The 144,179-nt window shown below is 39.1% G+C and overlaps 2 protein-coding genes and 1 long non-coding RNA gene across 12 annotated transcripts; all 3 read left to right on the plus strand.

Annotated features, from left to right (window-relative positions):
* The first annotated feature begins 4,851 nt into the window (after window positions 1-4,851).
* On the plus strand, window positions 4,852-68,423 carry TOPAZ1 (testis and ovary specific TOPAZ 1). Its single transcript, XM_081970656.1, has 20 exons — window positions 4,852-5,400; window positions 7,375-9,676; window positions 11,521-11,588; window positions 15,095-15,177; window positions 15,835-15,902; window positions 16,081-16,199; window positions 16,746-16,831; window positions 26,019-26,135; window positions 27,869-27,932; window positions 29,423-29,574; window positions 30,040-30,132; window positions 36,343-36,449; window positions 39,155-39,221; window positions 44,226-44,400; window positions 55,808-55,908; window positions 63,331-63,496; window positions 64,899-65,063; window positions 65,965-66,168; window positions 67,382-67,565; window positions 67,802-68,423. Exons 1-20 carry the CDS (start codon window positions 4,986-4,988, stop codon window positions 68,007-68,009), a joined length of 4,944 nt encoding a protein of 1,647 aa, XP_081826782.1. The 5' UTR covers window positions 4,852-4,985; the 3' UTR covers window positions 68,010-68,423.
* Window positions 68,424-77,073: 8,650 nt separating this feature from the next.
* Window positions 77,074-79,666, plus strand: LOC309382048. Its single transcript, XR_014173619.1, has 3 exons — window positions 77,074-77,214; window positions 78,288-78,341; window positions 79,216-79,666. It is a non-coding gene; the product is annotated as an uncharacterized lncRNA (long non-coding RNA).
* Window positions 79,667-110,475: 30,809 nt separating this feature from the next.
* Window positions 110,476-138,239, plus strand: TCAIM (T cell activation inhibitor, mitochondrial). Of its 10 annotated transcripts, none has more exons than XM_081932900.1 (11): window positions 110,476-110,499; window positions 111,809-111,874; window positions 112,462-112,585; window positions 114,089-114,242; window positions 116,208-116,451; window positions 123,108-123,230; window positions 125,794-125,891; window positions 132,138-132,229; window positions 133,096-133,328; window positions 136,558-136,689; window positions 137,254-138,239. In XM_081932900.1, the coding sequence occupies exons 2-11, from the start codon at window positions 111,846-111,848 to the stop codon at window positions 137,504-137,506; spliced, it is 1,482 nt and encodes a 493-aa protein (XP_081789026.1). In that variant the 5' UTR covers window positions 110,476-110,499; window positions 111,809-111,845; the 3' UTR covers window positions 137,507-138,239. The 10 variants fall into 10 exon arrangements, with proteins under 10 accessions (XP_081789026.1, XP_081789024.1, XP_081789025.1 ...); XM_081932898.1 differs by having other exon boundaries at window positions 110,479-110,563; window positions 111,808-111,874; XM_081932899.1 differs by lacking the exon at window positions 110,476-110,499 and adding an exon at window positions 110,589-110,666.
* Window positions 138,240-144,179: the final 5,940 nt, after the last annotated feature.

A 144,179-nucleotide genomic window follows, 5' to 3' on the forward strand; every position in this document is an offset into this window, starting at 1 on the left:
ACGCCTTAACTGAGAACATTGATAACTGATTGACTGAACCATGTGTAAATTGAACTCTGAATAATTTCCACATAAGTAAAATACTATTACTTTTACTATTCGGTGTGCCTGTATGCTGGTTTGTGCGTGTTCTTCCACACCACTCTCATTACGCTTCTCTGCACACTCGCTCTCCTAATGGGGAGCTTACCTAACACTGCATGCCCGAATGCCGGAACCCGAAAGAGAGCAGCTGGATAGTGTGCATGCGTGCGGTGGCCAGGTGCTCTTCCGGGTTCTGTCGCATACTCCACCAGATAGCTGCTCTCTTCTGGGTTCTATTACATGCATACACACGCATGGGCGACAGAATTTGGAAGAGACCACCTGACTGGTGTGCATGCATGCTAGACCAGCTGGCCAGCACAACGGAACCCAGAAGAGCAGCTGGTGACAGTGCATGGGCACACGGAGAGGGCTCTACACGCCACCTCTGGCATGTGTGCCACAGGTTCGCCATCACGGATCTGGTGAATATTCCACACTATTCAAATCAGCCTGTGTAGAGCAAATTAAGTAGTCCAAATAGGATATAACTAATGAGTCTATAGCAGATCTCTCTAGATATCTGTAAACAATGAGTGCATAGAGTACATTACTGTAACTGGAAAAAGTAATTTCTACTCACCAGAAAAACTCAATTTTCAGGATTGCAACTAGAAATATAGTAAAACTGAGTTTTCAAGACAAGAATAATTTATGTTAAATAATCTTCATTTTGATTTCACATTTGTCCTGTTATTAAACTAGAGCACAGGTGTTAAACTTGTAGCATCACATTGCTGTCACATGACGTATTGTGATATTTCTCCCTTTGCAGAGCTGGGGTGGACGTGGCCTATGTGTGATGCATCTGGCCCATGGGCCACCAGTTTGACACTCCTGAACTAGAGTATCCCATAAACAAAATTGAATCCACATCTTGCTGATTTGAAGCTGGATTCCACCATCTTTTCCAAGAATAAAATATTGATGATTGACTGTAAATTACCCAATATGATAAGATATTCACATGATGGACTAGTAATCACTTTTCAGTGTCAATCTTATATCAATAACAAAATATAAATAAGCAAAGTTGTATGTGAACATGTAACCATCAGGTTGTCTTCAGGGCTGTTTCTGCATTTTATTAATGTACATTACTTTTCACAGTTCATTTTCATTTCTTTCAAATTTTGAGTGATTACAATGAAATTCCTTAACACTTTTCTCCTAAATATCACATCTATGCAGCACCAACTAGTGGGAGACATATTAGAATTCCTCAAAAAAAGCAAACAATGCTGGCAAGATCCTTGAAGGATTACAGAATCATTGAATTCTCTGCATTTATGTATAATTCCTTCCCTTATTCCTATCCATGGGGCAATAACGTGTACTATATTTAGGAAAGTATAAGGAGACTGCTACTAATCTGCCTCATAAACTATAGTGTATGTTAGTTACAGTTATATTATGCTTAGTTTAATGCTCATCAGACATTATAAAACATCTAACTTTTCATCATTTAAAAGCAGTTGCATCCTTACTATAAACTAACCACTCAACTCTGAGGGCATTAATAAAGATATATAGATATAATTATATACATGCATACATCAGTGATGAAATTCAAATTTTTTTACTACCGGTTCTAAGGGCATGGCTTGGTGGGCATGGCAGGGGAAGGATATTGCAAAATCTCCATTCCCACCCCACTCTGGGACCAGCCAGAGGTGGTATGTGCCAGTTCTCCGAACTATTCAAAATGTCCGCTACCGGTTCGTCCAGAACCTGTCAGAATCATTTCACCCCTGGCATACATACACATAGAGGCAGAAAGAAAATCTGCTGCTTTATCAGTTCAGATATCATGCTTCATTGTGGAGTTACAGGATATAATTTTAACAGATACATTGTGTGCCATTTGTCTAATTTTAATAAAATACAAGGCTGCTTTATAGCACAAAGATGGGATAAACCAGCGATGGCTAACCTTTTTGGTTTTGGATGCCAAAAAGTGAGGGTGCGTGCGCAATAGCCTGCACATGTACCAGCACCCATAATGCAAAGCGTGTCCCCACATGCACATACAACCCACTCACGCTTCCCCCCACCCCACGCTTGCTGCACTTGCCTCTAAGCTGACCTTGGTATTTCCTCTGGGAGGCCGTTGGGGCCATTTTTCACGCTTCCCAAGCTCCAGTAAAGCCTCCGGAGCCCGCAGAGGGCAAAAAAACCTGGTCCATTGGGCCTACTGGAAGTTCAGAAATTATCCATTTCCAGCTTCCAGAGGGTCTCCAGGAGGCTGGGGAAAGTCATATTCACCCTTCCCAGGCTCCAGAAAAGCCAGCGGAGCCTGGGGGGGCGAAAACGGTCTCCCCCAGCCCCCCTGGAGGTCCTCCAGAAGCTGGAAATGGATCGTTTTCAAACTTCCGGTTGCCCCATTGGGGCTGTTTTTTGCCCTCCCCAGGCTCCGGAGGCTTTCCTGATGCCTAGGGAGGGCGAAAACGGCTTCCACCGGGCCTCAGGAAGGCCGAAAATCAGCTGGCTGGCATGCGCATGAGCGCTGGAGCTGACTGCTGGTGTGCTGGCAGATATGGCTCCATGTGCCACCTGTGGCACATATGCCATAGATTTGACATCACGGGGATAAACTGGAAACCTATTTAATTATTCATAACATGGACAAAAGTGGTAGTTCTCTTTTCTCACAACACCAGTATTCAAATTTTAATGACACATAGTCATTTGATACATCAGAGACAAAGGACACCATCCAGATCCAACACAATGAACTGAATAAATTATAGTTCAGCTAACATTTGAGTTATATCCCACCTTTTATCCAGGAATTCAATATAGCATTTTTATTTTAAAAAAATTATATGCCCTCCCCAAACTCATAACAATGAGCCTAGTGGCAGATAGCGTGTGCAGTTCTGCATATTTTCCCAGAACAGCCCTGTCAGATCTACTGGGCACAGTCATTCAGAAAACTCTTATGGCAATAAAATTGTACACTGAATGTATAATTAATATCCAATCTGATGGGTTTATCTTCATCCAGAATCCAATCAGTGAGAGCTGCAGCACTTTAAATCTAACAAGGGTCATATATTGTAGCCTGTGGGCCATTACCTTGGAGGATGATAGGAGTCGAAATTGTCGGTAGGCCAGACCAGTATGGACTACTGAACTATCTATATTGATAAAGCTGAGTTCACGCCTTGCTCCCATACTCGCGAGGACTAAAGACCAGCATTATCAAAATTGGGTTTTTAAAATTGGTTCGTTGTGTATAATTGGGTTTATGTGAGCGTGAAATAGGTTTTCTAATGAAACCCGTTAACAACTCTACTAAAGACACACATCTCTTCTCGTCCTACTAAAGCCAGTTCCCAAGAGATCAGGTACGTTCCAGTTCTTTATAACAAGCGGGCAAGAAAAGGAGGAAGGGGCTTATTGACAGAAACCCCTCCTGCTTTTTTCTTTATAGATTCTGCTGTACGCCAAGAGCAAGCTAGCGCGGACACGAGAAAGTGAACGGCCCGATATCCCCGCGCGCCATTTTAAGCGCCAATCTCGCGTCCTTCTGTTCATGGCTGCTGTCACACAAGGAAACGAAACGTTTTGTATTCACTCTCTTGAGTGGCATAGTAGACATACAAAGGTAATAACAGACAACCGACCCACCCCATCCTCCCCAGATACGCAGTCTAATTCTTCCAGGGGCGCCCAAACTTTCGTATGAGGAAAAAACCACTAACTTTCTCGTCCCCTTACTCTTTCCCTCCTGAAGCGCCTGCGTGCAACCCCTAGAGCCGCGTCTCGCCGCTTATTTATTCGCCGCGACAATTGGGGTCCGCCCAACACAGGTGTGGAGGTGGCGGAGGCAGCTTTGAGTGGGCCCGGAACGAGAGAAAAGTTTAATTAGGGCAACCTGGCTTGGTTTTTAATGCGGTAATTGAGTTTGGGGGGTGGGGTGGAAGGAAATTATATGTGGTTCCTATGGTTAAGGGGTCTTCTCAATACAGCTTTTTGCATTGTTCGCTTTACAGTAATTCGAATAATGTGCCTTCGGATTTATTGCCGGCGCTTAGTTTAAATGCTTAGTTCTTCTTTTACGAAAACGAACTAAAGCAATTAAGGTTGAGCTTGTTTGGAAACAAAACCACTAGCAATTCTTATAATTATGTTGACCAAAGAAGAATGTATGTCTATAGTTCTGGTGAGCCATAGTTGAATGTGAGTTTCTCAGAAGCTCACAATTGGCTTCCTGAAAACCTCATTTGTTTCTAACCTTTTACCAGCACATTTTGCCTATTCTATTGCCTTAATTTAATTCACAAAATGCAAAGAATTTAAAGAAAAAATGCAAACATTCATTGATAATGAGAGGATTACATAAGGAGATGGGAACTGTAACTGAAAAGGATGGGACTAATAATTGATTTAGGCTCTGAAAATGTATCAGGAAACCTGCAGAAAAGCCCCAGCCACTTAGCCTCAGAATCAAAACTTCAGCATAAAAGATGGAATTTTAGGAAGAGAATTAAACCAATTTGGCCAAAGCAGAACAGAATTCAAAAAGTAAAGAGAAACATAATTGAGAAGCATGGTAATTCAGTAATGATAGATTTAGGGATTGAAAAAGCATAAGAAAACCTGCAGAAAAGCTGTAGCTGCGTAGTCTCACAATTGAGTCTTCAGCAGAAAACATGAAATTTTAGGGAGAGGATTAAACAAGTTTGGCCAGAACAAAAGCAGCACAAAAGTCAGAGAATAAAGAGAAGTATATGTAAGTTAGAATGTATCATACGGAACATAGGTGTATTAAAATATAGAGAAAATTTCCCAAAATCGCAGAAATATGTAAAGTACCCAGTTAGTGTGAGCTCAGCTGCTGTGATACATTTTTCAAGTAACTGTATAGAAGAAATAGAGTGTCTAATGAAAAACCCATGGTGAATTTTGTAAAACAAAAAGAACTGACTGTCTCAAAATTGCAAAAGAGAATAAAAGTTTCAAATGGACTTAGGCAAGATTTATTGGATTCTATAGCAGACTTTGAAGAAAATAGATGCAAAAGTAATGTAAAAGAAGGAATAAATAGGATGGTAACACGAATATTTTCAAAATCAAAAATGTATGCAAGTGATGGTGAAAAACAAAGTTGGAAATCAGAAAGAAGTGTTGCAGAGATTGTGGAATATAGCCAATGGATTTTAAAGAAGACAGTAACTAAAGAACAAATGGATTGTTTACCTAAAGAGAAGTTGTTGGTTACCAAAACAGAGGGAACTAGTAAGGAAGAGACAAATGGAAAGGATGAAATTGTGTCTTCAACTGATCTTAAAAAAGAAATCAAAACATTTAGTAAGGATGCTTATTCCCTTTTCCTCTGAATATAGGTTTTATTACTTTAGAGTTGAATTTGTTTTTCAGGTCTATTACTGCCTGCTTGAATCTAAATTTAAAAAATTTAAAATGACTTTAAAATTAAAATTGGGATAATATAACTAGTAAAAAATTAAGTTTGGTTACATTTGCAATTGAAGTTAAAACATTTTACAATTTTAAACTTTCTCCAAGAGATGTTAGTCAAAGCTCCATGCTTGAAAGCAGGCATTTGAAACTGAGTCTCCTTCAAGTTGATCTGATTCCTGTTAATTTAATATCTATGTCCATGCTGTTTCTTAAATTTTGAGAATGATTTCTGTTTTGGATGGATTTTTAAAAACATTTCTCAATTATGCAACTGCTTTAGTATTTCATGATGGTCTTTCACCAAACTACTACTGTAATTAGGTCTGACCTGGTTTAGCTTTTTTAAGATGGTAGGGCATCTGTCTAGCTCAGGGGTGGCGAACATGCGGCTCTCGAGCCGCATGCGGCTCCCGGCCAAAATGAATGCAGCTCTTTGCCTCTTATCATTATTTTGTATACTATGGCTCTTTGCCAAGTTTGGATTTTGTCCCTTTCGGCGCTAAACCCGGATCGCGCGCTCCCTTTCGGTGCTAAACCCGGAAGTACGGTCTTGCCCCGCCCCTGGCGACGCGGCGACGCTTGCCTGCGCTCCACCAGCTCGGCTGGGAACAGAGACATTTCTCTGCTCAGCAGTGTCTTCAGTGGAGTGGTGGCAGCCTGGCAGGCTGAGCCTGCGTCCCTTTCAGGCGCTCCACTCCGCTGAGGAAACGTCTCCGTTCCCAGCCGAGCTGGTGGAGCGCAGGCAAGCGTCGTCGCATCGCCAGGGGCGGGGCAAGACCGTACTTCCGGGTTTAGCGCCGAAAGGGAGCGCGTGGTGTGGCTCTCTGACTCTCACAGTTTAAAATTTTGGCTCTTTTTGTCGAACTTGTTCGCCACCCCTGGTCTAGCTGGACACTAATTCTTTATATAGAATGAATAATCACATCTGGATACACTTATACTGGGCACACTTGTACAGTTTGAATAAAGTTGCTTCTTTTATATTTTGGCTGGAAAATACAAAAACTTCTGAAAATTTCAGTAATAAAATGACCTTAGGAACTGCAACAGTTCCTAAAATAATAAATTTGATTTGACTGAAAACATTACCATTAAAAGGAGTGTAGTTAGAACTGAAACTTCAATATCTTTTATTAATTTTCTTAAAGGTATACTTTTGTTGTGCTCTGCTATATTTTATACTAAATTAATGCTACATTGCAATTAAAATTCCCTTTTGTAGCATGTATTTATGCTTGCATAAATATTTATTTTATTATTTAAATTACTTTATTAAATAAACACATGTAATAATAACTATATTACTTTACAGATAATCCTTAACCTACTATCTGTTGCTTAACAATTGTTTAATATTACGACAGACATTCCTAGAGATATTTATAATCCATTTTTGGAGTTACAGCAGCCACATGCTATTCTCCTTATGGTCACATGATTGTAGTTTGGATGCTTGGCAACCAAGTCATCTTTCCAGTTAATTGCAGCATTGTCTGGTCATATAGCCACGATTTGTTCCTTTTTTGTCAGTTTACAGCAAAAAACACTCATAGGGAAAATAGATACTTTTTAAAAAGACTGCATTCACTTAGTGGCCATTATAAAAATTGCTCATATCTTCAAATCTAGACATGTAATGTCTTGATTTACAATTGTAATTCTAGACTTAATTACAATTATACGTTGAGGACTACCTGTACTAATTAAAATAGGACCTAGAATAAATTTAGATGATGCAAGAAAGGTTTCTGTTTCTAATGGTGTTTTATAGTATATGTATTTTTAAATATCTTTTTATAATGAAGTAAGTTATACTTGAGATTATATTAAATATATTAATGATTTTTTGTTTTTTTTAATCAGGAGAAGATATCCTTGACATTTTAAGTAGACAATATGGAAGGATGCCATATACAATTCTGAATACATTAAAGAACTGCAATATAGAGACAGCATTAGAACAGTCTGCATGTCTACTAATAACTGAGGCAAATGTGATCAAGAACAACAATTCTGTTAAACTTTGCTTTTGGAAGCAGACTAAAAAATATTGTAACACTACTTTTTCTATCACAAATGCTGCATGTCTAGAAAATTTTGACATAAGAATACTTGAAAAGAAAATTGAAAAAAGTGCATTGGTGAAGTATCAGAATGAAAGATTTGAATGGCTTCCTATGTATACTCCCTGCAAAAAGAGTCTAGTAGTAAAATCATTTGATTGTTATTACATTAAGACGTTGCAACTTACAGGTATTGAGCCTCAAAGCTGTAAAATTAATTGTGGATCTCTGCATACTGCGTTTGATCAACGAAAATCCATATCTTCTAAGGGTATGGGACAGAATGAACTTAGTAGTATCCCTAATGTAGTACATAATATAAAATTAATCACACAAAAAGACATTTTGGTTTCAAGAGAAATGTTCCAGCATACTGAAAGTCAAAATGCAAAGCGAATCAAGGAAAATAAATTGTCTATGGATTTTAAAAAGCCATGCAAAAAACTAAAAATGCCAGAGGACCTAGAAGAATCATCAGTCATGAAAGTTCTCATAAATGAAGATATTTCCGCTGAACATGAAATACCAATAGAAGAAAATACTGTTGCCATAGATTCTGCAGGAATTTCAGAAAAACTAGATTATAATGAAACAAGTATCTTGTCATTACTTGATTGTATACCTGATTTTAGTCTAGAGCTGCCTTCTCAAAATCAAGTTGCTACCATGTCTAGCAATGAAACAGCAGACCAAGGGCACTTCATTACATACGGTTACAGTATTTTTGAGAAATCGGTAGTTCTCAATACAGACAAGAATGAATCAAAAGAAATAGAGCCATTTATTGACTTCAGTAAAATGGATGAAAATAAATCCATGGAGACAGTGGATATTGAAAAAAGTATGGTCTGTAATAGTAATGCTGCTCCCTACATGAAAAGAAAAAGGGCAAGTAACATAAAAACAAAAAAAACTGGTAGGAAACGGCGGCGGTATAGCTGTCAAAGAGCAATCCCAATTAGTGGTAAAAATATATGGCCTCGTGAATCATGCGCAAGAACATCCTTGTGGATTTGTAAAAATCATGCATTGGATTCACATAGAGGATATTTAGAAGATACTGATTCAGTAACAAAATGCAGCAAATTGGAGGTCCATAAACCATTGGTAGATAGTAAAGTATCTATAAATACAATGGAATGTGCTGTTGAAAGTCCATTTTCAGACTGCATATTGCATATAGGCAAGATATTTTCACCAATTACTGAGAATAGGTTTTCTTATGATGATATGGAAAGATCTAAACAAAGTACACTTGGTACTGAAATTGAAAAATCAAAAGTGGTTTTGAATTTATTAAAAGAAGTCAAAGAAAAAAGTATAAATATTCAGAATGACTCATTTGCAAGCATTAGGAAAAATAGGACAGATAATCCAAAAGCATCAGTTACCAAACAAAAAACTCTGTTGAAAAATTTGACATCAGGAACTTTGTCAAATTTCAAAATTCCTTTACTTGAAGGTAAAGGTAATTTTAGAAAATTAAAAACTGAAACATCATCCAAAAAGGATACTGGCAATTCTTCAAATGTTTTAGAGAATGTTCTTTCTCTAAAAGAAGCTAGAATTAAAATGGCTTCATCTGACAAAAAATTTAGCTCACAAATCCAATCAGAACAGGAGAATTATACGTCTGCACTGGAAAAATACATACATCAATTCAACAGTGATATTTCTGAAAATGTTTCTAAAAAGAGAAGAATTTGTAATACTTCTGAGAATACTTCACATAAGAATAAACTAAAATCACCAACTTTGAATGATACTCCTTTCTCTTTGAGTACTGGAAATATAGAGGAACAAATGCTAAATTCTGCTTTGGCCTCAGAAATTATTGATAAAGTTAATGTCAACAATAAGTTGGTGCAGGAAAACGATGACATTTGTGCAGATATTCTTAAGGCTTATGAAGATGATATTCTTGTAATTGATGTTATTCAAGATGATCCTGACCTGTTTGGGGATAATGTTGAGCAAGAAGATGACAGTGCAAAGATTAATAATACTAAAAACACTTATAGTAGTCACTTTTCAGAAAAAGATCTGGAATGGAAATCGGAATCTTCTCAACTTTCAAAAAGCAAGCATTTGAAATGCATTAGGTAGGCTTGTTGCTTTGAATTTGTGTGTGTGTGTAGTTGTTTGTTTATTTACTTACTTACAATGTGGTTTTTCTTAAAGTACAATTCAAAGACCTTTAAGAAAACAAAATCTTAGACCTATAGAATATGAAGTGATCTAGTACAAGTGGTGTGATAAATTAGAATTTGGAGGATAATCAAGAGTATACCTTACTCCTATACTATATTAAAATTGTTCACAGAAATTTGAAGCATGTCAACGGTAATTGTAAAGCAAACATGTCTTCTAATATTAGGATTTTATATGATTGTTTTGTTTTAAATATGCAATAGTACCTATAGTAAAGAATCTAGTTGTTTATGTTCAGACTTATTTGGATTCATATTCACTTTATTATACATTACAGATAGGAAGAAGTACAAGATAGATTATATTCTTAAATGTTAAAATTTAAATACAAATTATTTTCCTTTTTTTTTTTTTTTTCATTTAAACACCTAGATCAGGGATGTCAAATTCAAGGCCCGTGGGCCAGATCCGGCCCATGGGGTACTTAGATCTGTCCCAAAGGGCCACCCTGGGAACAGCAAAGGGTCGACCCGTAATGCCTCTGCCAGCAAAAATGGAGCTTGGCAGGGCCGTAGGAGGCCCTCCTGAGGTCTGTTTTCACTGGCAGAGGATTGCAGGAGGCTGTCGCAACCAAAAATAGCTCGGGAGACTGTTTTTGCTGGCAGCCTGCTCGGGCCACCATAGATGTTCCCAACATGAGTGGTGTTGAACTGGCAACGCCCCCCCCAGCTACGCCCTCCGTGCCCCCCCTGAGGTCAAGCACATCGCTGATGTGCCCCGCAATGAAATTGAGTTTGTCATCCCTGACCTAGATAAATCTTCATGCCTAAATGGGTATGTCAAGTAGTACAATAACATCCATTTTAGATGGTACAAATGGTAATAAATTATCAGTATAGTTTCAATATTTCAGATTTGACCCTTCTAAGGTTATACAATAAAAGTGCCTAATTTTAGAGAGGCACACTTAATGTTTGTCTTTGGAACAATTCTCCAGAATTATTGTGTGTGTGTGCAATTTTTCTTGAAATACTAAAACATTTAATGAAAAACAAGCATAACGAACCAACTTAGAAAACATTAACTTTGCCTTTAAAATAATAAAATATTGCATGCATGCATGCATCATATCAACAGTTCAGACTAAGATGTTACTTGTATGACCTGTGATAAAATATTCTCTTGCTCACAAGATCCGCTTTCATCTCCAAACTATTTCCTTCAGATTCTTAAAAAGCTGCTCTCATTTATTTGTTCTTAATGTTACTTCATCTTCCAGATGATAATTCTTTATTTAAGTGGCATTTTCTGAACAAATTAGTTGGAAATGTAAGACTATTTATTTCTCGGTTATTCAGTACTTGCATCTGATCCCATGTTACTCCTGAACCAAGTTGCATGATTTGTTATAGTGATTGAAGTTGATGAAATTACTGTATGTGTAGCTACTACATATAATGAATTTGGTGTAGTACAGGGTCTCCAAACTGTAACTTGTGGGCTACATCTGCCCCTTGGAAAATTCCTTCCAGCTCTTCCTATGTGTTATGTTCCTATCCTTTCCAAACAGTGCAGGGAGAGAAAGCAAGATTATATTCATCATTGTTTGGAAAGGAAAGTAGGATTCCCTTTATTTCTCCAATTGGAGAGGGTGGTGTTGCCAGCCAGCTAGATGAGGAAAGGGAAGCATAAGTTATGAGTTAAGTAGAGGGTGTTATGCTGTGCTGTTTTAATAGGATGATAAGGGCTTGATAATACAATATCTCTTAAATTGGATAAAATCTTTCATTTACAGAGAAAGCCTCATTCAAGATTATGAAACACTGAAATTGGATGAAAATGCTGATGGTTTGGTGATACAAGGTAAAGAGTTTAAAATTCAGAAATGGAGAAAAATAGTTTACTTAATTTTTGACAACGTAGTTAATTTGCATAATTGTGTACTAAAATAACTTGATGCTTATAATATACAATATATTATAATGCACAGATCTAGCAGTGGTGTGTGTGGGGGGTATGTTTGAGCTCTAAACACATTCCGCTTATAAGCAGTATCCTGAATTACAGGGAGCAAGCTTCCTATAATCATCTCAGCTGTCCTTACCACTCTGTATGGACTTTCTATCTGAGGCACTGCAGCCACCAAATCAAACAGTGATGCAGTTTGTTAAAACACTCTCAATTATGCCCTTAAAAAGTAGCCAGGACAGAAGGAAAAAGATGTGATGTGTGGGGAGACCAAAACAGATTGTTAGTTGTCTGTACTCCCAGATACTTAATACTGTTGACCACCTCTAAAGTTGCATCCTTGACACTGCGTGGAGTATGACTGTGCCAACTGTTTCTAAAATCTACAATGATCTCCTTTGTTTTATCAACATTAAAACCAGGTTACTTTAATTGCAACAGTTCACCAGAGCCTTCACCTCTTCCCTATAAGCATCTTCACTGTCATCCCGGATAAGACCCACCACTTCTGTGTCATCTGCATACTTCACATGATTTGTAACAGATTTGGCACAGCAGTCTTGGCTCATCAAGGTGAACAGTAGCACACTCAAGACACAGCCCTGTGGGAAACCTGTACTCAAGGAGATATAGTTGGAAACTTAGAAACAAAAACATATAATGCCTCCAGTTGAATACTGATCAATTCTACAATTTAATTTCCCTCCCCTCACAAAATAAGCCCCCAATTTTTAAAAAAACTAAATCTATTTGCAAATTATTAACCAGTCTTCTATATACTACATTAATGACAAAATAGTTAACAAGCACAATAATAATAAAAAAGGCAAAATTAAAGTTTCCAAACCATCTGTTAATAAACTCTTATTCTAATCAACTTGTAGAAAATTTACCACAGCATTTTACCATCCCAAATTATGTCAAGAGTTAACAGTAATTCTTCCTGAGTTAAGTAGTCACATTTGTTTCTTAATACCATCTCTTATCAATTGTTGTCTGGTTAAACATAATAAATTCAATCTCCAAAGTCAAAAGAAAATCCAGATAAAATTGTTTTTCGATTAAGTGTAATAAATCCATTCCCCAATGTCCTTCATTCCTTCTGGAAAAAAATCAAGCCACCTCTCAGGTAGCTTCTGTTATAAAATAATGCTGGCTTGAAGGAGAGAGGTATGCAATCAACTCAGTTCTAAGTCTGTACAGTCCATATTTCTTTCCAACAGACCTGCTGCTTTCAAATCACATTCTTTTTGGCGACCTAATTTATCAAGAACTACAGACATCTGAATATTTTCTACAACTATTATCAGTTCACCAAACTTTTGAAAAAATCTTTTAACTAAGGATTGCATATTACCAAATGGACTTTATTCAGGTACCAGTCACATCTTGTGCTTGCACTTATGACGGTCATACCTCTCCCACAGATGTACGATCATAATTTGGGCACTTGGCAACTGGCTCACATTTACATCTCATTGCAGCAGCTTGCAATCGTGATGATGATTTGCAAACCTGTTTCAGCTTTTCACCAAAAAAATCCTTTGGGGAAGTTGGATTTGCTTAAAAACCAACCATGTGATTCACGAAAAGATTGGTGATTTGCTATTTGACCATGGTAAAAATAGTCATGTGATTACTTATGACTGCACTTAGGATTACTTTGGCATTATGAGTTCTTCAGATATCTAATATTCAGTACTCCTTTTCTGTTAGCAAAATATGTTATTTTCATCCCTAGTTATGGTTAAATTTTCTTTTTCCAAAGCATTCTGGAATGTATAATAAGTTTAAAGCATATAAAATTTGACAGGATTTAGGGGTAATAGAATAATGTGATATCAGATCCTGCCTACCAGAGCTGTTTTTACCTTGCCTGTTCAGATTCCTTATAGAATCCCTGCCTAAATTGTTTTACTATAATATCAGTTTCTTCTTATATGCTTCTCCAGCACACTATTCACTTTAGTCCTCTAATGCATCTTACTCAAGAAGCCCTTAATTTAAATAAGAATGTAAGAAATCTCATATCTTGCCCAGAAGCCAATGTCAATTGAGAACTAACAATAATTAGCATATGGGAGGTAGTTAACCATATTCAGTTATATTGTTCTTTTGGTATGGTCCAGATTTGAGTTTTATTTTTAAAACAGATTCAGACTTAAAGTTGTTATTGCAAGTCAATCGATAATCAATTGCATCCAATATTTATTACCTTTCAGTTCATTAATTTAATTAATAATTAACAGAAAAAATATATTGTAGGAAATAGTTTTTTTGCCACCTAAATTAGGGTTCCACAGAAATTTTATGTGATTCTAGAGAGACTAAGAGCAAAAATAAAGTTACATGCATTTATCCAATTTTCTATCATTAGAGCTTTGCCTTTGATCAGTAGTTCTGATTTTTTTTATTAAACTAAGGTTTCAACAGCTTGAAAAAGTTAAGAAACCCCTGTTTTAGAGAAACATTGTTAACTCTTTTTGTATAAACAGTTATGGTCCAATTAACATGGAAGCCAAATATACATTTTATATATAATGCCTTAATTCTCCCCTTGCCACTAGTTTGCTTTGTGTTTATATAAAGCATTGCGCTGTGTTCTAAATCTAAAAGGAAAAGAAGCATGTAGATTAGTAGCATTCTCCTTCTATTGGATTTGTTGCTAGCTACTATGTTAGAATTAGATTTTTCAACCTGTGAACCAGGATACGTAAGTCTTATGATCAGAAGACATAACCAGATATAATTAATGAATGATTCTATACAGCTTAATTAAAAATATGAGATTACTATATACTTCGTTTTTAGAGAATTAAGAATTCTATAGTTTATTTTAATTCTTGAGAATTTACCATATCTGAATTATGTCTGAATTTTTTTGAAGCATCAAATCATAGCAATTCATAAGAACTTTACATTGCATTCTAGTTAATGTTATTGTTTGGCCAACTATTTTCCCTTCTTTAATATGTGTATACTGTATGTGTACATGTGAAATTTACAAATTAATTAGCCTCGATTTTTAAAATGTATTAACCTTTATTTTAAGAATTTTGACATATTATTAATCTCTATTGGAGCATTTAGGGCTTGATATCAAATGAGTTCCATAGTGGTATATTCTCATGATAATTACATAATTATGTTTTGAATGGTATAAATGGCCACCATTGATCAAATTATTAATAATGTCACATTATCTGGTACCACAAGTTTCTTTCCAACATAGTAGTGTCATTTTAAATGTAGAGTTACTACTTTAGGAATATTGGAAAATATCCCATTTTTCAGTTAAGCATTCCGTTTCTAATGTTGCTGTAGTTCAGAATTACACATGACATTCTTTTTCCCAATTGATGAAATTAAGTCAGAGGTTCTAAATGGAATCAATTCTATAGGAGGAATATCAGAATCATCCCCTGAAGATGGACAGCTGTCACAACCGAATAAACTTACAAAGGTTTTTGATACAGATGAAAAGGTATAGAAGTACATTGATTTTGTTGCATAATAATAATTCAATATGTAATGAATACTGCATTGGGGAAAGTTTATCTTTTGCAAGTAATAGGTTGCACTTTTTAAAGTATGTATGTATATATATATTTCAAATATAGAACCCACTGAGCTCAATAGTTCTAATTCCAGCTGAATGTAGGAAGATTTATAATGTAAAGAAGGCTGGCATACTAACTTGGAAGAAAGTTATCTAAAAGAAATGGGGTTTACTTGGAGTTGACATGTATAGGTTTCACTGTTAGATACTGAAGATTAGATTGCTAAATATAAATATTTTCCCAAAATATTTCTGGGATCTTCGATGTGGAATCTATTGGTGCTATTAAATAAATTTATTTTGACATAAGAAGTATAGCAAAGGAATGAGGACAACATATATACTTTTTATTGTAACAGCTTTGTTAATAAGATGAGCTGCATAATGAAGTTTTTGAATTACCTTTAGAGAGCTACCAGGGATATATATATTGCTTTATAAAAATGTCCACTAGAAAATTATAGTACAAGATTATAATCAAAAAGAATTCTTCCTCTGGTTCTTTTTAAGACTATGAATTGCTTTTAAAACAAAAATAATTTCTAAATTTTATATAACTTTATTTTGATGTTCATTTTACAGTATGAATTTTCGAAGAAATTGCTTGCTATGCAAGAACAGAAAACAAATGTTCAAGACTTTGCGCAAATGTATGTATTCATCTAGTAATATTGAAATCAGTCTTAATTATGTGAAGGAAAAAACCCAACTTTCTCAGATTTATTTTCCTTTAGTTTTAAGATTCAAATTAGATTAGATTAGATTCAAATTAGGTTCCAAATATTACATTAATAGTCATGAATATCTATTTCCCCATCTGAAATATAGTGGGAATACCCTAACAAGTGAACCTTTGAGCTGTGATCATCAATTGGAATTGTCATTTCCTACTGTGAAGGCCATTGTTCCTCAACAGCAAGACCAAGCACTAAAATCAAGGAGTAATGGTATAAATTGATAATGTTTAAATATTATATAATTTTTCTGTTGCATTACTTTTTCGTCTACACATAAAGATCCTTTTCCAGTTCAACATGTTATTTGAACATTTTAAAATTGTTCTATAAGGAAACTAGTAAAGCGATGTAATTATTTGATATGAATTATGCTTTAGAATTTTGTAGGACTATTTGGAGAGGACAGAAAAATAGTTCTATCCATTATAACATAGATTTGTGGTATACTATAATGCCTGTCAAAATGTCTGTATAATAGAAGTAAATATAAATAACTGCACACGGTACTCTCATCTAGAGAAAAAATGGTGTCAGCTTAAAACAAACAGAACTTATTTAATATAAAATAGTGACATTGGAATAATAATATACATTCTTAATTGTTGGTTTTATACTTTGCTTTCTATCAAAATGCTTGAAAAGAGTTAGTGTCATAAATATAAAAATGAGAATTTCAGAGAAATATATTTAAAGAAAGTAATTTAAGTATTATTTAATATATTTTTATATAAGCAGTATTCTCAACTTCAACATTAGATTTCAGATTCCCAAGGAAATGTCCTCCTTTGCCCTTATCAACTACTAATAGTTATAAAACCTGGAAAGAAAAAAAACATCCAGGGGTAAGTTTCAGAACAACATGTGTTTATAAGTAAGCTTAAACTAAGTCGTGTTTTATTAGTTTAAATATATTCAGTTTGAAAATATCTGTAAAACAAACATAAATAATGTATATTCATGCAATAACTTATTACCACTTATTACCACAACTTCTGAAAAGTTTGCTTGAAAGATCTCACAGTGATTGCCACTCCAAATGTAAAAGATATGATTTCTTTAATGGCCAAGAAGAGAGTTTTTTCCTCATAAAGATACTTGGAAAGAAAGAAGATTAGGATCACAAAGTGATCCTAATCAAAAAAAGCACTGTGATCTGGGAGCTCTTCCAGTTCCCCCCTTCTCTCTCGCTCCCTCTCCCTCCCTGGGAACTATGAAAGGTAAGAGAAGGGCCATCAAGGGGATGCTGACATTACATTCCTGGGGAGAGGATGAAGTGGGCTCGCTGAAGGAGCACAGGTGCTGCTGCTGATTTGAAAGGAGCAGCTTTTACATTTGTACACCCTATCTTCTGAGAGATCTCATGTAGAAGCAGGCGAACCCCTCGTCCTTAGCTGCATGGCTTCTTCCCCCATTCTTTCTCTTCTGCTTTAGCCCAGCTTAGTCCTCTATCACCTTCTAAGGAAGGAGGATTGGGACAAATCTGCAAGAAAGAAGACCCTTCCTTCCATGGCAGGTCCTCATGAGCAAGCCTAGGAATCAGCTGGCAAAGAGGCAGCCCTTGAGCGATCACTTTCACTTTCTTTCCTCCTTCCCCTTGCTTCTTAGGTGGCGAACAAAAAGCCGCATTGTTCCCAGCCATCAGGGCAAGGCTACCCGCTTCATCATGCTTCTCTTGCACACACTTTCCTGATGTCAGCATTCCAGATATCATCCAAAATTAAATCAAAGTCCAAAGCAAAGTACTGCTCAAAGTTCCAATTTATTAAGAGAGCCATGCTGGTATATCTGGGAAAACCCGACTCTGAAGCTTTTCAGTTTTCCCCACCCAAATTAAAGTTCGTGATCTTGCCCCCACACCCACAAGTCCATCTCATGGTCCAATCTTCCACTGCCATGCTGGCAGTTCCACCCATCTAGTTCCGGTCAGGTGCAGAGGTACCAAAACAAAGGATGGCCTTGGCAATCTAGAAAGGAATTTTATTTTGGCTACATAACATTCTACTCCATACTATTCCCCCTCCCAATTCCTCACTATCAAAACAGCATAGAAGTGTGGCAGGCCAAAGATCCAAAGGAACATGGCTGCCGGCCTGACACCTGGTGCCCAAGCTCTGCTTGGAGGGCCAGCCAGGCAGTCACAGTGCTCTGACTTACCTGTGCTGTTCAGACTACAGCCCCAGAGTGCACCAGCCAAGGGGCCAGCATGCTTGTCACCGTGTGTGTGTGTGTGTGTGTGCGTGCGCCGGGGTAGAGCACCAGGCACAATCTCCAATACTGTGTTTCCCGGATATTAAGCCCAAATGGGTCTTTCGGAGCCCCCAAAATATAAGACTGGGTCTTATTTTTAAGGAAACATGGTACCTAGATATAAGTAGCAGTTGTTATTACTATGGTTCTTTGTACAATCAGCTAGATGTTCAGATTGGATTTGGATTTTTTGTCTGCCTGACAGATCCTTCTCAAGGACTTGGGATAGACAGATATAGGTGTTTGATGGTGTTTCAGGTATTATTGCAAAATATAAGCTATTCCAAGTAAAGCTGTCTGTCAGGGTTCTGACGTCCTAATTAAATCATGAGCCACAAGCCAAGCTTTAAAAGAAATCCAGTTGTTTATTAGGATCATGAAGTTGGCACCTTCCAAGTAAAGCCTACTCTGACCTTAGTTAGTTCATGCCCCAGCTCTGATCCTGTTTCTCCATCCCCCCAAAGTGTGTCATCAGTCAGTCACATTCCCTAACAAAGCAATTTCGTGTATTGTAGAGTCCCTCCAACCACTGTGGGTATCCATGCAGATGCCTTGACATAGATATGGCTGGAATGTGCTTTTGTTTGGACTGAAGTGCGATTTCCTTGCTGTAGCTGCAAGGCTCTGTTCCCCATCCCCCTGCCTATGGCAATTGGAGAGCAGGTCAGTGTTGACACTGTCTTTTGCAATTGTTTTAGGATCTCAGCCAAGGCATTTCTTACTATTGATTCTACCTTTGCTTTCTTTTGCCACATTTATTCTATTCTGTTTAGAGATCTTGGTATTTTTTATCTTCTCTAGTTCTTACTCTACAGTCTATCCGGACTTCTTTGTCTTTCTTATCAACAATTGTTAAGTCTGGGGTGTTATGTGCCAGGTGCCTGTCTATTTGAATTCTAAAGTCGAAGAGCACTTAATCTTCTTCATTTTATATAGCTTTCTCCATTTTCTGGTCCCACCAGATCTTGCTTGCAGGCAAATGGTATTTCTTAAAAATCTTCCAATGCACCATTGTTGCTGTTTGTCATGCCAAAGTTTGTAGTCCATCTGTTTGATCTTTTTCCAGTAGCTAACTTGGTGATCCCTTGTTTCTTCAGCTTCTTTTCAGAAACAGCATCTGCTACCTGTTGCTGTCTTTTCAATCCTAGCTTTGTATGCATTTGTTGTCTGGCTTGATCTTGTGCAACAAGAATTAGATTGTCTATGTCATGGCCCCGTTGGAGCCCAAGGAGGAGATGGAGTCAGGGCCGATGGAGAAAAATGGTGCCAATGGCCCATGAGGAACAACATGAGGATGAGGCAGTCCCAGTTCCCTCAGGCTTCAGAAGACTAGGTAGGGAGAAAGAGAGTGTGCAGGTGCATATGTTCGAGCCTTGCTCTTGGACTAAGAGTAACCTGAGGGCAGAGACCTTGGAGAACAGACTGGGAATTGCTGGATTGTAGATATGGTGGGGGATGGTCGTTGAATAAAAGTTGTCAAGCTTCTGCCTAGCATGTGTTGCTTGCACGCCAACCCTGGTTCATAACTCTCTGTCTCTTCCTTCAACTTTCCTGCTCTTAGCCTCTGCTAGCTCTTGTTATTACCTATTTTGCTATTTTTTTTAATATACTAGTATGTTTAATATACTATACATATCAGGTATGCTTATATTCATTGTTGTCCTTGTACATCATACATTCAAACAAAAATATTGTTCCTTCATTTTTAAACAAAGTATTCTAAATGCTCACTTCATAAATATACCAATCTTTCATTACTTCCTTAAACTATTTATCAACAACAAAATTTATTTATAATATACCTCACTACCTAGAGTTATGCCTAATATTACCAATAGTTTATTAAATGTACACAGATTCATTATTATCCTTATCCTTCATTTTAAAACAAAGTATTCTAAATTATTCAATTCATATGTATGTCAATCTTTCATTGTATCGTTATTAATCTATTTAACAACATAATTGTATTATCTCCTTCAATTAAAACATACATAAAACATTTTTAATTTCCAGGTTTTTTTATCCAACCACTGATAAAACAAGTCCCATATCTTATAAAAGTGCTCATCTTCTTGTTCTCTGATTTCAAATGTCAATTTACTCATTTCAGCACACTCTATTATCTTTCGAATAACTTCTTCCTGTTTTGGTATTGTTTCATTTTTCCAATTTTTTGCAAATGCAATTCTAGCTGCTATTAGAATGTTTATAATCAAATATTTCAAGTCTTTATTGTAAGTTTCTAGTATAATTCTCAATAAAAAAACTCTGGTTTAAGGTCTATGTGTTTGTGTATCATTTTCTCCAACCACATGTGAATCTTAGTCCAGTATCTTTTAGCTTCAATGCAAGTCCACCACATGTGGTAGTAAGAACCCAGTATCTGATGACATTTCCAACACTTTTCGGATTTATGCCACCTATAAAACATCTTATATAAATTTTCTTTATATGCAGTTGACAATTTTGGGACCACAATTTCTGCCATTTCTCTAAATCAACCACATGTCCAAAATTTCCCCCCCAAGCTATCATAGTTTCTTTAACTTGTTCATCTTGTAATTTAACCTCTAATAAATATCCATATAATTTTTTAATTACTTTTTCATCAGTATCTGTTAAAATTTTATCTAATTCAGTCATTTTGTTATAAAGACCTTTTGATTTTCTATCTTCATTATATCTAGAGTGTATCTGCACATATGAATACCAATTCATTTCTATTCCTTCTTGTTTCAACTCTTGAATAGATTTGAGTTCACCCTCTGCATTCAATATTTCAACATATCTGTTTGTTCCTTTTTATATATTATTGCATATGAAAATGCTTCAAAGGTTGATATCCAGACTGGCGTTTTTAAGTAATGCAATCTTTTAACCTTTTCCCAATTTAATAGCAAAGCCTCTCTTATATAATGTCTTCTAAGATAACCATGTGCTTTAGTTCCCTTATACCATAAAAAAGCATGCCATCCCAACAGTAAATCATGACCCTCTACATTCAATAATCTTAGAGTTTTTTTAGTGTTATCCACTCCTTAATCCACATCAGGTTTGCTGCTTGATAATATAACTCCCAGTCAGATAATCCCAATCCTCCTCTTGTTCTAGCATCTTGTAGCAAGTTGAGTTTTATTCTTGCTTTTTTCCCTTGCCAAATAAACTTCAAAACTATTTTATTTAGATCTTCAACAAAATCCTTGCCCAATCTGATCGGGATTGTCTGGAACAGGTATAAGATTCTGGGTAAAATGTTCATTTTAATTGTAGAAATTCTTCCTATCATTGATAGTTGTAAATGTTCCCATTTCATCAAGTCAATCTCAATTTGTTGCTTTTGTCTAATATAATTGTCCTCCGTAAGAGTACTGCATCTAGCTGATCTATAAATTTAATAAATTTAATTGATAGATATATTCCCAAGTATTAAACCTTGTTTGTGACTTGGATCTTCAAAACGTCTGCCAACTCTTCCTTTTGCCTTAATGTATGTTCTTTGTCAAAATCTTTGTTCTGTCTTTGTTTATTTTCAAACCTGCTACTTTTCCGCTTCTGATATTTCTGTTGACTCCCCTTATTTCTTCTTATTTCTGTTCATTATCCAATCATATGGCAGGGAGTTGAATGCCTTCTTGTAATCAATCCATACTACATTCAAGTACATTCATACTTATCTTGCAATTTTCCAGAATCTTTTTTTTTAAACAAAGTTTTATTGGTTTTTTTAAAATTTACAAGGAAAAGGGTAGTGGAAAGGTGTACAAATTTTGGCAGTTGCAAAGTGTGGTAGGCGCCCCCTCCCTCCAAACTCATAGTATACATCTGAGTATAAAACATTAATACATAGTCATATATAATCAGCATATTAGTTCTATTGGTACTTTCAATCAGTTTGATACATTGTAATATATAGTCCACATGTTAATTCCATTACTACTTTCGGTCAGTTTATATCAATGAGATTTTCTTATTCATTTTTGTGATCTGAGCTTTCTTGGTATTGCCCCTTCTCCCCCCGCTGGCAGAGCTCCGGTCCCTCCCGTGTCCTGCATATCCGTTGTAGGATCTTCTGTTTTTTCTAGGTGTATTTTGTTTTTTTCCATAAAGGCCTGTGCCTCTCTGGGTGTGTTAATTCTAATTCTTGTCTCCTCCCAGAATATCAACATACCTTCAGGCATCAACCATCTAAACCACACCCCCTTCTGGTATAATTTATTCGCCAATTGCGAATAATTTTTCCTTTTTTCCCTAATTTTCTTGGGGATCTGCTTCAAGATAGTTATTTCCCTATCATGGTATGTCAGGGCTTGCCCCCTTTGTACACCCAGAATTTCGTCTCTTGTGCTTTTTCTAAGAAATTTAATATGTACCTCCCTGGGTACATTGTGTGTTCTGGCATAGGCTGAATTCACTCTATAAACCAGATCTATCTCCCATTCCATCTGTTGTTTTTCTTTGTGTATATATTCAGCCAAAATGTTTGTCATGATGTCCCTTATGTTTTCATCATCTGCTTCTATCACGTTTTGAAATCTAAGATAAAAGGACATTCTCTCAAATTCTGTTTTCATTTGTTGGGTATCAAGTTCTTTGTTTCCCTTCTGCACCGCTTCTACCCCCCCTCACCTCCGCCACCCCCCCCTCCACAAGGTCCAGTCTCTGTGAGTTCTTATAAATTTGGACTTGGTTCTCTTTAATTTCTTCTTTCATTTCCTTTAATTGTTTCTTAATTTCCTCTTGGCCCTGTATGAGTTGTTGAAGCATTTGTTGCAAATCCATCTCTGTACTTTTAGGTTGCATCAGGTCTGTAATCTTTGATTGTGTAGCAGGGCTGGATGTTGCTGGTGTCGGGGCAGAGGTAGCAAAGCCAGGTTTTCCAGGAGGTGGTCTTTTAGGAGACATAGTTTATAGAATAGAGAGTTCAGTCAGTGTAGAGACTGGACAGCTGGAGCGGCAGAGCAGCCAGATGAGTCCAGGAGGCAGAAGATCCAAGCAGGAGAGAATTTCTCTAGTCAGCCTGGCAATAGAGTAAAATTTTTCCCCCCAGAGTTCAATGAATAACAATCCACAAGAGATTCTTCTAGGTAACACGGAGACAAAGGCCGGAAGCCTGAGTTTTTAAAGGTGGAGTCAGGTTTCACAGTTCATGAAGACAACGGAAGTGTGCCATCTTGCCCTGCCAGCTTCAGGCTCAGAGGCATAACAAAGTTTTCAAAGTTCCCAAAATCCTCAGACCATCAGTAAATTATGGGGTTAAGTTCAATGAAAGTCACTTTAGGCAAGGGTGTGGCATCATTGGTTGGCTCTCCCCCCTCCTCCTTCCCCTGGGGCTGAGAGCAAAATTGTTCCAAGCCGCCTGTCCGAGGGGGGGGGGAATCACCCTCCCTCCAGCCGCGCCTCCAAAGTTAGCCGAGAGTAAAAGTTTTAAAATGCTGAAAGGTTCTTCAAATCAACAAAGGGAGTGAAGGGGGGTATGCGCCTCACCACACCGCCGCTGCTTCCTTCTGCTTTTTCATTCTCCGATCAGCCTGTTGCGAAGACGCTTTACGCGCCCTCCAATACTGCTCCCCAGTGCCTGGAGCGAGGCGGGCCCCCCCCCCACCAGCCGCCGCCGATGCAGGGAACCTCCGCGATGCCACCCCTCCGGCAGGATGCCTCTTCGGGGCATCCTGTGCCCCCCAAGGAGTGGGGAAGCCCACCGGGGAGCCGGAGCGAGCAAACGAGTTGCCCGTCGCCGTCAGCCGCCGGAACCGGAAGTCGCAATTTTCCAGAATCTTGTCAATTAGCAGTTGATCTTTTGTTCCTCTATTATCTGGTTGGTTTCCTTTCTGCTGAGATGGAAAGAGTTTGTTTCAAATAGGTGCTGTTGGATTGCATCAGCTATCACATAAATTAATACTTTGAAAGTCATTGGCAAGCTGATAATTGACCTGTAGTTATCTGATGCTGCCTATTTCCTGTATAGTTCATTATCAGATAGATTTTGCCAGATGTTAACCACCCTTCAAATTCACCTTCTTGCAATATGTTGTTAAACTACTTGGCAGCAAGTCGATGTAGATCAGTCAGATGTTTCAATCAAAAACCATGCAGTTGATCTTCACCAGATGCTAAATAATTATTGATTTTCTTACTCTTTTTTTCACTTTTTTTCTGCTGTTATTACAAGTTCTTTTATTTCAACTTCTTTTTGATTCTTATTCCCCTCTTTTAAGCAAGCTGCAGCCTTGTATTACTTTGGGCAATCCCATGTCTGTGTCCAGAACTTCTTTGTCAGGTATTAACTGATTCACTGCAGTTTCTCCATTGATGGATTGGCCTTTTTGGACTTGATACGAAATAACAGATTATTATTTCTTTGTTTTAAAAACATCTTTCCCTCCAATAGTTGCTGGCTATGGTTGCTCAGCCAACAGTCTTGAATCATGTACCCCATTTCTCAACCAGATGTCTAGGAACTCCAATACCTAAAGTGGTCCTCTTTGACCTGGGCAAAAACTGAGTCAGTTTGGATTTTTATAATTTATGTCTTACCATATTTTTTTAATGGGAATGGCACTTTTTTATTTTTCTGATAAGACCTGTCCAGTATAGTTGAACCTATAGAATAGCTCTCATCTTTCTCAGAGCACACAAGCTCCACAATCACGTTAAGATATAGCCTCACTGGGGATTGTGCTCAATGTTTATTAGTATACCATCAACATTGTTATTATTTTTCTATTTGTCTTCTCATCAATGATGGGATGGTGTGACCAATTTCACATTCTTCAGATATTCTAATGTGTGCATTAGAAATTTGTGTCTATTGTATCTGACTGCATCAAGGCAGCTACGTAATTCTTGGAGTGATTGTTTGTGCATCATTGCAAGCTAAATATGGGTAGTCCTCAACATACAACTGTAATAGAGTTCACCTATTATGGTTGTATATTGTGATGGGTAAATTGGATTATTCACATGACTGACCTGATTTTATGACCTTTTTTGTGGTGATCTTTAAATGTCATTGTTAAATTAACATGGCAGTCATTAACTGATTTTCCAAAAACTATAAATCATTTTCATTTTGGCAAAAACATTGTAAAGTGCAGTCACATGATTGCAAGACACTGCAAACAGCCATAAATCCAGCTGGGTTGCTGAGTGTCGGAAATGTAGTCCCATGACTGGCAACGACTATTGGAACTGGGTAGTAACTTGCTTGTCCCAGTAAGCCATAACTTTGAATGATTGCTAAGCAACTGATCATAAATCAGGATACATATGTGCCTTATTAAAAATTCTTTGAAAAAGTACTCAACAGCTTTTAGCCCATAGGTTTTCTGCCACTAGTTCACAATAATACATAAGAATACTCGCCTCCGTTTTTAGGGGGAGAAAAGTTAATATAAATCCTTTTGCTACATTGGTTATCCTGCTCATTTAGCTTGATGATATTCATTATCAGAATTTAAAGGGGAAAGATCTTAAGATTTGAGTTGTAATAGAAATAATTTTGTATACTGCCTTGATATCTTCTTGAAATAAATTTTATTATTGATAAATTCTTGAATCAGAAAGTAGATTTCATTTCTTTTTTTCCCCAATTCATTTTACTACATTGCTTCCATTATAGAAAAGAAAAATACCACAGTAAGTTTAACGTGTTTTTTTTTGTTACTTACAAGCTTTAGTTCCAAAAAATATATACCAGAGAAATCTTTCTCCTTCCTCCATTTTGGTTGCAAATGATTCTGAAAACAAAAATGATTTATCTTTCTTTAAATAATTTTGTAGACTAATTTAGGATTGACTTTACCTCGTGGATACTGCAGATACTATTTCAATTCATTGAATAGCTGTGAGAATCCAAACTGCTGGTTTTCACATGTTCTTGTATCAACAGATGATAAGGTAAAGCATGTTCCATTTCAATATAAAATGCTTTGTTTACTTTCAACCATAAATACAGCCATCAAAATCATCATAAATGTTTACTTTTTAACAAATCATTGATATGACTATTAAATCTTTAAGTTCATTAAATATTTGTTGATTTGGAGAAAGTGTATGATAAAAATGAATAGATTCAGTAAAATATTACAAAGTTTGATATTTGCTGCATGCAGTAAGTGTGGCATACAGTAAAAGTAAAACACATTAGAGTAAAAATAATCAAATATAGTTGCTTTAATTTAACATATTTATAATTAGCTGTATGAGAAATGTCTGCAAGAAGTTAGAGGGGTGTTGAATACATAAAATACATAGAAATGTGTACCTATTTAGGTGAGCTGGATGTAGATTTTTCGACTCTATGGAGAATTTGCATCTGAAATGCACTAAAAGTGCAAGATAATTGTGTTTATAACATGGTAAATGAAATGAATTATTACAAACAAAAAATGGAAAAAATAAGAGAAAGTAAATATGTGTCTTAATATGAAGGCAAACCTTTTCAGCACCAAGTGCCCAAACAAAATGCACGTGCATGCGTGTGCATGGGCGTGTGCGCCAGAGCACCAGAAACCCAAAGACCAGCTGGCAAATGTGCATGCCTATTTTTTGACCATTTTCAGGCTGTTTTTTGGGCCATTTTTCGGGCCTGAAAACAGCTTGTTTTTTTCGTAGTTTTTCGGGCTGTTTTCAGGTTGTTTTCTGGCGCTCTAGTGCCCAGAAAGAACAGCTGGCTGGCACACGGGTGCGCCGGAAACCAAAAGAGCAGCTGGCGATGATTCGTGTGCCTACAGGTAGTATATTGTTCTCAGGCAAGAGATTGTATACATTAAATGTAGGTAAGGCAATATATGAATCAGTGTAAAAAGGGTGGAAGCAAGAATGATTTCCCAGTTATGGAGAGGTATGATTGGCGTTGGTGTAACTAGATTGGATTTTTAAAAAATTTCCTGCCACTACATTTTTGCTAGCTACTTCTAAACTCTTCCTGCACTTTGCATCATTGCTAAGGGGAAGAGGTCTTTCCAAACCTATACTGATTTGTTTTGCATATTAACTATTTTACTTACAACATACTGTTATCATATTTTTCCTAATTTTGGGCAGAATCTCTTGTGGGGAAAACAACTGCTTCCTGAATTTTTTGGGGGTGGGTGGGTTATGCCCATATTCACATATTTAAATAAACTGTAATCAGACTTTGGTATAGTCAGTGTTTGAAAGAAGAGGAGACAGATTCTGGAATTTTCTCAACTGAAGTTATCATTAGGAAGATAAGCTAATGTTTCTTTTTCTTATTCTTGGAAATAAACAATTATTCTGTATATCATTTTGGGATTTTGCCAAAAATGACAGTGGCAATGATAGTGCTTTTTGCCACCTATTTGAGAATTTTCCCTGTTTGTATTCCATTTATAGGGAACAATGTCCTATATTATAAATATCACTAGAACATATCCATATAAATATGCTTTGAATTGTAGCCTCTAAAAATAATTTGTTTACAATAAATGTATAATAATAAAACTAAGCTATGCGTTTTCTTTTGTGTTTTCTTTTGACTAGCTGAAAAATAGTTTGGGTACTATTTGGACTTTAAAAGTAAATACATAAATTTACACTAGTGTTTTTTTTTACCTTTTATTGTTTAGCAAAGAATATTAACTTTGTGATTTTATTTTACTTACTAGCTTTGCAGTGAAATAATTAAGAAATATTTAAGTATTGGTGGCGTAGTTTTGCTGCAACGGGCAGGTAATAGAAATTCAACATTACTACATACTCAATATGCTGAGCTTGAGATTGACATCTGTTGATTTTCAGAATAGATTACATATTAATAGCTCAAGAATTATCCTGATATTGTACTATAATTAACACTGAGTAGAAAGTTGACTACAATAATTTGATCTAGTTGAGCTAAAAAAGTGCCAGATAAATCAGTCAGATTTGATCTAGTTTCGAGCGCTATGGATTTCAGATCCATAAAGCTGAAGCCAGAGTATAGTTTTTAAATCTTTATCTTAGCACAGTATAATAGTTCACAAATAATAGGAAATTAGGAATTAATAGGTTGCCAAATTCCTAGTCATCAGTATTGGTAGTCAGATAGGAATGTAGATTCCAAACATATAAAAAATCTTCAAGCAGTTATCCAAAGACAATCCTTTTACATCAGAACTAGAATTCCAGCTGCAATGAAATGTGTTATGGCATGGGTTCCTGGTATTGAAAACTTTATCAACCATGAATATTTAAAACAATACATAGATATTTTAATCCTGAAAACAAACATTTCTAGAGAATACATATGAAATTAATGACTGTTCATAGTTAAAAGAAAAAGTCAAAAGTCATTCTTCAAGATAAAGTTCTATAGGCAAGGTCACTGTATTTTTAAGACACTAGACATTTAATTCTAAAGCTTATAGTTTATTAACTATTCTTTCATCCCATTTCGTACGTATGAAGAGACAAACCGGAATATTAAAAGGCAGGAATTTGAAATACTCAAGTTTTACCTGTTTTAATTAAGAAAGTGAATATTTTGGATGCATAACATAAAACATTCTGGATTATAAAATTTATATAAATAAAAAATATAAATTGTAAAAAATAATTCATAAGTCATTGTTAATTAATATTTCATTGAATAATACTGATATATAAGAAAAAAGATTACAAACATTGTATGAAAAAATGATACTCTAGACAAATCCCTTTCTACATCCCATTTTAAAACTGAATTTCCATTGTATCCTTTTTATGCATTTTACTTTTTCAGAATCAATACAGATAATCTTGATTTACAATCACACTAGGGACCAGAATTTCCATACTAAATCATTGCAGTCACAAGTTAAGTTATTAGATTCAATTTTGTGACCATATTAATGATTGTTGTAAAATGAGTGACTGTGTTTAATAAGCAAATCCACTTTCCCCAATGGAAATTGGGGGAAAGGCCACAAGGTTGATCAGGTGACCTTAGGATGCTGCAACCAGTTGTAAATATGAGACAATTGTCATGTGACTAAATTTAGATCACTTGATTTCTGGGGTGGTGCAATGGTTTGCAATGGTATGCAAGGGTAATCAGTCTGATTATAGGTCATAAAGCATCCTTTCTGAGGTTATTATAACATCATGAAATGAACAAAATTGAGAATTATCTTTAAATCATTTTAGTAATAAATTACTAAAATACTGCTTGTGTTCACCTTTAAATTTCCTGTTTTCTTTAGTACATATATTCTCAGATTTTTGCAAAAAAAGTACTGCCGTATATCACTTGGATTTGCAAATGTTTCATGATCTCCTAACATCTTTGCTTCAGTTCTGTTTGTTGAAAGAACTTTTTCATGTAGTGCGCACTGGCATCAGGATTAAAATATTAGTAAGTGATCCTTCAATATATTTAATAACATTCTATAAATTCCAATGAATTTAATTGAACCTACTCTCAGATAAGTGGAGTATTTTTAGTTTATTTAATATCTGTATATTTACATGCTGTTTGGATTTTGGATTGCTGTTTAGCTGTTGTCTTAATTTAGAATTCCCATGATTGTCCAATGAATTTCTTATGATATCATGCCAAAAATGATCTGAAAACAATTTAGAGATGATAGATATGGTTAGTTTCTACAGGATCATATTGTCTTTAAATTCTGTTTGTGATAATTGCATAGAACTTGAATTCAACCATTTCACAAGTGGTAATATTACATCGGGCATATCTAAAATCTTCTTGAAGTTGTGGAAATGAGAATCTTTAAATGGATTATATTTTATATTTGCTTATCTTTTTGTAAATTTCATATTTTAAATATAAGTTTGGGGTTTGTTTTTTTTTGCTTAGCCAACTATAGATATTCTACTCAAAATATTTGAACAAGTGGCTTTGATGAAAGTAAAAGAGGCAATACCTGAATTATCTGACATCTTTTATAAGGTATGATTTGGATTATTTAATTTCATTTTAGAGACTTTGTTTCTAGAGACTCTATTTTCAATATTTCTATAGTCTCTCTGAAAACATGATACATTGGAAATAATCTCACAAATAACACTTCTTATTATTTTTATGGTAACTCGTACCAACGCACAAGAACAGAGTTACATTTTTGGATCGATATCTATTTTTAAAATGGTTTATTGGCATTTTTAAAAAAATATTTTATTGTTTTAATTAAACAAAAAACACACACAAAAACATTCTTCATTACATCTTCCAGAAAGCATGTCGATTGGTTACAAATAAATTTCATGCGTTACTACAATCATTCTTTATATTTCATTCATATTGAATTGTACATTTTAAATCAAAAATCTTTATACCATCAATATACAATCATTCTCATTTAACTATATTTGTTTAAACGTGCTTTTGTTTAGAATCATTTATATTTATATTATAATAAATCTAGACAAAAATGTATTACTAGAATTTATAAGTACCCTGGAGAGATTACATCTTTATAACAAAATCTAAACAAAAAAAATATTAATAAAATTAGTAAATCTTTTCCCCAGGTCCCATATTATAGTTTATATCCAAATTGTTTTTACCAGTTAGAGTTATTATTTCATTATTATTGTCATGATGGGTTATCTGTTAACGAATAAACATTTTAAAAACAAAAACATTCTATAAGCATCTACAACGTTCTACTTATTAATCACCAAAAATTAACTAAGTTTTTTTTAAAAAAAATTTCCCCATTCAATTATGTTTTATTTGGGTTTCACCATTCTTAACTTTCTTATTTTACCCATAACTATTATTTTTAAGTTTTGTTACATTCCTTCATTGATTCTTGTTTCTTTCCTCCATCCACCTATACCAGTGGTCGGCAAGCTGCGGCTCGCGAGCCACACACGGCTCTTTACACATTTTAATGCGGCTCTTCTGTGTGCCGGGCGCCCGCTCCCCTCCCTCCTCTCGGGCACTTCAAAACAAGCGCCCCTTTCCCTTTTTTCTTTTTGACCCACAATGATTAGGGAGGATGCTGAAGTCGGTCGGGGACGAGAAGCGAGGAGGCAGAAAAAGAAACGGAGGCTAAGGAGCTTCCCCCCGCCCCCTCCCAGGAAAAATCTAACCGGGGAGCCGGGCGGGCAGTAGCAAATTAGCCGATCACGCTGCGTGCGTGATCGGCTAATTTGCTACTGCCCGCCCGGCTCCCCGGTTAGATTTTTGCTGGGAGGGGGCGGGGGGGAAGCTCCTTGGCCTCCGTCTCTTTTTCTCCCTCCTCGCTTCTTGGGGCTCCACCAATGGGGGAGCAAGACCCGCCCAGCGCCAGGCTTTTGGCTAACGCAGAGGTCTGCAAAGTTGGCTGTTTTAAGACTGATGGACTTCAATTCTCAGAATTCTGGGAGTTGAAGTCCACCAGTCTTAAGAGCCAATTTTGCAGATCCCTGCCTGGGCTAATATGATTGATGCCCTTGGTGGACTTCAATTCTCAGAATTCTGGGAGTTGAAGTCCACAAGTCTTCAAGCTGTCAGGTTTGAAGACCCTGGGTTTTTTTTTCCTAAAGGGTTAGGGATGCAAGGATCTTGTAACTTGACAGCTTTAAGACTTGTGTGCTTCAAATGCCAGAGTTTATTGAAACTAAAAACAGTGTACCATCCTATGTATTTTCGGTTTTAAAAATGTGGCTCTCAAAATAAATTTCAATCATGGTTTTGGCGAGATTTGGCTCAGTTGAAAAAAAAGGTTGCCCACCACTGACCTATACCATTTATCCCATATCTGGTAGAATTCTGATTCTTCTTTTCCCTGAATTTCTTTAGTTAGTTTGTCCATTTCAGCACAGTCCATAACCTTTCTTATTATTTCATCTTCACTTGGAGTTAGTTTGTTTTTCCATTTCTGGACATAGGCCATCCTTGCCGCCGTTATTATATGTAGTATTAAATACTGGATTTCTTTTTTGTATTTCGCAGACATTATTCCTAATAAGATTATTTCCGGTTTCCATTCTATTTTAACTCCCGTTATTGCCTCCAGCCAATTTTTGATCTTTTTCCAAAACTTTTTAGCCTCCTCACAGGTCCAACATAAATGGTAATACGTTCCGTATATCGATTCGCATTTCCAACATTTTGGGGAGGTATTTGATGATATTTTAGCTAACCTTGTTGGTGCCAGGTGCCATCTATAAAACATTTTGTACTGGTTTTCCTTGTATGCAACTGAGAGTGTCATTTTTAAGTTTGTTCCCCAAATTTTTTCCCATTTGTCTAATTCAATATTATATCCAAAGTTCTGTGCCCATTTTATCATTTGTTCTTTCACAATTTCCTCTTCCATTTTATACTTCAGGAGAAATTTATATATTCTCCCTATCATTTTTCTATCTGGGCTTTGAATGATTTTATCCAATTCGTGTGGTTCTGTTTCAATGTCATATAATTTGGTATCTTTATTGTATTTAGTTTTGATTTGAAGGTAAGTTAGCTAGTCAACTTTCATGTTCTGTTCTGCCAATTCTTCAATTGTTTTTAAGTTTCCCTGTCTATCAATTAAGTCTCTATATCTTAGCATTTTGTTCCAATCTATAAAATTTGGATGAGTCGTCCTTTCTGTCGGTGATAGCCAATTCGGAATTTTCACATAGTGGTTTTTTTTTATTTTGAGCCATTTTTGCAATAACGCTCTTCTAATTAAATGATTTTGAAAATATTTGTGCGTTTTATTTTTATCATCCCATAGGAATGTGTGCCAGCCTGCTTGCAAATCATGGCCTTCCAAAGTCAAAATTCTTTTATTCTTTAGCTCTATCCAATCCTTCACCCATGTTATTGATACTGCTGATGCGTATAGATCCCAATTTGGTAATGCTAAACCTCCCCTCTCCTTGCTGTCTTGCATTGACTTTAGTTTAATCCTCGCTTTTCGTCCCTGCCAAATAAACCTAGCGGTTATTTTGTTTAATTCTTGAAAGAATTTTTTACCCGGATTAATAGGTGCGGCTTGCAACAGGAATAAGATTCTGGGTAGAATGTTCATTTTAATTGTCGCTATACGTCCCATGAGTGATAGTTGAATATTTTTCCAATTTTCTCTTTCTTTATTTGTATCACTAATTTATTATAGTTATCATCTTTAATTGTGGAACATTTTGCCGACACCCAGATCCCCAAGTATTTCACTTTCTTAGTTATTTGCATTCTGGTTGTTACTTCCAGTTCCTCTTCTTACTTTTTTGTCATGTTCTTGGTTATCATTTTTGTTTTGTTTTTATTGATCTTTAATCCTGCCACTTCGCCATATTCTTCTAATTTTTGAATTAATTTCCGACTGGATTCTAATGGGTCCTCTAGTACAAATACTAGGTCATCGGCATAGGCTTGGGCCTTATATTCTTCATTTTTGAGTCTTAAACCTTTTATTTCCTGGTCCTTCCGAATTTCATTTAATAAAATTTCCAAAGTCAATATAAACAGCAAAGGAGAGAGGGGGCATCCCTGTCTGACTCCTTTTTTTATTTCGATCTTCTCTGTTAATTCTCCATTCATCAGAACTTTGGCTGTCTGATTGTTATAAAATCCTTCTATCATTTTTATAAATTTTTCACCGAATTTCATCTCATCCAATATTGTTATTATAAATTTCCAGATTACGTTGTCAAATGCTTTTTGTGCATCAAGGAAAACCAGTACCATTTGTTTTTCTGGATGCGCCTCGTAGTACTCTATTATATCTAGGATGATTCTCGTATTATTTCTAATGTGTCTGTGGGGTAAAAATCCGTTTTGGTCTGGGTGTATTCGTTCATTTAAAACCTGTTTGATTCTTCCTGCCATAATTGCTGCAAATATTTTATAATCGGAGTTTAGTAATGAAATTGGCCTGTAGTTTTGAATTTCTTGTAGGCTGGTTTCTTCTTTTGGGATCAGCGATATTATTGCTTCTGTCCATGATTCCGGTATCTTGGCTTTTCCTAAAACTTCATTAAACATTTCCACCCCTAACTCTTCCAATATTATTTTATTATATTTGTATAGCTCCACCGGTATTCCATCTGGTCCTGGTATTTTATTATGTTTCTTGTTTTTCAAGACTAGTTCCACTTCGGCTAACGTTATTGGCCTGTTTATCGCCTCCCTTTGCTCTTTTGAGATTGGTGTTATCTTTGCTGTGTTTAAATAATGCTTTATTTTGTTTTCTTCCATACTATCTTGTGCGTATAATTTTGTGAAGTATTTATGAATAATTTTCTTCTTTTCTTCTGCTTTGTTTTGAATTCTTCCCTCATCATCTTTTAATTGATATATCATCCTTTTTTTTCTTTCATTCTTCAGTCTGTATGCCAGCCATTGTCCAGGTTTGTTGGCTTGTTCAAAGTAATTTTGTCTGGCTGCTTTAATTTTCTGCGCTAATTCCTTTTGATTTATTAAGTTGAGTTTATGTTTGATTATCTCTCTTTTTTCTTTTTAAATTTTATTCTTTGGGTCTTTCTGGAGTTCATCTTCGGCTTCCATATGTTCCTTTTGCATACATTCTTGTTGCTCTTTTTGTTTTCTAGTTTTCCTCACCATATAGGCAATCGTAAGGCCTCTTGTGTATGCTTTCATAGTGTCCCAGAGATTGAGGTATCTTCTTTTTTATTTATTCTAAAAAATTGTTTTAGTTCTTTCTCCAGCATTTGAGTGTATTCTATTTCGTTTATAATATTTGAATTCATCATCCATCTTTTTCTTCTTCTTTGACCTTTCCATCTTAATTTTATTGGATTGTGATCTGCCCACTCATTTGCTTCTATTTCAATTTCATCTACTTGATTGCATAGACCAGATGAAATCCAAGCCATGTCAATTCTTGATAGTGACTGATGGGGGTTCGAATAAAAGGTATATTGCTTTCTTGTTTTGTGCCTTTCTCTCCAAATATCATGTAATTTATATTCCATTGCCATCTCAAAAAAGGCTTTGGGTAGCGTATTTTTTTTCGTTTTATTTTTCTTTTTGCTTTCATAGTCCATTTTTTTATCCACTATTGCATTATAATCCCTAATTAAGCAAATATTTTCATTCATATTCTAATTTGTTTATTTTGTTATGTAGTTTCTTATAGAATTCCTCTTGTTTTTGATTTGGTGCATATATGACTATTAATAATATCGGTTTTTCTGTTGTCTCTAATTCAATCATTAGTATCCTGCCTTCTTCATCAGAGTAGACTTCTTTGGAATTTATTTTTTCCTTTATATAGGTTGCTATCCCTCTTTTTTTTTTCCTGCTAGTGCTGTGTATAATTTCCCTATTTTTTTTGTTTTCCAATAAGTTCTTATGCTCCCTTTTAATATGCACTTCCTGTATGCAGATTATATCTACCTTCAGTTTCTTAAGTTTGTTAAACATCTGCGCTCTTTTTTTTTGGTGCGTTCAGTCCATTCAAGTTTGTTGGCATTTTCAACTAAAATGCAACTCATATAAAATAAATTCCAAAAGTTGGAGAAGGTTAAATGAAAATGACCATGTTTGAAAAGTACTATGTTGATTATAGTTCAAAAATATGAGAAAGGAGCAAATTTTTGGAAATACAATAGAAATATTGTAGAATCCATTGGAGTTGGGCAACTAATAAATTTGAGTGAATAATAAATAATAATGTTTTTTGGTTCTACTAAAATGATAAATGCATGGATGATTTGGCAGCAATTATTTGAGTAAGAGTTGTCCCCCTAAACTTTTGGCATCTACCACTAACTGTACACTTTGGTAGATATTGAGACTATATAATATTAGAAAGAAAGCAATTGCTACTACTTTTTAACACTTTTATATGTACATATAATAAAAACCTAAAAGTGTATGTCATTAAATGATATTATTGTTTGTTGGATATAAAAATGTGCTTTGAATCTATTGGCTGATATTACTGTTTTTTTTAATTAAACTACACTCTGACCATCTTATCAACATAGTATTATATTGCGGCCATTGAGAAGCCCCCGGTTAATTTAGCAGTATCTAAGTTGAGTATTTGGAACTATGAAAATGTTGTCATCAACAGTTAGCTTGACATCCCTAATCATAAACACATTGCATACAAGGAGCCTTTGACATATATTATTATTATTTCCTTATTATTTTTGTAAAGAATTTTGTAAGCACTTAATTATGAATATCTAATTGTGGAAATTTTTGTTACTATAGCTTATTGATGCTGGAATGGTTCTTGAACAAGAACATATTAGACATATCAACAGCTTACTAAACCAGTTACATGTTTCCAATCAGGAAATTACTATGCTTGGGCCCAGGTATGTACTTTTTAATATTCTTTTAAAGGTTCAAGTGGATAACATTTTGAAGTATCAATGTCCATAAAGCTATAAATATCAATATATACCAGTTCATAAGTAATGAATTATTATCTAACGTTTTTTAACTTCATACCTATTCCTCAATTTATGTACTGAATTGCTCAAAAGACATATAAGGGAATGCAATGGCAAAATAAATACTTGTAAATGAAAGATCTTTAACTACCAAATTGCTGTATACAGTTTTATATTCATAATCTTTGTAATATGATACTAGGAGTTGAATCCAAAGGTAGTTTTTTACTTTCAACTACAATTAACTCCAAAAACTTTGTCACTAAGAATGACATTTGTTAATTTTGCCACATTTTACGACCTGCCACAGTTGTTAAGTGAATCACTGCAGTTGTTAAATTAGTAACGTGGTTAAGTGAATCTGGCTTCCCCATTGCCTTTACTCATCAGAAAGTCGCAAAAGGTGATCATATGAATTTGGGACATTGCAACTGTATCAATTGCCAAGCATCTGAATTTTGATCATGTGACCATGGGATGCTGCAATGGTGATAAATGTGAAAATTGGTCATAAGCCACTTTTTTCACTGCTATTGTAACTTTGAATGGTCACTAAATGAACTGTTGTAAATTGAGGGCTAGCTGTATTTGATAATGCCTTAAGTATTCATTCACGAGTTTTCTGTGCTGCTGGACTCCAAAATGACCCTCATTATTTCACAGATAAGCAATAAACAAGCAGTTTAAATTTTAAAAATACCACTGGCACTAATCCTGCTAGCGATGATACAGATCAAAGGTTCTACGAAACAGTACTATTTAATGACATTCCTAGAGCACTTCAAAGAAGGAACCAAGTGCATCCCAAGGGCAAAGTCAATCTGTTCCAAAGACATTGCAGCAGATAAAACAATGCCTCTAAACCCGGGATGGTGAACCTATGGCACGTGTGACACAAGTGGCATGTGGAGCCATTTGTCAGGGCACGCGAGGCATTGCCCTGTCAGCTGGCCAATGTGCATGCACGCGCTGGGCAGCTGAGTTCAGCCTTTTAAAAAATTTTCGCCCTCCCCTAGCTCCAGAGGCTTTATAGGAGCCTGGGGAGGGCAAAAAGATCCTCTTCCCCCCTGGAGGCCCTCCAGAGGCTTCAGGAGCTTTCCTGAAGCCTCCGGAGCGCAAAAAATCGGCCCTATGGGCAAACTGGAAGTTCGGGAATAGACTTCCAGTTTGCTCGTAGGGTTGATTTAAGCCCTCTGGAGGACTAAAAAAGGGTCGATTCCCGGTTTGCACATAGGGTCATTTTTTTGCCCTCCGGAGGCTTCAGGGAGGCCTCCAGAAGTTCCCTGAAGCCTCCAGAGGGCCTTGGGGGGGCGGGGGGCTGTTTTCGCCCTCCCCAGGCTCCTATAAAGCCTCTGGAGCCTGGGGAGGGCGAAAAAAGCATGCAAAAAATAGGGGGAGCACCTCTCATGTGAGCATGCACACTGGGGGGGTCACGCATTGCATTATGGGTGCGGCACGCCCACGCATGACCCCCCTACACTTCCCCACTTTATGGCACACGAGCCAAAAAAGGTTCGCCATCGCTGCTCTAAATCTTTTCCCATCAATCTCTTGAATAGACAAATTATTAAACATCCCTTTACTAAATAAGTGTACAAAATGAACTACTTCTAATCAAAGAAGACAGTTCAAAAGGTAATCCTCACAAGTGATCCAGAAAGATATGATTGGCGGCACTGAATGCCATTGAGAGGTTGATGAAGAGGGCTACATCCTGCCATCCAAGTCTGACAAAAGTCATCCAATAGATGAAGTTCTGAAGTTCTTTATATGTTCTCTACGTTGTTCACAATCCACAGCAGCCACTATCCCTAACCTTAAATTCCTGGTAGTGATCCTAACACCTTACTTCAGAATTCTGCATCATAACCACACAAGTACCAATGCAGCATTATTAATGAGACAAAAATAAATAAGACTGTTCACACTTTGTAACCCAAAATTTAAAAATTCCCAATGATAGCTTAATATAGATGCCAGTAATACTGGTGCCAAGACAAAATGAAAGGCATTGGCTGATAAGTAGCAGTGATAAGGAGATGCTTTTGAAATAATTTCAAAGATCGTAGCCATCCCTCATCTTCATCCCCCATCTTTAAAGTATTCTTGAGTAAAAAAGTCAACCTTCAAGCCTTACGCAGTACTACAAGATCCAGTTTTCGTAGTCTGCTTTCCTATGCTCACATGTGTTAGGAGTAATCAAAGTATATTTTGCAAAGTATGTGTTATTGAATCCTAATAAAATAGAGAAATAGTTAATGGTTTGACAAAGATGAACAGTTCAAGCTTCCTAAACAATGGTTATTTGGATGCAGCTCCATAGTTCTCTAAAGGTTGATGCGGAATTGAATGTTAATGTGTTGAACAAAAAAACTGTTAAAAATACAAATGCAATCATGTAATTATAATCTGAATTAATTTCAACAATTGAGGGGTTTTTTTTTTGTTGAATTCTGCCTACAATTTTTAATGTGGCTCCTTAGAATACTCGCCAAAGATAAAGTAAGATATTTAGCATGAAGCTACACTTATGCAGTGATTTGGGTTTGACCTATTGCCTTTTATGCTAAACACTTATTAAAAGATTTTTCAATTGTAGCATACTATATAAAAGCTTGTTCTTAAAGTTTTCAGGAAAGACATTTTCACAAGGCCATCCTTTGTGATTTTGATTCAACAATAGCAGCATTTAAGGTACCATGTATATATTTATTTTTAGGACCTTGGTATTAATGATTAGTTATTATGTAAAACATTACGAATCACAGGGTAACTTCTTATTGTCTCAGTTTTTATTAGTTTGCTATTTATTGTAAAAATGAAAAGGAAATAATTTAAAAATTGGGAAAAGAGTAAATATGGAAAATAGACTTCAATTTTTTAAAAAAAAGAAAACCTGTGTAGTTAATCACACAGTCACTAGTTTTTATTTTCATGAACTATTCTCTTAAACCAGGCATGTCCAAAGTCCAATTGCAGCCCGATTTCAAATTTTGAGCAGCCCGCATCCTCTTCTCCCCACCGGATTTATTTGTTTAGTCTTTCACAAAATAGTTCATTTGCATTTAATGTTAATGGTTCAAAGACTGTCAGGCTGAATGGTCGGCAGCACACATTTTCACCTCACCTAATCTGGTCCTCCTTGCAAAAAGTTTGGACACTCCTGTCTTAAACCATACCTATCTTTTATGTTATAGGGAATCCTCAGCTTACGACCACAATTGAGCCCAGTATTTTGGTCATAAGTCATTGTATTTGTTAAGTGTGACACCCATATTACTGTTTTACGTAATGATCCCTGTTGAGATTGTTAAGTGACCTTAAACAGTGTGAGGAGTGCCTCGGAGACCAGGAGGTCCAAAACAGGCCACATATACTGGGTAGATGCAGTGCAGTGCAAAGCTGCACTTGCCCCAGCTCATCTGGTCAAGCATCTAAATTTTTATCATATGACTACGGGGATGCTGCAACAAACCTAACTTCAGACATGTTAGTACACTGTGCACAATTATTTTGGAGGATTAATTTTATTATTGAACAACTACAGTGCTCTTGGTCAATTCAAAATGTTACTAAACCTCAAACCTGAATAATTAAGAAAGTAAAAGTGAGGTTTTGGCTTTCTTAGGAGAATATCTATGTGTGCACAATTATTGGGCAACTATTAGTGTGCAGAATTATGCAACTAAATGCATCTGTTAAAGTGAGAATAATAAACAAACAACTCAAAATGTACAAATAAACATTTCTGACATTTCAAAGAAAAATCAGTGACCAATATAGCCATCCTTCTTTTTAATGACAGTCATAATCCTTTCATTCATGGAATCTGTCAGTTTCTTGATCTGTTGACGATCAACTTTTTATGCAGCAGCAACCCAGACACACTGTTCAGAGTGATTTTCTGTTTTCCTTCCCGTTTAAGAAGGGCCCACAATTTCTCAATAGGGCTTAGGTCAGATGAGGAAGGGTGACATGCCATTATTCTTTCATCTTTAAGGCCTTTACTGACTAGCCACACAGTGGAATATTTAATAGAGCATTGTCCTGCATAAAAATCATGGTCTTCTTGAAAGAAGCGGACTTTTTCCTGTACCACTCCTTGAAGAAAGTGTCTTCTAAAAACTGGCAGTAAGCTTGAGAGTTGAGCTTTTGAGCCCATCTTAAACTTGAAAAAGTCCAAGTAGCTCATCTTTAATAATACCAGCCCATACCAGTACCCCCACCTCCACCTTGCTGACATCGGAGTTGAAGTGGAGCTCTGTGTCCATTACTGATACATCCATGGGCTCATCCATCTGGTCCATCAAGAGTCACACCCACTCATCAGTTCATAAAACCTTTGAAAAAATCTGTCTTCAGATATTCCTTGGCCCAGTCTTGCCGTTTCAACTTACGTGTCTTTTTTCAGTGGTGGTCGGGTTTCAGCCTTCCTTACCTTGGCCATGTCTCTGAGCACTGAACACCTTGTACTTCTGGGCACTCCAGGTAGGTTGCAGTTCTGGAATATGACAGCACTGGAGGATAATAGATTCCTGGTAGTTTCATGTTTGATTCTTCTCAAATCTTTTAAGTTAATGTGCGCCTTTTTTCCCAACACGTTTCTTAACAACCCTGTTGACTGCAACAAAACATTTGATGGTTCTGTGATCATGCCCAAATATCTTAACAATTTCAAGAGTTTTTACAATGTTTGACTTTTCAGTCAGTTAAATCTCTTTTTAGCTCATTTTGCCTGAGGAAAGGAAGCTGCCTAATTATGCACACCTATAGGTTGTTGATCTCCTTAAGCCACACCTTCCCTTATTACAGAGATAGATAGCATCTGATATGTCTATAACCACTAAGCATTCAAGTTTATACAGCTTGAAAATATACATAAAAATGATGATATCGTCAAAATACTCAACTTGCCTAATAATTGTGCATACAATGTGACTTGTTACTCCTTTATTCAGCACCATCATAATTAGAACAGTTGCTGGACTAATAGTTGTTTAAAAAAGGACTACCTGTAGTAGCATAGATTGTTAGTTAACATTCATGAGCAAGAAAACAGAATTTATCATGGGCAGAGTAGGAGCTGGAATGATAAAGATACGAAAAGTCAACATAATTGTGAGCATCCCAACTTTTTTGGTCGTCTATTGATAGGAAGATTTTGTACATTCATTGTCTTGTTTACATTGTCTTTTTGTATTGGCACTTATAGTTGCTTCTTAGTCACCTTAATGTTTGTATATTTAACACCCATGAAATTTTTTTTCTTCTGCCTTTGGTTTTCATGCCATTATAGCTTGTTTATTCTCTATATTGTGTCAATGAGGTAGTTATTGAGGGCTTTTTTAAAAAAAATCCTTAACAGGATTACTATTTTCTGAAGAAACCAAACCAGATCCTCCACAAATTATAAACATGGACTTTAAGTGTGATGAAAATATGCAGGGTTTTTTTTAGTAATTGACTGATTATTTGCCATCAGGTCATTGTCAATAACCACTAATTGGCCTTCCCCAGAATGATCTGCCACCACCTAACCTTTCAGATCTCCCAAAGATGCTCCCATCTGTCTTGTTGCTAATCATCTCTTTCATTTTTCAAACCATTAATGGCTTCTTGGAGAGATAATTTATATTTATATAAAATATCCAGAATATAATAGGTATAAAGACATCTCAGCATTTGAATATCTTTTTCAAGGCTTTCCCAAAATGTTAGTACCTGGTATATTTCTTGACTGCTGTTTCTTTTAAACTGTTAATAATCAGTCTTAAAAGACAAAAACTATCTCAGTGACTTCATTATCATTTTTAAGATTGGTTGTTGTTGTTATTAGTTTAATCTATTTGTATTTAATTGCCTGCTTTTCCCCCTAGAGTTTACAGATTATTTGCATTTTCAACTATCAGAGCAGTGCCAACAACTTGGTGCAAGTTGTTGACGTATTTTCTCCACTTTTAAAAACCTTGCTCATTTTCTTCCAATCCAGCTCTCACAATACATATTGAAATATAAATAAGAAATAAGAAAGCAGTATACAAACTTGATTCACTCCTTTCCTAACCAATCTATTTTGCCTTGTTCAGATTGTGACTTCTTGATCTGTGTATAGGTTTTATACACAGGACATGAGGAAAATTAGATGTTCTGTGATTCCTATTTTCCTAAGCACACTCTAATAATTTGATATGATTGACATAAAGACATTTCTATTATTCATGAAACACATGCTGATTTCTTTTTTGAATCCTTAGGTTTCTCAGTTTTCTATCATGCATCAGTTACGTCTCTTGTTCTTTCCAACTTCATTTTTCTTGAAACTATTACTATATACAGTATCCTTTGGCATCCTTTGTTTTTTCCATATTTAATGTCTTAAATAATATCATGGTAGGTCTAATAATTCTTATTAAATTTCTTCCTGAGAATTCATCATTTTTGGCTTTGCTTGACTTTTCTTGGCAATTTCCACAATCTATTTCATACTAATTTGGTTTCTTTGTTTTTTAAGTCTTGAGAATCTCTTTTCACATTCTTTTTTTAACAATTACTATGATATCATTTTGCAGTTCCCTGTGGTTTCTCATAATCCCAAAAAAGTTCCCGAAGTTCTTGAAAATAGTGGGCATATTCTTCATTGGTTAGCTCTGTTCTTCCACTATAGTTTGACTTGAAACTTGCACATGAATAATTTATGATCTAAAGTCAGAGCCTGACCCACTCTTTGCTGTTATAACTGAGCTCTTCTAAGTCCTGGTGCCACTAATACAATAAATTTATTTTTTCTGGGCTCCATTTGGAGATATTTATGTATATAGATGTCATTTGGATTATTTGAAAAATATGTTAGCAATGAACAAATAATTGGATTATTAGAAATGGATATAAGTTGCTCTACTTTGTATTTTCTAGGTCATACAATCCAATTACATTTTTCTTCTTACTGTTTCCAACTTTGGCATTCTAGTCTTTAACAACAAACAGCATATATTTCTCGCATGGTCTATTGATTTCAAATTGAACTTTACCATAAAATTCCTCAACCTTCTGCATCAGTGTTTATATGAACTTGAATAACTGATTTTCCATTGTCTTTTCCTTTGCAATATAAAATGATACTTTTCTCTTTGTCACTAAAGTGGCAATCTGCCTCAAGCATGTTCTTTATCATTGTCAAATACAGGTGTCTGCTTGCTTCAGTTGTTCAGCTGGGATGACCTTTGTACCCTGATGGGAGTATTTATATTCTTGACATACACTCTTAGCAGTTTTACTCATAACTGTACATATTACCACCATGAAGCACTATAGAGAACTTGTAATGGATATAAGTATTTAATGGGGGGGAAACGTCAAAAGCATTTCTTCAGACATACTCGCCTTTCAGCAGTGTAGTTCAACCTTAAGAACAGTTATTGTTAAATAACAACAAACCATCTATACTTTATTAAGGTTTTGGAATGAAGTGTAAGTATTTTTTATTTTCTCAATATTTTCACAGACATAGATTACAAGGAAAAATATTTAAATTATAAAAAATTGTAGAACATACCAAATATAGTTACTGATAAGCAATTCTTAAGTAGATTTTGCCTACTTAAAGAATTTAGTTCTATTTTTTTTAAAGCTACTTATTAAATTTATAATGTATGTAATTATTGTTAGTAATGCTATTCATCTTTTCTCACTTTTAAACAGGATTGTAAAGAAAAAAGTGACTGGGCTAAATTGGGAACTTTGTATGTTAAAGTGACAAGAGGGTGTAAAAACACTGATTATCTTGAAAAATACTCATGGCATGTAGCCAGCATACTAATCAGTTCAGTGAAGGAAGAAAAGCCAGGCATTCCATTTTGTGAATTTGCAACTGCAGGTAAAATGAGCAAATATTATCAAATATTAAAGGGTTACATGCAAAGGAAAATAGGTTCTCTTTAAAGTTGAATATGGGTTCCCAAAAGTATCACTTAATCTCCTCTACAGTGGAAATTATAAACTTATCTTCTGCTTTATTGCTCATCATCCTATTGACTTTAAAAAGCAGGAACATTTTTTGGTGAATATATATGAATGAGGCCTCTGCCCTTTAGTTCAGTTCCTATCTAATATCTGATTGCACATCTAAAATAAGAACTCCAATATCTGTTGGCAGCTCTCATGAAGGAAAAATGGCCAATAATCTTGAATCTTTTCACTAGATAAATGAATGAATGAGTTAATCAGACCATCGAGATCACATTTTTCTACTCAATAGCACTGATCCAAGTTCTCCCCCATTTTTCTCTCATGAGCTATATTCAAAGGTAACAGCAGCTGCAGATATGGAGACTGCCCCAAGGATCACACAAACTCTGAGCAGCTTCTACTAAGGGCTTATTTCAGTTCCTGCTGCAAATGGAGTAATTTAGGTATTAGTGACAAGAATAGAATAGAACAGAATTAGAATGTAATAGAATAAGAATGGGAATAGAATGGAATAGAATAGTGTATTGTGACTTTGAATGTACACTAATCAGCGTACATTAAAATGAAATTATGTTGCATAGAGCTCTCAAAAGATCTCCACCTCTAATATAAACATAAACATAAACATGGCAAAATAAATAAATACATACATACATACATAATTATGCATGTACCCACATATATTCTATGACACAGAGAAACAACACAGTCTAGTTTGGGTGTATACGTGTACATGACAAGAGAAACAAATCTTGCAAGTTTAGATGCACAGAAGGCATTCAATAATTTAAATTGGCAATACATGAAACAACAAATTAAAAATATGAATCTAGGAAATAAATTTGAAAAATTAATAGAAACAATATACTCCACCCAAAAGGCAAGCATACTATTGAATGGGGAGAATACAGAGTCTTTTGAAATAACGAAAGGAGTGAGACAAGGTTGCCCACTATCACCTCTGCTTTTTATTCTGACGCTAGAAAGCCTTCTGATACGAATTAGAAAAAACCAGGAAATAAGAGGAACCAAAACTAAAAAGGAAGAATACAAAATACAGGCCTTTGCAGATGACTTAGTATTTATCATAGAAGATCCATTAGAAACAGGGAACAGGTTAATGCAAGAACTAGAAAAATATGGAGATGTGGCAGGACTAAAAATTAATAGAGAAAAGACTAAAATAATAACCAAAAATCTGAAGGAAAAACAGAACAAAGAATTAGAAAAAACAATAGGACTCCAGGTAGTAAAGAAAGTCAAATATTTAGGAATATGGCTAACTGCAAAGTGCTCAACCATAAAAGAAAATAATTACACAAAATTAGTGCAACAAATAAAAAAAGACCTAGAATTATGGGGGAAACTACAACTATCGCTATTAGGGAAAATAGCAACTATAAAAATGAACATACTACCAAGAGTCCTATATCTATTTCAAACGATCCCCATAAAACTAGAGAAAACTTTTTTTACTGAATTGAATAAAATAATACTAAAATTCATCTGGCAAGGGAAAAAAGCTAGGATAAAACTGAAAGCATTACAGGACGATAGAAGCAGAGGTGGTATGTGACTACCTGACTGGGAACTCTACTACAATGCAGCAGCACTAATTTGGATTAAAGATTGGATAAATCTAAAAAACAAAAGAATATTAGCAATAGAAGGCCACGACCTACAAACAGGATGGCACTTTTTCTTATGGGAAGAGAGCAAAAAGAAGCAAAAATATTTCCATAGACATTACATTAGAGAAGCATTAATTCAAGTCTGGAATAAAATTAAAGCAAAACACTATATGAAAATACCGGCATGGCTTTCCACCATGGAAGCCATGATACACCCCAATACGCTAGATTTATCAAAAATGGTTAGATATAGTGAAATATTAGATAACCAGGGGAATTTCAAAACGAACCAAGAACTAAAAGAGAATAATATCAATATAGATTGGTGGCCATACCTCCAATTACAATCAAGATATAAAAAAGATATAAAAGAATATGGAATATATACGGAATTGCAACAAATAGACAAAATCTTAACTGGCCCAGAAAACAAATTTATAACGAAAATGTATAAATATTTGTTAGAAATAAACTTAGAAGAAGAAATAGTTAAAGGATGTATGATAGCATGGGCCAAAAATTTTGGTTATAACATAGATCTAGCGGATTGGGAAAAAATTTGGAATATAAATTATAAATTAACGAGATCAGCGACACTGAAAGATAATATATATAAAATGTTTTATCGTTGGCACCTACCACCAACAAGATTAGCAAAAATGTACCCAACACTGAAATCGATATGCTGGAAATGTAAAAAAGAAGAAGGGACCTACTACCACATGTGGTGGACATGCCCGGAATCGCAAAAATACTGGAAAAGAATCTGGAAGTGGGCACAAGAAATTACGGGGGAACAAGTAAAGTATAAACCCGAAACCCTTTTATTAGGAATAATTAAAGGGAACTATACAAAAAAAATTAAATATTTACTAACACATATATTAACTATAGCTAGAATTGCCTTCGCCCAATGCTGGAAGCAAAACAATACACCGCCAGACGAATTAGTGATAAAAAAAACTTTGGAGTGCGCAGAGATGGACAAACTAACTCAAAAATTACAGGACAAAGAAGAATCGGAATACTACGAAATTTGGAATAAGTGGTATGAATGGTTGGATAATAAGAAAAACATTTAAGCCGAAAACAATATACATAAATAAACATAGAACTGTATATAAAAATAGGTAAATATGTTAAATATCATAAAAATGTATAGATAAAATGACATAAGGATTGTAATATATGGTAAAGAGAGGAAAACATACATAGATACGACGATGTAACATTGTACAAACTGTTGATATAAAGAGTGTAATATGTGATAAAAAGACAAAAACAATAAAAAATTATTCAAAAAAAAAATCTTGCAAGTTTACCAGATGATGGCATAGGATTAGTGGAGTTGTTCCTTATACAGAATTTTGCCAGTAGATCAGATTGATAATTCTGTTGACCTCCCCCACTCTGACACTTAGAGTTTTAGTTCTACTGAGTCCTTGAGTCCCCATTAACTACAGTTAATGAAATACTTGCCGTGTACTAATGTTAAATGAATATACAATCTCCAGGTAATATTTAGGAGCAATCCCATGTAAAACACTTCAGTAGCTTGTCCTAAAGATAATGATGTCATGGGCTACTGATGCCTTATTCCAGGAAGTTAAATAAAGGCAGTGGTGGGATTCAGCCGGTTTGCACCGGTTCAGGAGAACTGTTCGTTAACTCTTTGTGGAGTTCTGCGAACTGGCTGAATAGTTAAGGCTGCCTGCCTGCCTAACAAATCCAGTAGGTCACAGTCTTTCCTGCTTGTTTGTAATTAATCAAAGGAAGAGAAAAGAAAAAGAAGAAGTAACCACATGGCCTGCCTGCCTAACAATTCCAGTAGCTCACACACACCTCAGGTGTTCCTGCTCATTTGTAATTAACTAAAGGAAAGGGGGAGTGGGAATAACCATATATCCATTTCCTCAGCATAAAAATTCTAACCCCTTTAAAACGGGGGGGGGGGGGAGTGAAAGAGGATTTTTTTTCTTTTTTCTCCCTTCAGTTAATAGCTCTGGGCAGACAGCCAAGAACCGTTTAACAGGAGAATAGTTAGTTGCAATAACAAAACCGCAGGAATGCAGTCAGCACAGAAACATTAGAAATTTACAGATTAACATAGTTAGAAAGGACCTTGTAGCAGAGGTGGTATTCAGCAGATTCTGACCAGTTCTGGAGAACCGGTAACGGAAATTTTGAGTAGTTTGGAGAACTGGTAAATACCACCTCTGACTGCCCCTGCCCCCATCTATTCTCTGCCTTCCGAGTCCCAGCTGATCAGGAGGGAATGGGGATTTTGCAGTAACATTCCCCTGGAGTGGGGAGGGAATGGAGACTTTATAGTATCCTTTCCCTGCCATGGTCACCAAGCCATACCATGGCCACCAAGCCACGTCCACAGAACCAGTAGTAAAATTTGTTGAATTGCACCACTGCCTTGTAGGTCATCTAGTCCAACCCCCTGCCCAAGCAGGAGAGGGTATACCATTTCTGACAAATGGCAGTCCAATCTCTTTGTGAAAGCCTTCAGTGATGAAGCTCCCATAATGTTCGAAGGCATGCTGTTCCATTGGCTGATTGTTCCCACTGTCAGAAAATTCCTCCTTATTTCTAGGTTGAATCATCCCTTGTTCTTGATAGGATTAGGCAAGGGAAGGAGTTTTTAAAATGTTAATACAGAGCAGGAGTTTCTTGCCAGAGTTCTTATGTCTTTTTAAATATATGTTCTAATTAGCAGAATTGATTTTATTAATTTGGAATAAGGTTGCAATGCTGTTCCTATGTTTATGTATTTTGATCCTGCATTTTCAGCATTTAAGAGTTAGTTTACAGTATTAGATTGTAAAAATTTCAAATTATCTTGTAACTGTGTTGCTTGTGTGTGATGGAGCACCCACAACTTCTGAATGCAAGCTATTCTATTGGTTGATTGGTCTCACCCTTAGGAAATTTCTTCTTAGTTCTAGGTTGCTTCTCTCTTTGGTTAGTTTCCATCCATTGTTTCTTGTCTTGCCTTTTGGTGCTTTGGAAAATAGATTAACCCCTCTCATTTTTGTAGGAGCCCTTCAAATTTCCTGACAGAACAATCAGTGAAACAACTTGTCTCCCGAAGTTGTAAATGCTCCAACAGTGGAAGTTTTAAGAAAATGTTAAATAATCATTTGTCTGAAGTGGTGTAAGGTTTTCTGCCTAAGCAGGGGGTTGGATTAGAAGACCTCCCATTCTGTTATTCTATTCTATTGGAACAGTGCTATTTTATTGTACTATTTTATTATGAGTTGGACTAAGGAGAAATTTCCTAAGAGTGAGATCAAGTTGGCCATGCCCACCCAGTCACACAATCACCCAGCCAGTCATTAGGGCAGAGAACTGGTTGTTAAATTATTTGAATCCCACCACTGGTAAAGGTTCCTCTAACTGTGCCTCCCCTATGTCTCTCTTGTAGTAGTTGTGAGTATAGGAGATTCCCTACATATTTTTTATCTGATAAAACATCCTGCTTAAAGTTCCTTCCAGTGTAGAGGGTTAGATGTTTCTGGACAAACAAAAACCTGGGCTTGCTTGGGTTCAGCTTATTTCTCCCTTTCAAATCTCACAGCCTCCAGCTGTATCTCCAGTTCAATGCTGCTACAATCAAGGGCCTTTTCCAATTGGAGATGGATCACCACCATCCTTGTCAAATCATTCAACAACATTGCTGCTGTTAAAGAGGGCTTGAAGCAGCAACATTGCTGCTGTTCTTGAAGCTTGAAGCAGGTGACACATGAATCCAACCCATACAGTAGTTTGTAAGGAATTACTCTTAGTCGAGTTACCCTAGAGGAAGTGGATAATTCTAAGCAGGCAGCTGAGTTATAATATATCAACAGAAGCACAAATACTAAGACACCCTTTATTCCCACATTCTGTGCTGAAGCCCTCAATTTTAAATTCAAACTTGTGTTAATCTCTGGCACCTTCAAATCGGGAAACTTATTCTGAAATGTCTTTGAAATCAAGGATTAGAAAGAGTCCTAACCACACCCTCCAAGCAAGAGGAAAGCAAAGGGGTTGGTGTTTTATTACCCTTTTACCCATATAGATCTACATGATACGTGACATGTAGAGGAAGGGGAAAAGTACAAAACTACAGGTCAAATTGCAGCACACCAAGGACACCTGCTCCGCAATCCAAAACAGGAACTTGGATTACAAAATGTCAGTGGACAGTTACCTGAGTTTTTTTCCTCATTCTAAGGAGCAAATAACCCTAAACATAATTTTGATATATGGAATCTATGTGTTTATCCTTCCTATTCATGGTTTTATCTTCCCGGTCTATATCTAGGAAATTTGATGTTTAGTGGTGAGAAAAGTAAGATCCTGCAATTAGGTAGGAAAAACCAAATGCATAGATACAAAAATAAATGGTACCTGGCATTCCAGTGATAACTTAAGTATGAACCAGGAATGTGCTGCAGTTGCCAAAAAATCCAATGCAGTCCTGGACTGCATCAATAAAAGAATAACCTCAAGATCACAAGAAATGATAATGCTGTTTTATACAGCACTAGTGAGGCTTCACATAGAATGCTGCATACAGTTCTGGTCACCATGACACAAAAAAGACTATGAACCGTAGAAAGTGTGCAGAGAAGTTTAACAAAGATGATAAATGGTCTAGAGCAGGGGTTCCCGATCTTTTCTATACAATGCACCCCTAGAACACTTCTGATATATTCTTGCACTCCATACAAAAGTAAATAATTATATGCATACAATTATGTATATATATTATAATTTTGAAACTTCCAAACCCATGTTTTTGCACCTTTGGAATATCGTCTTGCACCCCCAGTTGGGAACCCCTGTTCTAGAAGCTAAAGCATACAATGAATAGTTGAAGGAGCTAAGTAGCCTGTCAAAGAGAAGGATTTGGAGGGACATAATAACTGTCTTCCTGTACCTGAGGGCCTGTCACAGAAAAAAGGGGATGGACTTATGCTCCAAAGCACCAGAGGGCAGGATAAGACATAATGTATCTTATCAAGATGGCAGTGATATTAGTACATGAAAACATGGCCTGACAAACATCCCAATTTATATTAATATTAATCAGTGTGCAGATTGCAGGTCAACCTGAGACAAAAGCTAGAAACATATTTTGTTATCTCTAAAAACAAAATAGGGGTAGGTTCTGTTCCCAGAAAAATACAATTTTCATACAAACACTAGAAGGATCCACTACAGAATCTTATTAAGACGGTGATGGAACTAGTTAACCTATAAGTACTAATTAGTATCAATTTGGTCCTTTCATATTCTTTGCAACAGCAGTAACCATTGGTTTTATAAATATTAGATTGCTTTAAAATGCCACAGTTTAGTGTCAGTTCCCTTGCAGTAACACAATGTGTGTACTGATATTGTCATCAGCACCGAGAAGGGAAAATCTATGTGAAACTCTTTTAGCAATAGCACTTAGACTTATATACTGCCCCATAGTGTTTTACAGCACTCTGGGCAGTTTATAACATCAGCATATTGTCCCCAACAATCTGGATCCTCATTTTACTGATCTTGGAAAGTTGAACGGATGAATCCGTCTTGAGCCCATCAGGATTGAACTCCAGGCTGTGGACATAGTGGCCTGCAATACTGCATTATGGCTGTGACAACAAATGAGAATCAGAAATCAAGCATCAATTAGCTGCATGGAGTTAAAATGATGAAACCAGCATTTCAAGCTCTGATCTAGAATTACAGTAGATAAATTGTTATAATCAACCAAGCAACTTAAGCAGATCATCTCTGCCGGGAAGTTGTGAAGTTTTGTTTTTTCATGAGAGAGGTCACCAGATAGTACAGAAGTACCTTCTTTCATTTTTACAGTACATTTTGAAGGTAAACAAATGCAAGGAACTTATCAGCAGATTAAACATCCTCTTTTCTATCAGTCTGAAGGTGTGGTATTTGTTTTTTATTTCTTGATTTCCATTGTTGAGAGAAAACTCAGTGGGCTGCTTTCTTTATTAATTGATTTTAATTCTTGTAGCAATCTTATTGCTAGAGTTATATACAAACAAGGTTTCTTCTTGTTGTTGCTTTGAGAACTTGTAGTAGTAACCTTGTTGGTTCTCTGTTGGCCCAGAAGAACCTGTATTTTCAGCTCTGAAGCAGTAACCCATCAGTGCTCCATTAACTTTTCCATTTTTCACAAACACACTATAAAGATCATTCCTGAATCTGGATCCAGGTAGTTTGATTGGCTCCAGTTCCAACCTTTTGCTTGAAAACTGAGCAGCTACAACTCTATGAAGTGTAATGTGATGAGTATGTGTTCTCAACTTCCTAATGCCTTGTCTAGTAGATCCATTACTACCCAGCTCTATAAATTAATCTGATGGACTTGCTGTTGCTGATCCAAATGAAAGTTGTTTTGAAGAAGATACTGGAAGTCAGATGATTGTGTAAATCATTTCAAGTCAAGGTTTAGGTGTTATATACAAGCATTGGTTAATGGTGTAAATTTCTTTGGGAACTGGTTAGAGAGAAAGTGATCCTGCTAGTATTTTAGATGCCTCCGTTTCTAATTTTATATCAACAAATACTGTACATAATCCTTTTCAACCAACTACATTAGAGTAAGGTTCCATTCTAAGAGGGTTCTGTTTCTTTCTAAGTACACTGTTCCAATTAATTGTGGCGAGGAACCCATCAAACACATGACTGTTCTAATGTGGATTGCCACAGGACTTTTCTCACCATTTAATATCTCTATGAAACTATGGAGAGAGGTAATGCAGATAAACTGTGGAAGTCTTAATCCAGTGGTGGAAGGTTATGATAAATTGGATGGGTTGAAATAAGCTTAGATTGAGTCCTAGCAAAATAGATACTGTTTGTCCAGAAACATACCAACTTTATTCATCTTTGATGATTGGCTTGGATGGAGTCATACTTTTCCTATAGGAATGGTTCTATGACATGGGGTTCCAAAGGACTTGTGGTTCTTGCTGGAATAGCAGGTGGAGAGACACATCTTATTTTAGTATGCCATTTGTTACTCTTTGTGGATCAGGAAAGTCCTGGAAAAGATAACATATTCCTCTCATCATTGTTTATGCTACCATACTGCTTGATAAATAAATTTAGAGCAACAGCATGATTTCTGGGTACAATTTATGTTCTGTATTTTATGGGATGTGTTTTGCATTGCATCTTTAAGAATTGCCTGACATTTTAGGAAATACAATACAATACAATACAACCCCCTGCCTAGGCAGGAAACCCTATACCGTTTCAGACAAATAGCTATCCAACATCTTCTTAAAGACTTCCAGTGTTGGGGCATTCACAACTTCTGGAGGCAAGCTGTTCCACTGATTAATTGTTCTAACTGTCAGGAAGTTTCTCCTCAGTTCTAAGTTGCTTCTCTCCTTGATTAGTTTCCACCCATTGCTTCTTGTTCTACCCTCAGGTGCCTTGGAGAATAGTTTGACTCCCTCTTCTTTGTGGCAACCCCTGAGATATTGGAACAATGTTATCATGTCTCCCCTAGTCCTTCTTTCTCTTAAGCTAAACATACCCAGTTCCTGCAACCATTCTTCATATGTTTTAGTCTCCAGTCCCCTAATCATTGATGCTCTTCTCTGCACTCTTTCTAGAGTTTCCACATCTTTTTTACATCGTGGCAACCAGAACTGAATGCAGTATTCCAAGTGTGGCCTTACCAAGGCATTATAAAGTGGTATTAACACTTCACGTGATCTTGATTCTATCCCTCTGTTGATGCAGCCTAGGACTGTGTTGGCTTTTGTTTGGCAGCAGCTGCACACTGCTGGCTCATATTTAAATGGTTGTCCACTAGCACTCCAAGATCCCTTTCACAGTTACTACTACTGAGCAAGGTATCACCTATACTGTACCTATGCATTCCATTTTTGTTGCCTAAATGTAGAACCTTACTCTTTTCACCATTGAATTTCATTTTATTAGATAGTGCCCAATGTTCAAGTTTGTCAAGATCCTTCTGTATCTTAAGCCTGTCTTCTGGAGTGTTGGCTATTCCTGCCATCTTGGTGTTATCTGCAAATTTGATGAGTTCCCCATTTATTCCGTCATCCAAATCATTGATGAAGATGTTGAAGAGTACTCGGCCTAAAACAGAGCCTTGGGGTACTCCACTGCATACTTCCCTCCATGTAGATGCAGTTCCATTGAGAACTACACGTTGAGTGCGGTTGGTCAGCCAGTTACGAATCCATCTGGTGGTGATGCTGTCGAACCCACATTCTTCTACTTTATCTAGTAGTAGGTTATGGTCTACCTTATAAAAAGCCTTACTGAAGTCCAAGTAAACTATATCGACGGCATTCCTCTGGTCCACTAATTTTGTCACATTATCAAAGAATGCAATAAGATTAGTCTGGCATGATCTGTTTTTGACAAATCCATGTTGGCTTTTGGCTATTACTTTGTTTGCTTCTAGGTGTTCGCAAATTCGTTGCTTGATTATTTTTTCCAGAATCTTTCCTGGTATTGAGGTCAGGCTGATAGGTCTGTAGTTTCCTGGATCTAATTTTTTCCCTTTTTTGAAGATGGGAACCACATCAGCTCTTTTCCAGTCCTCTGGCAGTTCCCCGGTGCTCCAGGATCTCTGAAAGATATAGTTCAGTGGTTCTGAGATCTCGTCTGCCAGTTCCTTCAGAACCCTGGGTTGTAATCCATCTGGTCCTGGTGATTTGAACTCGTCTAGGGTAGACAGGTGCTCACTTACCATTTTCTTCCCTATTTCAATTTGTATTCCTAATCTGATTTTTGTGGTGCTGCTTTTGATAGGTTGGACTGTTTTATCCCTTTGTGTAAAGACATGAGCAATATGCAAATAAATAAAGCAGTTTATAAGCTTTTAAAATCTGCCTGATCAGAACAGAAATGTTCATGCATCTGATAATTGGGATATGTAAACATTCTGAACATGGATTAAATAGTCTGCCCTTCAATTGAAAATGCATGTTTGAGAAGTTCTGAACTCTACATTGAATGGAAAACATGGTTCTGGATGGTTAGGGAGAAAAAAGTGGGGGGGGGAATGCAAAGTTGAGGGCTTTCTCTAGCAATAATATATTTGGCTAGGCAGGAGAGGGAAAAGAAAGCACTAGGAGCAGGCAAACCAATGATATATACCATTGGCAGGAGTAGCTGAGAGCAAGGTGAAAAGGGAAAACTTTGGGAAGGAGACAGCAATGTGAAGGGTGAACAAGAGAGGTGCAACATACACTAGTTTTGTCATCTTACGCCACAAACTAATTTCAGAATTCCTGCAGATGATGTTTTAGTTGAAACTTTGAAAAGATTAAAACGTTCAGGGTTTTATGTCTTCAAAACCATAGCTAGTCCAAAATAGTTTGGCAGAACTTCCAGAATGCACTTTCATTCAGTCCCTTAACAAAAGAATGAATTTTAATTTCTTGGTACACCAGCCAATTTTACAGGATTGCATGGATGAAATTAAGGGAGATCTCAGTGTATTCTACTTTGATTTTGTAAGGGAAAAAATGGAATAAATAATTTTCTTCTTGAGGAAATACAACTTTTGTCCATTGTCTGCTTCCAATATCATACTTATGTATACTTGTTTCAAAAATTGTATTTCTTTTGCACCATGTAAAAACAATGCTAATTATCTAAGTTAACTATTATTAATTTTTTTAGTGAATGTTGGTGCTGATCGTGATGAAAGAAACATTTCTTCATTAGGACGGATTGGGATTAGTGTCATGTTTTCATATTACAAAGCACACCAGTGGTCAAAGGTAATTTACGAAGTCATAATGCTTATTATGTGAATTTGAGGGGTGTGCAATAGATACAACATCTTATATATTGCTACATGCTTGCAAGCCCATACATGTTTTCCTATTGAATACCCATCAACCAAGATATCAGTAGTTGAACAGAAAATAAATTACTCTTCATATTTTCAAGTATATGGTGGGGGGAATTAAGGCATTTTTCTTTGTGCAAGTGAGATTGGGGTATTTGTATAAAATAAAGTTTAAAGTTAAGATACTTTAAATATTTATCTCCTTTGGTACCAATAGGTGTGAAATTGTTGGATAATTTCTTATAGATTTATATTTTGAATGTAGGGATAAAGTATTCAAACTGTTAAAAAAACCAGACCCCATAAAAGAGAAGGTGGTGTTGCACTATATGTAAAAGACCAGTATATTGCTACAGAAATGCACAAAACAAAAAGTGAAAACTTCCTAGAATTCATATGGGTCAATATAAAAGAAAAAAGAATGACATTGCCATAGGTATGCTACAGGCCACCCAGCCAAGCAGAAAAAATAAATGCACATTTTGCTAATCAATTAACATGTATGTAGGAAACACTACAATAGTAATGGGGGTCCTCAATTATCCTGACATCAATGGGAAGACTAATTCTGTACCTAGTGAGAAATCGAATAGGTTCCTGACCAACCTAACTGGTTGTCCAAAACTTTATCGTCCAAAACATAGAGGGACAGCCATACTGGACTTAACAAGAAATGATAGAGGGAATTGAAACTTCAAGAACCTTAGGAAAGAGTGACTGCGTCATACTGGAATTCAACAATGCAAACACAAGCAATAGAATACAATGATACAAGAGTCTTAGATTTTAAAAGATGATTTTAACAAACTCAGAGAGAAATTGGGAGAGATTTTTTGGATGAAAATCCTAAAGGAGAAAACAACTCAAGAAGCTTGGGAATCTCTGAAAAATATTATCATAAAAGCCCAGTCCAGCACAATACCATTGAAAAAGAAAAACAAGAAATCCAAGAAGAAACAAGTATGACTGTACAAAAATATCTCTGATAAGCTGAAAGATAAAAAGGGCAAAAAAATGGAGAGAAAGACACATAACTAAGGCAGAATATTAGCAGATAGGCAGAATTTGCAAAGGTTCAGAATAAACAGACTTGCAACAAAAGTCAAAGATAATAAAAAAGTCTTTCAACATATAAATAACAAGAAAAAAAATCAAGGAAATAGTCCACTAAAGAGAGAAAATTGCAAGGAACTAACAGGCAGCAGAGAAAAAGCAAAGCATGAAAAAGAAACTACAACTCAACCTACCAAAACCATAACTATAAAAGACATACTAGAAATAAAAGTTAAAATAAGCCCCCCCACCCCCACCCCCAAAAAGAAAACATGTCTGATCTTGACTAATATAAATCACTGGGACCTGAGGGATTACATCCCAGCATTCTAAAGGAGCTGGCAGATGCCATCTCAGAAGCACTGTACCATATCTTCAAAAATCCTGGCGCACCGGGGTACTACCAGAGGACTAGAAAACAACTGATATGGTCCCCATCTTCAAAAAAGGGGAAAAACACAAACCCAGGAAACTATACTAATCAGCCTAACATCAATATCCGGGAAGATACTGGAAAAGATAATTTAAAAAATAGATCTTTAAACATGTAGAAATGAGTAAAGTAATAACTGGAAGTCAGCATAGATTTGATAAAAACAGATCATGCCAAACTAATCTTATTTCATTCTTCAACATAGTGACTAAATTAGTAGACCGTGAAATACTGTGGATATAATATACTTAGACTTCAGCAAGGCATTCAACAAGGTAGACCACAACCTACTTCTTGATAAGCTAAAATAAAGTGAGATAGATAGCATCACCATCAGATGGATTTGTAACAGGCTGGCAAACCATACTCATTTAGTACTTCTTTTTTTGTTATATAGTTTTTATTAGTTTATAATATAACATACAAAGAGAATACAAAAGCAAATATTAGAGAAATGAGGAAGGGAAAAAGGGAAAGGAATAGTGGGGGAAAGAAAGGAAAAAAGAAAAAAAAAGGGCATTGACTTCCAACTCCTTTGGTGCAGTAAAATAAGGCATTAAGACCCTCAACTTTTACTTTTTCATAATAATAAAAACTAACCATTTCTGTAACAACACATCTATCTAATTAATAAAATCCAAGGTCAAAGTTTCATCTTTTTCCACCTCAAGCACAAAGTACAGAAGTGGTTTCCAAGGCAAAGTAAAGGTGTTTGTGTTTTTTTCTTTAATCAGAATAGTCAATCTCTGCTATGTTCATCAGCTTTTGCAGCCGTTCATCCATTGTGGGGGTCAAGCCAGGTGACCTTCCATTTCTGTGCGTAGAGTAGTCGGCATATATAACATCAGCGTTCTGAATTTTTTTAAGTCTTGTTCCATTAAACCCCAAAGAAAAGTTTCTGGATTTTTTTCTATATTCACTTTAAGAATTTGCTTTATTAGGATATGAATCCTGCTCCAATATTTCTTTGCTTTATCACACGTCCACCATAGATGATAAAAAGTCCCTTCTTTACATTTATATTTCCAACATTTGTTTGAGGTACCTTTATTCTTAACAATTTATCTGGAGTAAAATACCAACAATTCATCATCTTATATATTTTTCTTTTAAATTATAGTTTAATGTAAACTTTAAACCTTTATTCCACATCTTCTCTCACTCTTCAAGCATTACATTATATGCAAAATCCCTTGCCCATTGAATCATACAATGCTTTACTTGTTCATTTTCCAGATTTAAATTCAATAACACTTTATAGATTTAACAATAATATGTTCATCACTACCATATAATAAATTATCCAATTTATTTTTAACAAAGTTAAACCCATAATTCTTTTTAACCAGTTTAAATCTTTCTTTCAGTTGTAAATATGTAAATCAATGACAAACATACCTTCTGATTCTAACTTCTCCTTACATTTGAGGGTAGGTCTCCTAAGTTAAAAGAAGGTCTACCAGTTTGGCCTTATCACCATTTCTTTTCTTTAAAAAGCCGCCTGTGGAGAAACCCAAAGAGGCACCTTTGTGGAAAACAGTTTTATATTTATTTCAAACTCTCAAAGTAGCAAGTCTGACAAAATGATTGTTGAAATTAACATTTACTTTAACTTTATCATACCATAGATAACTCACTCTTTTTTTCTAAATACCAGAGCAACCAGATTATGATCAGAGAAAAATATAGGTAAGATATCAACTTTTAAAATTCTAGTTGCTAAATTTTAGAGGTCCATATCATAACAATCTTTGAAAAGGATTTATGTCTTTCTGAAAAGAATGTATATTCTCTTGCAGTGCCATTTTTTTTGCCTCCATGAATCTATTAGCACTGTTATCTATCATCACAAAAAATGTCTTTGGTAGTTTACCCTGGGAGTGTGTGATTCCCTTAGTAGATGTTCTGTCCCAAATGGTGAGTTCCCTCCATTCCAATCCTCCAACATAAACCAATTTTCAAACAAAAAAGGCATAAGTTGGTCCATAAGATACACCAAAAAATTATTTTTCCATCATTTCGCACATGGAGACCAATTACTATTGATTTTATTCCTTTAAATTCAATTTCCACTATTACAAATCTGTCATGGTCATCTAGTAGAAGTAACTTAGTTTAAATTGGCATTTTATATATAAAACCACTCCATTAATCTTTTTTGACCCAATAGAAATAAATTCCTCCTCTAATCTTTTATTTATTAAATATTTATCATCTCATATTTTTCCCCAATATATGTTTCTTGAAGGCAAATTATCTCAACATTAAGTTTTCTCAAATAGTGAAATATTTTTTTACATTTGGATAGGGTGTTAGCCCCATTAATATTACATGTAATACATTTATTTTCTACCTTTGGGTGAAATAGCAAATTCCAGTATAGAAACCTCAACTGTCTTTTCTATAGTGTCAACTTTTTGGGATTAATTACCTCCAAAGTCTTGTCTATCTCCAACACTTCAACTGGCTCTGAAATTAATTTATGTCTAGATAGAAAATCCTTGGCTTTATCTATAGAATTCAAACAAAATATTTGGTCACAATATGTATCACTCCTTCAAGCTTGTTCCAATGAAATGGAATTATTCTCTTCTTTCAAATATCAGTAAGAAATGAGTAAGCTTTTCTTTTTCTCAAAATTCTTACAAGAATTTCCTTCAAAACAATTATGTCCACATTTTCCATTCTTAGTGTAGTTTAGAGGCAATCCAGAACACGATCTCTCCTTATTTTTCTTACAAATTGAACGAAGACATCTGTTAATTGTTTTCTCATGGCAGCAGTTCTTGAGTTTACACTATAAATCTTGTCAATTTCCAAGATCGAAAAACTTTTCCTCACAATTAGTCAACCCACAATTAGTCAACTGTGCCAACTGGCTTTAATCATTTTTAGCCTAATATCCTCTCCAGAGCCTTCAGGGATTGCTCTAAATCTTAATTGCAGTTCCTTTGCTTGATGAGAGAGATCCAAGAGAACTCTCTCATCAAATTCAGCTTGTCTTGCTTCTCCAATTTATGCACCATAAGATCCACTTCACCTGTTTAATATCTCCTGTCAAACTTTGTATCTCCTCACGAACTTCCTTTGCCAATGTGTCAGTTTTTAATTCAAGCTTAGTTCCCAATACCTGGATGACTTCATGAGTTTTGGCTATGTATTCGTCCAAAAAAGATTTTAAGGATTCTACATCTCCTGGTATCTTCTCTATCCTCTTACATATCACCATAATTAATAGCATTAAATCCTACAGCTTAAATAATGCCACTTAAAAGTTAAAAAGGAAATCCCAGTTCTACCTGTACCTGTTTGGCTCCCTCGTGTGGACAACAACCCCACTGCAGTAAAAGAAACAACCTCTATATCTCTTTGCCTGCTGCTAAACCAATCAAAAGTGATAGAAACCAAAATTGTTCCCTCGCCCTACCAGCAAAACTGTGATTGGGCAAGCTTTGTTTCAAAGGTGAAAGCTTTCACCAGAGTCTGTTAAAGGCAAATCATCTTCCAAAGATTTTAGTCCAAAAGTTTCAGAGATAGTTTCCACAGTGTTTTCCAGCTTCTTTAATTTGGTTTGGATATTTCAACTCCTGCCTCATTCAACATGGTAATGTCCCAAAGCCTTAGAAATGACGATTCCACGAAAAGGAAAAGCAGGCTGCAACCAAAGGAAGCCTCATTTAGAAAAGAAAGGTAAATATGCAAAGCTAGTGTCTAAGAAGTGCATTTGAAACAGGTGGTTCCTCCATAGTGAACTTGTTTCTTGGTTGCCCAGCCAGAGACTCAACGGATCACCACTTCTTCTTCCAGAAGCTTTCTGAGAGCACCCAGTTATATGGGGAAACAAAAAGGTTGATTTCCAGAACTTTATCTTTCCCCAGGGAGGTTTTTTATGCCTTAGATAGTTTTCTAAAGCAGCTAACTGTAGGGAGTCTGTAGCAATTTGGAAAAATTGCTGCAGCCAAGTCTGTGATTTCCTTAACAGTACTAAGTCTACATGGAGAAAAGTAAGTAGTGGAGTACCACAAGGTTCCATCTTAGGTCCAGTACTCGTCAATATCTTCATAAATGACATAGATAAGAGGAACATCAAATTTGCAGATAATACTAAGCTGGCAAGAATAGCCAACACCCTAGATGATAGGCTCAAGATCCAGAAGGATCTTGACAGAGTTGAACATTGGGCCCTAACTAACAAAATGAAAGTCAATGTAGAGAAAGGTAAAGTCATACACTTAGGCAAGAAAAACCAAAAGTACACATATAGATTGGGAGGAATCAAACTTAATAGCAGTAAGTGTGAGTGGGATCTTGGAGTCTTAGTGGACAATCAATTAAATACGAGCCAACAGTGTGCGGCAGCAGTCAAAAAAGCCAATGCAATCCTAAATTGCATTAACAGAGATAATCAAGATCACATGAGGTACTAATACCACTCTATAAAGCCTTAGTAAGTGGAGGGAAGAGCAACCAGGATGATTAGGGGACTGGAGGCTAAAACGTATGATGAACAGATGCAAGTATTCTGCATGTGTAGACTAATGAAGAAAAAAACCAGGGGAGGCATGATAGCAATGTTCCAATATTTGAGGGGCTGCCACAGCGCGGCAGGTTATTTTCCAATATTTTCCAGACAGAATAATGGATGGAAACTAATCAAGGAGCGATTCCACCTAGAAATAAGGAGAAATTTTCTGACAGTGAGAACAATCAACCAATGGCACAGCTTGTCTTCAGAAGTGAGTGCTTCATCACTGGAAGCTTTCAAGAAGATAATGGACTGCCATCTGTCAGAAATAGTATAGGGTCTCCTGCTTTGGCAGGGGTTGGATTAGATTACCGAAAAGGTCCCTTCCAACTCTGTTATTCTGTTAAATCAATTACATGTTTTACCAACCTTGCCCCGAAAATACCTAAAAGTATAAATTAATAACTCCCACATTGCTGAATTGTAGTTTGGGCTGTGCTTTGAATATCCTTAATATTAAAACATGAAAAATTTTATCAATGTATGTGCTTAATTAACAATTCAAACTCTGAACATACAGTATTTCAAAATTCCATTTTACTCTGAAATAAAAATCAGAAACGTCAGACTTTTAGAATAATGTAATAAAATGCTTAAAGGAGCAATATTGCCAAAGTAAAAAAAAATCCTAGTCTCAATGGGATTTATTGACCTATTATATGCAGAATCTATAATTGAGAAAAGAGCAACATATATCCATAATTATAGTGCACAATTTCTTTCAAGGATCTATTTCTTGGTAAATTAGGAGAGGAAAACACATGCTGTGCTGTCTTTGATGTTGTTTGTTGTATGCACTGGAGATTAGTTGAAGGTATTCCAAACTTCAAAATTGGTTTCAGTTTTACATTGATTGTGCAATAAGGCTAGGCATACATTTTTCTATAAGATAGGTTTTTAAAATATTGACATGATGTGCTATATTCTCATTACGTTTTCTAACTTGAAAATATCAATTGGCCAAATAAAGGAGCCTTCTTCGTCAAATTATTATTGAATCCATTTTTTAAAATCCATGTTAGTTTCAGTAATTATTAAACATTGCTGAGGCACTAGTATAGCATTTTTATTTTTACACACCCACTTTGGAGGGCAGAACATGGTGCAATTCTGGCATATCCAATCATAATCTTGAATAAATTTATAGACCAAAAATAATTTTCAGTGGTAGAGTTGAGTTGGCATTTGAATCATTGATAACTTCAAAACTATTATTTTCACATGCCAAGAGCATTATTGTTTCTGAGATAAAGGTGCTAACCAAATTATGTGTAACCCAATGTTAAAAAACATGAAATTGTTTGCAATTTTTATTCCTGCTTTCTCCATTTTTACATTAGGCCAAGAAGGTTCTGGATATGTTTCATGCTTTAAAGATACACTTCACACTTCTTAAAGGACTTCAGGAATCACAGCAATCGGTATCAAGATGTCAAGTTGTTAATGTTGCTGTAGAAATCTTTCTCAAATGTAAGAACATTGACGGAGCATTATGGGTATTGAGAGGTAAATTTAAATAAACAACATTGGATTTGATAAAATTTATATAAATATTCATAGTTTGCTTCTGGATCAGGGTGCTGATTTTGATTTTTAAAGCCCCTCATGGTATGGGGCCAAGTTGTTTGAAGGACTGCTGCTCCATGATTCCATCTGTTCGTCCATCAGATCCAGCAAGAAAGGCTGCCTTTCAGGGAGCTACACTTAATGAGTCTGAGAAAATGGGCCTTCTCTACCATGGCACCACCTTATGGAATATTCTCCCCCTCCATCCCTCCTTATTTTCTGGAAGTCCTTCAAAATCTGGCTTTGTCATCAGGCCTGAGGTTCTTAAGGGTCCAGTGAGTTCTTGAGGTGGCTTTGTTGCTGATTGAATCTCATATGTGTGCTATATGTATTGACAAGGCCATTGTTTTTATATTTTTGTTGCTGTGCACTGTCCAAAGTCACCTCTTGTGAGATATGCGTCCATATACATGTAATAAATAAACAAATAAACCTGCATTTTTATTGTGATTTTCTATATTTATATACGTGTAGAAAATATATATTTAGAGTTACCTTATATAAATATTTATGGTTTTATTATATGATAAGCCACCCAGAGTCACATTCGAATGAAACAAACTTAATAAATAAATAAAAATAAGTAAATAAATAAAATTCATATTTGGAGGGACATGTTTAGTTCCTAGTTTTGGAATATATTTAGAATAAAGAAACTTAAAATCTAAAAGACAAATTTCAGAAGGACTATTAAGAGATGAAAGACTTATTTTTCAATTATGTTTTTCATTATTTAATGAGTCTCAAAATAAAGAAGAAATATAGTGCATGCAAACATTTAGACACCATCCTCTCTCATGACATTGTATATTTCCATGAATCCCCAAGTGAACAAAAGCTAAGAAAACCTTTACATGTGTAAGATTGAATATTACATCCTTCCTGAACTTTTGCGCACAACTACAGACATATAAAATCTGGCACCTAACTTTGTTTTACTTCATGGATAACTGTTATTTTAGTTCTATATTAATTAAATAGCTTTTCCTAGTTTCTAATATATTCTGTGTAATGGACTTGCTCCTCAAAAATATTACATAACAATTTATATTCCCGTATGCCCTTTGTTTTGTAACCTTGCCCTGTGATGTGTTGCTTTTAGTGATGCTTACGGAAATTTTTCAGCAACTGTTCCAACGATCGAATATCAGGACTTACTGTCTTTGTAAGGATACTATTACAATCCCTCAGACTATGTAATGTAGCTCAAAGAATATTAGGAATCTAAATTTCTGCTAAAGACCACTTAGAAAGCCTAGTATTATCTGAGATTTGTCCTATAATTTTGTATTTTGCTGTATGTTCTAACAATTTTAAAACATTAATATTAAACTTCCCATAGGGTCAGAATGGATTATAAATACAGCAGCATGGCCTTGTGAAAAAATGGATGTCCTAAATCGACATAATCTGCTGTGTGATGTAGCATCTGAATTAATGACAAAAAACCGGCATGATGAAACATTTGAAGTCTTAAAAAATCTTCCAGGTTTTCAGAATACTTGTGGTAAGTTGTTAGTTACTTGTTACTTATTATTTAAAACAGCAGAATTTTAGTTTGAATCTGCATCATTGGAATTTTCATTATCTAGATGTGCTGTGATTTGGGAATGTATAAATAAAATCTTAAGCAAATATTTCTGTTTTCAGTCACTTAATAAATCAGGTTTTCTAATATAGATAGCTCTACTTATTCACATAGATTCTGTGCTTTCTCTGCCACAGGACCTATCCTTAGAAAAGCCCTGTGATCCAGATGATCATCCTTTGTCAATATTTACTTATCAAAAATGATAAAAAATGGCCATTACACAAAAAAATAGTAGGAGCAGGAGTGATTTCTGATTTCTTGCTGGCTTACAGTTTGACTTTGTGAGAATCTGGCAGAGGGCATCAGAATTCATGATGACCTGACAGTGGTGCTGCAGTGACCACAACTTTTCCATTGCAATTGGTCTGAATATCCTTGAAATTTCAATTGCATTTGAGTAATTGGTCCCAGATTTTGAATGCATTCTTTAAAATAGGCTATTTGAGATATCTTGATTCAAAAATTGTTGCTCTGTGATACACTATTTTGGCTGATTGTAAAAACTGACAGGGGAGATTTAGTATTGGTGTATGTATGTATATATGTATGTATGTATGATTTATTATACCCCTTTTATTTGACTTCTTAATATAAGATATATGTAACGATTTTGCATCGTGCCTTGTTCTTATTTAAGAAGCTTCTGTATGAACTTGAAGGAGAAAAAATAAGTTTCTCAATTGTTCTTGGCATTGATATAAAAACTAAAAATAAGAAAAATGTTTTATATAGTTTATATAGTACAGTGTATCATTTCACTAATGGAAAAAGTAGTATGTTCCATAGCTGAAAAATATTCCTAAATTTTCTCTTACAGACTCTCTGGATGTATCCCAGTATGGCCTTTTGTTTAATAAACTGCTAAGAGCTTGTTCAGAAAACAGGAACATTGAAACATCATCTACTGTGGTGGCATTCATGCTTGCAAGAAATATCCATGTTGAATTTAATTTACTTCGAGCATTAATCACAGCACTAGGAAGAAGCTGTTTGTGGCTTAAAGCCAGGAAACATTATAAAAGTAAGCTTTCTTAAAGACACATCATTTCTTATGTTAGACCAACTTCTTATGGAAATGTTTGCTCTAAAAATTATTATGGTTACATTAATGTTGAACACTCTCCAGAATAATTTGGGAAACTTGTACTTGCATGTCATTTTCAATTTATGAAACAGCTATGCAAAATCTTTTGTAGACTGAGAAGCAAACTGTAAAATGATTTTAGATTATTAAAAGCATTGTATAAGACATGCCTAAATTAACCATTCTGTGAATGGAATAAGGTTTTTTTGGGGGGGGTGCATCATGCCCAAATTAAAATACATTTTGAATGTTTTGGTCTGTTTCTGGGAAGAATGGATCTCATATTCTAGATACAAACTAAAACATTTATTCTGGACTGAAATGGTTTGAACAGGGTAAAGAGCAGGAAAAGCAAGGCTGGAACTTTCTGGGAGAGCACATGTATAGACAATGATGATGGTAGAGCAGGGCATAGGGAAGGTCTGGTAGCAAGCAGACCAGCATGCTAGCCCTACAAAGAATGAGGTCACATACATTAGTAATAAATCTACCTTTCCTATAAAATTACTTGGAGATTCTTCTAGATTTTGTGTTGATAAACCCCCAGAACAACCGTTACATTCCAGATTGTATTTATATTGAACTCCAGCCAATCTGAAACAGTTCAACAAAACTTCTAGAACATAATGGTAACTTGGGCTCATATCAAAACATACTTTCTACCAATAATTATTAATATTTATTGTCTGTTTGTTATGCTTTAAGGTGTGATAAATATATTTTCAGGTAGACCCATTTTTTTAAAATTCACACAATGGATTATTTTAGAAGAGTTTATGGCAGAAAAAATACTGCAGCAATGCAGCAATATAACTTTGCTTTTTTTCTAAGAAAGGAAAAAAAACCTAGCCAAGTCCTAGATTATTTAAGAATCTCTGGAAGAATGTTAAAAATATTTTACAGCTTCCTAGTTGTACTGGCATATCTAAAATCTTTGAGCATTCTAAATAAGCCATGAGAATTGCTAATTCTTCTTTTCTTCTCTTTTCCACTTACCAAAATATCCAGAGGAATCAACAGTATGAAAATGGGGAAATTCAGAGTTGTCTATGTATTAAAGTAACCTTAAAATTTGTAATACGTTACCGAAAAAAGAGATACATGTTTAGCTAATATTAACCCTTCTTTGTTTCTTTTTTTGTCATTTTAGATGCTTTAGCATTGGGTTGCTATCCAGCACTAGAGGGAAATCTTTATCGTAAACTTTTATTGATTCCTTCTTATATGAGTGAAGTTGAAATGCTATTAGCAATTGAAATTTTTTTGGTTTCAAATGCCAGTAGTATTCAGAGTCCTGGAGCTTCTAGTCAAATACTTCAAATAGTATTAAAAAGGTTAGTATGTATTCCAGATGCATATCTAATCAGCTGAAAAAGTTGCTCATGTATTGATTTATCTCCTGCAAAAGATGTATTATTTTATTATTTAGATATTTTTTGACAAACAATAGACTAATAAAATTAACATAAACTCCTGCTGTCATTTCCAATCATAGAAATATTGCTACTGAAAATTTTCCAGAACAATAGAATGTTAATCATAACTCTTGTGATTTTGCATTTTTTTTCAGATGTGAAGGTAATATTCAAAACAGTGAAGAATATCAGAATGCTATGCAGAGACTATTTCAGGCTGTTCAGATATCTAATCCAAAGCTTTTCATAAAGCATTTGACAGTCAATGTTAATAAGGACCAAATTTATAGTTTGGAGTATATTTCCGTACTTAAATGGTTGAAAGAGAATATGAAATGGGCAGGAAAAGCCTGGCTTTTTTAATCAAGATTTGGTTACAGTAATCATTGCTTAAAATAAATAAATAAGGATTGTTTATGCTGTTTTTAGATTCTTAATAATTTGATATTTTGGTTTTTAACATTAAAAAAACAATTCAGAATATGGCTTCCTAGGCATCGTTATTCAGAAGGGCCTGTTCTTGATCACTTACCTTTTTTTCTGTATCAAAATATGCTCACAGTTCAGGGTTAGAATTAGAGGTTTCATAATTTTTACCGTCTTTCAAAAACAAGGTTGTTGCCATGCAAATAAGTTTATTGTTCTGAGGACTGTATATAATAAAATTTTATAGTTTGGGAAATACTTGCGTACTAAAACAGTTGGCTTTTTTAGTCAATGAAGACTTTTTTACAGTAATCATTGTTTAAAATGAATCAATAAAGCTTGTTTCTATTATATTCAGACTCCTACTTTGTTCAATGTTAGTTTCTAACAAAAGAAAATAATACAAAAATTTGCTTTCTAATGTGATCATTCAGAAAGACCAATCTTTTTTTTAAAAAGGAACAGATTTTTTTTTAAACTAAAACAAATTACCATATTTTTCGGAGTATAAGACACACCCAAGATTTTTTTTTAAAGAATTTTATTGGTTTTACAATTTTTTTTAGGAAAGGGGTATTGGATATGTGTACAAATTTTGACAGCTACATCGTGCAGGAAATGGTATTCCCCCCAAGACTCATAACTTTTACAAAAAGATAAATAAGATGTTATTGCTTAACTAACTTCTGACAGCTTATTCTTACATTGTATCTTTCAATAATTTCAATCATTTACTTTGTATCAAACAAAAAGATTCATTATATCAACAATTGCACTATTTTTCTAACTTACTTTTGTGATCTGAGTTTTCTCATTGTTGCCTCCTCCCCCCCCCGCCTGCCAGCAAAACCTCGGCACCTCCCATGTCTTGTGTAGTGTCCTCCGCTTTATCTAGGAGAGTTTTGTTTTTTTCCATGAAGGCCTCCTCCTCCATAGTTGTATTAATTCTAATTCTACTGCCCTCCCAGAAAATCAGCATACCTTCTGGCAGAAGCCACCGAAACCAAAGACCTTTATCAAATAATTTTTTTGCTAATTGTGCATATTTTTTCCTCTTATCTCTTACTTTCTTCGGTATTTGTTTCAGAATGGCTATCTCTCTGTCCTGGTATTTTAATGTTTACCCCCTTTGTGCCCCCCAAATCTCATCTCTTGTAGCCTTTCTAAGAAATTTAATATGAACCTCTCTTGGAACATTGTGTGTTCTAGCATAAGCTGAATTAACTCTATAAACCAAGTCAATATCCCACCCTAACTGCTGTTTGTCTTTTTTAATATATTCAGCTAAGATTGTTGTCATTATCTCCTTTAGGTCTTCATTGTCAGTCTCAATTACATTTTGAAATCTAAGGAAAAAAGACATCCTTTCAAATTCCATTTTTTTCATGTGGTTCTCAAGTTCTAAATTTCCTCTCTGGACCCCCCTCACCTCCCCCCTCATCTCAGCCGTCCCCTCCTCCAGAATGTCCAGTCTCTGTTTGTTTTGTGCCATTTGATTTTCTTTGGAGCCATCATAGAAAAAAAGGACTCAGGAATATTTATGTCCATACAGAGAAATGGCGACTGTAGAAAGGCACAACCAAGAGAGACCACGAGGCAGGCAGTTCAGATAGGAATAGAAGCCTTCCATATAATTCAATTCCAGCCAATTGAGTCAGTTATTCCAAGTCCAAGATACTATGTAGCAAGAGATGTTTCTGGGAGTCACGGAGACAAAAGCACAATGCCAGTAGTTTTTATAGGAGGAGTCTAATTTCACAGGGCATAAAGACAGCGGAAGTGTGCCATCTTGCTTCGCCAACACCGGGGATCAGAAAGCAACAAGTCAAAAGTTTTCAAAGTTTTTAAAACAGTCAGATTCATTTTTCTTTCACAATTGTATTAGGACATTCATTTTGCCATTGCTTGTAGCGAGTGTGATCTTTTAAAAACTCTCTCTCTCTCCTCTGAGAAAGGAGATAGCTCCAAGCCGCTTTTCCGAGGGGGGGAATCCCCCTTCCTCCGATCACACTTCCCAAGGGAGGATTGAAAGTCTCTTGAAAAGCTGACAATCTCTCATTTAAATATCAAAGGAGAGTCAAAGGAGAATTGGGGAGGATTCCCATCTCACTGTACTTCAGCTGCAGCCTTCAAGTTATCGATCATCCAGCTGCCTCGAAACAAGGTTGTGTGGGAGCGCACCCCCCTCTTGCTTCTCGGCTCCTGGGGCAATGCCAGGGACTCCCCCGCGGCCACCGCCGTTCCAGGGGACCCCCAGCGAGCAGCCCATAAGGCAGGGCGCCCGTTCAAGGCACCCTGTGCCCCCCCAGCCAAGGGGAGCCCACCAAGAGAGCGCAGGGCAGACGAAACACGTCCGTTGCTCTCAACAACCGGAAGTGGAGTGCCAGACACACCCAAGATTTTAAATAGGCAAATTTTTTAAAAAATGCATTCTGCAGACCTCCCAAAAATGGTCCGTTTTTCACAAAAATGGGCCCATTTTTTGTCAAAAAAAGGGTATGTATAGCCTTTAGGAGGCTTATAGAGTTCTCCTGGGGACTGGGGGAGGGCAAAATTGAGCAAGAAATTGTCAGTTTTTCGCTCATTTCTACCCTCCCCAGCACCCAGGAGTACTCTGAAAGCCTAAAGGCTATGCACAGGCATTTTGGTGAAGGGAGCATGATTTCGGGAGGCAAAATGCTGTATTCAGTATATAAGATGCATCCAGATTTCAGCCTCTTTTTTGAGGGAAAAAGGTGTGTCTTATACTCTGAAAAATACGGTAATATTTGAGGGAAAAGAGTAAAAAAAATAGGAAGCCAAAATCCTGGAAAAACGTAAAATACAAAGAAATGATTTCTGATTTTATTTTACAACATATTAATATAAATTTGCCAGTGTAAGGTTACAACATAACTTGCATTTTTATATTACTACCGAATTATTGTTCCTAATAATCAAACCCATATATTATAATTTCATTTTTTTTCTGTTTCCCACCAAAAGTCCATAAAGGTCTTTCAATAAGTATTAAAATTTACTCAATGTCTTCTCCAATCAAAGCTATCATTATTGCAGTCTTGGCCACTTCCATCTTCACTATCCATTCTTCTATTGTAGTTAATGTCAAGTTTTCCCACCATTGTGTATATAAGCGCTGCCATTATCATACAAAAGAGCAAAGTCCATTTTTTTTCTGCTTGTCCATCAGTTGAAGTATTATAGACAAGTATTTTAGACAATTTTTCTAGTGACAAATACTAACACTACATCATTTTATAAAAGTTTTCTTTTAAGATTATAATGTAAATTTTAATCCTTTCATCCACATAATTTCCAAATGTTTCACTTGTACATTATAATCAACATTTTAGCCCATTTTATATACTTTTTCACTTGCTCCTCCATTTCAAATTTTAGTAAATATTTACAGATGTTAGCAGTAACATGTTCCTAATCCCTACATAATTCTGTTTCAAATTCTGTATTACAATGTTCAAAACCGAAAGTCATTTTATCAATTATAAATCTATTTAGTACTTGTACATAAGAAAATAATTGACATGGGAAAGGGGCTGACGTCGCAATGGCACGACGTGCGATCTTGGTGGGCCGAGATTGCAGTCGATATTTCTGCCGCTGGACGGTCCATTTGGACCTAAACGATCCCGCAGAGATGGTGATTGAGAAGAGCACCTCCTGCTGATCTCAGGGACACCGCAAAGTCCTTGAAAGATCCAGGAATACCCTTTTTTTCCTGTGACAGAAACACAGTTAATGAAGCTGCTGAAGTTGGGACAGCTCCGGAACGGGAAGAAAGCGAAAGTGTGTCGAATTGGTGAGGAAATTTTATTATTAGAAAAAGAGACTACCCCAAAAAAATTAACTTAAATTAAAATTGAAGATAGAAGACTGTAAGCGGAGAGATTAATCTACATTAAACTTAGTGTGTTATTCTGTTTTTTGTTTTTTTTATGGATGGAATTTTTGCAAAGACTCCCTATTTTTTAAACTGAATTGATTAATTTTTCTTCTTTTTTCACTTTTGCTTACACCTATGGATTAAATAAAATTTTCCTTTTTTTATAATGCTTGATTGGATTGATTGGATTGTTTTTGATCTCCATTTAAGGGTTTTTTTTTCTTTCTTAAGCTTGGAATATAAAGAAGATAAGGATTATAAAGAAAGAACAACAGGAGGAAAAGCAGTTACACTGCTACTTAGAGGCTGGAGGCTGGATACATTGTTTTTTCTTCTTTTTCTTTGATCACTTGAGATTCAAGTTTCTTTCAGTTTGTTTACTGACAGTGATAGTAGGAAGAGCACAAGTTGTTTATAAATGTGTTTTTTGGGAGTTCTTCACTAGCTATTAGAGGGAAGACAACATTTTGACTTGAAAGATATTAAATGAACCTGTTTGAAGTTTATTAAAATAGCCTTGAATCCTATGGTGGCAGTACCTGCAAAATTGGAAGAATGGCACAGCAGGAAAAAGAAACTAACATTGCAAATGATTATGTTTGAAATTCAAAATCTATTAGTTGTGACAAAGAGAATTGAAAAGAGATTGGAGAATATGGAATACAAAACAGAAAAATTTGATGGAAAAACTGAGGATGTTTATCAAATAAAGAATGTGGAGGACAGAGTTCAAAAAACGGAAGGAAAAAATGAGCAAAGAGATAAGAAAACTGTGGATACTGACAACAAAATGAGCGTGGTTGGTAATGCCAAGAGTGGAGTATGGAAAGAGGAGATAGATGGATTGGAACTCTACCCCAGACTTCAAAACACAGAAGAAGAAAAGAGAAAAATTGACGGAGATAAGGAGAGAAATCTTGACAGAAGCACCAGTGATAACCAAAGATAAGCTGATGGAAAGAGCAGATGCTGGGTTTCAAGCGTCTATGAGATACAAAAGAAACAACATGTTGCGAAGAGAAGTACATACAAGATTTATTAAGAAAGTAACTAGAATATTAATGGCAAGAGATATAAGACTGCACTATTACTGGAAAGATACAGGTTGATGCAATGAAAATGTATAATAAAAGCTAAGCTAAATTTAGTTTACTAGTAGTATGTATAAAATGAAGTGACAATAGCTATAGTTAAATAATGATTAATAATGATAACAATACATATTTGATAATATGAAATTTTATATAAACAATACATGGAGAATATGACAGGAGGTTTAAAAGCTTTATGTAGAATATGTTATAAAGATGTATTGCGATTGGATGATTTTAGGATGATTTAATAGAATGTTATCATATAATCCTATTCTAGATTTTGAATATTATATATAAAAGGATGTAAAACAATTGTAGTCAAATTAAGGTTGAGATATAATAATCGTGATACACATGAATATAGACAATTTGATATGAAAAGAAGGTGATGACTATGGAAGTGATGCATGGAAATACTGTAACCAACTGACACACTTTCTACAATTTGTAATTGAAGATAGTTTTTTTTATTTTTATGTTTGTCTTTGTTCAAAAATAAATAAAAATTGTTTCAAAAAAATAATTGACATACAGTATATATAATTTTATTTTATTTTGAAATCTCCTTGGAAAAATTCCAATATATGAGTACAGCTTAACCATTTATGTTTAGTTATCATTTCTCATCTATATTTTGTTTCTTGTGATGACAAGAAGAGCCAGTTCTTGATAAAAACATTTCCTGTATTAAAATGGGTTTCTAATTTATGTTTAAAATTTGAGGCTTCATAATCTTTAAAAAAGACTATTGTCATAGAAACCATGATTTGATAGCTCTGAGGATAGTATATAATAAAAATCCACTTTTCAAAGTAAACAAGTTAAGTTTTAAAAAGAAACTAACCATAAGCAGAAGCTTCAAAATATTGAAATCATTAAACAGAAATAAAATATAATGTCTTTTGATTTGAGCTCAGCTCCTAGTGACAGACATGTCCCTATAGAGGTTTTTCTTTTGGCAGCAGTAAAGGAGTAGTTTTCCTCTGCTTTATTTCCCTGTTGAATCTGCTTCTCAGGCTAGCAATATTCTGGTGTTGCCAGATGGTGTGCCATTTCTAGATCAAGCCTACTTACCAGTCTAATATACAGGATTTGGTAGGTAGTACTATTTAGTACCATTAAAGCTACTTGATACAGCCAAAATCAAAATGGCTAGAAAGTATGACAACATTAAAATGTCTCTTGAAACTCTGTTCAGTTGGTCTTTCCTAAAGAATGTTTTGTAGTGAGAAGATGTGTAATATTAAATGTAGGGAATAATCATCATCATCATTTTAGCCATTGTTTATCCACTGCAAGATAAAGGCTTCCGCTTGATTCCAACCAATACAGTCCTGAACTTTCTTTTGCCAATTACGCCTGCAATACTTGCTGATGTCGTCAATCCATCAGTCTCTTTCATGGACACTTTTTATCAAGTGTCACTTTTGTCTGAAGTAGTATAGGGTTTTCATGGGGTTGGACTAGAAGATCTCCAAGGTCCCTTCCAACTCTGTTATTCTATTCTAAAAAAAAGTGGGATCCATTCTATCACTGCCTTGGTTCACCTGGCATCAGTTCTTGCTATGTGACCAGCCCATTTCCATTTCAATTCTTTTACTCTCTGATGATATTGTATACTTTTGTTTATTCTCTAATCCATGTGCAGGTCTTTCTTTTTTTTCTATAATATTTTTTATTTATATATAAATATTTTGAAAACAGTTTATTGTCCAGGCATTTCATTTTACCAAAAAAGCAACATATAGTGGTAATATATATAGCAGTTATAGCAATATTAATAGTTATATTAGCTTATTTATAGTCATATTTATACTAGCATACTTATAGTCGTAGACAGTGTTCATCTTTTACGCACACATAACAAAAATCTTTCTTCATCTAACTTCTACCTCATATCTAACCATTGATAAAACCTATCCCATGTTGAGTATTATTCTGTATCTCCTTTATCTTTTGTTTTCAGTGTCAGTTTCAGCACAATATTTTCTGAATTATGCTTTCATCTGATGGGGTGTTCTCATTTTTCCAATATTGTGCAAATACAGTTGTCGCTGCTATCAATATATGTAGTATTAAATAGCTTTCTGGTATTATACCTAACAGAATTATTTCTGGCTTTAAATTTATATGCTGCTTAATCATCTTTTCCAACCATGTATGTATTTTTGTCCAGTATTTTCTTGCCTTCATACATTCCACCACATATGATAATAAGTACCTGGCATCTGGTAATATTTTCAACATTTGGCAGACATATGTTTAAACATTTTTCATAGTCTTGTTGGTGGCAGATGCCACCTATAGAACATTTTGTAAATATTTTCCTTATAAGCAGTAGCCATTGTCAGTTTGTAATTTCTATTCCAAAGTTTTTGCCATTTATCTAATTCTATAGCATAGCCAAAGTTTTTTGCCAATACTATCATTGTTTCTTTTACTTGTTCATCTTCCATTTTGAAGCTTAGTAGATAACTATATTATTTTCTTATCAGTTTTTCATCTGTCCCTAATAGTATCTGATCAATTGTTGTTGGTTCTTTATAGAAACCTCTTTTTTTGCATCTTTTTCATATCTCGATATTTGCATGTGTGGCCACCATTGCTTCCATTGTAGAAAGCCAGACAGGTATTTTCCTACAGTTTTGTGTTTTAACGTTTTTCCATACTAAAAGTAAAGCATTCCTCACATAGTGTCTTTGAAAATATCTATGTACTGTATTCCTTCCATACCACAAAAAGGCATGCCACCCTAATTGAAGATCATGGCCCTCCGGTAGCAATAATCATCTATGCCTCAAGTTTATCCATTCTTTCACCCATGTAAATACAGATACCTGGTAATACAACTCTCAATCCGGGAACCCCAAACCCCCATTACATTTAAACTCCTGCAACATTTCCTTTGCCAGATATATTTCAAAACTATTTTGTTCAATTCCTCAAAATATTTTTTCTCTAATTTTATCAGTATTGTTTGAAATAGGAAAAGTAGTTTCGGCACTATATTCATTTTTATAGTAGCTATTCTGCCTACCATTGAGAGTTGTAGATTTCCAAGTCCAGTTTAATTTGTTGCATTATATAATTGTCATTTATATAGTTGTCATCTTTAATTGTGCATCTTCCTGTTAAGTACATTCCTAAATATTTCACTTTCTTTACTATCTGAAGATCTATCTACTTTGCCAGTTTGTTTTCCTGCTTATCTGTAAGATTTTTAACTAATATTTTAGTTTTTTCTTCATTTATTTTCAGTCCTGTAACTTCTTCATACTCCTCCATTTTTCCCATTAGTCTGGGGCCGATTTCTAATGGTTCTTCTAATATAAAAACCAGGTCATCTGCAAATGCTTGTAATTTATACTCTTCTTTTTAATTTCCATTCCTTTTATTTCTGGATCCTGTCTAATATTTCTAATTAGTGCTTCCAATGTCAATATGAAAAACAATGGGGACAATGGACATCCTTGTCTTGTGCCTTTTTATATAGAGAGATTTTCTGTCATGTTCCCATTCACTATCACTTTTGTCTGATTTGTATAAATTGCCTTGATCATGTTTATAAATTTTTCACCATAGTCCATACACTTTAATTGTTGCACCATAGATTACCAATTTACATTATGAAAAACTTTCTGAGCATCTAGAAAGATCAATGTCAATTGTTTTTCACGGTGTACTTTGTGGAGTTAATTGGTTACTCGGTAGCTGGCAAACCACACTTTGTGATCAATCAAAGTCCACATTTCTTCCTCTTAATCCTTTGCTTACAAGAAGAGACGATGGAATTTGCACATAGACACATTCCATGCAATAAGAAATTAACTAGTAAACATATGGGTCACGTATCTATATCATAAATTGTTCACGAGGAGAGCATGTATCTGTAAACCAATCAGTATTTGCCAAGTGGATTTTCTTTCCAATGAGCTTTTGCTATTCCGAGAAGCTTGACAATAAAAGGGAGCACTGGGGAAATACTCAGGGTGCCTTCCCATCAGGGTGCCTTTTCCCATCAACCTTGTTCCTGTCTGGATCCTCATTTCTACGTCACCAACATCTGGTGACCCCGACGTGATTACCTCATACTCATTCGGCCGGACGAGCCCAGGTGCACCACAGCGAACTTCACTCGCAATATTTCGTGAGTATGGGGAGGGGGGACTGTCAGCTCCACAGAAGGTTCATGCGAAAGAGCTGCAGAAATTACTTAAATATAATGAGATGACAGGAGTTAGTCTACATGAGTTAGAAAACTTAGTAGGTAAAATAGGTTGTCAATGTCCCTGGTACCCCAAGGCAGGAACTTGGGAATTAGGGACTGGATAAGAATTGGAATACAATTACATACCGAGCCACGAGCTCCTATTCAACATTTATTGTTATGGCAAACATGCAGGGATATAATAGAGAAGGTGGGTACTCATAAACTCAAGGCACCGTCCCCAATGCTCTCTTTAATCCCAGAGGAGGGATTTGCTCCCCCTCCATATATGCAACTAGCTTTGCCGGCACCAACTACGTTGAAGCTGGGGGAAGTTGGTTCCCAGACCGCTCCCATATTAAGTGGTTCTTCACAAGGATCAATGAGTGCAGTCCGAGCAGGATTTCAAGAAGAACAAAGGAAAGGAAACTTCACAGAACAAGAACTTGCAGAAGGGCTTCAAGCCTTCCCAGTGGTACAAACAGTTTCTAATGGTTATCAGTTGATCCCACAAGATTGGAAAGATTTGTTTAGAATGCTTCTTACACCTGCACAATATGTATTTTGGGATTCAGAATACCAAGGAGAGGCTTATTCGGATTTTATTGATAAATTACAAGAACGGCAAATAGATAATGAAGAAGCTAGCGGGGAATTGATGAAACAACTAGCTTATGAACATGCTAATGCAGATTGTCGTAAAGCTTTGATATCTATTATAAATATAAGAGAATATACTTTAGCGGACATGCTGTAGGCATGTTCAGACATAGGCACAAATGCATTTCAAATTGATGCATTAGCAGCTGCATTACAAAAAGGACACTTTGGCAAGCCCAAAGGAAATTGTTTTAATTGCAAAAAATCTGGACATTTTAAACAGCAATGCCAAGCTCCAGGTGGAGGCGCTTATAAAGGCAATGGGCCGGGGGGTGGGGGGGCAAGTGCCAGACCACAAACAGTTTGTCCCAAATGCAAAAAGGATAAACCTCTTTTTGCCTTTACTGTCCCAGTTATAAATTCAGAAAAGCCAACGGAAAGGTATCAATGGACAGTTTTACCTCAAGGTATGCTGAATAGTCCAACATTATGTCAGCACTTTGTATCTAGAGCTTTAGAACCTTTTAGGAAAAGATATCCTCAGGCTGTAGTTTATCATTACATGGATGATATTTTAGTATCGGCACCAAAGATTCCTTTAAATTGGTTACCTGAATTGACTCAAGATCTTGCAGCTTATGGATTGCAAATAGCACCAGAAAAGATACAAGTTAAAGAACCTTTTCTTTATTTAGGTCATAAGCTATTACAGACTTATTCACACTCACAAATTCCTCAATTAAAAATAGAGGATACATTGTCATATGTTAAACTACAACAGCTTTTAGGTTCAATTAACTGGTTACACCCATATGTGGGTCTTCCTACCAGTATACTTAGCCCTTTATTTGGTGCATTAAAACTAAGAGATAATCCTTCTGATTTAATACAGTTGACAGCAGCGCAGAAGGAAGTATTTGACCAAATAAAAAGTACATTAAAATTAGTCTGGGTGGATAGATGTCAGGACAACACGCCTTTAACTATCATATTCATTCCTACTCAGAAACAACCTACAGCTGTCATAGCTCAAGAAATCATACTACAGGGCAGGCTATCGTAGAACAAGCTAATCATACCCTAAAATCAGCTTTGGAAAAACATAAACGGGGAAACCCCATAGGCCTTTCTGGGAAACAGGAATGGCTGAACAAAGTTCTATTCACATTACATCATCATAATATAAAAAAATTATCTACTCCAGTGGATGATCACTTTGGCCATAGAACAAGTCATCCTCAGCAACAAGTAATGTATAGATTGTTACCTAATCCTGAATGGCATGGTCTGGTTCCTTTGTTACATGGGGACGAGGATATGCTGCTGTGCTTGCTCCAACAGGACCCGTGTGGATTCCAGCGTGGTGTGTAAAACCTTGGAAAGATGTCATGGCACAAAGGATTGAAAAATCCGATATCCAACTTCTCCCTCAGTCTGCAGAATCCTCAAATGGATCGAGACCGGGCATCTCGGAAGAAACATAATCCAACTTGGGGACAAATTAAGGCTTTGTCTGCTCAAGCCAGTCAGCTCTTGCAAGATCAAAATATGGAGCCAACACCAGAGAACTTTTTAGTAGCTGCTTTTTCTTGCTTAAATGCGAATTCTCTCACTATTGTGTTGTGCATACTTTTTACATGTCTTTTCCCTCCAACTTTGGCAACCCCACAGGAAGGCATTCCAGAACAAGGACTTTGGGACCAAAATCGCTTTCTGTGGGATGTTCAAAATGTTTCAAAAATGATTAACAGAACTGACTGTTGGATTTGTATGCATGTTCCTACACACACAAAAGGAGGAGTCATGGACTTAACAAAGACTTTCACTTTGGGGGGAAAAAAAAAACGGAGAACTTTTTCCTTTTAAAATGGCTACTTTTCTTTCTCTGCTTGTTTTCCTTAAATGACTCTTACTGAAACCTTATACAACAGTGCCATCTAGTGGTTGGAATTGAAAAAGAGGGAAAAAAAGAAAAGAAAAGAGGATTTTCCTTTTGTTTTCTCTTTTTTGTTGTTTTTGTTTTTTTGACTTTCTTGGCGCCTTGGCAAGTTATGGCTGCACAGAGAGGTACCAAGCCCAAGGGCACCTCCTCTCCTTTACAACAATCTCAGCTGTCCTTGTTGGCACAACTTCAATCTCAATCCCAAAATCCACCACCTGCAGCAATTACCAATAAAGAAATATTGGATACTTTGAACATTAAGTTTGGTGATATGGAGAAAAATATGTTGGATTTGAAACAACAAATGAGAAGCCAACAGGACCAAATGGATCAAATGAACCAAACTAAGGAAGAGATGAGGGATCAGGCAGCTCGGGCTAATCAAGATATTAGAAATGATGTTGTTTCTGCCCTTTCTGGACTGGCTGTAAATTTGGAATTCCTGGATGATGTGGTTAAAGAGACTCAGAAGGATGTTGGAAAATTGGAATACCGGGCAGACAAGTTGGAAGAGAGGGCGGATAGAATTGAGCTTGAGCAGTTGTTATTCCAGTACAAGCAGTTAGAGGCTGTTTTGCGGGTAAGGGGTTTGCCAGAGGATAAAGACAGCGGGAAAGGAGAAGATTTGAGGGTGATTTGCGCGGAGGCTTTTGCCCCCCTTCTACAAGTGGATCCAAAAGAGATTCTCCAACAGATTGAGAAAGCCTACAGAGTTAACTCCTGGTATGCAAGACAGCGAAACTTGCCAAGAGATGTGGTGGTTCATCTGGAAAGGAGATACCTGCGTAATGAGATTGTACAGGCTGCATATCATCAGAGATGTACTGTGCGAGATCAGGAGGTGAAAGTTTTGAAAGAAATACCATTGAAAATGCTTAGGCTGCGCAAAGAGTTTAAATTTTTGACGGATGAGCTGAAGAAACGTAACCTGCAATTTAGATGGGAGTTGCCAATTGGCGTTACTTTGACTTACTCTGGGAAAAGATATCGATTGGATTCTACTCAGAAGGCCAGAGATTTTTATTCCAAGGTTCTGAATGCTGGCGAGCCAGGATTGGAATCGGAAAAGACCCAGCCTGTTCAGCAGGAGCCAATAGAGATAGCAGCCTCGGCACTTGCGTCAGTTGATAAACAGCTTGTGGAGAGACTGGAAGAAGCAGTAGGCTTGGGATTGGAATTTAAAGAACAGAGAATTACTAGAGCAACGGCAAAGAAAATGGAGAAGACTATACAGCAAACTTCGAGTATCTCTGTTGATGTACCTACACAATCTGAAGCCGTGGGAGGAGCAAGGCCTAAGAGATTTCCTAGATTTCCTACTGATATGAGGGCTATGCTTCAGAAGCTTCAAACTAAGCTTGACGATGGTCAGGCTGCGGACCTGGAATGTTAATGGACTCAATTCCCCACAAAAAAGAAGAAAGGTTTTCTATTATTTGAAACAGCATAAAAATGATGTAATTTGCCTGTAGATTTATGAAAGTTAAGGCTTTATGGATTAAAATATGGTGGATAATGCAGAAGAAGATTCTTAAAAGAAAAATTAAATTTGCTCCCCAATTTTTTTCTATTGGGCATAGTACCTGACTGCACTGTTGCTGAAACTAAATTAATATTGTATATGATTACAGCAGCTAGACTGCTGGTAGCACAATATTGGAAGAAAGCAGAATTATGCTCTATAGAAGAATGGATACTTAAGGTAGCAAATCTTGCCGAAATGGATAAAATTTCTGTATATCTAAAAGATCACTCTTACGATAAGTATATTATAGATTGGTATTCCTGGATTGATTTTGTAAAATTAAGGTACGGTTCAAAGGAAGTGTCTATGGGATTTGGTTGAGAAATGTTTCATAAATATGTAGTAATGGTTTTGGAAAGGAGGTTATGATGGTTTTTCTTTCCTTTTCTGTCTTTTTTGTATTATCCTGTTCTTATTCTGATATATGCATATTATTATTGGGATATTTGTTTTTCAGGTTTGCTGGTAACTGTGCTTCTGTCTCTATCTGGGAAGTCAGGGGTTGGGTTAGGGAGGGTTAGGGTGGGGAAACGGGGGGGTGGGTGGGGGGAGGGGGAGGGGAGGGAGAAAATGTTTAAAAATTTTTTTGTTTTGTGTAAAACTTTTCAATAAAAAAAAAGGAGGACTCATGGTACATGCAGTGCCTTTTAACAAAACTGGCTGGATACAACATCCTTGGGTAGATGGAATACTGGAAAAAGAACATACTAGCTATACAACTTTAGCGATTGGAAGTAGAATTCAGGAGAAGGCAGCATATTGTTGGGAATATACTAATGCCACTAGCAATAAGAATACGTTGTGTGTAGGAAAATATCCATATTGTGACAAAACATTTGTGTTGAATGACACCATAACATGTAATAACTCACATCTGAATCAAACCTTTGTTGAACATCTTACAAATTATACTGAATTTGGCTGTACAAATCAAATCACGGGAGGTTGTCCAAAGCACAGAGGTGTCCTACTATATTACAAAGTATCGAAACAGGTGGTTTACAATTATGTCATTTAGTAAGAGCTATGGTTAAACAAGTGGTATCAGAAAATAACCATACCACAAATATATTAGATAACATCTGGATGTTATGTGGAAGAAGAGTGTATCAACGTATTCCTGCATGGTGGTCTGGTTGATGTACATTAGGATATATTGCTCCCTCTATTATAATAAGAGATCATCCACCAAAGGGAAGACTGAGAAATCGCAGAGAGATTCAAGTTGATAACCCGCTTAACAAATATACTGAGACAATGTTAGCCAGAGGTATCCTTCCTATTTTAGGAACAATGATGAATTATAGAGATTTGCATATTTTATCCAATTGAACCACTGCAATATTTAATTCCTCAATATCAGCCTTAAAAATGATTAATGACGAAATGTCACAAATTAGAGATTTTATATTAGCAGCAAAGAGTGGGGTATGTGCGTTAATTCACTCTCAGTGTTGTACATATATAGAAGATTATAAAGTTAACATTACCGCTACCATAGAACATATGGAAGACATGATTGCAGATAATCCTATTGATACTGCTGTCCCACCAACATCTTGGGAATGGCTATGGTCTTGGCTTCCAGATTTTGGATGGTTACGTCAGATCATTCCTATTGTAATCATGGTAATAATTGGTTTAATTTGTTGCTGTTGCTGTTGCTGTTGCTGCATTCAATGAGTACCTGCATTAATAACAATGTTTCGGCCCAGAATTTGACCTCACAGACGCGACGTAATGTATGCGTACAAATTGCTAAGACAAAATGAATTAAAATAAAAGAAAGGACGAGATGTGGTGTTAATTGGTTACTCAGTAGCTGGCAAGCCACACTTTGTGATCAAAGTCCACATTTCTTCCTCTTAATCCTTTGCTTACAAGAAGAGACGATGGAATTTGCACATAGACACATTCCATGCAGTAAGAAATTAACTAGTAAACATATGGGTCACGTATCTATATCATAAATTGTTCACGAGGAGAGCATGTATCTGTAAACCAATCAGTATTTGCCAAGTGGATTTTCTTTCCAATGAGCTTTTGCTATTCCGAGAAGCTTGACAATAAAAGGGAGCACTGGAGAAATACTCAGGGTGCCTTCCCATCAGGATGCCTTCCATCAGGTGCCTTTTCCCATCAACCTTGTTCCTGTCTGGATCCTCATTTCTACGTCACCAACAGTACTTCATAACATTCCAATGTATCTATGATAATTCTCATATTATTTTTAATTTGCCTTTTAGGTAAAACCCCATTTTGATCAGTATATAAACTCATACAAGAATCTCTTGAGTCTTTCAGCTATTGAAGCAAACATTTTGTAATCTGGATTTAATTAGGATATTAGCCTATAGTTCTTTATTTCTGCTAGACCTGAATCTTCTTTCGGGATTAAAGTGATATTGGCTTCCATCTTTTTATGTGATATCTTGGCTTCTAATAGAACTTCATTATATACATCTAACATTGACAAGCTCAGTGTATCTTGTAAATTTTTATAGATTTCTGCTGGTAGACCATCTGGGGTTTTGTTGGTCTTTTGTCTTTTAATCACCTCTACTAGTTCTACCATTGTTATTCTTTCATTCAGCATATTCTTCACCATTTCAGACACTTTTGGTAAGTTAGCTTTTTCCAAGTATTGTAGTATTTTTTCCTGTGAAATTTTTTCATCATCATATAGTTTCTTGTAGAACTCCTGAATTATATTCTTTTTATATTCCATTTGGAAATATAATGTACCTTCCTCATCTTGTAGTTTACTTATCAATTTCTTCTCTTTCTTCTTCTGTTTATAGGCTAACCATCTTCCTGGTTTATTTTTTTTTCTAATTTGTTGTGCCAGTACTTTTTCTATTATATTTAGCTTATGTTTAATTATTTCCATTTGGTTTTTTTTTTAATTCATCTTTTGTGATTCTTTTTGTAATTCTAGTTCAAGTCTTGTGTGCTCTTCTAGTGTCTTTTGGTATTGTTTCTTTCTCTTGTTTTTCCTCTCTATATAGGTTATAGCTAATTCTCTAATATATGCTTTTGCTGTATCCCAAATGTTTTGTAATGAAGCCTCCCCTTTCCGATTTTCTTTTTTTTAAAATCCCATTTCCTTTTTCATCATTTGTCTAAATTTTTTGTCTTTTAATATAGATTGATTCAAAGCCCATCTTACTCTTCTCTTTTGTTCCTTCCAATGGATTTTATTGGATTATGATCAGCTCATATATTTGTTTCTATTTCTATCTCTTGCATACTTGTGCTTAATTCCATTGACATCCAAATCATATCTATTCTAGACCAAGATTGATGTCTGTTACAGTAAAATATATATTGATTTTCCCCTGGGTTATTTCTCTCCAAATATCCTGTATACATAGTTCTTCTGCAATTTTAAAAAGGGTTCTAGATAAAGTTTTTTTCCTTATTTTACTACCTTTATAATCAAATTTTGTATCAGCTATTGCATTAAAGTATCCTATGAGACAAATATTTTTATACTCTGTTTCAAATACCTTCTCACAAAGTTTTTTTAAAAATTGTTCCTGTAGATTATTCGGCACGTATATTGCAACTAAAAGTATCTGTTTTTGATTTAATAGCAATAGCACTTATATACCTCTTCACAGTGCTTACAGCCGTCTCTAAGTTCTATGTTTACAGAGTCAGCATATTGACCCCAACAATCTAGGTACTCATTTTACTGACCTTGGAAGGATGGATGACTGAGTCAACCTTGAGCCTGGTGAGATTTGATCTGCCGAACTGCTGCAGCCAGTGATCAGCAGAAGTAGCTGCAATACTGCATTCTAACCACTGCATCACCTCAGCTCTTAATGTCACTTCCACTATCAATATTCTCCCCTTTTCATCTTTAAAAATTTATTTAGCATGTATTGTTTCTTTAATATATAATAACACCCCTCTTCTTTTGTTGTGATAACAACAAATGTACAGTTTCCCCAATTTAGGATACTCCAATAATTTATTATGGTGCTTTTTAATATGTACTTCTTATAATGATGTTATATCTAATCTTAGTCTTTGTAGTTTTGTGAATATATTTTTTCTTTTCATGGGGGAATTCAATCTATTTATGTTAATTGACAGCATCTTCATGTTTCAGTCAGTTAAATTTATAATCTAGAAAGTAAATCTACTCAGACAGTCCTTTGTGAAGGGAATCGAGAAGAAAAAATAAAAAGAAAAAAAGTGTTTGTCCTTAGGAACATCTGTTATTCTATCTAGTCTCCTGTCAATTAGTATTTGTAACCACAAGGCCCACTGAGTCCCCCAGTCTTCAGCACTCCAATAATCCAAGATATCAAGCTAGACCCAAAATCTTTTCCCAGGTTCTCAAAACAGATTTATGTCTTCTACTTATCAAAAGATTTTTCACTGAAAATGTTTTTTAAGTCCCAATATTGTTTTGGGATTTTCTCTTCCCCCTCAATTTTTTCCTGCACTGCAGCCGCCAGGTTAGGTTCAGCGTTGGCTATGTGGGAGACCCTCCCCTTTCCCTCTGGGGGAAACCAGATCAGATGCGCAACCATCCTTTCCTCCAGTGAAAAATCTTCTGATAAGTGGAAGACATAAATCTGTTTTGAGAACAGATTTTGGGTCTAGCTTGATATCTTGGATTATTGGTGAGTAGAAGCTGGCAAGGCACCCCTTGATGTGAATGACATCAAATTGGCCATGCCCACCCAATCACATGACCACCTTGCCACAACCACCCAGATGTGTGGGTTCCATCTCTGTAACCAGAGTAAGCCCAGTATGAGGGGCCAATCCATCCCAGGTGCAACAATCAAACTTAAAAGTTTCTTGGTGATCCCCCATCCACTTATCTATTGCTTCAGTCACAAAATGGGCAGGAGCCCCCGAGCTACTGACCCATCCAACTGGCAAAAGGCAATGGAGACATTCAAAGTTCTCAGTCTTAAGCCCATTTTTTCCACTACTTCTAGGCCAATTATGCAAAGTGTGCATCTGGAGTCTAAAAGGGCCAGTATTTTTGCTTGGGCGCCAGTAGAGGGCACTTTAAGTTCTACTGGGATGGTCATGGGGTCCAATCGGGAACTTACCAGACGGTCATCATCGGAATCGGTTTCACTTACCCCCGATGGAGAGGAGGGTTCTTCTTCCCTCAGAATGGGAGGGAATTCTGCAACTGGTTCCACCCCTTTCATAGCGGTGTCTTTTCGTTTCCCAGGTTGCTTCCTCTCCCCAGCGGCAGGGAGCTTTGGACCAATTTTGGAGCGGCAATTTGCTGCCCAGTGCCCCTCCTTTCCACAGCAGAAACAAGCGGTAGACCGGGACTTGCTTGCAGACCAACTTTTTCCTCCCTTTTGAGCCCCTTTGGGAGGGGGCGGGAGGGGGATTTGTCTCTTTCTCACTGTCTTCGCGTTACTTATCCCTGGCTAGGTTGATCTCCACATCTGCTGCCAATTCTTTACTTTACTTTATTTCAAATTTATAAACCGCTCCCTCTCCCCGAAGGGACTCGGGGCGGTGTACAGTCGGAATAAAACATACATATAAATACATATAGATAGAGGAGGCAATATACAAACTGTACAGTAAAGTAAGATTAAGAACAACATTAAAAACAACCCCTAAAAACTACCCCAAAATTAAGTTAAATAATTAAAAATAACTGCCAGGAGGATAAGAGTAGAACTATAAATGGGCTAGGCCAGCCAATTGGAACAGGTGGGTCTTGAGTTTCTTACGGAAGGAGCGGAGGTCAGTAGTGATTCTAATATCGGGGGGGAGGTCATTCCAGAGGGTTGGGCCCATCACAGAGAAGGCCCTACTCCTGGGCGCCGCCCATTGGCATTGCTTGGTGGATGGCACCCGGAGAAGTCCCTCCCTGTGAGAGCGAATTGGTCACAGGGATATATGGGGTAGGATGCGATCCCACAGGTAACTAGGTCCTGTGCCATGGAGCACTTTAAAGATGGTAATCAACATCTTGAAACGCACCCGAAAAACCACAGGTAGCCAGTGCAGCTCGCGCAGGAGAGGTGTTATGTGGGAGTATATAGTACTCCCCATGATAGCCCGCGCGGCCGCATTCTGGACCAGCTGCAGTCCTCGGGTGCATCTCAAGGGGAGCCCCATGTAGAGAGCGTTGCAGTAGTCCAGACGAGACGTCACCAGCGCATGAGTGACTGTGCGAAGGGCGTCCCGGTCCAATAAGGGGCGCAATTGGCGCACCAGGCGGACCTGGTGGAACGCCCCCCTCGCCACGGCTGCCACATGGTCATCCATCGACAGCCGGGCATCCAAATTGTGCGCCCGTTCCACGGGGGCCAGTTGCTCGGCCCCAATGGCCAGCGATGGAGTCCACTGGTTGAACCGGGGCGCCGGTAGCCACAGCCACTCCGTCTTGGAGGGGTTGAGCTTGAGTCTGTTGTCCCCCATCCAGGCCCGAACGGCTTCCAGGCACTGGGACATCATTTCGACGGCCTCGTTGGGGTGGTTCGGGGTGGAAATGTACAGCTGCGTGTCATCAGCGTACAGATGGTATCCAACCCCAAAACCACGAATGATCTCGCCCAGCGGCTTCATGTATGTGTTGAACAGGAGGGGCGAGAGGACTGACCCCTGTGGCACCCCACAAGTGAGCGGCCTCAGGGTCGACCTCTGCTCCCCTGCCAACACGCATTGCGTCCGGTCGGAGAGGTAGGAGCAGAACCACCGCAAAACGGTGCCCCCCACCCCCATCCCCTCCAGCCGGCGCAATAGGATACCATGGTCGATGGTATCAAAAGCCGCTGAGAGGTCTAATAGGACCAGGATAGAGGAACACCCCCTATCTCTGGCCCTCCAGAGATCATCCACCAATGCGACCAAGGCCGTCTCCGTGCTGTGACCGGGCCGGAAACCGCACTGGCGCAGGTCTAGATAATCAATTTCCTCCAGGTGACGTGGGAACTGTTGTGCCACCACACTCTCTACAACTTTCGCTAAAAAGGGAAGGTTGGAGATGGGATGATAATTAGCTAGCTCCGCCGGGTCCAGAGAAGGCTTCTTGAGTAAGGGCCTCACCACCGCCTCTTTCAAGGCGGCCGGCATGGACCCCTCACCCAATGAAGCGTTCACTAGCCCCAGGAGCCAGCCTCGTGTGACCTCCCAGGATGCCAGTACAAGCCAGGAGGGACACGGGTCCAATAAACATGTAGTGGCTCGCAGTCGCTCACGCAGCCTGTCCATATCATCGGCGGCAACAGAGTCAAACTCCTCCCAGAGTGGTCCCTCAAGACTCGCTTCTGCCGTCCCCCCTGGTCCACTGAAGGGGACCCATTCACTCTGGATCTGAGCGATTTTGTCCTGCAGATATTCCCCAAATTCCTCCGCTCTACCCTGCAAGGGGGCTTCCCGCGGCCTCTGTGATAGGAGGGAGCGGGTCACCCGAAACAGGGCAGCAGGGCGGTTATCTGCGGACGCAATAAGAGTGGCACAATGTCGACGTTTGGCCGCTCTTAATGCCACAAGATAGGTCTGTAAATAGGCTCTTACCTGTGTTCGGTCAGATTCGGAGCGTGAGGACCTCCATCTGCTCTCTAGGCGTCTCTTGTGGCATTTCATCACCCTTAGCTCCTCGGTAAACCAAGGGGCCAGGGTGGTTCGTTGCTGCAGGAGGGGCCGCAAAGGCGCAACCCGGTCCAAGGCCCCGGCAGCCACACTATTCCATGCGGTCACCAGGTCCTCCATCCAGGAGCGGGTCAGGGTTACAGGAAGTGGCCCAAGCTCCGTCTGGAACCTATCCGGTTCCATCAGGTGCCTGGGGCGGAACCATCTAGGACAATCTGGTTCCACCTCCCCACGGTGAGGGGTAGCGCCAGGGAAGTCGAGCCGGAGAGATGAGTGATCTGACCATGACAGGGGTGTAATAACCAAATCCCCTATTCCCAGATCACTTGTCCACTGTCCAGAGACAAAAATAAGGTCCAGCGTGCGGCCTCCCTTGTGTGTGGGGCCCTGAATTAGTTGGGTCAGGTCCATGGCTGTCATGGAAGCCATGAACTCCCGAGCCACCTCAGATGCTTCACCCGTCGACGGCAGGTTGAAATCCCCCATAACCAAAAGTTTGGGGGTCTCAACCGCCGTCTCTGCGATCAGCTCGAGGAGCTCAGGCAGGGCCGCTGATGCATAGCGAGGAGCCAAGTATACAATCAGCAAGCCCAACTGCCTCCCTGGGCCCCATTTCACGCCAAGAGACTCACATCCGGATATCTGTGGCACAGTGAATTCCCTCGGTTCCAGACTCTCCCGTATAACTACCGCCACCCCACCACCCTTACCCAGGGCCCGGGGCTGATGAAATGCACGGTAGCCCGGCGGGCACATTTCCACGAGGGGTAAACCGCCCTTGTGACCCAACCAGGTCTCCGTTATCCCTGCAAGGTCCAGCTCCCCCTCCGAGATCAAATCATTAATGAGGGGGGCCTTATTGACAACGGACCTTGCATTGCATAACATCAGCCTCAGGCCCTGGCTCTGTAAGTCCTGACCACCTAGAGTGCGGGGGTTGGTACAAGTGACCGGGCGTGTCCAGCAGCCACAGTCTCCCAACCGGCTACAAGATTTTCGTCCATCCTCGCACCATCGCCTGGCACTAATCCCCCTCCAGGCCTGATTAACCCTCACCCCCCACCCTGGAACCCCCTAAAACAGATAAAAAAACATTTTGTTAAAAAACCCCTGAGTCTCCGCTTCCTCCACCTCTCCTCCTCTGAGGAGGAGGAGCTTCCTGGAGCAATGGCGGTCTGCCTGAGAGCTCCTTAGATCCACGAGCTCGTTTAAGGGAGCAGGGGTGCTGCTGGCCCCTTTTTACATCATGGGGGCCAGGTGTCCAATAAACAGCCACCCTGGGTCTTTTTATGACCCAAGGGGGTCTCCCAGGGTGGCTTGAAGACCTGGAAATAGCTCGGAGAGTGGACCGGTGAGCTGCCGATGAGAGATGCCGCCCAAAAACACCGTTTTTGAGACCGGAGGAGTTGAGTTCGCCGTTCTGGGAGCGGAGAGGTTTGGAGGTTTGGAGGAGCTCGGAAGAATGGCGAAAGGCGAAGAAATGGCGCCTGGAGCGTGCTGGGACGTGCTGTTGTTGTTTTTGGAGGCTTGTGGCTTGGAGCGAGCTCTGGGGCGGCGGTGAATGGAAATGGCCGTCCCTGGGGCGGCGGCAATCCAAGCGGCGGCAGCGACGGCTGGAAAAGCTGAACGCCAAATTCCCCGGCCTGCAGCAGATTGGGAGAGATGTTGGAGATGCTGGAGGTCGAGTTGGGAGGATTGGAGGTCGATAGGACTGGATAGGACTGGAGCAGGAAGGACTGGAGGCCGGTAGGAGCGGCGTTGGGGCTTGTAATGGTTTGGCTGGAGTGCTTAGAACATGGATGCAGACCTAGGCAAGACCTAAATGCCGAAGGCCTGGTAGGAGAAGGGCCGCGTTCCAGGAGGCTGCTTGGAGGCTGGGGGGGAGGCTTGCTGGGAACTAGCAGGCTTGTTGGGAACTAGCAGGAGGTTTAACATCAGACTTGGCAGGGGAGTTTTTCACCCCTGCCAGCCACCTCCTTGACTGTTCCGTTTACCCCCCCTGCTGACTTTTGGACTAACAACTGCCCCTGTTTTTTCATCCGTGCACGCCCTGGAGGTTTTTACCTCCCTATCTTCATCTGACTGACCATCTGCCCCTTGCCCATTATCAAGCAAAAATCCATCTACCCCTCGCCATCCACCATTGACCACCCACCAGCCCCCACTTACTGACCGGCACCTGACCATCTTATTATCATCACTACCCCCCCTCATCTTGGACTGGACGATTCTCTTTACACCGGAACCCGGCTTTTTCAATTTTATTGGACTATGGCGTATGACCACACCATCTGCAGCACAGAGCCTAGGCCCTGTTGAATTTTTAATAGCATATGTACTCTAGGCTAGACCTAATCCTACTGCGGGAATCCCCCCTCTCGCAGGTGTGGCCCTCCGCCCTTTCAAGGGCCCACCTTGATGACGGATTCATTAATCCCGAGAGGTGGAGGAAGCGGAGACTTAGGGGGTTTTTAGTTAAATGTTTTTTAAATTCTTTTAGGGGTTTAGGGGTTGGGGGGTGGATGGGTCAGATCAGGAGCGATGACAGAGCCAGGTCACCAGGTGGGGTCTTGAGCAGAAGGAGCAGAGAGGAGGAGGGGGGAGAGGATTTCATTCCCATACAGGGCTCCTTGATTCCAACAGTCGTAGGGAGGGGCAGATATGAGGACAGATTAACAACTCGCAGTTGGTTGGGAGACTGGGGATGCTGGTTACACCCGGTCGCTTGTACCAACCCCCGCGTTCTAGGTGGTCAGGATCTGCAGGCCCAGGGCCTGAGGCTGTTGTTATGCAATGCGAGGTCGGTTGTCAATAAGGCCCCCCTCATTCATGATCTAATTTTGGAGGGGGAGCCGGACCTCGCGGGAATAACAGAAACCTGGTTGGGCCACGAGGGAGGGTTACCCCTCGTGGAAATGTGCCCACCAGGTTACCAAGCATTTCACCAGCCTCGGGCCCGGGGAAGGGGCGGTGGGGTAGCAGTGATTATCCGGGAGGACTTAGAGCCGAGGGAGTCCACTGTGCCACAGACGTCCGGATGTGAATCCCTTGTTGTGAAATGGGGCCCTGGGAGGCAGTTGGGCCTGCTGATAGTATACCTGGCTCCCCGCCATACATCAGCGACCCTGCCTGAGCTCCTCGAGCTGATCTCATCGGTGGCGGTTGAGACCCCCAAACTTTTAGTGATGGGGGATTTTAACCTGCCGTCGGTGGGAGAAGCATCAGAGGGGGTTCGGGAGTTCATGGCTTCCATGATAGCCATGGACCTGACTCAAATGATTCAGGGCCCGACACACGAGGGAGGTCACACCTTGGACCTTGTTTTTGTCTCTCGCCAGTGGTTGAGTGATCTGGGAGGAGTGAATTTAACCATCACTCCTCTGTCATGGTCAGATCACTCACTCCTCCGTCTTGACTTCCCTGGTGCTACCCCCCGCTGCGGGGAGGCGGAACCGGAAAACACTAGATGGTTCCGCCCCAGGCTCTTGATGGAACCAGACAGGTTCCAGACGGAGCTTGGGCCACCTCCTGCAGCCCTGACCCGCTCTCGGGTAGAGGACCTGGTGGCCGTGTGGAATAATGCGACTACCGGGGCTTTGAACCAGGTGGCGCCTTTGCGGCCTCTCCAGCGGCAACGATCCACCCTGGCTCCTTGGTTCACTGAGGAGCTAAGGGTGATGAAGTGCCGCAAGAGATGCCTAGAGAGTCGTTGGAGATCCTCCCGATCCGAATTTGACCGAGCACAGGTATGAGCCCATTTAAGGATGTACCTAGTGGCATTGAGAACGGCCAAACGTCAATATTGTGCCGCTCTCATTGCATCCGCAGAGAACCGCCCTGCCGCCCTGTTTCGGGTGTCCCGCTCCCTTCTGTTTCAGAGGCCACGGGAGGCCCCTTTACAGGGTAGGGCAGAGGAGTTTGGGAAATATCTGCAGGATAAAGTCGCTCAAATCCGGAAGGATTGGGTCCCCTTCAGTGGCCCAGTCGAGACGCCAGTGGCGAGTCTTGAGAAACCTTTTTGGGAGGAGTTTGACTTGGTTGTCATCGAGGATTTGGACAGATTGCGTGGACGACTGCGACCTACCACATGTTTGCTGGACCCGTGTCCCTCCTGGCTTGTACTGGCATCCTGGGAGGTTACACGCGACTGGTTCCTGGGCCTAGTGAACGCTTCGTTGGGTGAGGGGTCTCTCCCGGCTGCCTTGAAAGAGGCGGTGGTGAGACCCTTGCTCAAGAAGCCTTCCCTGGACCCTACGGAGCTGGCCAATTATCGTCCTGTCTCCAACCTTCCCTTTTTTGGCGAAGGTTGTAGAGAGTGTGGTGGCTTCTCAGTTTCCACGACATCTGGAGGAGAATGATTATCTAGACCCGCACCAGTCCGGCTTTCGCCCTGGGCACAGCACAGAGACGGCCTTGGTCGCGTTGGTAGATGATCTCTGGAAGGCCAGAGATAGGGGCTGTTCCTCTATCCTGGTCCTATTAGACCTCTCGGCAGCTTTTGATACCATCGACCATGGTATCCTGTTGCACCGACTGGAGGGGTTGGGGGTCCGGGGCACCGTTTTGCGGTGGTTCGGCTCCTACCTCTCCGGCCGGACGCAACGTGTGTTGGCAGGGGAGCAGAGGTCAACCCTAAGCCCCCTTACTTGTGGGGTGCCACAGGGGTCGGTCCTCTCGCCACTCCTGTTCAACACATACATGAAGCCGCTGGGTGAGATCATCCGTGGTTTCGGGGTGGGATATCATCTGTACGCTGATGATACTCAGCTGTACATTTCCACCCCGAACCACCCCAACGAGGCCGTCGAAGTGATGTCCCGGTGTGTGGAAGCCGTACGGGTCTGGATGGATGACAACCGACTCAGGCTCAACCCTTCCAAGATGGAGTGGCTGTGGGTTCCGGCTCCCCGGTTCAACCAGATAATTCCATCTCTGGCCATTGGAGGCATTCAACTCGCCCCCGTGGAGCGGGCGCGCAATTTGGGCATCCTCCTGGATGCCAGGCTGTCCATGGATGAACATGTGACAGCCGTGGCCAGGGGGGCGTTCCACCAGGTTCGCCTGGTGTGCCAATTGCGCCCCCTATTGGACCGGGACGCCCTACGCACAGTCACCCATGCACTGGTGACGTCTCACCTGGACTACTGTAACGCTCTCTACATGGGGCTTCCCTTGAAATGCACTCGGAGACTGCAGTTGGTCCAGAATGCGGCCGCGCGGGTGATTATGGGGAGTACTAAGTACTCCCATGTGACACCTCTCCTGCGCGAGCTGCACTGGCTTCCTGTGGTCTATCGAGTGCGTTTCAAGGTCTTGATTACGATCTTTAAAGCGCTCCATGGCTCAGGACCTAGTTACCTGCGGGATCGTATTCTGCCCCATACATCCCTACGACCCATCCGCTCGCACAGAGAGGGACTTCTCCAGGTGCCGTCCACCAGACAGTGCCATGGGGCGGCGCCTAGGAGCAGAGCCTTCTCTGTGGCGGGCCCAGCCCTGTGGAATGACCTTCCCCGGATATTAGGACCACTACTGACCTCCGCTCCTTCCGTGTTAAGCTCAAGACCCACCTTTTCCAAATAGCTGGCCTGGCTCAACCATAACTTCGTAACGCTCCTGATGGGTTTTTTAATTTAGTAATTTTATTTAAGGGGATTTTAAATTGTGTTTTTAATTGTCTTTCACTTATAAGTCAACTCTCCTCCATGCACATATGTATATGTCTCTGTTCTTTTTGTATATATGTTTGTCTTATGTGTATTTTTATCCGTTTTGATTGTACGCCGCCCCGAGTCCTTCGGGAGAGGGTTGCGGCTAATCAAATAAAATTATTATTATTATTATTATTATTATTATTATTATTATTATTATTATTATTATTATTATTATTATTATTATTATTATTATTATTATTAATGAACCTGCCCAGTGTTGCAGGTTACCAGGGGGGGGGGGGCTGTTAACACAGTTCTAGTATATATCTTTGTTCAGTCCATCCATAAAACTGTCCATCAAAGCCTCTTTCAACCACTCCCGCATATAAATGGATAGTTCATGAAACTCTTGGATGTATTCAGCCACTGGATTGTTTCCCAGAGTAAGGATTTTTTGGTTCTGGCCTTTTGCTTGGTGAGCGGGTCATCAAAGCATTTTCTCAGGATGGCCATAAACCCATTTTAGTCTCTCAGCAGGGGGGGAGTCATCGTTATGCAGAGCAACCATCCATGCCGCTGCCTTGTTCTCCAATGCCTTGGTAACAACTCTTACCTAACTCTTACCTTGGCTTCTTTGGTGGGGAGATCCTCTCCGAACTGTTGCATGAAATTCCAGACCTGGTCCAGGAAAAATCCTAGCTCCTTTGGGTCACCTCCAAATTTCACATCAAGAGGAGGAACTTTTGCCACTCGGCATCTGCGGGGGGGGCTCCTCCCCTTGGGCTGCTGCTGCTGCTGCCGGGGCTCCCCCATCCTGATTAGCTCCACTGTCTGTCCCCAGGACCCCCCCTGGGCAAGACAGGTCTTCTGCAGGTCTCTCCTCTAAATCAGGGAAATCAGTTTCTCTTTCAGACCTGCTCTTGTGACAACATTGTCTCTCCCAAGCCTCCTGAAAGAGTTTCATAGCGTGGGACATCATGAGATCCTCTTCTTCGGCTTCCTGCCAGGCAGCTGCTGGTCACTGATGTCACCTTGTTGTAACTCCAGCCAGGATTTCCTGAGGGTCATACTTCTGTCCCACTCCCAATGACCACCCGGGGTGGACTGATCTTTCCTCTAAATTCAGTTCCGCCATCCGCTCTGTCTCCAAGGGACATGAGGATCTGGCCACCCCCATGTCATCCTCCTGGTCGCTTCCTGAGTTGGACATTTCTTTGAAGGTTTTGTTTTTATTACACTCCCCTTGGAAGGTGTTAGCTCCAGGATGAGTGTGAAAGTGAGACCTTGCTTAATGTCAAGCCGGCCTCCTTCAGCAACCAAGAAAGAAACCACTTAACTCCATTTTGCAGAATTAAGAGTACTTTTACTGGTTATGAAAAGATAGCAGCAAAGTAAAGCAAGGTCTGAGGCAGAAGCGCGCAAAATCATACGTATCAATATTTGTCCAACCCCCTCCCCCCGGCAACCTCCATCCCATTGTCAAGCTGCAAATCCCTCAGGTGTCATGTGGGTTGCATCTCCAAGAAGCATCATCAGATTGGTATACAGGATGGTTGGCCTTGACCAACTCTAAACACCAGCCATCAGCATGCACAGTAGATAGTGAGAACAAAACTCCTTAAGCTCTCCTGTACCAAATATTCCCCTCCCAAATACCATGCCCCCCTCCCCACTTCAATGGCAGCCGAAAGCGAATAGCGAAACAGAGGCTGACAATTTCTGTCAGTCAGTCAAATTTATAATCCACAAAAGATTATTATAGCTGCCATTTATCTCACTTTTTTCACATTGGTTTCCAAAACAAATTCCATTTTCAATCTATCTCTAAACATCTTGGTGCAGCAGTTCCCAAAACAAAGTATTTATGTTCAGTCTCTTATCTAACTCAGCCGCTTGCAAAATATTTCTTTTGTATATTATGTTTGGCCAGTAGATGTCACCCTTACTCTCTGTGTTTCTACTGAAAGTTTTAAAAGTAGAAAGAGGAAAAGTTTTGTTCGCTATAACCAAAAATAAAACTTTTAAAGCTTTTAAAAAAGCATATTGTCCATATCCATGTCTTAAGTAATACTTATTAAAATAGCCAGTCCAGTCTTTCTCTTTCCATTTAAAATTTATTTTCCATTTGCTTCTCTCTCTATTCAGGTGGATTTGTAATCAGCTCAAAACTTTCACTCACCGCTTTCCTTTGGAGGGAGGAAAGGTAATTCCCTCCCTCCTTCTCTCTGGAGCCCCACTTTCTTAAAGTACTTCTTGAGAATTTAATTTAATTCTGGATAGAAATTAGGCAATCCTTACTCAGATCCAATACACTGTTTCTGCTTTTTTGTGCTTTCTTTATTCCAGCTGTCCCAGCTCTGGTTCAGCCATTATGGCTGTTGTCTTTTCCACCTGTAAGGAAGGTTTCCCCAAGTCGAGTAAAGGGACCGCCATCCACTTGCAATCTATGCAGAGTCCTTCCTATCTTCATCACCCCTACAGGGTGACTTTGGCCCCAAAGAGCCTCCAGGCAGGCAGAAATCAGATGGGCTTTGCAGAGCTCTGCTCGCCACAACCGTCCCACTGCAACATCAGCACAGAAATCCCTATGTTCAGGTCTTTCTATTGTAAGGTTCAAAAATGCACTTGAGTCACCAGAATACCAAAGAGAGGCTCAAGAAGATGCTTGGGGAAAAAACAACTTTTATTTATACAAAGAAAGAGCTGGATGGATTATTTCCCACAACATACAGCCAGCCAGCATGTAAGTATAAAAGTCACACCTAGGGAGAGTGTGATGAACATCTTATACCTGCAGGTAGCCAATCAGAGACAATGTTTGGGTACCCAATTCTGGCCCCATGGCCCATGCCTTAAAAGTTTTCTTGTAGCCGTGCATGTCTGTTTTCTCCTTCACCAGTGCAGCAAGGAACGGGAGCGGGGGGGGGGGGAGCTGGGTAGTTAGCAACACAGGTATTTGCCCAATATCTGAACCCTGCCAGGCAGACACACCCCACTTCTTGTTTAAGACATGCACCAGGCACAGGTCATACAAAAAAACAAGATAGCAGGAGTTAATTACTGATAGAAGCAAATGGCAGAGGCAATTCTAATTCTTACAGAAGTGAAGCAATTCTTACAGAAGTGAAAGAGCAGTTAAACTAATTCTACTGATTCTATTATTATTATGTCCCTTCACTATCTTGCCTTGTAATGCCAAGCATGTATCTTTCCATGTGTAGCTCTTGTATGCATCTTCTGAGCCTTGTGAGAAGATAGCATCATCTGCAAATCTTAAGTGATTTAAATAGACGCCAGTGATTTTTATTCCATCTTTTGCCCGGTCAGGTCTGTAAAATATTTCTTCAAGGCAGAATGAAAAAAGGATAAGTGATACTGTATCTTCTTGTTGTACACCTCATTCTATGTTGATTTCCACTTTAAAATCATTCAGGCAAGTTGTTGCCATTGTTTTTTCATATATTGATTGTAGTACGTTTATGTAAGTAGTGTCAATGCCTTGGTTGACCTTAATACCTTAATTATTTCTTGCTGGAATATTGACTTAAAAGCCTTTTTGTAATGAAAGTCATGCACAGAACCATGTGTACACATTGTGCCTTTCAATTACTTGCTGAACAACCTGGATTTGATCCATTGTGCTGTAACCTTTTCTTGCCTGCTCTTTTGGCTGTGCATTATTTAATGTTCTCAATATTCTTTTTGCTATTATCTTGGTGAAAGCCTTGTAGAATGAAAGAAGGCTTATTGGCAATATGTTTAAAAATCATTTTAGGTCCCTTTCTTGTGTACAAGAATCACTTCATCATTTTCCCATGTATTGGGTATTTTTTCTTCTCTGCGGCATCTTGAGAATAGTTTTAGTACTGTAAGTGCACCAGCTTTCAGCATTTCAATCCTAACATTGACATTTCCTGAAGCTTTACCATTTTTCATTGATTTTATGGCACTTGATATTTCCTCCACTAGGATAACTGGCACTTCCTCTTTCATGGCTGTTGTTATTTTTGAGTGATTTTGAGTGATCTTGATCTTTGGACAGCTCTGAATAGAATTTTCCAATTATTTCTAACATTTTCTGTATTGTTCTACATACTGAGCCATCTTCACATTTTAGTTCAAAAATCTTTCTTCCAATTATAACCTTGTATTTTGAATAACTTTGTTTTCTTTAGTTGCCCTTTTCACATGTTAAACTTATGTGCTTCTTCTTGGATACATTTTCTTATAGTCTTGCAAAGTTCGACGTATTTCAGTTTATTAGTGAAACTTCTGGTATTCTTCATTGTCCATTGTTTTTTCATTAAATGAATAGTTTCATCAAATGTTTGACTGTACAAAGTGTTTTTCCAGTGGTGCTATAGATTTAAAAAATTCAAGGATGTTTTTGACTATTTGTTCATTTTGGTGTAAGGTTCCAACCGATGTCCTAATTGAATCATGAACCTCAAGCCAAGCTTCAAATATATCCAGTTATTTATTAAGAACTTCATGTCAGCCTGATCCAAGTGAAGCCAACTCTGACCTCACTTAATTCATACCCTGGTTCCCCCCCTCCCCCCAAGGTGTGTCATCAGTCACATTCCCCAATGAAGCAATTTTGCGGGTTGTAGAAGTCACTCCTTCTGGCACTGTGGGTCTCCTTGGAGATGATGTTGCTGCTAGAATGTACTTTATTTTGACTGAAATGCAAATTCCTCAATGCAGCTGTGAGGGTCGGTTTTTCCATCCCTTTGCCTTTGGCAACTTGAGAGCAGGTCAGGAATACTTCATGAGTTGATATTCGGCTTCCCTCACTTCCTGAAGGTGACCTGTGCAAAGCAAAAACTTTTGAATACAGATATAGATTTTAGCGGTGCAACCCACCCCAGGTTTTGTTGGGTTTTCATAGAATTTAGCCGTGAGGTGGTCACTTTGGATGTTTCTGCTCTTTACCCAAGATGCCTCTAATAAGGAGTAGCCCTTCCACTTGATTAAGTATTGGAACTGTCTCCTGTGGCACCTCGAGTCGAGGATTCGTTGCACCTCATAATGGGTTTAGACTCCTATGACCACTGGGTCCGGGAACTCATGAGATAGTAGTTTCAGGGTTGACCCAACCATGGGTTTTAAGAGGCTGCTATGGAATAATGGGTGTATCTTCCCCTCGGGGCAATTTTAATTGCATTGCAAATTTAATCTTCACTATGGGGAATGGCCCCATGAACTTGGGTCCCAGATTCTTGCTGGGGAGTTTTAATCTCAAGTATTAAAGGTAGGCCTTTTTCCCCAGCTGGAGGTAGGCCTTTTTCCCCAGCTGGAATGACAGTTGTGAGGCTCGGGGTTTGTCTGCCTGTTTCTTATAGGTCTGCACCAATTTAGCTAGTGTTTTCATGACATTTTACCATGCTGCTTTTAGCATTGACAGCCACTCTGTCTAACTGACTGAGGAGGGGAGATCCTGTGGGTATTCTGTCATTGGGACGAAGTCCATGTGCTCACTATTTTGAATGGAATTAGTCCTGTGCTACTGTGAACAACATTATTGTATGCAACCTCAGTGAAAGGCAGGAGGTCTGCCAAATTGGACTGCTGATAATTCCTATAATACCTCAGGTACTGTTCTACCATGGCATTCAGACATTCTGCCCCCCCCTCCCATGGTAGGCAGATGAACTAAGGCCCTGGGGCGACCCAATGGACTGCATGAACTCCCTTCAGAACTTTGCCATGAACTGGACCTCTCTGTCAGACGATTCTTCATGGTACTCCATGCGGGCGGTAGTTGTGCTTCAGGAACTTTTTGGCTAGCTGGTGGGCTGAGGGTAGTCCACTTCAGGGTATGAAGTGTGCCTGCTTGGAGGTCAATCACAATTCATATCACAATGTTCCCCTGCTCTTTGGCAACTCCACTATAAAATCCATTGTGATTTCCTCCCATGGCCTCGTTGGCTCTGCCACTGGTTGCAGTAGTCCAGGAACTTTTTCATAGTGGCGCAGATGGTGCAACTTTTCACATAACTGTCCACATCTTTCTTTATGCCAGGGCACCAGAATTGCATCTGTGCTAAGTGTAAAGTCTTTAGGAACCCAAAGTGGTCTGCCAATTTGACATTGTTGCTCTTCTGGAGGATTAAGGTGCATAGGGATTCTGGGATGTAGGGTAACTCTAACCCTTTACATGCTAAGTCCTCCCTTTTTGTCAAGATATGTTGGTTGTCATGGAACCAGAGGTCTATTAGCTTTGGTTTTGAGTTTCCTGGTTAGATCGCTTGGGGTCAGTCTTGCCAGTTGCAGTGTTGTTGTCTGGTGGTTACTTGGGCTGCTTTTTGGGTAGGGGGGATGATGGTATCTACTACCTCCTCCCATTCACATTTATTTTATTTATTTATTTATTTCTTGGATTTCTAAACCGCCCCCTCTCCCAAAAAGGGACTCGGAGCGGTGTACAGTCAAATAAAATGCAGATAAAATACAATAATATAAAACAATTAAATACTAAACATTTGGATGGAGGAGATAAGACTGTACAAGAAATAAATATACTATAGAAACCCTAAAAAACATCCCCAATTAAAATACCCAAACCCAATTAAAATATATCCCCGGGAGACAAAACTAAGAGAGTGCCAGGCCAGCTGATTGAAACAGGTGAGTCTTTAATTTTTGACGGAAGGAGCGGAGGTCGGTGGTAGTTCGGATGTCGGGGGGGAGGTCATTCCAGAGGGTTGGGCCCATCACAGAGAAGGACCTACTCCTAGGTGTCGCCCGCTGGCATTGCCTAGCGGATGGCACCAGGAGGAGTCCCTCCCTGTGTGAGCGGATTGGTCGTAGGGACGTGTGTGGTAGGATGCGATCCTGCAGATAACTAGGTCCTATGCCATGGAGCGCTTTAAAGATGGTAATCAATACCTTGAAACGCACCCGAAAGGCCACAGGTAGCCAGTGCAGCTCGCGCAGGAGGGGTGTTACGTGGGAGTATCGTGTACTCCCCATGATAACCCGCGCGGCTGCGTTCTGAACTAGCTGCAGTCTCCGGATGCGTCCCAAGGGAAGCCCCATGTAGAGGGCATTGCAGTAGTCCAGGCGAGATGTCACCAGCGCATGAGTGACCGTGCGCAGGGCACTCCGGTCCAGTAGGGGGCGCAATTGGCGCACCAGGCGAACCTGGTGGAACGCCCCCCTTGCCACGGCTGCCACATGGTCCTTCATTGACAGCCGGGCATCAAGGAGGACGCCCAAATTGCGCGCCCGTTCCACAGGGGACAGTTGTTCGCCCCCTATGGCCAGCGATGGCATCAGCTGGCTGAACCGAGGTGCCGGCATCCACAGCCACTCGGTCTTGGAGGGGTTGAGTTTGAGTCTGTTGTCCCCCATCCAGACCCCGAAGGCTTCCAAACACCGGGACATCACTTCGACAGCCTCGATGGGGTGGTTTGGGGTTGAAATGTACAGCTGAGTGTCATCAGCGTACAGGTGGTACTCAACCCCAAAACCAGGGATGATCTCACCCAGCGGCCTCACATATGCGTTGAACAGGAGAGGCGAGAGGACCGACCCCTGTGGCACCCCACAAGTGAGTGGCCTCAGGGACGACCTCTGCCCCCCTGTCAACACACATTGCTTCTGGTCGGAGAGGTAGGAGCCGAACCACCACAAAACGTTGCCTCCGACTCCCATCCCCTCCAACCGGCGCAATAGGATACCATGGTCGATGGTATCAAAAGCCGCCGAGAGGTCTAATAGGACCGGGATAAAGGAACAACCCCTATCTCTGGCCCTCCAGAGATCATCGACCAACGCGACCAAGGCTGTCTCTGTGCTGTGCCCGGGTCGGAAGCCGGACTGGCGTGGGTCTAGATAGTCGGATTCGTCCAGGTGTCGTGGGAACTGCTGCGCCACCACATTCTCAACAACCTTCACCAAGAAGGGGAGGTTGGAGACTGGACGGTAATTAGCTAGCTCCATTGGGTCGAGCGAAGGTCTCTTGAGCAAGGGTCTCACCACCGCCTCTTTCAAGGCGGTTGGTAAGTATCCCTCACCCAATGAGGCGTTCACCAGGCCCAGAAGCCAGCCTCGTGTCACCTCCCAGGCTGCCAGTACCAGCCAGGAGGGACACGGGTCCATTGCACATGTGGTGGGACGCAGCCGTCCACGCAACCTGTCCAAATCCTCAGGGGCAACAGAGTCAAACTCCTCCCAGAATGGTCTCTCAAGACTCGCTGTTGATGGCTCGTCTGGTCCACTGATGGAGGTCCATCTGCTCCGGATCTGATCAATTTTGTCCTGAAGATATTCCCCAAACTCCTCTGCTCTTCCCTGTAAGGGTGTCTCCCGCGTCCCCTGCGATAAAAGGGAGCGGGTCACCGGAAACAGGGCGGCAGGGCGGTTATCCGCGGACGCAATAAGGGCGGCACAATGCCTACGCTTGGCCGCTCTTATTGCCACAAGGTAAGTCCGCAAATAGGCTCTTACCTGTGTTCGGTCAGATTCGGAGCGTGAGGACCTCCACCTGCTCTCTAGACGTCTCCTGTGGTGCTTCATCACCCTTAGCTCCTCAGCGAACCAAGGAGCCCGGGTGGGTCGATGCCGCAGGAGAGGTCGCAAAGGCGCAACCCGGTCCAAGGCCCCAGTCGTCGCCCTATTCCAGGCAGTCACTAGGTCCTCGGAGCGGGAGCGGGACAGGGCTACAGGTATTGGCCCAAGCTCTGTCTGGAATCTGTCCGATTCCATCAGGTGCCTGGGGCGGTACCAGCTTGTAGAGTCTGGTTCCGCCTCCTTGCGGTGGGGGATAGCGCCAGGGAAGTCCAGCCGGAGGGATGAGTGATCTGACCATGACAGGGGCGTGATGACTAAGTCCCCTATTCCCAGATCACTCGTCCACTGTTCAGATACAAAAATGAGGTCCAGTGTGTGGCCCCCTTCGTGAGTGGGGCCCTGAACTAATTGGGTCAGGTCCATGGCCGTCATGGAGGCCATGAACTCCCGAGCCACCTCGGAAGCCGCTCCGGTCGACGGCAAGTTGAAGTCCCCCATGACCAAAAGTCTGGGAGTCTCAACTGCCGTCGCTGAGATTAGCTCGAGGAGCTCGGGCAGGGCTGCTGATGCATAGCGAGGAGCCAAGTATACAATCAGCAAGCCCCACTGCCTCCCTGGGCCCCAGTTCACACCAAGGGACTCACACCCGGGTATCTGAGGGACAGTGAACTCCCTCGGCTCTAAACATTCCCGAATAACCACCGCCACCCCACCACCCTTACCCAGGGCCCGGGGCTGATGGAATGCCCGGAAACCTGGTGGGCACATTTCCACGAGGGGTAAACCACCCTCGTGGCCCAACCAGGTCTCCGTTATCCCTACAAGGTCTAGCTCCCCCTCTGAGATCAACTCATTAATGAGGGGGGCCTTGTTGGTAACAGACCTTGCATTGCAGAGCATCAGCCGCAGGCCCTGGCCCTAGACATTTGTACTGGAGCATGTGGGAGAGGGCATCAGCTAGAAAATACCTCCCCCCTGGCATGTGCTTTAGCACAAAATTGAATCAGTTGAAGTGTTGAGCCCGGCAGACTAGTTTGGGCAATAGTTTATGTGTGGTCCTAAGGGCTTCCAGATTTTTGTGGTCAGTCCAGACTTCAAACGGTTTCTCTCCCCTTCCAGCAGGTGGCACCAGGTTAGCAGTGCCCATCTTACCGCAAAAGCCTCTTTCTCCCATGCTGCCCATCGCCTCTCTGTGTCTGAGTTTGTGGGTGGTGTAGGCGCAGGGCTGTAATTTTCCTTGGCTATTTCTTTGGAGTAGCATTGCTCCCACTGCCACGTTGCTGGCAACTGCTTGGATGATGAAGGGTTATTTGGGGTCAGGATGCTTCAGCACCGGTTCCTTTGCAAAATGTTCTTTTAATGTTTTGCATGCCTTTTGGCAGGTAAGGTCTCACTGTAGGGGTTGTCCCAGGTGGGGCTTAGTCTTTAGGAGATCTGTCATGGGCTTGGTAATCTTTGCAATGGAGGGGATGAATTGCGAATCCTAGGAAGCTTTGTAGCTGTCTATGGATGCGAGGGGCTGCCAGCCTAGAAAGGCTTGTACTTTGGCTGGGTCCATCTCTATGCCCTCATTTGACACTCGGTAGCTCAGGCAGTCTAGCCATACATGGTGAAATTTGCATTTTGACAGCTTAATGTACAGATTTTCTGCCAGAAGTTCTTCCAATGCCTGGTGGACTAGGGGTATGTGGTCCTCCATGGTCTCAGTATAGATGAGGATATTGTTCAAGTAGACAAGGACCCCCTTATAGAGATGCTTATGTAGCACCTTGTTTATTAACTGCATGAACACTGCTGGGGGGGGGGCTGCAGTCCGAAAGGCACTACTTCAAATTGAAAGCTCCTGAGGGGGCAGTTGAATGCTGTTTTCCATTCATCTCCTTCCCTGATGCGGACTCAGTAGTATGCTTCTCTGATATATAATTTAGTAAAGACTTTTCCATTGCTAGGTGCGATAGCATGTCCTTCATGAGAGGGTGGGGATATAGGTTGTGCACACAGAGAGTTTATACCTCTAAAGTCCACACATAATCTCATAGTTTCATCTTTTTTTTTCTTTAAATAGCACTGGGGCTGCAACCCGCTTGATAGGTTTTTGTCTATGTATTTGTGCATTTCTTGCATTTCCTGGGACATTGTGGCCTACAGTTTAGGTTTGGGTAGTTTTGCCCTGGGGATGATTTCGATGGCACAGTCCATCTGAAGGGAGGTAGGACATCACACTCGGCCTTGCTGAACACTTCCCCAAGGTCCTGATATTCTTTGGGGATCTTTTTGACATCTGAAGTTTTGACAGAGGTAGCTGCCAATTGTTCTGATGGGGCCTTTGGGGGGTTTCCTGTGTGGGTGATGCTTCCATTTTCTGGTGTGGAAGGGGTTGGGGATACTCGGAACAACTCAGAGAACAATCCCCATATACCTGCACTTGGTGTGTTTGGCAGTCTCCCTCGGCTCTAGTTTGTAGAGAATGGAGGAGCTGCCCACCTTGGGCAGCTTGCCTGTTGGGCAGAGGAGCCACCAGCAGCAGCCTCATTCTCCTTCTGTTGGGTGGAGAAGCGGGGCTGCATTCCAGAGGTGATCTCCTACCGGTTCGCAATGGTTCAGGCGAACCAGTAGTGGAAATTGGGCCGGGGTCGCCGTACCAGTAGAGGCGGACACTGGCCATGCCCCCGAACCGCCTCGGACACTCGCCCTTCCTTGCCTTCACCATATTCATCCACAGAACTGCCTCCTCCTGCTTACACACATGTAAGCATTCGTGCTAGCCTACCCCCTCCCTCTACCAACCAGCGTCTCCCAAAGTCGTCGCCATTGCAGCCGTTGCAGGGATGGGAATGTGGCTATGAAACTTGCTGGGCTGGGAAGCCCCCTCCCCACCAGGATGAAGCCACCACCATTGCAGCTCCTGGAGAGCCATGCTCATGTTGGCGATCCAGAAGGCAGGGGGAACCGGGTGCTGTCTCCTAGCTTTGGAGCCAGCCGGGGGCGAGCTGGGCAGGGACGATGGCAACAACGGAGTCCAGCACTTGGGGAGGACAAGATTAGCATGCTCCCAGTTGCACCCTGCAGTGCCTCCGTCCGCCAGCTCAGAGCAGTGGACTCAACTGTGAACATTTTTGAAACCCACCACTGCTGCATTCCAATCTATGTGGCCTCACTTCAAAGGGCTCAGTTTCAACCCCTCTCTTTTGGGTAGCACAACTCCCCTCATCACGAATGGTGGTTTGGTCAAATTTCCCCCTCAGCTGTTCTAAGGATACTCCCAAGGGTTTTGGGGAATCTGGCCTGTCCCCAGTCCCTCATCCATTCCACTCTTCCTAGCTCATTCAAGTTTTTTTCCCAACGCTCCCTAGGGTGAGAGAGTGCAACCTCAGCCGCTTTAGGGACTTTTCCCCACCAATACTCATTCCTTTTCATTTGGGTCACTGGGGTGGGTGTCTGAGCTGTCTCGGCTTTGATGTCCAGAGAGACCAGCAGTTTGGTTCTGATTGGGCTGCTGGCTCCTGGAGTTTCCTCGGTGGGGGCAATTTCTGCCCCATTCTGGGTCACCTGGAGCAAGCTCTGTTCAGATAGTCCGTCTTCTGCCATGGTAGCCTGAGTTCTCTCCATGCACCCCAGGTGTTGGGAAGCTAACAGAAAGCCCGGGACTCAGGAATCCTGTTCATTTTGATTAGTTTTGGGAGGGTTGGCTTGCTGTAAGGGCTCCAATTGATGCCCTAATTAAATAATGAGTTTCAAGTCAAGCTTCAAACGAAATCCAGTTTTAATTTTATTCTCGCTTTCTTTCCCTGCCAAATATACCTCAACACTATTTTATTTAGATCTTCAAAATAATCTTTCCCTAATCTAATTGTAATTGTTTGGAATAAATATAAAATCTTAGGTAGTATATTCATCTTAATTGTTAATATTCTCCCTATTAGTGATAGTTGTAAATTTCCCCCTTTTGCCAGGTCTGTCACTATCTGTTGTTTGAGTTTATGATAATTATTCTCTTTAAGTGAACTGCATCTTGTTGTCAAATATATCCCCAAATACTTAACCTTATTCGTGATCTATATCTTCAAAGCTTCTGCCAATTCTTCCTTTTGTCTTACTAACATATTCTTTGTCAAAATCTTCATTTTATCTTTATTTATTTTCAGGCCTGCTACTATTCCATATTCCTCTATCTTTTCTATCAATTTAAGTGCTGTTTCTAATGTGTCCTCTACGATGAAACCCAGATCATCTGCAAATGCTTGTAGTTTGTATTCTTCCTTTTAAATTTTCATTCCTTTTATATCTTTTTTTTCTCTAATACTTCTATTTAAGACTTCTAATGTTAACACAAACAACAGAGGTGACAGTGGGCAATCTTGTCTTGTCCCTTTCCTTATATCAATAGAATCTGTCAATTCTCCATTTATCATTATCTTTGCTGTTTGTTTATAATATATAGCTTCTATGGCTTGAATGAATTTCTTACCAAAGTCCATCTGTTCCAACTGTAATAACATAAATCACCAATTCACGTTGTCAAAGGCTTTCTGTGCATCTAAAAATATCAATGCCATTTGTTTTTCAGGGTGTGCCTCATAATATTCCAAAGTGTCCAGAATTATTCTCATGTTATCTTTAACTTGTCTTTTTGGCAGAAACCCATTTTGATCAGGGTGGATAAAATTATTTAACTATCTTTTAAGTCTTTCTGCCAATATTGAAGCGAAGATTTTATAGTCTGAATTTAGCAGGGAAATAGGCCTATAGTTCCTAATTCGTTATGGGTCAGCATCCTCCTTTGGCACAAATGTAATATATGCTTCTGACCACGATTTGGGTATCCTCATCTTAAACATGACTTCATTCATAACTTCGAGCAGTGGAAGATTCAATTCTAAAATTCGGCTGGCAGTCCATCCGGACCTGGAGCCTTTCCATTATTTTGTGCTTCAGTTAACTCCATCATCATTATATTCCCTTCTAGTATCGTTTCAGTCTCTTTAGATATCTGGGGTAGATTCGCTTTCTGCAGACATTGTTTAACTCTTCCCTCCTCTATGTTCTCTTGTTCATACAATTTTCGATAGTAATCTTGTATAATTTTTTTCTTCTCTCTATTTCCATGGCAAATTTGCCCTTGATTGTCTATTAGTTCCATTATTTTTCTTGATTTTCTCTATTTTTTCAGTTTATAAGCTAACCATCTACCTGGTTTATTTGCATCTTTGAAATAATTCTGTTTAGCACCTCTAAGTTTTTGTGCTAGTTCCTCCTTTTCCATTAGCCCCATTTTATGTTTAATTGTGTCCATTTTTATTTTAATGTCCTTTTTTTGTGGAAGTTTCACAGTTTAAAACTGTTGCAAGATGCTAGAACAAGAGGAGGATTTGGTCTGCCTAACTGGGAGTTATACTACCAGGCAACAAGCTTGATGTGGGTCAAGGAATGGATAATGCTAAGAAATTCTAGATTATTGACATTAGAAGGACATGATTTGTTGTTGGGATGGCAGGCTTTCTTATGGTACAAGGGAATTAAAACACCGGGGTATTTCAGAAGTTATTATATATGTGAGGTTTTGTTATTAAACTGGGAGAAGATTAAAAGGCATCAATATTTAAAAATTCCAGTATGGTTATCAACTATTGAAGCATTTTCATATCCAATAACATATAAAAAGGAACAAACAGTTAGATATGGTGAAATACTAAATGCAAAGGGTGAACTTAAAACTATGCAAGAACTGGAAGAACAAGGTATAAGGATGAATTGGTTTTCATATGTGCAAATACATTCTAGATATGATAAAGATTTTAAAATAGAAGGTTTTTATGAACAAATTGACTGATTTAGATAAAATCCTGACAGGTACTAATGACAAGGTGATTAAAAACCTATACGGATACTTATTAGAGGTTTAACTAGAAGAACGAGTTAAAGAACAATGATTGCTTGGGGGGGGGAAATTTTGGATATGGACTTGATTTAGAGAAATGGCAAAAATTGTGGTCTCAAAATTACAAAATGACAATGTCAACAGCATATAAAGAAAATTTGTAAAAGATGTCTTACAGGTGGCACTTACCCCTGACGAGAATAGCCAGAATGTTTAAGAATAAATCCGAAAATTACTCTTCATTTTTGTTTTTTGTGACGTCTTTATCATGTAGGGAGTAATATAGGGAATTAAATATTCCTCAGGCAAAATATTCAAGAAGAGATAGTCCTTCAGATAATCAGGCCTTGAAATAACTTTTGGATTAACACCAGTTGATTATATCACACTCATAACCCTAATTTGAATAGGTACCAAAGCCATAGCATTTTGCATTAAGCTTTGGTGAAAACTTATCTTCTTCAAATTTGAGGTTTGAAGGCATGGACAACTATTGGATATATGTTAGTTCTATAATTATTCTTTTAACACACAATTCTTAAGAGATGTAAAGCAAATCTAAATGTTAACGAAACATTTCAATTAAGCACTTTTAGTAGTACAGGCTTTTTCTTTTGGATCTATGTTTTATATAGTTTATAATATGGTTTATTCTAATGAACTCCATCACTGAGATGATTGGCAACCTAAAAATTCATTCTCAATTCCTCTTATTTTCCTATGTAGTTCCAAAGATCTTCCATCATTTGCATCTACATTATACTGTTTGAAAACTCATAAAGCATTTCTAAGATGTCCGATTTCTGGGGGGAAAATCAATATAATTAATACTTAACTAATTGAACAATAAATTTATTGTTATATGTTTGGATGTCACCATAACACCTGGCTGACCAAATTGTTCAGACTTGTTACTTGTTTGATAGAACACCACCAAGAAATCTCAAGATTATAGATTAAACTGGGAAGTAAAACTTGCAGGATGGCAAAAAAAACAACACCACCTTGTGTTTGTGTATCACCATAGATATTTAGGAAAGCTGTGTTATAGTGGCTAAAAATCAGAGGTTTCAAATTACCATATTTCATCAAAAGGCATCAACCGCATCCTGAACTGCCTTTTCTCCATCACATTTGATAAAATGAACTTCAGCTCAGGAAACCTGATGCCTTTAAATAAAATGCACTTTATGAGTGCTATAGAATTCTGATCCCTATAACTGCTACTGGCCAAGGTCAACTGGAGAAGACTTAATAAGATAACTGCACTGAGTGACTTAACGTTTGTGCAGTAGCTCCAATAGTTGTTTAGGAATTTCATTCTTTCTGCAGCAGATGGTCGGCCGCTTATGGTATATTTACTCTGAAGTCTAGAATGAATGAACTATAAGCGCTTTCAGAGAATGTGCCTGTCACCGGTTGAGGACTGGCCCTTGTACGTGCACTCCACGATTCCCTCAAATAAAGACAAGGCTGAGGAGCCGAATTCCACTTCCAATTAAAGGAATCGAAGGTGCGGTCTCTTGAAACGGCAACGGCGCACAATTGCAGCGGTGCCGCTCCGCCTTTCAAAACGCGGGGGGGGCGGGGGCTTTAGGGGCGGCGGTGGTGACGTCAAGGGGGTGGCAGAAATTCGTTGACGTTGCTTGGCGGGCGGAGCGCCTTCCTACACCTCAAAAGGTCTTCTTGGGCGGAGGAGGTTCCGTGTGGAGGGATTGTATCAGGCAGTCTGCACCTTGGGGCTTTTCCGTCTTGAAGCCATGGTATTCCTGTTCCTTGAAGAAACAGCTGAGGCGGGGACCGGCAGCAGGCGGAGCGTTTACTGTGACGGGGAACTGTTGGTGTAACACCCCAAGCGCCTAATGACTGGGTTGTAAGAACAAGGGTTTGCTTTCAGTAATTTTAGGTTTCAAAACCTATTGGGCATTTTTCTGGATCGTTGTACGACTCTCTCCGCTGATGTCCTTCGCGTAGGCCTTTCAATTTCTTGAATCCAAGTTGTCCTTCGGTGTGTGTGTGTGTATGTGTTAAATACCGATCCAGGCAGGCACTCCCAAAGAAGTTAAGAAATAAATGGATTTTGGAATGGCATGCAGCTTAATGGGTCTATTTGTATACTATTTTCTGTTATATAATAAGTGTATTTTGCCTGCATTTTTAGTACATGAAATTAATTGCCTTATATAAGCTTCTGAAAAACTTTTACAATGTTAACAATTAAGAATCTTTGATAAATATTGTAACTATACCGGTAGATATATTTAAATAAAGTAGCACCTAGATAGCATTTGCTGTTATTGAAAAATTAAACATGTTTAGATCTGATCAGTCCTTCTATAGGAGGTTTCCAGAAAATCTCAGTGCTATAATTTAGATTGGAAAATCAAACATATTGAAAGAAGGCATTAGCTAGCAATTTCTGTATTATTGAAAGAAAATGACAAGTTCAATTTCTAGTAGCTTTACATTTTTTTAAATACACAAACAATTAAATAATGGAGAAGAGAATTATCATTTCATCAGCAATAATTCTGATTCAGTACCTTTTATCCTTCTGGTCCATTTCATCTTAACTTTGAATTGCATGCCAAGGGAAGCAGCTTTAATATTTTTGTATCAGAATGATTAGGATTTATTGTTTTGAAGACACATGTTATTTTCATCAATTTGTAAGCTTTTTGTTCCACAATGTTAAGCAGACAGTAATTTCCATTACTTAAAATAATTAAATGTAATATCAAATATTTTTCAGTTAAATTTTGTAACTTGAAATATAAGTGACACTAGAAAATATATATTAATGATTTTTTCTTTGTTTATAGATATTTAGAATCAGTTTGGAATCCAGATTAAACAAAGATGTTTTGCCATTGGCTGACAGTAAGGAGGTAAAGTGGTTCTACAGTTTTTAACATACCATTTTAAAGGGTTATATTCCTTTGAATAAAGAGTGAATTGAGTATTTAAGAGAATTCTTAATTTGATTCAATAATTTAATCTTATAAATTATATTTTTTTAACGTTAGGCAAGTACTTTTTGATCGAAAATATAGGTAATCCTTGACTTATAACCACAATTGAGTTCAACATTTCCATTGCTAAGCAAGATAATTGTTAGGGGAATCACTGCACTTATTAAGTTAGTAACATGCATGTTAAACGAAACTGGCTTTTAAATTGACTTTGTTTTTTAAAAGGTTGCAAAAGATGATCACATGATCACAGCAACTGCAACTGTCATAAATAAGAGCTAGTTGCCTATCATCCGAATTTTGATCATGTAACTGTGAGGATATTGAAACTTTCATAAGTATGAAAAATAGTTATAAGTCACTTTTTTCTATGCTGTTGTAACCTAGAAAAATCAAATCTAATTTTATTGGCTTATCCATCCTTCATGTAACATGTCATTACCCTGACCAAAGCTTTTGGTGTTCTGTTTGGTTGGCTAACAGTGCTTGTTTGTTTGTTTAAGGTTATATTTCAAGAAACTACAATTGCAGGCAAGAGCATTATCTGGGGCTGATGCTATAAATGCTCTGCGACCATTCTATTTTGCAGTACATCCAGATTTTTTTGGTCAGCATCCCAGAGAAAGGGTAAAATACTTCTATTTTTTGAGATCGAATTCTATGTATTTAAACAAATCTGAATTTTGAACATACTTAAGACTGCACTATTTATTACTTCTAGGTTAACTGAAGTCTGTGCTTAACTAGTAGATTGTTAACCTGACATCGATATTGTAATGTAGTATTTTCCACACACAAAACATGTGCAAATTGTTTACTATTAAACTATAGCCTATCTGTTTAAAAGAGACATCCTTTTGTAAGAGATAAAGATTATTCTTTTATTCATGCTTTCGGAACATATATATGTATTTATAGATAAAACAGATTGGATAAATCAGACTGGTGTAAAAATGAAAGTATCAGGCTAAAAATTGTGAGAAACTGGAATACCATGAGTTCTGATCCTGATTTATGCATGAAGTGAGATGGGTTAGATTGAGTCAGTCACTTCCTTTCAGGAAAAAGACAGTGGCCCTGAAAATACCAAGAGCACACACTCAGAAAGAACTTGGATATCCGAAAAACATTGCTTACTTATAATAAAGATATTAAAATTTATGCAGTTAACTGGAGCCTTCTGAAAAACAATGTTCACCTGGAATTTGGCTAATCCGAACCTTCTTAGATTTAGAAAAGCCATTAAAACTTGATATATTTTTTGGGCAGACTTGGAGAATGGAAATTACATCATTTGTTGGGGTTTTTTGGCGATTTGGATATTTGATTGGTGCTGCCCAGACACATGATAGCTGTATGGCTTTTGTTAGATATATGTTGTTTGAATTCTGTCTATTTATTTAGGTATACAATCTTCTCATAGATTGGAGTTAGCATATAATTCAAGTTAGTTGACTTTATTGATTAACCATATCAAAGTGCAGAGTTCCAGACATAAATTGTTACTAAAATCTGATAAAAATAATTTAAAATGGAATTGGATAAAATAAAATTTAAAATGAAATTGGAATTGGAATAGAATACAGCGTAAAATGAAATTGGAATGAAATAAAATAATGTAATATATAGATAAATAAAATATGATAAAATTACATTTTGGTATCATCCCTACAATCCAGTCCAATCAGTCCCACATATGCCGATCTCAACAGAACCATTTCGCTTAAGTACTCTGCTGTATTAAATGTTATTTTCAGATTCTGGCCACACATAAGGTAAGTTGTTTTGATATTGGGATATAATTCTACTAAAATAAACATGTAAAAAACCTGTAAGCAATGTTTCATTAATTAAATGATTGCTGGGATTCTTTGGCAAAGACAGTGACACAGGTGAATTTTCTTCATTTACCATTGAAGCAATTATAATATGTTACCCTTTTACCTTAATAGAAATATTCTAAACAGCACACCATATAATTTTTCAGGGTAACTGGAAAAATCCAGTTAAAGAAAAATATTTGATCATCTGGAATATATTTTATTAAGCAAGGTGGTTGTAATCTATTTCTTGGAATGTATCTGCTTTAATGTAATCAGTCTCTGAATTTGAGTATTTTGTTATTTTCAGGAAATCAATGAAAATTCTCTGAAAAGATTAAATGGGTATTTGGAGAATCTCCAGAAACCAGGCTTCAGATCATTTAAACCAACTCGACTCACTTTTTATGTACGAGAGAGAGAACAAAGCCCTTCCAGTGTCCAAGAATCTTTTGGTGCTGCAGGTATTTTTAACATTTGGAATTTTACTAAATCACTGACAGATAATGGATAACTGACACTCCTCTTGTGTTTGAATTTTTTTTTACATTATGTGCCAGGAAATCTTCAATATATCTCCTTAAAATAATCCCAGATTTCCTTCTGTATCCATAGTGACTTTACTATTCCTTTTGTCAATATATAAATGCAATATGTACTGATAGTCCTTGAGTTATATTTATCCAATGATTGTTAGAAGTTACAATGGTGCTGAATGTACAATGGTTACAGTTGGTTCTTGGAAATATACCTGTCTAAGCACTTGCACCACCATGATCATATGATTTCAGTCTGGGCATTTGGATACCCATTTGTATATATGCCCCGTTGCCAAGCATCTGCAATCACATGATTGCAATTTGCCATCTTCTCTACTGTTTTCTCCTGAAAGATAATGGGGAAGCCAATAGGGAAAATTGCAAGTTGCTAGAGTGGCACCATACACCCTTCTTAAACACATGTAGGGCTCCCATGAACCCCTGCATACTATACCTGACCTGCTTAGTGTCTATCTTATGCACCCCCCTAACTTTTGAATTACCTCTTTACGCATCCGTGGACACCCTCACTGATCTGCATGGCGCCTCTCATGCAGCTACATGCACCCTTCCTGACCACCTCCACATCCCCTCACTCTCTTCCTTGCCTAGAAGCAGCTACTTGCCTGCTGGGCTGGAATCTGCAACTTTGTGCAGGCTTCACCACTGATTTTGATTGTGGAAAGCCAGCAAGAAGTTGCCTTTCTTAACCACTTTGGGATTCAGTTGATGATGTCAACCAGGCTCATGTGGATTGCCATTGTTAACCTATGCAATTTACATTGCTTAATGACAGAAATTCTAATCCAATTATGAGTGTAAATCGAGGACTATCTAAAACTGCATAATATCTTGCCTGATTTAGTGGTAAGATATTCATTTGAATAAAAGTTACATGCAGCCTTGCACTTCCAAATGGTGGATTGGGGCTTAGCTTTTTTCTGTTACTAATATTTTTCTTATGAGGGGCAGTTTGATATAGTGGTCAAGGCATCACACTAGAAACTGGAAGACCATGAGTTCCACTTTTGTCACAAAGCAAGATGGATAACCTTGGACTGGTTACTTTTTCTAAATTCTAGGAAAGAGGCAATATGAAATCACTTCTTAAAAACTTTGCCAGGAAAATTGCCGGGCAAGGATTTATGCAGATTGTATCTAAGAATCAGACATGATTAAAAAGGAAAAAAATCCTTGATAATGTTATTGTGGAAATAATTGCATAATTTAAAATCATCTCCGGGGAGGAAATTAGGATATTCTTCTCCAATCTGGTGTCGTTCATGCTGGATGTTTCAGCTTAATATAACTGGAATTTAAGGTTGGTGAGATTGCTATAAATGAATAATGTCTAGTTTCTTTGTTTGTTTTATTCCATTTGTATACCCTTTAACAGACTAGAAATTACAGAAGATTATAAAATATAGTAATGGATAAATTATGCATGAAATGGAAAATTATTTTGAAATGTCAGTGTAATTATGTTTATATACAGACAGTAGTTTATTTATTTAGAAAGTTTGTTTCTTGGCACACTCTGATTGTACTGTGTGGTTTATGTAAAATAGTATCCAATTTTATATTTTTATCAAGCTCTTTCAGGTCAAATATCTGACCAAATACAGTTATAATCAATAAGATTAGTAAAGCTCTTTATAGGAAAATCTATTGCTATCAATCTTGGTATAAATTCTGCTGAATTCATGCAGCAGAACTTGTATCAAGTATTCTCAATAGAAATCAGATCTTTATAACAATCTCAGACTTAGCATTATGATTAAGTAACAAAAGTTTAATCTTCAACTCTGATTTGCATTGTCTTTTAAAGCAAGTATAGAAACAATATAAATACATTTATTTAAATACAGCCTTGTTCTGTGCATTTCATAGGATTTCGAGCAGTGAGTTTTACTTTGCATACCAGAGACTTGTTAAGCACAGTATTAGATATATTGAACTCCTGCAGTTTATCTACGGATCATGTCCAAAGCTTGAATGGCAGTGTAAATACTCAGGAAACCAAAAGAATGTTTCACAGGCCTATTAAATGGGACAAGACATACTACTCTTTTACTGGATTCAAGGATCCTGAGGAAGAACTGGAACAAGCCCAGAGGATGGAAACCACCCTGAGGTAATGATGTAAAACATGCTCAGTTGACTTCTTTACAAACTATACTGTTTGAGGCAGAGATCTTTCCCAGCCAATGAGCCCATTGTCTTTCTTTGACCATGCACTTCTCAATAGTTGTGGAGATAGCATCCAGACATGGGTTGACATTGTCCGCTCTCGGATTGGACTGAGTCTGATTATTAATATTTAAGACAGGCCCCTCTAGCTAGCCACACCAGCTTTCGACTCAGTCCACTCCGAAAGGACAGGACGTGTCATCGAGCTTCTCCTTTGTATATTTGGTGTTATCTACTGCTATTACTATAAAACGTAGACTTTTCATCAAAATATATATCTGTGAGTACTGTATATATTCCTCCTGAGCGTCCCATCTGCCGCTAAAAGCCAGTACAGGGGGCCACATCAGCTGGGGCCGAAGGGGCCTTGTGCCCACTGGCTCTTCCCTGATGAAAGACTATCAAATAGCTGGCAAAGGGTGGAAGAGAACTCAGCGCTCTTTGTTGGTAGCCTGGGAACACGGACTGCAATTTGGCTCGGCTCCATCATTGTAGCGAGGCAAGGAAGCTGCAAGAGGTTGCATTTTACCTTGTCTTCAGTCCGGAGACTTGCCTATCCCCGTTTCACAGCCAGCGTGCCTGCAGAGTAAATTGCCGTCTGACAGAAGCAACACTGAGGTGATAGCGGCGTGGCTCCTTTCATCCTCGTGGAGGCTCGCAGCAGCAGGGAGAACGCGGCAGCAGTTTTCCGTGTGATTGGGCTTAATCTCCCGATCAGAGACAGAGCTCTCCTGTTGATTGCGCCACACTTGTAGCTCCAGGGGCGCAACACCGGTAGCTCGCTAAAAAGAAAAAAAAGTGTGAACTGCCATTTTGGGCGCCAGCGAGCCCTGAAAGGAAGGCGCGAACACCATTTTGTCTGGGCCACCTCCCAAGGCAGTGGAAGCTAGCGGTCCTAAGTCTCACAGAGAAGGCCAGGTGTCAGGCACATGTTTACTGGCTGTAGCACCATCTCCTTTATCACTACCCTTGCCATTTACCTCTCAAAGAGGAGAGGGGATGAAGGGCCATAAGAAATCAGACAAATCTGCCAGCAAGGCCCCCAAGGTAAAAAAGTCTGCAAAATCAACCGCTAAGTTGCCCAGACATAAAGACAAGTCAGGGACACAGGGGTCACATTCCTCATCCTCCAGAAGTGACTGAGCCCAGTCCTTGGACAACCAGTCTCTACGCCTGTCCCCATTGAGACTGGATAGTGAACCAGACCCCTTCAGTCCTATGTTGCCTATCAACGCTTCAGGTCTTTACCTGACCTTCACAGTTCAAACTTCACAGTAAGCCAAGGCAGGGGTCTGGAAGCTTCTTTCACGCCTACTGCTGCAGGGCTCCAGCCTGACTTACAGTTGGCCTCTGTTACCGTGCCTAATTTGCAAAATATAATTGCTGAGGCCATCAAGCAGGGCATAGCTGCTGGTATGCAAGAACGAGCCGCAAAGAAACCAGCGAGGGCCCCTACAGTTCCCCCAGTACAGCAACCTGACCTTCCTGAGATCAAGGGCCAATCCCCTGACCAGTCTCCCTGCAGTCAATCACCTGTATCCGAAGAAGGGGAAATCAGGGAAGCTGATCTATCAGGTGATGAAACTTCGGTCCTGGAAACACCTATCTGTGCTGGCCTCTTTCTTCCAGCCCTCTTTCCAGCTATGCAAGGTGAAGACGGCAGCTGACCTTGGAGGGCAGGTGGCGGCACCATAGGCCTTGACATCCACTGCATTTTTACTGAACAGAAAGAGGAGGCAGAGGTCATCCCAGCCCCTCAGTGTTTGTGGATGTAGGGCAGCGTCAGTGGTCTACCCCAACAGCTGGTCCAGCTCCTTCCTCCACTGACAAACATTTCTACAACATGGCGGAGGACCTTGATAAACTGCTGCAGTTGCCCATTATAGATGCCCTGATATCGGCACTATACACGAACGCCACCATGCCAGTTCTCACAGGAGGAGGTCCTCAAGCCTGAGGACAAGAGGGCCGACCTGACCCTACAACAGGGACACCAGGCGGCTGCATGGGCAGTTCGAGTGTCTACTGCGGCTTTGTTTTTTTCCAGATCAAGCCTCTTCTGGCTGCAGCAATTGCAAGAGAGAATTCCGGTGACTGATGCCAGAGCCCATCAAGATCTTAACAAGATCGTCGCAGCAGTCCAATTTTCTTCGGATGCTACTCTTCATGCCACCAGATTCACGTCCTGAGCAATGGCATCTTTGATAGCCTCCCACCGTCTGCTTTGGCTGCGACAAAGGCAAGCAGATATGCGACACAAGTGGCGCCTGGTGTCTGAGCCCTACAAAGAGGGTTCCCAATTTGGGGAGGCCCTTAACCCCTTACTTATTGAAAACAAAGACAAGTGTAAGATCTTACCATCAGTCTCCAGAAAGGGGTTTTCCCACCCGGCTCCTTATACGAAAAGGCAGCCATTTCAGGCCCATGATTATGGCAATTCTTTCGTACTTTGGTGTACATCAACCTGGGATTCAGGTCCCAGGGAAGCTATGGCCAGGGTGGTTATGGTCTGAGGCAGAGACAGCAGTATCACAGACCCCAGAAGGGCAATCAGTTAAAACATCCCTTTCAGTGCGGAGGGAGGCGCTATTACCACAGACCCTAATCAACCCAGGGACCAGTTTTCTATTGGGGGGCATTTGGTGCACTTCTCCGATCAGTGGGAGTGACCACTTCCGATACTTGGATTATGAACACTGTCAGGGCAGGCCTGGACTTAGAATTTATCTACACCCCTCCATGGTTCTTCATCCATTGTCCGGTGTCTCGTAACCCTGACAGACAGTTTCTGATGAGGTTTGCAATCCAACACCTTTTGCACATCAAAGCTATCCAGAAGGTGCCAGCTGATCAACTTCATCAGGGCTTCTATTCTATTTTATTTGTTATCCCTAAAGCCTCAGAGTGGGGGTGGGAGTAGGGGCGGAGAGTGATTCTAGACCTAAAACGGCTCAACCATCACCTGAAATATAGAAGGTTCAAAATGCACTTCTTGCAATCCATCTTGGCCAGAGTGCAGGCCAAGTCCATTGACTTGATGGAGGCATACTTGCATATTCCTATCCTATGTGACCATCAGCAGTTTTTGAAATTCTGCTATGGAAACTGTCATTACAATATTGAGTGTTATCCATTGGTCTCTTTTCTGCCCCCCGGGCATTTACCAAGATGTTGGCATCATTGGCAGCACATCTGCGGACTATTCCTGTATGGGTACAATGCTACCTCGATGACATCTTGGTACAATTGATTTCCCGGACCAGGGCTAGGGAGGACTTAGCCATCACGATACAGGTTCTTCAATCCCACGGGTTCTCCATTAATAGGGATAAGAGCCATTTAGAACCCACCACAAGGATTCTCCATTTGGGGGCAGGTATAGATATCATGGCAGGACAGGTTTACCCTCTCTCAGGACAGACAGACTAGCCTAAGACAGCTAGTTACCGAAGTGGAGGGGCAGCCAGTGTCTCCCTAGCCAAACTGTCACAGTTGCTTGGTAAAATGGTGTCAACCATTGGCATTGTTCCCTGGGCACGACTGCATACCAGGGACCTTCAATGGCTTCTCTTACCGTTTCAGAAGAAACAAATCAGCACATCCCTGGCAAAGGTAGCCATCCCCTCAGAAATTTGGTGCTCCCTTCATTGGTGGAGATCACCAGCCATCTTCTTGGGTTGCCACTTCAGGGTAACCAACAGACTGACCATTATCACTGACGCCAGCCTATTCAGTTGGGGGGGGCGCATCTGCAGTCCCAGATTGCCCAGGGCCAGTGGAGCCAGGTGGACAGAGCTTGCAGCATCAACTGGCTGGAGCTCAGAGCTATCCACCTGGCCCTGCACAGTTTCAGTCATACGATCGAGGGCAACATGTCCTCATCCTGATGCACAACATGGCTGCCAAGGCCCACATATACTGTCAGGGTGGGACCAGGTCCAAACAGCTCATGCTAGACGCAAAATGACTAGTAACCTGGGCAGAGAGACACCTACTCTCTCTTTCAGCGGAGCACATCTCGGGCGTGTCAAATGTCCAGGAAAACTGGCTGAGTCATACCCGTGTAGACCAGGCCGAGTGGCGGCTACATCCTCAGCTTTACCAAGAGATCACGTGATGGTACGGCAGGCCAGTCATAGATCTTTTTGCCACCCCTACCAATTCTCAGCTCCGTATTTTACCATGTTCCACTCTCCAGGAGTGGAGGGGGTGGACACTCTCCAGTGCCTCTGGCTCCCAGGACTCCTCTACGCATTCCCACTTCCCCTGCTGCCCCGCATCATCCGCAGGATCATCGCCACCAGGGCAGATGTCATCTTGGTGGCACCACACTGGCCGCGCCAGCCGTGGTTTGTGGACCTTGTTGGTGGACAGACCCTGGAGGATCCCGCAGGACAGAGTCTCTGTCAGTCAGGGGTAACTGGAGCATCTGGACCCTCAGTGGCTCCAGTTGACTGCCTGGTACTTGAGCAGAGCACTCTGAGGGAGGACAGTTTTTCCTCTAGGGTCATTACCACCATCCAGGCCTCTAGGCGGCCATCTACAAACCATATTTATAGTGCCACCTGGCGGGTTTCCTGTGCCTGGTGTTTGGAGAAAGACTTCGATCCTACATCTGCAACTGTACCTTAGGTCTTGGATTTTCTGCAGGACAGTCTGGACAGAGGTCTCCCCCCTAATACAATTCGAAGGCAGTGGCGGCGTTAGCAACCGTTCTGTCCTTGGGGGAGGGTCAGACCTTGGCACAACATCCCACTGTCCAACAGTTTCTGAAGGGAGCAACAAACCTAAGACCTCCGATAGTTCACCGCTACCCTACTTGGGATTTGTCAAAAGTGCTCAATGCTCTCATGGGTCCGCCCTTTGAGCCCCTCAGAACAGTGTCACTACAGTTTCTGATCTTGAATGTTGCCTTCCTGATAGCTATTACCTCCGCTAGACAGATTTCAGAGCTGCAGGCTCTGTTGGTCAGGGAGGATCTCTGTACCTTTCATGATGACAGAGTGGAGTTGAGATTAGATCCCTCATTCATACCCAAGGTTTGTTCATGGTTTCAGCAAGCCCAGGAGGTGATTCTGCCTAATTTCTGCCCCTCTCCAGTCCATCCATTAGAGACAAAATGGCACAAGTTGGATGTATGTAGGGCCCTGAAGATTTATATCAATCGCACCTCTACCTTTAGGAGGTTGGGGACACTTTTCGTCTCCTTCCAGCCTACCTCTATGGGTAGGAAGGTCTCAACTTCAACCATTGGCAGATGGTTACGAAGCTGCATAACCAGAGTGTATGACTCCATACAAGAACCAGATCCGAGGAGCATCAATGCCCACTCTAATAGAAGTGCGGCCACCATGGCTGCTTGGGCAACGCAGGCCTCCCTAGAGGAGATCTGCTGGGTGGCCACCTGGGCATCTTCCTCTCCTTTCATAGCCAATTATAAGTTGGACAAGTTTGCATTTGCTGAAGTGGCATTTGGCTGCAGGGTTTTGCAGGCAGTTCATGCCGAAAAGGGTACTTTGGATCAGTCTTTGTCCCACCCGTAAGGACAGTACAGCTTGGGTATGTCCCATGTCTGGATGCTATCTCCACAACTATTGAGAAAGAGTGTTGGTACTTAACCTGATACGCCTCTTCTAATATTGTGGAGATAGCATCCAGCCCCTCCCTGGGGTATTCCTTATCCTTAACATGATGGTCCGAAGGTTATAGCTGCATATACCTATGTATTCCTGTTACTTGATATTTAGTGTAATATAGTTCAACGAGGCAGTGTTCATTGTTTACTAAAAGTTTGTTGGTTTATATTGATGATACCTGAGTCTGTGTTTCTTCGCCGAAAGCTGGGTGTGGCTAGCTACAGGGGCTTGTCTTAAATATTAATAATCAGACTCAGTCCAATCCAAGAGCGGACAGTGTCAACCCATGTCTCGATGCTATCTACACACTATTAGAAGAGGTGTATCAGGTAAGTACCAACGCCCTTTTTATGTTTTAAACTTGATATCAGCAAACTACAAGATTTCTAGAAAATGTCTTCACCTGCATCAAATATTTTATATCCCCTAATTTTCACCGCAAATATTGAAATGAAAGTATTTGCTTTTTAGATTTAAATTTCTGAAAAACATATTCATTGAACAGGAATGTGTTTCCATTTAACATCTCATGAACAGAGAAGAGTCTGTATGAGAAAATTCTGTAAAGAAATATAATCCCTTTATATGCAATAAGTGTAGCGAGCATTAGAATCTTAAAAACATGTTTACAGCTACAGCGGGACTAGAGAATATTGGAGGGACAGGGCAGGGGGTTGCTGACTTGTATGCTCAAAAAACCTACTTCCAATTCAATATTATATAAAATTAGACTATAGGTAATTTTAAATTACGCATAAAATGGATTTTGTACTGGGTCTTTATATTAGTTATATATTGTTAGTGCTAATAGCCATTAGATATTCTCCTGTTCTCTCATGATTTTTAAGTTTCTAACTGAAAATAGCAGACTCCCAACAATAATGTTTTGCTTATCTATTGTGCTGCTAATTTTTAAATGCAGTGGTAATCTGTATCTGTTTCTTACCATCTCTTACCCATGTAGCTCCTGGTTAGATAATAATGAAAAAAGTGCCACAAAGAAGCTGGAGGACAGCTTACCACTCAGAAAAGAATTAGATCGTTTGAAAAATGAACTGTGTCAGCAGTTGCAGCTCTCTGATATTAGGTAATACATTAACTTTTTGGAGAAAAACAAACTTTTTGTAGAAGTTTCAAGATAAATAGAAAAATACACCTAAAATAAACGGGCCCTAGCAAATACATTTTAAATTATGCTAAAACACGTGCTCTGTTGAAGATGATTATATATAAAGTATGGGGAAATAGTTTTTACTTTCAAAATTGCCCCATTTGTATTACAAGTGCTTTTCCAAGAAATAATCGCTTGCTCAGTTTTTTCTGTAAAGTAGTGGTTACATTTTATGTAAGGCTTATAATGGTCCTCCAAGTATTTTAAGTATTATTTTGTTTCTCTTTAATTTTATTTTTTTTAATTTTATGTATTACATAAAAATGAATTATACAACATCTAATATTTTAGTAAAAATATTAAAACATAAGAATATTCTTCTCTATAAACTACCAATTCAATTATTTCTAAAGGACATTATTTCAAAAATGCAACACTTTTTTTTTTTGTAATTTGTAATTAGCCTGTGACCCAGTTTTTCTGTGAGTTCACAGAATTTGCTGAAAGACATAATGTAACTGTTTTGTATTTTGAGGGATTTATTAAGAAAATTCATTAAGGTAAAAAAAAACTCAATGGCAGAACATCTTACCATCAATCATCATTAATTTATGAGAAATCCATTGCATTGAGTAGAAAAAAAATATCCATGGTGTATCTTCTTCTGTACAGCATTTTCTGAATCTTACCAGACAACTTTCTTCAATCTTTTGTGAAATTGCACAAACCAACCAGCATTTAGTACTACTCAGACCAATTTAGTTTGGGCACTCTTCCATAAAGCTATAAGTTTTTAACAGCCATTACTGTTGCCTTAGAACTTAGAATAACTTTATTGTCACTTTGAACGTATACTAATTGGCATACATTAAAATGAAATTCCATTGTATATAGCTCTCAAAGGGTCATCACCTCCAATATACACTACATAAACATGACAAAATACATATCAGAGGTGAAATGCTCTGAAGTCTGCTACTGGTTCAGTTTGCGTGTACATGTGCACCACAGCACTAAGAAGCCTTTTCTGAATACAAAGGTAAGTAGAATAGCAGGGGTGGGGGTGGGGGGCAGATGTGCTGTGCAATAGATTTGCTAGAAAGCAGGATTTCCTGTTTTCTAGTGAATATAAATTGTGTGGCACAGCTGATTGTCACTTAGCTGACTACCAGTTCACCTAAAACAGTAGCATTTTTTTACTATCGGTTCAGGCAAACCGGCCCGAACCTGTAGCATTTCACCCCACATACATACATACATACATACATACATACATACCTACCTACCTACCTACATACCAGTGGTGGGTTCCTATCGGTTTGGATCGATTCTTCTGAACAGTAGTGCTTCCTTCAAACAGAGAGCGAACCAATTTTCTGTTCCCTTTAAAGTGGACCCACCCACCTGCACTTGGGATATACATACCTTTATTTCAGCTTCTGAAGCCCAGTTAATGTGGGGCGGCAGCTTCAATTGCCGCTCCTCAGCTGTTTTCCTTTTTTTCTCAGTATTTTTCGGTCAATTGCGTACACAAAGCGCACACTCACCGAACCAGTAATAACACCGGTAGCAACCCACCACTGATACATGCTTACATACATACATAGTTATCTGTACCCCCAGATACTTAATACTGTTGACCACTTCTACAGCTGCATCCTTGATACTGAATGGAGTACGATTATGCTGTCTCTTTCTAAAATCTATGATGATCTCCTTTGTTTTATTAACATTTAGAACCAGGTTACTTTTATTGCACCAGTCCACCAGAACCTTCACCTCTTCCCTATAAGTATCTTCACTGTCGTCTCAGATAAGACCCACCACTGCCGTGCCATCTGCATACTTCACCATATGATGCATAGCAGATTTGGCACAGCAGTCGTGGATCATCAAAGTGAATAGTAGTGGACCCAAAACACAGCCCTATGAAAACCCTGTAGTCAAGGAGATGGAGTTGGAGTGTGCTGGCTGCCACATGGGCTCCTCCTGCACATGGCTGCTGGTGCTGGTACTGCTGCTGTGAGGCAGTTGTAGTGTGGATGGCCTGGCTGCGGGGTCCCTGAGGTAAGCTGGTGTATGTGTGTGGCAACTCTACCCCCCACCTCGCCACAGCTCACCTCATGTAGGTACTGTGAGCAACTAGATGGAATGGGCGGCCACGGAGGTGCTTAAGTAGGGCTTATTTTAGGGGTAGGGGTTATATTGGGTGCACATGCAGAAAACATGCTAGGGCTTATTTTTAGGGAAATGGAGTAGTGTAAGTAGTACCTATATTGATGCAGACTACTGATATAGTCTAATTCATTGTTACTATTTAAATAGAAGAAAACTTCCTAAACAATCACTTTTGACTTATTTTTTCTCATCGCTTAAACTTTCCCTTTAATATTTAAATCTGATAAAGAAAGTGCATGGTATGAATTTGGAATTATTTACATTGCAGAAACATTCAAAGTACTGTTTTTTCAATCAACTATCAATATTATGTATGGCTGTAACATTTTCAACTAAATAAAAATTTGAATTTTTTTTTTAGGTGGCAGAGGAGTTGGGGTATGGCTCATCGATGTAGCCAGTTACATAGCTTAAGTCGCTTAGTGCACCAGAGTCCTGAAGCACCTAAGAATGCTAAAGGTACATTTTCCTACTGCAATTTTCTTTAGTTGTAATTTCATTAACTAAATGAATTCAGAACATTAAGCTTAAGACAAAGCATATTAACACAGATCTAGTAAAACCTTTTTTAAAGTAGAAATTAGAGCAATATATTTGTCCTAAAGAAACTCCATCTTTCTCTACACCTGTAAGCAGGATTTTCCTCAGCAGTTTATCTTGAATTCTAATAACTAAGTATATTTACCTTTTCTTACTATAATCTTAACCTGTTTGTCTAACTTAGAACACTTCCACATGGCACTATTTGTACTTTCTAATTCCACTTCTAATTCCTCATCAGTTAATTCTTTTTCTCTTCTGTTTTGAGAAACAGAAAACTTTGGAAATAGACAGAGAACACCATGAGTCAATTAGTTTTCTTCTAGTTAATCAACAGAGTAAAAAAAATCATTCAATTCAATACCCTAACTCTTGGAATAATGGGAGCTCCTAGAATAAAAAATGTATTTTTGCTCCTGCTCCATAGAGAAAGAGGATTGAAATACTATTCTGTCTTCCCACCAGCCCATATTTTATTTATATATGCTGTACACATTTAACTCCCTTTGAAGAAAAAATCTCCATGTATTCATGAAAGTTTCATTTTCTAGCATACTTGTTCCTTCTCCAATAGGTGGAGACATCATCCAAGCATGGGTATGACTCTGTCACGATCCAATAGGACTGCATCTACAAGTATTAAAGACACGCCCACCAGGCTACTCCCCAGAAATAGACTCAGTCGATCCTTTGATTAGCTGTGTCTCCCTATCTCTCCTTGCTATTTCTCTATTTCTCTAAAAAAAAACTTCTCTTCAAATTTCTTCAGTTGGCTTCCCTCTCAAATTATTACAATCAGGATCCTTCTCAGCCAATTTGGCACAACAGCCTTTACAAGGCTTGCCTTTCTCAGGCTTCGCTGCCTCAGCAGCTCATAGCCTTTTGGCCAGCCTACGGGGTTCATCCTCAGGCCATTTCAAGGCCGATCACCACTGCCACGCCACCCGAAGAGCCCAGCCTTTGAATTGCCAATTACTGCAGCCGCGCCACCAGAGATACGATCGTTGCAGCCGCGCCATTTTGGAAGCCTTATTTTGGTGCAAAAAGCACTTGGTGAGCCTCAGCTTCTTCCTGGCTAACCGCAGCGTGATCCTCCGGCCTAATTTCAGCGTGGACAACGGAGTGCCTGGCGGGCTGCTAACTGCAAGGCAACAAGCTGCTTGATCGGCTCGCCACTTCTGCCCTTCCTCAGGGCCCTATCTACCATATCGGCAGTTATTTGGGTGGGAAAACTAACAGCGGCCATTTTGTTTGGGCGGGAAAGCCTTTCTCGATGATCAAGAGTACGTGAGTGATGGCGACTAACGAGGCCTCGGTTCCCCAGGGGGAGGATTCTTCCAATCTAGTGGTCCCTTCTGCTCCAGCCCCAGCGGACACCAGGAGCAAAAAGAGAGCCCATACCAAGCATTCTGAGCCCAAATCAGCTAAGGCCCCTGGGCCTTCCCCTCTTCAGGAGAATTTAGAGGCCTCTAATCCCAGTGCAACTACTGACAAGGCCTGTGATCCTGCTCCTCACAAGGCCACTTCCAAGACCAATCATTGCTCTCTTCCTAAGCCAGCTCCTAGAGCTTCCACTCCTGCTAATTTCAATCCTATGGAGGACCTCTCCACAGATACAGATGGGGATGTTTCCCCTCCAGCTTCTCCTTTGAACCCAGAGGATGGGATTGGTTATCAGGGGGAATTGGATTCTGAGGGGGATGGCAGCATTACTCCAGACATTGATGTGGGTTCCCCGGTGCCCAGGGCTGTCACCATCAACCCCGATGATACGGCTGATATCATAGCAGCTGCCATTGAGAGGGGCATTGCTGCAGGCCTGCAACATAGAGCCCCTGCTACTGCCACTCCTCAGCGTGCCTCTTCTACCAGGTCCAAGAGGGGGCGTTCTAACCAGGCCCAAGGATCTTCTTCTGCAGGCATCTCTCAGCCTTCTGCTGTGGACTCTGAGGAGCAGACCACTCGTGATTCTGACCTGTCAGAGGATGAGGACTTGACTCCTGCCCCTTCTACCCTGCTGGGACTGTTCAAGCCTGCCATGTTCCGTTCTCTCTTATTTAAAGCCAAAAAGATCTCTGGTATTCCGGCTTCGAAACCATCCTCCTCTACGGAGGCAGACAAATCAGACACCACATACCCCCTATTCTCACGTCCTCCCATCAAAAAGGACATTGTTCCCTCCCCGAAACTGTTTCTAGAGGTGCTTCAAAACCAGTGGGGTTCCCCAGGGTCAGGGCCCCTTCCCTCTACTCTGGATAAACAGTTGTATAATGTCAGCCCAGAGCTTGCTAAACGTCTGGAGGTTCCTTCCATTGATCTTCCAGTGGTGTCCTTGTCATCACCCAACGCGGCCACCAATGCTCCAGAGGACGCTCTCCGTCCTGAGGACAAATGGTTTGAGCAGTCACTGGTAAAGGGGCATCAGTCAGTTGCTTGGGCGGTCAGGGCCGCCTCTTCTTCTTCCTTTTTCAATAGGGCTGCCCTTCGTTGGCTGAAGCAGATGCAGGACAGGATCCCTCCTGGAGACTCCTGCGCCCACCAGGACATGAGCAAACTAAAGGCGGCAATGGAGTATGCAGCGGATGCTTCTCTGGATGCTGCATGCTTTTTTTCCAGGTCTATGGCTACTTCCATCTCCATGAGAAATCTCCTTTGGCTGAAGCAGTGGCAGGTGGAGGCCAGAGCAAAGTGGCGTTTGGCATCTGCACCCTTCTCACCTGGTCTGCTATTTGGTCCTCCTCTGGAGCCGCTCTTGGTGGAGTCCAAGACAAATGCAAGGTGCTTCCTGCTGCAAACCGCAAGTCTGAACCCAAACCTTCTTCCTTCTTCCGCAGATCGTCCTTTCGCGGGACGGACAGGGGATTTGCCTACCCCCGTCCTCAGCGCCAGGCTCCCCCGAGACAAGGCCAGCAGTTCCAGGATAGATCCAACCGGAACTCCCAGAGATTCTCCTATAGAAAACCCTTCAAGGGTGGGTCAAACCGCCTCTTCCGAAAGCAGAAGTGAAGGTCTGGACGACCTCCCGATTGGGGATGCCAATCTGCTTTCACAGATCGCTGGGTTGACATCACCAGCGACTCTTGGATCAGCCGTACCGTCCGTTTTGGCTTGGCCCCGGAATTTCTTTCCAGCCCCCCACATACTTTCGTACCTTGTCCCGTCTCCAGGGACATCTCCAAAAGACAACTGGTTGAACTAGCTATCAGCCATCTCCTCCAAATTCAGGCCATTGAGGAGGTTCCCCTTGAACAGCGGGGTTTTATTCCCGTCTATTCATAGTACCTAAGTCTTCGGAGGGTTGGAGAGCAATTCTCGACCTCAAATTTCTGAACAAATTTATAGTTTATAGGAGGTTTAAAATGCATTCGCTGTTGTCCATTCTGGAGAGCATTCAGCCCAATGATCTTCTCTCCTCTATTGATCTTACAGAGACATAACTCCATATCTCCATTCTTCCAGATCACAGAAAATTCCTCCGGTTTTCTTATAATGGGAATCACTTCCAATACCGAGCTCTTCCATTTGGCTTATCATCGGCCCCGATTTTAGCCGCTCTGGCAGCCCATCTCAGATCTATGCCAGTTAGAATTCTCTGTTATCTTGATGATATTTTGTTACTATCCAGGCTCTCACATCAGGCTCTCCGGGATGTCCAGAACACCCTCCAGACCCTAGTAGACCATGGCTTTGTGATCAACTTGAAGAAGAGTCATCTGCAGCCCACGACCTGGCTCATGCATCTCGGGGCAGTAATAGACACAAGATGGTGTCCGCATTCCACATCGTGCCGTGGGCTAGATTCCACAGTCGACAGCTTCAATGGTTTCTACTCCCGTACCAGAAGGCAAACTGCAGTTGCTCCTCTCACAGAATTCTCCTGACTTCGGAGGTAAGGCGATCTCTACGCTGGTGGCTCTCCCCTGCAGTAACACTGGGCTCCCTATTCGCGAACCCCCATACATCCTGCTAACGACAGACGCATGTCTGCAGGGTTGGGGCGCTCATATCCTGTCCCAGACGGCCCAAGGGCTCTGGTCATGCTCCAACCAGAGGAACAGTATCAACTGGTTGGAGCTGAAAGCCGTGTTTCTTGCCCTGCTCCGGTTCGAATCTCTCATGGCCAATGCGCAAGTGCTCGTCCTTACGGACAATACCACCACCAAAGCACACATAAACCGGCGGGGGGGGGGGGGACAAAATCCCGGCGTCTGATGACTCTGTCTTCCCAACTAATATCTTGGGCGGAAGCCCATCTGTTGTCACTCCGGTCCGAATACATATCGGGGATCCACAACACACAGGCAGACACACTCAGCCGCATGCAAGTAGATCCAGCAGAATGGAGCCTACATGGCCGCGTATTCCAGCAGTTGGCGGTCAGGTTTGGAACCCCGGTCCTCGACCTCTTTGCCTCCCAGGACAACACTCAGTTACCAAGGTACTTCACCCACTTCACGTCTCCGGGGGCAGAGGGGGTGGACGCCTTGAGGACGGACTGGCCTCCGGGCCTTCTGTATGCCTTTCCACCTACCCCTCTCATCCAGAGGGTGATCCGAAAGATGCTGGTGGAAAGGGCAAAACTAATATTGATCGCTCCTTGGTGGCCCTGCAGGCCCTGGTACGCCAACTTCATGAATCTCTCAGTGGCCCCTCCATGGCAACTGCCCCAATTCCCATCACTACTACTGCAAGGGGTGTGCCAACATCCAGATCTTCTGTGGCTGCGCCTCACCACTTGGAGGTTGAGCGGGAAGCTCTAAGGACTGCTAATCTCTCAGCAGAAGTCATCAGAACAATTCAAGCCTCCAGATGCCCTTCCACTAACTGCATTTATGACGCCACTTGGACTCAATTCTCTCTCTGGTGCCAATCTCAAGGGGTTGTTCCCCTTGAGGCATCTGTTCCCCAAATTCTCCAATTTCTGCAACGGGGGCTTGATCTGGGCCTTTCCCCGAACACTCTTCGCCGCCAGGTCGCAGTCCTCTCATTGACTGCGGCTCAGTCTCTCTCTCATGAACCTCTGATCCGGCGTTTCTTGAGAGGGGCCACAAATATCAAGCCACCAACAATTCCCAGATTCCCTACCTGGGATGTCTCCAAAGTCCTGGAATCCTTAACTCAGTCTTAGGCAGCCTTATCCACTAGACAAGATTTATGCATCTTTCACCCGGACAGGGTAGTCCTTCGGCTTGACCCGACCTTTCTGCCTAAGGTAAATTCTGTATTCCATAGAACCCAGGAACTGGTGCTTCCAGATTTCTGTCCTCGTCCATCACATGAGCTGGAACGTAAGTGGTATTACATTGATGTGCGTCACGCTTTACGCATTTATATTAAGTGAACTGCTTCTTTCAGGTGATCTGAGGCCCTTTTCGTCAAGTTCCAACCTGGAGGTAAGAAGGAAGCCAAGGCCTCCTCTTTGGACATCGGTTGTTGGGTTAGGGCTGCTATTTCTCGGGTGTATTCCGCTCTCTCTCTGCCTGTTCCACCACATATCACGGCGCACTGCACACAAAGCGCGGCCACCTCTGCGGCCTGGTCAACTCAAGCTCCGCTGGAGGACATTTACCGAGCGGCTACATGGACCTCAATTACTCCATTCATCCGTCACTACAAACTGGATAGATACGCCTCAGCTGATGCTTCCTTCGGATGACGCGTGCTGCAGCGAGTGGTAGCCACTTAAGTTTTTTATATATTTATTTCCCTCCTGAAGGGACTATTGGCTTTGGTATGTCCCATGCCTAGATGATGTCTCCACCTACTGGAGAATGGGCGTTGGTTCCTACCTGATAGGCCCCTTCTCAGGGCGGTGGAGACATCATCCAGCCCCACCCTATTCCTGGGGCTTACTACCTTTCCTTTCTAATGTGTACCTTTTCCTTTCTCCTGTGTTCCTTGGGGAGAGAGATTATCTATCGTTTCAGATTGCTTACACAGCAGTCTACAAGTCACTCCTTCATCTATTTCTGGGGAATAGCCTGGTGGGCGTGTCTTTAATACTTGTAGACCCAGTCCTATTGGATCCTTAACGGAGTCATACCCATGACTGGATGATGTCTCCACCGCCCTGAGAAGGGGCGTATCAAGTAGAAACCAACGCCCATTTTCTGTGAAATGGCCATTCCCATATCTACCCTGAACTATGATGTCTCTTTCCAACAGGACAAACAGTGATATTTACAGACCGCTCAGGAATGAATGCAACAGGCTATGTTATGCTAGGAACAATGGACGTTCATCACCATTGGACCAAAGTAGGATTTCTTTTAGTAGTCAGCATATGGGTCCCCCTCCCTTCCCCCTTCTCCCCCCCCCTCTGCATCTATTATCTAACTTATTTATTACCTGAAGTTTATCCACCACAGTAACACATAAAAAACAGTCACATAGTCAAATAATCATTCAAACATAATCTCACCTCTAAACAATCATTTCCCACTTGATAACTGTTCCATTCCAATGACATTCTCTGCACAGAATGCTCTCTGAAATACTTATTTATTTATAGAAAGTAAGAAAAATCAGACCAAGTAGATGCAAAAAAATGTTATTTAGAAATCTTAATAATAGTTTGATAAATCAATGTCTATATTTACCATTTAATATGTAAAAAAAAATGTTCGAAATTAGTTTCAATATGTCTCTTAACCCTGGTAAAGAGGGCAATGTTGGGGTGCATTTATTGTCCATTTGGCTTTTGAACTCTTCCCTTGCTTCAAAGGAAAGCTGATATATGCATCAGCACTTTAGTTATTTGCAAGTATGACTTCTCATGTTTCTGCACATTAATATATGGGACACAAATAATATAAGCACCAAAATAGCAAGTAGAGTATTGAATATAGTAATACCAGTGGCCCCTGTGTATATTATTTCTTTTGAAAAATTGCACCAGCTTTTTTCAACAAGTTGGTAGAAGTGAAAATTGTACAGCAAATTCTGGGCAAATTGTGTTGAATATATAACAATGTTCATTATAGTAACAACTAAAAACTGGTGTGTATCTTTTTAAAAACTATATTTAATGCTAACCTATTTTCTAAAAACTGCTTAGTTTGGAAAACTGGAGGAGTGTTTAATCCTGTCATGAACTTTTAAGAAAATCTTTCATTTTGTGCAGATTTTTGAGAGGTTACCAAGTTACTCTACACTGCAAAAAAAAGTGCTGTTTCTAGAGGAGCGCATTAGCCAACTTTTGGGAGGCATACAAATAACTTATGTTGAAGAGCTTCAGCCAATGTTGACAATTGAAGAGTATTACTCTATTCTTGACAACTTTTATGATCAAGTGCATAATAAGAGACTTCCATTTCACCCTAATAGTCTGCGTGGATTGCAAATGATTCTAGAAAGGTGTGTATCTAAAGTAGTAGATATTGTTTCCTAGGTTTATCTTTAATGATAGTTATGTTGTAGTCAGTTGGTTTTTCTGCAATACTTATTTTGACTAAGATCAGAGCACATCTAGGGATGAGGAAATGAGGGGAAAGTGCTTGAACATAAGGATATTTTAGTTTCTGCTGTTGGATATAGTTGCTGAAAAGGAGACCCATGCAGGAAGTCACCTAATTTACTGCAAGGGCTGAATCTCATGCTTTGAGAATGGTCCACTCTCCAGGCTGCTCTAGGGGTAGTGTGTTCTAATTTATTTCCAGCTCTGAATTATAATGTAGGGGAAAAGCACAATAACAATGTTCTGTTTTCATTCAGGAGATTACCCCAAATTATTGTGTTAAAAATTGTGCTTAGTCATCTGTTTTTCTTTCCCCCACAATTGATATAGTTGCACCCTGACTCTTGGTGACAAGTCCCTGCAGTTCCCTTGATAATTTTTTTGAAAATGACTGCTATAATTTCTTCCTAAGGACTCTTAGTACCCAGGAATAAAAACGCATAGCCAAAGTCACCTGCCTAATTTATATGCTTAACATGGGATTAGAATTTACTATAATCTCTCATCTTCTAATCGAGCATCTTAAACACTATACCAAACTGTCTTTCCATTGAGCAGCACACGTTATAGTCCTGTTGCTCCAGTTCTGTACAGTGGCAATGAACAGATCATTTGCACAAGGGAAACCATTTCAATCCAAATCACTTCCTTGAATTTCTTGCCATTCCTTTTGACAGTAGCAAGTTCACTAGCTCTCTAACTGATCAAAACCCTTTTCTTGAATCTGACATCATATCATAGATCTATCATGCTACACAATTCAGGCAACAACCATTAGGACGTAATTCCACTCCCTGCGCAAAATATATTTTTATTGAAATTATCACGATATCTTGATATTTTATGTAACAACAGTTTTTTCAAGCTTGGACTATCTTTACTATCTTTACTTTTTTTAAAGTGTTGACAAATGAATATTTCTGGCTTTTGTAGGTGTTTTTGTATCCAAACCTTACTACTTGCTTCCAAAGTGTTTCCGGAATTTCCAGACCTGTCCTTTTCCTATTATTACTCAGTGTCTTCAGCTGCAGAGCAGTCTCTTTCTTTGCCTCCCATGAGCTTGTCACCCATCCTTCATGCTGTGATTGTGGTTACTGATGTGGTCTGATTACAAAGATCTCTCTGAATGAAGACAGAACTTTCGATCACTGAACCAATTGTTCTTCTTTCTTCCCTGCCCAACATATCATTTTACATAAGCAGCAAAAGTTTTTGTTCTGTTTGATGCAGCTATTTGCAGTAAAATGAAGCTTCAGAACTTAACATCAGTACAAACTTTGAATCAGGACAAGGTTGGTTACTATCATATCTTTCACCCTCTTTAAATGGCAGCCCAATCATGACATAGCTCCACTGGAAAATATTCCTGCACCATCTATTAGAGCATTTCATGTGAAATGCTATAGCTATAATTGGAAGGAAATTTCTTTCCTAATTTTTTCTCTCTCTTTTTCTCTCTCACTCACTTTCTGTCAAACACACAACATATACCTGCATGCATGTACATACTATTATTATTATTGCAGTGCTGTGCTAATCTAACTTTGATATTTTGCATTCATTTCAAATAACAGGAGACCTCTGCTATTATTCCCATTTTACCTAAAACTTATGTAAAGTTTTTAAATTCATGAATAAGGTCAGTCATAATCTGGATATCATATTTCTCACCCAATTCACTACATCTGTTTCCATTGCTTTATTTTCTACAAAAGTATATTCATTATATTATTTCATTTTCATTCTTTATGTTGGTTCTCTCTTCAGAAGACTATGTGCATATCAAAATATTTTTAAAGTGATATATTTTGGAAAATACTTAAATAGCAAGAAGTTCTAAAACTTACCATATAATCCACATAAATTAATTTAGCCAACTTTTTCATTTTCAAAAAGAAATCCCGATTTTGCAGAACAGATGAATTGTATGTTAGCAAGCAGTTTTGTAGTTGAGGACAAATAGAGAGACTAATATTATTAACAAGTTTGGAGACATATAATATTAAAGGCATGTCTATACCACAAGATACATTTTGAAAGATATGTATGTGTTGAAAATTGGCAGAGTTCTAGTTATGTTAAGTTTTAGGAAATTATTAACTTTTTGGGTATCACAAAACTATTATTATGGATGGAATATCTGTGACCATGGTTCAATTGGTTTTAGACACATCAAAATATTAGAAACTTGAAGCTTTTAAAATAATAAATGTGTATGTTTCTGTTCTTTTCTCTGTTTAGATCATTTATCAGACTACAGTAAAGTGCATTTAATGAATGTCACTGGGTAATCAGTCTGCAATTGTAACTGAATTTAGAAAAAGTCTTCAATAAATAAAGCTACAGATTTCTTTATAAGGATTTCTATTGCAAAGCTTCTGAAAAAGGAACATTTCAAAACATTATAGCATTTTATGTATTGAACAATTGTTTTAATTAAAGTCTTTCCTGCTTCATATCTTTCCTTAAAAAATAGAGCAATAAAAAAGCAGTCACTTAAAATGAAGGAAGAACAGGCTACAAATAAAAATTATTCTAAATCATTTTAAAATAATGCATTTCCTACTTCTTTCTTGTACAACACTTTTCAAACCACATTCCATAGACTGGAATAGCTAGCAATACAAAAACCTTTCCTTGAGTTCTCTATATTCCACATGTTCTCCAGAGAGGCACTGAGGGATCCCAGAACTTTAAATCAGCCATAAAAATTCCCTAGTATAATTATTTTCTCTTATTCCAGAAATAAACTGGTAGAAGGTAATTCTTTCTGTTAGGGTTATGGAATTGGAATTACTAAAACATACAATTTTCTGCATGTCCTAAAATACACATCCTCCACTTTATAGTCTTCTAGTATGCAAAGCAGACTTGGAAGTCAGAAAGATTAAAGGATAAATACAAAAGACTGCTAATTATGAAATCAAAGCTGCTAAAGTACTAGAGGTGTAACTTGTTTAATATATTTAATTGGGTGGAGATTATATTGTGGTATTATGTTAAATCATTGCATATTTCCCAAAAATTCTAAAGCTTATTCTATTTTTAAGTAAGCTTGTTTGATATAAACGTTACATAATTTTGGCTACAAATACCAAGATCAACTTGTTTGTTCTTTCCTTTATGCAGTGACAGATACGCACCAAGTCTTCATGAACTTGGTCACTTTATCATCCCAGTAGTGTGTGATCTAGTAACTCTCCAGTGGTTTATCATGGACAAAAATCAACAAGCAAGAGAAAAACTGAAAATAAAGGAAGAGTAAGTATTGTTAAAAACACACATCCTAGTCTGTATTTAATAACTTGAGAGGTTCCAAAGCAACACTTCACATATGTAAATAAAAATGAATATTAGTCCACAAGATTCTCTTGAACCCTGTTTCTTACACTCTTTAGTCTTAACTTATAGAGTAGCGTCCATATATGTATATTTAAATTATTAATAAGTAATAAATTAATTAAATACTTATTATGTTGATACACATATATAAATCAGATTTAAGGGAATAATAAACTTGAGATGTAGTAATTGAAATCAGTGTTAGCCAGTTTTTAAGCAAACCTTTCAAATTAATTATAAAATTGAAATTGAAAAAATGTGGAATAGGAGATACTTGAGGAAGTACTTGAGAAGATAATTGAGAAATACTTCTACTATATATTTTGATATTTCTTTAAACTCATCTTTAAAAGAATGTTGCGGGTTATTTGCAGTTTGAGAAAGGGAAACTAAATATGATTTTTTTAGTAATTCCAAAAATGCAAAGTCATTTTAAAGCTAAGAACTGATTTGCTATTTTCCTTTGTATTTTATATTATTAAGGTGTACATGGGATGTTTACAATTTCAGGTCCATACTACTAGAAAAGAAGCTGATCAAGGCTGCCACAGAAAAATTGTGTCTTCGACAGCTATATAAAGAACCCAGTGTTTCCAGTGCACAGATGATTCATTCATGCAGCAATCTATTAGAAGAATCATTGCCATATTTGCAAGGTATGCATCTCTGCATTTCCCACTTCTTTTCTGTTCTGCAAGATGGAGACCTCTGTATCCCTTGGAACTGGAAAAACTGAAAGCAAATGCTGCTATACTCAATGTAAAAGAGAACAAATGTTATTTATGCGTTGGTATAAATTACTAAATTAAATATTTTCCGAAGTAAATTATGAACAAAAATTCCATGCCAGTATTAGAAAGCAATGCATAGCATTTCCCTGGATTTTTCTGCTGTTCAGAAAATTGTAAAGTATTATGTCTGCTTTTTTTTTTTTTTTGCCAGACTATATATTTAAAGGGGGTTGAATCTCTCCATTGTTGCATATGACTGGGTTTCAAGACTGCAATGAAACTATATAGCGGGGAATAGGTATACAAACTTTGAATGTAATCCAGGTAGCACACAAATGTGAATCTTGAGTGCGTGCGTGCGTGCGTGCGTGTATGTATATATATGCTGGTCTTGTTGTATTCGGGTCTTTTTCCATGTAACCCAAATACAATAAGACCAGCATACTTACACTGTGAAAATCTATGAAAACACACACATATATATACACATACATACATACATACCCATGTAATACATGAACATATGGATTTCAGTATGCACAAATTGTGTTTGGAGAAGCCTTCTCAAAATGAAATGGTAATTGAAATTATTCTGTGGTGCAAATGTTCTTGAAAATAAATATTTCTGCAACACCCTAGTGGTAAATATTTCTGATATACTGTATTTATTTTGCAGAATTATTGTACACCTTGTTTGAGAAAATTTTATAAAGATTTGTTTAAATGTTTTGTCTTTTAGATCTTGCATTTTATATTTTTCATGTAAACAAAAGTAGCTCTATATATGGTCAATTCTTTCTGAACATGAATTTAAGCATTTCTGCTTTTCATTAAGATAGTAATATGTGCTTCTTTGTAACCACTTCAGTAGATATTCCTTGGGACTTTTGGGTCAGTTTACCTCATGCCTTTGCAGAGCGCAGCCACTGAGGACCTATTAGCCTTGCTGCAATTCAGTCATATATTTTTCATTTCTGATCCAGGTTGATTAGGCCTGACAAGCCTTCTGGGCAGCCCTGATATACTTACATGCTACTTCATCAGTAATGTACACTAGACTATGTCCTTACAGAATCATCTGCATATATGATTGGATGCACTGTAAAAGATACTTGAGAAAAATATTTTAGGACCCCCTATGGCAGAAGAGAAAGCCATTTGTGCTAATTGGGGTCTTTTCCTGCTAGGCATCAGAGGTGGGTATGTTCTGTGCACACGGGCAGCGAACCGGCAGCAATGCTGGCAGCAACGCACCCCTACTAGGTATGCCACCTAGTGAGGAGGATCACCTTACATGGAAGTTCCCAGTGTTTGGAACTAGGATGAACCCGTGGGAAGCTAAAAGCATGCTGAGCCCATGTTTTATGATCTTTAGATAGATTACTGTTTCCCAATTGAGATCTCTATTTTTCAGACACGCTGAGCCACAATTAACATCCTGACTGAGGTTGACAGAAATTGAAGGCAACTCAGTTTTGCACTAGGTTGGGAAAGGCTGACATATATGAATAATTCACAAGTAACCCAATTATGGCCCTGCAGATTTTTGCATTCCAGCTCCCATCAACTCAATGTACAAATACATTGGCTAGGGTAACAGAGGCATAAACATCTGCATTACCCAGAGTCCACAAATTGCTCATTCCTGGATAGTGATATGTATCAGATCGATAGCAACCTTACCAACTGATTTTGCTAGCATGAAAAGAGAACCAATAGCAATTGTTTGCTAAGAGATTGTGACATATTTCTTCTTATCTGAGTTTATGTATGACTTACCTAAAGAAGAGAGGCTTTGATAAAAGTCTGCATACAAACAGTATTTGAATAGGCCACACTATTTTGAATATTATTGAACTAAAATGTTAAAGTTGTTTTAATTTTAATCTTCTCAATAACTTTCATAAATATGCATTTACAAGTTGTTTAAAATGGATGACTATCTTGATGGAAACTCTGAATAAAGACAGAAAAAAGACAGATGTTAGTATTAATTCCTACAAATGATGGAGGGCCTTTGTCCTAAGTAAAGGCTGTTGATATCGCAGATTCTCAAAAAAGAATCCTAAACTTCAGGATACACCTTTTACTGTTACTTGGTGTTATAATCTGAGTCTTTACAGACCTGTGCCAAAATGTTTAAATGACTCATAATGAGATCTGTGTATTCTAAAAATAAAGCAGAACCTTACAAGTATGAGTGAGTATGTTACATTGTTATGGCAGATTTTTTTTTAGTAAAGATAGATTATAAAAGTCTTCATTGTGCAGTCTGCCAGACTATGCTTGTTTCCTAGCAGAGGCTGAGTAACTATTTTGTTTGCAATGTTCCAGGCTGGCAAAAAATAACCAAATTGCAGAAAGAAAGAAGGTGATTTGTTAGACACTTTGTAAAACCATGGTACATGATTTCTGGGTTGCATTATGGGAAATTATAATTTCATAATGACCGTTCATTTCACAAAACATGGTGTGGTGTATTAGAACTGGAAGATAATAATGTGGACTTCCATCTTCACAAGCTAAGAAAGCTGAAGATCCAATTGGTTTAAGGAGTCTGTTATGTTATTCCTGACCTTATCAGAAGAGGGCGAACTTTCCAAAAGAAGCCTGGAAGAAATCCAGGTAGGACTAACATTGCAAAATAGAGACCTGGCTAGGAAAAAGTCATAGGTGGAGTCCAGTCCTCCTTTCTGTATTCTTGTGCCAAGTTTCTTGCTGCCTCATCTTCTAAAAATCAACCTTAAGGTATAGATATCAAGATCTATTTTTTTAGAGAACAAAATTGCTGATAGTGCCATTTTCAGGGTGAGATTGTTAATTTTACCTTTTACCATATTTTTAATTGTTGTGTTCTTAGTGCTGCTAAAACTTCAAAAAAGATAAGTGTGTATTATTTAAATGCCTATCAATGTTTCCTAAAATGATTTTATCTTACAGCTTCAGATTATCAGAGCTAAAAAGTCAAAACCTAATTTTTCTGTAGTCTGTAGATTGTATTATGTTGTAGCATTCTAGTCATTAAGTTCATATGGAAAACAATTGCCTCAAATAGTCTTTTAGTGATCTCAAAGGTAGAAGAGTTCATACATAATTAAAAGCAAGGATGTGGTAAACAGATACCCTGCTGATTTGGTGATTCACAGCAAAGAAAATGGAAACTATTACTGGGAGAGACTTCCTAGAGAGCTTTTATTACAAAGCTGAGCCTAGATGCTCTAGGGAAAACAAAATTAGATGTGAGGATATAGGCGTTCTCAGTTTATTGTTTATATCATTATCCAGAACTTTAGTATATTAGAATTCTTTATTGGCCAAGTGTGATTAGACACACAAGGAATATGTCTCTGGTGCATAGGCTTTCAGTGTACATACAACAATAGTAATAATTCATTATCATAGTCATTGGGGAAAATACATCATAAAACACTAGATATAACACTTGATAGCCATGGATACTAAATAAGCAATCAACATAAATCATACTAGGATACTAATTAAAATTTAAAACATAAGATATAAGCAGCAAGTTATAGCCATAGGAAGATATGGTGATAGGTAATAGGGAAGATGAGAATAATGATGGTAATACTGTCTTTCTAAATAGTTTGACAGTGTTGTGGATATTAATTGTTTAGCAGAGTTATGACATGGGGAGAAACTGTCCTAGTGTCTAATTGTTCTGACGTGCAATGCCCTATAGCAGTGATGGCTAACCTTTTTCCCATCGCGTGCCAAAAGCGGGAGGAGCACAGGGGGTCGTGCACAGGCATACCTACACCCTAATGCTATGCTGAAGCTCCGGAACGCGAAAAACGGCCCTACGGGCAAACCGGAAGTCCATTCCCAAACTTCTGGTTTGCCCATAGGGCCGTTTTTCACGCTCTGGAAATGTTGCAGTTGATCATACTTTAACATAATGCTCTATATTTTGGGCTCACAATGCAGTAAAGTGTTAAATAACAGTATATATTGTTGTAACAGGGAAAAGTAAAAGGAAATTTAAAGAGCACAAATGCATTTATATAGTGCTTAAAATTTGTGAATTCTTTTGAATTTTAAATATTTCTTTATAAATACGACCTAAACATGATTTGGAAAAAGCACCATTGTATATCCACAGGAACACTGCCCCAAATACAATGTTGCAATTATAGGACAGATTCAACAACGGGGGCCACTTTGGGTTATTGTTTTAGAGATATTTCCTTACCTAAACAAATAAACAGAATGAACATAGGCAAAAAATGTATGTGAGCAGAAGCTTCCCCACAGATTTTTCTTGTGAGAAGGAGGCAGTGGGCATCAGAAATCTTTCATTCCTTCCTCCCTCCCTCCTTTCTTTTCTCCCTTTTCATTTATTCTTTTCTTTCTCCATTTTTCCTCCATCCTCCTTTTCATGCTGTTTCTTATTTCCCCTCTTTCCTTCCTTCTTCCCTCTCTCTTCATTTTTCTACCTTTTCTTTCTCATTCCATCTTTACTTCCTTTTGTTCTTCCTTCCTTCCTCTTTTTCTTCCTCTTCCTTCCCTTTCTATCCCCTTTCTCTTTCCTTCCCTCCCTTCCATTCTCCCTCCCTTTCTTTTCTTCCTCTTCATCCTCCTACCTTCCCTCCTTCCTCTTCCTTCCAAGTTTTCTTCCTTGCTTGTGACCCTTCTCTCCCCCTCCCCCTTCCTTTCCTTTCTCCTATTTCCCTTTCCCTTCCCAGCAGATAAGTGACTAATGCTGGATGGGGGAGGAGGCAAAAGATTGCATGAGTGATCAAGAAGCTGTCAAGAAACATTGAAACTTAGGACTGTAGCAATGTGGCAGATGCATTGAAGCAGCCATAATTTCCCCAAATTTTATTTATTTATTTGTTTGTTTGTCAAGCATGTACAAGATAGCAAATATGAACATGAACATGAACAAAGGAAATAAATACAGATAAATGGGGACAGTAAAACAGGGACAGTAGGCACACTGTTGCGCTTATGCATACCCCTTTACGGACCTCTTACGAATTGGGTGAGGTCCACGGTAGACAGTTTGAGATTGAAGCTGTGAGGGTTTGAGGCCATAACAATGGAGCCGGCTAGACTCTAGAGGGGCTAGAGCATTCCAGTCATTGACCACTGTTGCTGAAGTCGTATTTTCTGCAATTGAGTTTGAAGCGGTTTACCTTGAGAATTTAGTTTCAACAGTAGTTTGTCCTGCACCACCGAATCAAAGGCTTTGCAGAAGTTATGTAAATTGCGTCTATTGCTTTATCCTGATCAAGATGTGTTGTCCAAATGTTTCTGCAGTGTTGCAAATGTTGCAGATTACAGGACACATTCTCCCAGTAGGTGGAGACATCATCCAGGCATGGGTATGACTGTCAGGATCCAATAGGACTGGGTCTACAACTATTAAAGACACGCCCACGAGGCTCTTCCCCAGAAATAGACTCAGTCGATCCTTGGATTAGCTGTGTCTTCTATCTCTCCTTACCAAAAAAATTCTAATTCTATCCTAAATCTTCTCTACTTCTCTATTTGGCATACCTCCTCAAATTTATTTCCCTCAGGCTCATTCTGAGCCGATCAGAACACAACAGTCTTTACTAGTCTCGTTCTCAGACCTTGCTGCCTCAGTAGCCTAAGGTCTTTCGCCCGGCCTACGAGGCGTGCCCTCAGGCTTATCGGGCCGATCGCTGCTGCCGTGCCGCCCACGAAAGGAAAGCTGCCTTTGAAGTGCCGTTTGCTGAGCCGCTCTGCCAGCCCCGATCTACCGGGTCCAGGTCTACCAGCTTAAGCCAAGCCTGGTCTACCAGCTTCGGCCAGCCTGATCTACCAGGCCCTGGTCTACCAGCGTTAGTCAGCCCGGTCTACCAGCCAGCCTCTCTCAGACAGCCGATCTACCAGGACCTGGTCTACTGGCTTCCCTCGCTTCCGCACGAGGAGCTGGGCTAATTCTAGGCGACAAGCTGCTTGGTCGCCTCGCCATTTCAGGCACTCTTCAGGCCCTGATCTACCAGGTGCCGGCCTACCACAGACGGCAGTTAATTTGGGTGCGAAATTGACGGTGGCCATTTTGTTTGGGCGGGAAGGCCTTCTTCAACAGAAACTGTGAGTAATGGCGACCATCGAGGCTTCGGGCCCTCAGGGGGAGGATCCCATCAGCCCAATTGCTCCTTCTGCTCCAGCCCCAATGGAACTTAGGGGCAAAAAGAGGCCCCAGCCCAAGCATTCTGCTCCAAGGCCAGCTAAGGCCCATAGGCCTGCTCCCTCTCAGGAAGTTCAAGAAGCACCTATTCTCAGTGCTACCCCTGACAAAGCCTGTGACCCTGCTCCTCGCAAGGCCACCTCTAAAACCAATCACTGCTCTGCTTCTAGTCCAGCTCTTAGAGCTCTTGTTCCTTCTAATTTTAATCCTATGGAGGATCTCTCCACTGACACCGATGGGGATGCCTCTCCACCAGCTTCTCCTTTGAACCTGGAGGATGGGATTGGTTTTCACGATGACTCTGACTCTGAGGGGGATGGCAGCATTACTCCGGATATTGATGTGGGTTCCCCAGCACCCAGGGTTGTCACCATGAATCCCGATGAGATGTCTGACATCATAGCTGCTGCTATTGAGCAGGGTGTAGCTGCTGGCCTGCAACATCGGGCCCCGGACCCTCTTCACAAGGCCTCTGCTAATAAGTCCAAGAGGGG

Source organism: Natrix helvetica (assembly GCF_964273705.1).
Source record: "Natrix helvetica genome assembly, chromosome: Z".
Lineage (NCBI taxonomy): Eukaryota > Metazoa > Chordata > Lepidosauria > Squamata > Natricidae > Natrix > Natrix helvetica.

What these genes read in the sequence shown, in the direction of transcription:
- TOPAZ1 (XM_081970656.1), top strand. Translation starts at nt 4,986, where the DNA reads ATGGTGAATTTTGTAAAACAAAAAGAACTGACTGTCTCAAAATTGCAA. An exon ending in TGATGGTTTGGTGATACAAG is followed by an intron (nt 11,589 to 15,094) that starts GTAAAGAGTTTA and finishes TCAATTCTATAG; the next exon opens with GAGGAATATCAGAATCATCC. An exon ending in AAGAAAAAAAACATCCAGGG is followed by an intron (nt 16,832 to 26,018) that starts GTAAGTTTCAGA and finishes ATAATTTTGTAG; the next exon opens with ACTAATTTAGGATTGACTTT.
- TCAIM (XM_081932900.1), top strand. Translation starts at nt 111,846, where the DNA reads ATGTTTTGCCATTGGCTGACAGTAAGGAG. An exon ending in GTCAGCATCCCAGAGAAAGG is followed by an intron (nt 112,586 to 114,088) that starts GTAAAATACTTC and finishes TGTTATTTTCAG; the next exon opens with GAAATCAATGAAAATTCTCT. An exon ending in TTGCAAATGATTCTAGAAAG is followed by an intron (nt 133,329 to 136,557) that starts GTGTGTATCTAA and finishes TCCTTTATGCAG; the next exon opens with TGACAGATACGCACCAAGTC.